We start from the raw sequence: 112,500 nt of genomic DNA on the forward strand, positions 1-112,500 counted from the left end.
GTTGTTGTCGTCGCTTCAGACAGACGCTGCTCCGAGTGGCTCACGCTAATTGGCTGCAAACCATCGAGACAGAATGCCAGGAGACGAGGAAATACTACTAACATACAGCACTCAAGACTACAATATCACTGTTTTTAATGATTGTTATTGTTTATGGATGCCACACCAGCCTTGAATAGTATTCACAGGCTCCATTCGGTGATATTTTTGATTCCTACACACAACCAATCTTTTGAACATGTCAGCTTTTTGTCATCATGAATTATTTCAACATCGTTAAGATTCACAGGCCCTCATGCTCAACAGCATCTTCTTCACCAGTAAACAGGATCAACATGACCCACGAGTATCAGCCATTGTCACACTCCAAGCCCTCACAGGAGGTGTTGTTGTTGAATGCAAACAAAGCATTTTCTTTGTTAAAATGCCAATTGCTCAAATTTCAGCGTCCCGTAGAACGGAATAGAAGATGGACAGAATACCTCAAGAGTAGACGCTGAGGTGGTTTCATTAGAGTCTCTTCCTCCTGCACATCACGATGTCTTTCTGTGACAAACTTAAGCAAACTTACAAAAACAGCCAGCGGAGAGGAGGCTGTTCAACGCCGGTGTTTCGGTTCAACGAGTGACCGTGTTATCTGGTGACTTTCAGCCGAGCGCATCCGTGTGTAACTCAGGCTTGGTGAATGGTTGCCGCAGGTAAAACGAAACAAAAAGGTGAGCGTTTTATTTAAACCGATGAAGTTAAATCCGAGGCTTTCTACTTGTGGTGCGACCAGCTGCCGTCGATCTGTGAAGTCAAGCTAACTGCTCGCTCAGAACGACACACCGACATGATGTGCGCATGTGCAGTCCATTTCAGAAGCGAAAGAAGACATTGCTGGATCTGAGTGTCGAGCGGGTGGACCTTGGCCCACCTAGGCCCCCCCCCCCCACAGGGTCGTGACTGTTGCCCTGAAGGTAACTTACATTCTCTAGGAAGCCACAAACACAACTCCAATGGGAAGTTCAAGTTGCTCCTTGGCGGGACGTCTCGGTAACTTGCTAGCACGTTAGCAACAACGCCTTGAAAGGATAATGCTGTACAGAGATGTGAGAAGACGAGGTGTAATCACGAGCATTAAGCTAGCCATCCCATTAACATGTCCCAGTATGCCATGCTAGCAGGCCAGCATGCACACTACCAGGACCTTAGAAGGGTCATAACTCATGTTATGAGTTCCACCTGTGCTTTTACTGCTACGACGCGTCAACGCGAGTCGTGAACGGGTTTTCATCTTTTTACACTGAACTTCAACAGTAGCAGGCACGGTAGCAACGGTTGATCTGTTACTTCAATACTATTTATAACAAACACCGTCTTCTGAGCACCGACCCAACCCACCTCATGACGCCGCCCAGCCACATTCCATCTAGCACACACACACGCACACACACACACACACACACATGAGTGTGGCTAATATCGTAGCATCCTAACACCAGATCTGAGTCAAGCTGCAATGTCATTTTGCTGACAATGGAAACTAGATTATTATTATTTTATTACAGAGAAGCCATATTTTTCTTCCTTCCTCACTTCCTTCACAAATCAGAACAGTCAGATTTGGGCAGAGAATCAGTGAAGTGGATCTTTATAGACATCATATCTACTATCAGAGCGTTTTAACCTCTCTTAGCCAAATATCAGTGTGACCTGGCTGCACCCTAAATGTATATAACATATATATAACATATGTATATAGCATTTTATAACATGTGCTGCTTGCGAGAAGCGCTAAGTCAATCTACTATGTCTTTATGCTCTCGGGTTAGTCCACTTTAAAAGGATCTACAATTCTTAACATCTTTATGAAAATATTCATATCTTAGCTTACACTGCCCCCTAGAGGCAAACCATGAAACAGTCAAGTTCATTTCCTTCCAGTCAAACTTTATTCATTATCTCAACAAAAAAAACAAAAAAAACAGATTCTGACCAAATGACAGTTACACCCCACCTCTTCACCCCCCCCCACCACAACAAACTAATCAACTATCCCTAAATGTAGATTCACTGGAATATTGTTCAGCTCAGTGAATAGTCAGTGGCCTTCTCATCTTTCAGTTAAAGCCACATCTGAGAGCAGATTCATTAAACACAGAGTAATAATTGGGGTCCATAGTGTTCACAGTGCGTTACACAGCTCAGTGAACCACACGGTGGACAAAGAAAGGAGAGTAAACAGTAGTAGAACTTCTACATCGTTATAAAAAAGGACCAAAGTAGATAGTAGGGATGCTAAAAGACAAGCAGTCCTACCGAGAGTGTTGCGAGATGTTCGGGGGATGTGTGGACGTTTCCACTGAGGTCAAACTGATTGATCTGCCTGAAGGCGATGATATTGACCCCTTCAATGTCACTGCTGTCGACCTGAAGGGGAACACGGAGCTTAATGGACCGATGCAACCTTCTCGCTCTAAACGTGACCCGTGGACGAGTCTTTGTACAAGTCGCTCGGTGCGACGATGACAGAGAATCAAGTGGAATTAAAGGCGTCTCCAGCCTCGCCCGACAGATTAGGAAGCCTGCGCTTTTCAGGCGAGCTAACATGATGAACCGAGAGGTTTAAAAAGTGCAACGGGATTACCGCTGCTTTTGTTCTGCGTATAGAACGGACCCATGTGATGAGGCTGCTGATACGTTCTGATCACAGGGTTCACACCGTTACTTTAACAATTATTAAAGTGTTCCACACGCTCCTATCTAGAGTTCAGTTCCACGTATAAAAGCAGAAACACGATGACATTGAAAACGTGTCACTGTTTGGACTGGAGGGTTAAGAGTCAAGTGGTCACCTGATGGGGAAGACCATCTTTAAATCAATCAGTCATGGAAATGGTGGGTTCAATGAGGCTGACGAGCGAGTTTAACGTCTCTACTGTTCTACACCAGAGAGGATATACAAAAGAAGGATAAATAGGGACACAAAAGTCGCTGTAAATATGGTACAAACGATTTCAAAGCATCATCACACAGTCTGAAAGAGGAACTAACACTGATGACTTGAGCCAGGATCTCATGGTGTCTACAGATAATTGCAGACCCTTTTAACAAAGCCAATATAAAGGTGACCTCTGACAGCACGCAGCAAAGCAGAGAAGTGATTCAACTGTCATCAGTTCTTTCATTTAATTGTGTTTTGTGAAAACAGAACAGGTACTAAAAGTCATTCCACATTCACTTTAAACCACATAATCATTGAAAGTAGTAAAAGAGCTTTAACTCTAAGATATTCCAGATGAAAGCGTCAGCTAAAAGTAGTGCAGATGTGAATGTGTGCTGAATACTGGGATGAAATATGGATGGGAGTCAGTGTTGGTCACATCGTACCTTGAAGGTGACGCCGGCCAGAGCGAACGCCTTGAAGTCTCCCTGGGTTCCCTCCACAGGACTGAGGACAAAACCTTCTTTACCGGCACTGATGTCGTACCGTCGGTCGCTGTGGAGCGGACCCACACTGAGGGAACAGAGGAGAGAACGGAGGGTAGGAACGCATGTCTTATACTGTGTGTCATGTGATTACAATACTCTCGCCGGTCGCTGTGGAGCGGACAAACACTGAGCAGTGCAGGCCCGGAAGTGAAGGGACAGAGGTTGTCTGGAAGGTCTGGAGAGGTTGTTGAGGAAAGGGTGCAGAGGAGAAGATCAGTAGCAGTGTCAGGAGATAGGAGAGAGGAGAGGAGTGGTTAAGGTCAAAGGAGGAGAGGAAGGAAAGAAGAGGTTCTAACTTATCAGTCTGGATGACAACTATTCACCTACAGAACACCAACCCTGTTTCTACACATGCAGATGTTGGAGATGGCTTTGCCCACAGATGAGAAGAACCTGCAGATGCGGCGACATGTTTTTGGTGATTTCGACGGCTTTAACTCCGCGTCGACAATAAAAACGTAATACGTTGGAGCCGACGATGGGCGTGCCGAGGCTGGCACCTTTCACGACGAACACAGGGACGGTGACTTCCGTTGCTGGAGCGCCATCAGCGGCTGGAGCGCAGTCAGCGGCTAACTTGAACGTGACTTTGACCCAGCCGATGAATGGCACGCTTTGTTCATTTGCTCCAGCGAGTTGAAGAACGTCTCGCTGCAGGTTTGTTGCCATCTTGGAAGAACTCATCAAATATCGTTCACCTTCTTGTCACAAGAAGTTGGCGAAATCATCAGAGGAGAAGGGAGGAGAAAGGAGGAAGTAGGAGGAGGAGGAGGTGGGGGTGGGGGTGGGGGTGGGGGTGGGGGTTGGAGGAGTGAAGAGAAAGTTTCTCCGAGTTTTTTTAGGATTGGAAGCAGAGGTTAGGATTCTAGAGCGGAAGAAAGCAGCTTTAGCAGTAGATAGAGAGGAGGAGAAAGTAGAAGAGATCAGAAGTTAAGAAGGTCCTCCGGGAGTTTGCCTTTTCTCCGTTTACGCTCAGCCTATCACAGGCTCCGTCTATCAGTACACACTGAGTCGACAGCCACGGGGCGGGTGGAGATGGCCGTGCAGGCCCGGAGGTGAAGGGACAGAGGTTGTCCAAAGAGAAGGAAAGGGTGCAGATGGATGACAACTATTCACCTACAGAACACCAACCCTGTTTCTACACATGCAGACGTTGGAGATGGCTTTGCCCACAGATGAGAAGAACCTGCCGATGCGGCTCCTTATTTTTGGTGATTTCTTTAACTCCGCGTCGACAATAAAACGTAATACGTTAGAGCCGATGATGGGCACGCCGAGGATGGCACCTTTCATGACGAGCACAGGGACGGTGACCTCCGTTCCTGGAGCGCCGTGAGCGGCTAATGTGAACGTGACTTCGACCCAGCCGATGAATGGGACGATGTTTCCATTTGCTCCGACGAGTTCAAGAACCTCGGCGGGGAGCTCAGAGAGATCAGAGAGCTTTACGTTTGGCAAATGTTCGTACTTCCATTTCTCATCCACCACGGTCACTTGAGAACCGGTGTCCAATTGAGCTCGAGTCAATTTGCCTTGAATGTAACAATCAATTAGAAACTTCTCTCCATAAAGCCCGACCACTTTATCAGCCTTAGTTGTTTTGGACTTTTTTAACTTTGCATCAACAATGGCGCGCATTAAATTGGTGCCAATGACACATCTGACATTTTTAACGACAATTATGTCGACCACAAACTCTATGTCTGAAGCTTCACAAGCTAGCTGGAAGGTGACGGTGACCATGCCCACACAGTTCATACGTTGGCCATCAAATGCTCGTAAAACTGTGCCTTGTGGTAATTTTTTGATTTGCACATTTGGCAAATGTTCCTTCATCCATTTGTCATCCACCATTGTGAATTCACACCCGCTGTCCCACAACGCTTCAGTGAGCTCGCCTTGAATGTAACATTCAACTAGATGTGCTCTCTCAGCCATTACTGGGACCAGGTTAACTTGTCCGGTGGGCCTCTGGCCATTTTCAGATGGAGGTGCATCGCTGACAATGTGACACTCACTTATTGTGTCCTTCAGCTCAGCCACTGATGACACCTTCTCTGGGGCTTCTGGTTCCACCATTGTAACTAGTGACTCAATGTGTTTAATGGTCATAACTCCTGTCTTCAGGTCTTGCTGGGAGGTGGTCTGACTTGTTCTTTGTGGTCGAGGTGAACTCAACATTTTCATCTTGGTTGTGAATTGTTTTAACATTATTATTACTTTAAGTCTGCTGAGGGGGTCTATGGGCCAGTCAATTCCCAGATCAAAGCCGATTTAGTGTGGCTTCGATCGCGTTCTATAACATGACGTCACAGGTCATATCAGAGCGTCCTTTGTAGGCGGAGCCTATCAGTGATTGGGAGCACCTGGCCAGTAACCCAGGGGTCTTTAGCACCCGCCTGCCGCAGTCCATGAGGAACCGGTCTGTTCCTCCAGCGCCATGGCGTCGTTTGTTGATTAATAAATGTACACCTTTGCGTTTAAAACCCCGCGTGTCTCCCGTTTTTAAATACATGAACCCAATAGAGAAGCTTAAATCACCATTCAATTGGCAGCCTGCACATTGACTACTGGTCGTTTTTTTATATTTCATATCAGCATTCTTTACACACACATAGGTAAGGTACCTTTTTGGATTCCACCGGGAGCGTTTCAGAAGCGGAGCGCTCGCGAGCGCGACCCGCGAAAATCGTGAGATTCCGCGATAATCTGCGTAACAACCACGGATGTATAAAGAGAATAACAAACACATAAAAGGTTACTTTACCTGTCCGACGATGAACTGCTGTTGATTTGTTCATATTTCCTTGTTTTTTGAGACATTTTTAAGCTTGGATATTGAATCTTTTCGCGGTCAACGCAAAATAGAAGAAGAAGAAGAAGAAGAAGAAGAAGAAGAAGAGAAGTGTAGAAGAAGAGCAACGACAGAACAAGCATGAACCCGACCCGTGGGCTCTCGCTCGCCCCCCTTAGTGAGGCAGAGGTACTGTTCGCCTCTGTGCTGTTTCACTGCGGTTTAATGTCAGATCAGCAACACTAAACATGTTCTATCAGGGACGAGCGGTCAAAGTAAAAAACAAATAATGCTAAGATAAAATAAATATTAATGTTTCTACTGATCTGTGCTATTAATGTAATTTCTGTATGATTCCAATCATTTCAAGCATTTTTATAATCAAAATCGATGAATTAGTGCATGTCCTGTTCAGAGGAGACAGTGAGCTGTTCCTCACCTCAGACTGTGAATCCCTCACTAACTGTTGAGCGCCTGTCTTTTGCTGTCTCATTGTTTGTCACCACTAATATCTGTAGACACTTTTATTATATGTCCTTTCTTTACATAGAATAGGTACAGTATTTCACTTCATTTTTCAAAGTTTTTTTTATTCATGGCCAATCACAAAATAAAATGTCTCCATAAAATGGATCGAACCGATCCAGATGTACATTGTCTATATATTATGATGTAGGAGGTAAAGGAGAATATACCAAGTTCCTCCTCAGTACTTCACCCAGTAGTGACAACCACTGCACCACTGGCCCTCCTGTAGGTCATTACAACCCTATCCAACACATGTTGAATGATCTGATGGACAGCAAAGAGACGCAGTGTGTTAGCTTACACTGCCCCCTAGAGGCAAACCATGAAACAGTCAAGTTCATTTCCTTCCAGTCAAACTTTATTCATTATCTCAACAAAAAAAACAAATGACAGTTACACCCCACCTCTTCACACCCCCCCCCCCATAACAAACTAATCAACTATCCCTAAATGTAGATTCATTGGAATATTGTTCAGCTCAGTGAATAGTCAGTGGCCTTCTCATCTTTCAGTTAAAGCCACATCTGAGAGCAGATTCATTGAACACAGAGTAATAATTGGGGTCCATAGTGTTCACAGTGCGTTACACAGCTCAGTGGTGAGACGATGACTTTATGAAATCACAATTCAGTCTCATCTGTTTAAGTTTAACTCAAGGTCATCACAGACCCTTTGTAGATATTGTAATTCATGTTTCCTTCTGTGGATGTCGGTCAAATAAACACAAATAAACACTTCTGAAGCATACAAACTAGGTTATCATTCACATCTGATTAGACATGTTAATAATAAATTAATCAACTATCTGTTATCTCCTATAGCCCCCCCCCACAGCAAAAAACTATATTTCTCCTCACATCGTATTCAAGCCCAAATTTCCAGCATCCCATCGACCACTTCACTGAAACTGACAGGAAGTCAATCTTGCGTCACACTTAACAGCTTCTGAAATACCACCAGAAGAGGAGTGCAGTACAGTAACTCGTGGGCGTTTACATTTAAGTAATACAACATGACCGACAACGATATTAAGCATTTATTAGCTTGTCAACGGCTTTGGCTGTCTCTCAAATCACAGTGGACATTCACACAATCCCACGTTTGTGATGGCGTTGAGAAGTCAGTTCAGTTCACGATCTACTGGGTCAAACAAAAGATCTGGAACTTGTGAAATGAAGTTTAAGAGAAATATATTTCTAAACATCTTTTAACTATGGAACCAGTAATACGAAAGAAATACTTCTGATCATTTCACAAGCTCAGAATCATATTGTTATTCAATTTCACAGTTCATTTAATTAAACTTTACATTTTAAATATCCAATACTGGAAGTTATTATTAGATCTTTCACGAATTCTGTATCGTCTGAATTGACCCAAATGACACGTGATCATCCACGGCGCCTCGCAGTCCTGATCTACGCTAGAACCGATATCAAAAGCATTCCAGTGCTTTAACAACACAAGCAGAAGATTGGAGTTGACCGAGATAAATTACAAAGGTATAAAAATGGCTCATATTCTATCACAAATATTAACAATTTTCTTAAACAAAGAGTTCTGGAGAAAACAACCTGTAAAATGTCAGCAATCAGTCCAGTGAACCTGAATGGCTGATGAGGCGGCGGCGGCGGCGGCGGCGGTAATGCGCGGTCGAGCGGTTCGCGTCGGGCTTCACTCTCCAAATCACATCTTAGTGCACTGAATAGTTCACACACGGTGCTCTGTGAGGCTGCCGGTGTGCCATTCGGTGTCCTGAGGAGAGGTCGGAGGTGAGCCGCGCTCGCGTCCTCATTCATGTACGTCTGGCCTTCGGTCTCTTCGCCTGACGTTTGGCTTCGTCCAGAGCGGCGCCGTCCCCGCTGACCTGGGCCATGCTCCTCACTCCCTGGATGCGGTTCACCACCTGTAACAGGAGGGGGATTACCTGCGGAACAGGTCCGCAAAAGATGATCAACAAACGCTTTTTGGATCAACGGTCTCATACTCGAAATATTAAGAAACTCTCTGAAAGGAACTACAAGAAATTGGACATTCTTCTTGGTGTTATAACAAATCGTAGGCCTGGGTCTGATGCAGCCAGACTCCAGAGAGCTTTATTCTAACTAAATACATTCAGAAATGTAACGGTTTAAGCAAGAAACGGTCTTTGAACACATTGCCTGCAGCAGGTGGAGGTGGATATGTACCTTCTCGTGGTTATACGCCGCTAACAGGAGCAGCAGAGTGAGGGGCAGAGCTATGTAGGAGCCCTGGGCCACGTCCTGGTCAGGCACTTTACGCTGTGGGAAAGCACACCAACACACGACCTGAGATCCACAACGATAGAAGAAACACGCCTGCACAGTTTCACCTCACCGCACGTTAGCAACCGGAGGTTCTCGCCGTTAAAAACGGCATCATTGAAGTATTCCGTCGGTTAAACCGTGGGCTACAAAGAAGCGTCTTACAGCGGGGTTGAAGGTGAGCGTGACGTGCTTGTGGTAGCCGTTGGAGGTGAAGGTGACCTGAGGCAGAGTGAAGTCGTACTGGGAGCGGGACAGCGTGGAGTACAGCATCAGCACATAGCTCTGCAGAAGGAAGACAAAGGAGACTTCAGACGCACGGTCTACAAGTAGTGAAAGACACAATAGTGTCAACGTTAAGGACACTTCTCACCACCCAGTAATGCAGACTAGAGAATCGGACTTTAGGTGTTAGGACTATGAGGAGAAGGTTTCAGTAGTTTGGGCTTTTGTGTTTCAATAGAGAGAGCAGATACCTCTCCGTCTCTGTCCAGAGGAGGGAAGTTGAAGAAGAGGGACTGTCCCAGAGAGACGGTGTTGATCGGGTTGTCCAGATTGTCACTTTTGTAAAGCTTCACCTGCACAAAGAAAGGAGAGTTAACAGTAATTAATGTTAATTCTGCACCTTCCTGCTACGTTAGAATTGCAGAAATGTATGTCAGGTAGGGATAACAAAAAGACAAGCAGTCCTACCGAGAGTGTTGCGAGATGTTCAGGGGACGTGTGGACGTTTCCACTGAGGTCAAACTGATTGATCTGCCTGAAGGCGATGATATTGACCCCTTCAATGTCACTGCTGTCGACCTGAAGGGGAACACGGAGCTTAATGGACCGATGCAACCTTCTCGCTCTAAACGTGACCCGTGGACGAGTCTTTGTACAAGTCGCTCGGTGCGACGATGACAGAGAATCAAGTGGAATTAAAGGCGTCTCCAGCCTCGCCCGACAGATTAGGAAGCCTGCGCTTTTCAGACGAGCTAACATGATGAACCGAGAGGTTTAAAAAGTGCAACGGGATTACCGCTGCTTTTGTTCTGCGTATAGAACGGACCCATGTGATGAGGCTGCTGATACGTTCTGATCACAGGGTTCACACCGTTACTTTAACAATTATTAAAGTGTTCCACACGCTCCTATCTAGAGTTCAGTTCCACGTATAAAAGCAGAAACACGATGACGTTGAAAACGTGTCACTGTTTGGAGGATTAAGAGACACATTTAAGTAGAGGGTCAAAAATGTCTTAATGTCCATTTAGTAGCTGTTCATCATATCGCATGATATTCATCAGTAAAAGCAGAAACCCTGATGAACTTTGACGCTCAACGTTTCAGAGGTGAGAAGTCCTTTAAGTGCACACGAAAGATAAAAGTGAAAGTCTACTGCTCCGTGGCAATTGGGCAAAATCCATCTCCTGATGAAGACCGTGTGAAATAATCAGCTCCAGAACAGCTTCTGAATGGAACTCGTGGTGGAGTTGTTCTCCGTTTACCTCGTGACTAAAGATAAGATACTTGCTGCAGTGATGATAAGAGTTGTAAAAGTCTGAGGATTAAAACAGTCGTAATACAAACCTGCCGTGTGAAACAAGTGAAGCCTTTTAACGTCTTTGCGTCTCACCTCTATAGCGCGGTGCTGTGGTAAGGCCCTCTCTATGTGGTCGTTGCCTTCTGCTCGCAGCTGAATCAGATATTTGCAACTCGGCTGCGAGGAAACAATGCTTTCATTAAGTCATACGAGGAAACGATGCTTTCATTAAGTCATACGAGGTGCGCTGGAGATACAGTAAAAGTGCCGCTTCACGCTCTGTCCTAGCGTACTCACCAACAGACCCCTGAGTCTGAAGCGGCCCTCCTCATCGGTGACGGTGTCCTCGCTGTACAGGCTGCACTCTCCCTGCCCCAACGCCTCCACGGCTACGTCCCTCTCCGCATCCCCGCTCAGGGACTGCACCGCTCCGTAGCAGCTGAGGAACACAGCGCGAGACCACGACGGCGGTCAGATTCACGCGCTGCGGACATTTTAAATGGTACGATAGACCGGCGAAAAACAAACGGCACCAAAAGGACGTCTGCGTACCTGTAAGCGGTCTTAATGCCAGTTATGTCGATACTGAGGTTTTGACCTTCCTCCACCGTGATCATCTGGGACACCGGCTCAAAGCGAAACTCCTTCATCATGGGCTTAAAGTAATACTGACCAGGACTCTGAGGAGAGAAGAGCAGTGATTTCATCAACTGGAAAGCAGAAACATAGAAACATTAGCTAGAGCATCGCTGCACCACAGAAAGAAAGTAATAACGAATGAATCGTTGGATCCATACCAGGTTATTAAACGTCAGCAGGCCGGTGTCCTGAGTCAACAGATTGGAGCGAAACTGTCCTCCACTCAGAGACAGGAGGACACCTGATAGGGGAAGACCATCCTCCGATCTAATCTAAAGCACAGAGAGACAGTACAGGTTACAGATCTCAACGAGCGTCAGCTAAAAGTAGTGCAGATGTGAATGTGTGCTGAATACTGGGATGAAATATGGATGGGAGTCAGTGTTGGTCACATCGTACCTTGAAGGTGACGCCGGCCAGAGCGAACGCCTTGAAGTCTCCCTGGGTTCCCTCCACAGGACTGAGGACAAAACCTTCTTTACCGGCACTGATGTCGTACCGCCGGTCGCTGTGGAGCGGACCCACACTGAGGGAACAGAGGAGAGAACGGAGGGTAGGAACGCATGTCTTATACTGTGTGTCATGTGATTACAATACTCTCCCACACGCAAAACTAAAGGACAGACATGTTACAGTAACAGATAACAGTACAGCAAATATCACAGACTGCACAAACTGGTTGGTCTCTCAGGTACAGATTGTGGTTCTCAGACCTGTATGCTCCCATCTCATTGGTGGCCACAGTAATGAGTGGAGCAGCAGCTCCTCTTTCGGTGATGGAGATCTCAACTCCCTGCAGCTCTGGTGTCACCTTGCCCTCCAGGAAGAGACCTGCGCGACCGGCGATGTCCACCAGCCGACCCGGACACGACTCTGTCGAGAGAGAGAACTTACTTTTTAGGTCATAGAGGTAAGATGTTATTCATCTGTTCTTTCTCCACGTACAAGACTTAAGAAGCAGCTATGACAAGGAACACTAATAGACACAGCAGGTTTGTTAGACTACAGTGTGTGTGTGTGTGTGTGTGTGTGTGTGTGTGTGTGTGTGTGTGTGTGTGTGAGAGAGAAGGAACTTACCTCCAGTGATAGTGGCCTCTACCTCAGGAGGGTAGAAGAGCAGTTCCTTGGATGAAGGCGTCACTGTGATCTTCTCTCCAGCCCTGTACAGTCATACAGTCTAGATCACCTCACTGCGTCACCACATGGGTTCAAGACTAAGCAAGACTCCTAGACATGACGGCATTATTGCTAACAATAAGGTTGCAAAGTGATAGGAGCTCTGTTTAACTCCTTCCTGACGACGAGTGGCAGTAAACAAATGACTCCACGCTCTCCACTCGGGTCGAGATCTTGACCCTGACCCGTGCATCACCTGCAGCATTCCGCCCCTCTGTGAGGGACGAGAGACTGCATCAGGTGGAAGGCCTCCTGCTTGGAGAGGACCCTCTGGATCTGCTCAAAGAAGCTCTGGTTCCGTTGCCCACTGCAGGCAACATCGGGGATATGGTTCGGGAAGATTTGCATCCTTGAGCCATCGATGTGTGAGACCTCGCAGGGTGCAAGAGCTCCTCCCACAAGAATGGTAAAGAGAAACTGTTTCTTTCATGGTGAAGGGACAAGGGCTCAGACCCAGTCTCATGCCCTTTGCAGGATTTACTCCATTACTTGAAGCTGGCCGGGCTGTTTCAATCTTATTGGTTGTGGCCTCTACATCTGCAAACTATGGCCGTGTTGGTGTACGGTCAGTTGGTGACAGTTTTAGCACTGCTGTATTTAGAGCAATCTACCATCACTGAGCAATGCTATAAGACAGTGAGCCCTAGTGAAGACCAAAGAGTATAAACTGAAACCAAAAGGCAGTACAACTGACCTGGCCCAGTAGGAGAACTCGTAGTGGAAGGGGCCGGTCAGTTCGTCAGCCTTCTCCTGGATAGGAGGGCTATCGTCTCTGGCGCCGCCGTCCTCCTCGGCAGCGCGGCGCTCTCGCTCCTGACGGCGCAGCTGAATCTCTTGCAGCTGCTGCTCCTGCCTCTGCTCCTCCAGGCTCCGCAGGGGACCCAGAACCAGCGCCGGCTCACTCTCGATGGACGATCTGACCGAGGGGAGGGAGGGGAAACAAAAACACGTGAGCTGGACATTCGCAGAAGGATGACCGGCAGCTAATATTAGCACACAGGGTCTGCAGCGTAAAGTCATTACTTGATAGTCACTGTGACGTCGAGGAGCTTGTCGGTGGTGATGAGCCCAGTCATGTGATGCCGCACGGCGGTGAGGGTCAGGATGCTGGGGGCCGAGCTGTTGGACACAGGTTAACGATATAGACGCCTGGTGGAGCTGCATGGGAGAGCGCTCCTTTAAAGCATGAATGAATGGAAACAGCGTCTCAATACTTACGTATCGTAGGTGTAGAAGTCCTGCTCAAACTGGTGGCAAGAGCGAGGGGTGACTTTGTAAACACCTGGACAAGCAGTTGTTCGTTGATTAATGACTTTGCTCCAGTTTTAAAGGCCTTTTGGCTCAAAACACCGTACTGTAACTATGCACAAGGGAACACTTGGTCCACTGGTATAGTCATGTTCTTCATATGCTAATTCATGCTATGTTTAGCTAACGAGCGGTCGGGTGAATGAACCTCACCGGGCTTGGAGAGGCAGAAGCGGTTCACTCCTTTAGAGAGGTTGTACACGCCGACGTTCTCGGGTTTGCTGCCATCTTGGAAGAACTCCTGCGCAGTAAAAACACGTTCAGTTAGAATTCACACACACACACACACACACACACACACACACACACACACACACACACACACACACACGGTACTGATTACTCACCAAAGTAATGGCATGGGAGAGGGAGCAGCGCAGGATGTAGCCAATCTGTCTGAACTCCACCCCCAAAACATCCGAGTCCAGAACCTCCACCTCCATAGACTTGTGCTTCCAGCACCACTCCTCGTGAGGAATACTCACTGGCGGGCGCAAGAGAACACAAACAAATAATCAAAAGTCACATGACAGATGTGAACGTCTGTAGAAAAGTGATCACGTCGGGTCGAGGCTCATCTTATCATCATCATAACATCAAAGTAAAGTTCTTTCACTGCTTGGGCCTGGCAACAACACAAGCTGAGCAAACATCCCTTAAAAGATGCTGTGTGTGCAGACAGCCAGCAGGCCCACCAAACAGATGACTGTGTGTGTATTGAATTGTGTGTATTGGGGAGATGGATGCGGCAGCAGAAGGTACAGAACCACTGGTTGAATAATGGAGCTTCCTGAAAGCTGGTGCTAAACATCAATTATGACCGGAGGCTGTTAATTACTAATTTATTTCCCCACAATCCTTAGAGAGCAATTGGATTTCTGAACAGAAATATGAACAGGACAGAGGAGAACGGTTTATAAACAGTGATCGGGGTGATTTCTCTGGCGTGCTGACTTTGCATTCGTGCTCTCCTTAAATGTTGATTTACAGAACTACTCACAACCACCAGCTTCTAACTTCTTATTAACCCTGAATGAAAACAGGTCGTTGCAAGGAATAAAAGACCAGAGATCACAATTATCTTTACTGCTGTTATTGAAGATGTTAAGCGTTATTAGCGAGTCCTGACCTTTGTATTTCCCCGGTAGAACGTCGTCAAAGGAGAAGCCGATGACGTCACTGCTGCCGGACAGAGCCACCGTCCTCCTCTCTCCCTGCCGACTCACCGGCTGCAGGGTCACCGACAGGTCGTCGCAGGACGCTGGAGGTCAATCGGAGCACAGGAGCTCAGTGAGAAGGTGTCGCACTTTTAACTAAGGGGTTGAAGCCACGTTTCTGACAAAGACTGTGTTCTAAATGTGAATGAACAGGTCCTCACCTAAACAGTGGACATTCCCAGAGACAGAGGCCATGAATTGGGTGAAAAGCAGGTCTGTGAGGGGCTGGTCCACGAGGGAGACCTCCAGGGCCTGAGGCTGCAGAGCGAGGCCCGCCTTCACCTCCAGCTCGGGGAGCGACACCTGAACACGGTGATGTATAACCAAAGTTACCATGTAGAGATCAAAGACTTTAATCCACCATGTAAGCACTGAAATCAGTTTATCTCTAGTATAGTAGTAATATATTAATATTGACTTATTCTGGATCGTTTCTGAATATCTGCGCAGGATTTGGACTGCTGCGCCTCCCTTAGTTTTTGATTAAGATTATTATCTTATATAAGTTTTATATATCTGAAAATCAAGCGTTGAAGGTATGCTTCTCGTTCATTATTAACTGAAACTGTGGGCCAATCAAATGTCGGTTTGGAGATGTTCTAGTCAAACTAAACCTCAAAGCGTTGCTCCTCAGCTCACGGCTCAATAAACTAGACGCTGCCGGTCTTACGTGGACACTGTAGTCTCCAGGTTTGGCCTGAAAGCAGAAGGCCCCCTGCGGGTCGGAGTCGATGGTCCTGCTGGAGGCCTTGTCTTGGCCTTGGTGCGTCAGAGTGACTTTGTAGCGGCCCTGCTGCTTCATGCCCTCGGGCAAGCGGCTGATGGAGATCTGGCCACACACACTGAACCTGGTGTGGGATCAAGTGGTTATATGAAAAAACCAAGCTGAGAATGTAAGAATTTGATTTCTTTGTGAAAGTGTATTGAGGACAGACGTACCCAGCTGTGATGACGTCAGGGAGTTGGGGAGTGTTGGGGGCGATCTTCACTGTGATGGGCTCAAAGAGCATGAGCTTCTTGCTGACGCGGATGGTGTACGTACCGGCCGTCATGTTCTCCAACCGATAAGAACCGTCCTCCTTGCTGACGACTGTTGAGGACAGAGCAGCAGAGTACGCTATGGTGTTAAAACCAGAGCACAAATGAGCAGTTCCACAAAATATTTACATGTTTTTGTTTGCTTTTAAAAGTAAAAGCATGGAGTCTTCCAGCACGGCTACCTCTGATCTGATTGTTGAGGGACACCGTGGCATCGGGGACGCCTTCCCCACCGACGCTGTTGAGAACTCGGCCGGTCACGGAGAAGCCCATGACACGGAAGATGGGCTGCGAGGAAAGAAACGGCGTTACATGACGACGAGCGATGCCGTGCACGAAATGTAGTCGCATTCACGAGATAATGACAAACACTAAACACGAGCATTGAGGCGTCGTTTTGTTCTTTACCTCCAGTTTCAAGCTGTTGTGTTCCACCTTGAAATTCATCCTAGAAGGAGCGACATCAAACGTGATCCTTTCTCCACGGTAGAAGGGCACCTTAAGAGAAGAGACGTCAAAACATCATGAGATCCAATTATGCCTGCCATGTTCCTGCAATACCCACAGTGATCATCTTACTATGTGGTAGTTTTTATGGGTAGTGGCGGAGTCTGCCGTGGCCGTGCAGGATTCAAGTGTAATTGTGGTTACAGCGTGATGTAATGCAGTCCTTCAACATGCTTATGTGGTACATTCAAATAATCTGTTATTCATCTGGTGATATATACAAATAAAGAATAAACAACTAAAACAAACAAACAGTCTAACCATGCACGAGGGATACACAGGGATGGAGGCATGCAGGTGATAAAGTGTAATACGTATACGTGCTGCTCTACTGCTCCTTCAAAATAAAAGGGAGACTCTGGGTGGCTTTTATTGCCACAGTAAAAGCTCTGTATTTGTCATTGAGGTTAGCATCTAAACGACTATATCTTTAAGTGAAATTAGAAAACGGCGACGGCCTTCTTCTGCTCTCTACAGAGAGCTTACCACGGTGTACTCGCCGCTGGCCAGCGAGGGGAAGGTGAAGGTCCCGTCTTCCCTGGACAGAGCGCTGCACAGGTAGACCAGGGAGCTGTCCCCGGAATCCGCCCCCTCCACCGGAGATGTGTTGCAGCCACCAACGTCCTGAACACGCACAGAAACAAATGTGGAGCAGCAACTTAGCGTTGTGGTTATAATTCATACAAAAAAATCATCTATTTTGACTCCTCGCGGTTTCTAAAAATATGAAATAATGACCTCTTTCTTGACCGTGGCCGAGTACAGCAGGAAGGTGACCTCTTTCATGGGCTCTCCGTCACTGCGGACCTCTCCCGACGCATCGTAGCCTCCGACCAGCAGATGGTCGACAGCCGGGGCGTTGGCGTTGGAAACGAGCACCGAGGTGGTGCTCTGTGGGAAGACGAGAGAAAGGTCACCGTGGAAGTCACAGCGAGGATGGGATGAAATCAAAAAGGCCGCTGACACCGTGCATCCTTCACAGTATCAGTGGCACTGCACGGATGAAGAAGTGCCACACTGTGGTACCCAGCAGCGTGTCCATTTCTTTATTTATTATTTGACAGTGCGTAGGCATCGGCGACATCGCATACGAGACATTCATGTTTCTATATTATGGTCTGCACGTGTACCGACCTGCTCCAGAGTCCAGGAGGGATGAGCGGCTGTGATGTCATAGTTTCCAGGCAGTACTTTTAGAAAGGTATACCTGTTTTAAGAAGACCAGGAGGAAAAGGAAAGCGATTGAAATAGCAAACATTTTAAGAGAGGCGTGTTTACTGCAGAAGAAGCCGTGTGAAGCCTCAAACAGAGAGACACTCACTTTCCTCCAGGCTGTGTGACGACACTCTGAAGTCTCTCCTCGGTTCCCGCTCGGGTCAGTTTGACTTCCACGCCAGCCGGACCCAGGAGATGGCCTTTACTCAGCACCTGAAGGTGTGCAGATAAGCTTTTTAGGGCGTTCAGGACAAAACCGTTTCCATCAATTGAGGCACGAAATCCCGCAGACGTCTCACCGTTCCTGAGACCGAGAAGCCGGTGAAAACAAAGTTGATGTCTTCCTCTTTTGTACAGATGTCACTCACTCCATCCACATGGAGGTCGACGCTGGTCGGCTCTGGTGAGAGTTAGGACCCAGATGAAGCAAGAACACACATGATGCAAAGGACCGCGATGCATTTCGTGAACAACAGCCGGCTTAAATGATATAATCTTACCAAAGCTCCAGCCAAGAGGCGGCTCAATCTTCAAGACAAAGTCTCCCTGTGTGAGAGAGACAAGTCTGTAGATTACAATCATAAGCAGCGGAAAACAACAAAGTTCTCAACGGAGTGAATCTCCTACCTTGTCATAGAGAGGGATCATGAAGTAGCCATTGATCGGAGCACAATCCGTTTGATACTTCAAGGAACCTTGTTTGGTGTACAGTTTGATCTGACCACGAAAGCAGACAGAAAATGATCATTTAATCATTTTAATTAATAAACATGAGCTGCTCTGGCAGGGGTACGGTCTCATCGCTTTACTACTACGCTGATTGGCTAATTGGTTGAGTAATTAGTATCGGCTGTCATTCACAGACGGACCAGTCTATCTGGGATTTACTTAATGTCGCTAATTAGCCAAATGGCTAATCCTATGGCGCCTGTGAATGAGCGAGGATTAGGACCGTTAGCTAGCACTTATCGTATTCCTCAACAGACGGGTGCAAGGGTGAACAGCGTTTAACACAAATAACGTACAACAGTAACGTAATATATGACAACATAATAAGGTTTACAGTCAACCGTGACCGCGTAGAGAAAACACCCGCAGCAGCAAACTAGCAGATAGCTACACTGACGTAAAAACGTCACATACGTTGTCTCAATGTTGTGTTTGCTAGCAAGAGGAAGCAGACGTTCAGGTAAAGCAAACTGCCGTTGGTGGTCATTTCATTCAAACTGCCGGTCGACCTGGCTAACCTTTAGCTCACTACGATGAAGCGGCTAACTGTTAGCTAGCAGCTAGCAGCTAGCGAGCCGGGAGGGTCCGCACTCTCACCTCGATCAGGGAGTAATTGATCTCAACGTCGGACTTCACGAACCCTCCGCACGCGACCACTATGTCATCGGAGGACACGGTGGAGAACTGGGAATACGTGATGCAGAATAACAGCCAAAGGGCTCCCACGTCTGCCCGGATCGTAATTCTCAACATTTTCTTTTTTTTTTTTTTTAGCTGACTGATCTCTCGATGAGCCGAGCAACAGCACGCTGCCTCCGGTTCCGTAGCAGCTGAGTCGCTGTCATTGTCAGAGCACAGCGCCGGGCAGCAGCGCCCCCTGCTGGCTGGGAGGTAGTACAGCAACGAGGCCGTGAAAAAAAAAAAAAGTGAAAATTGTTTTTGACAAATTTTTGAGCATTTATTGTCCAGCCACCACAGTTATACAAAATGCGTCATAATAAAGTAAAACAGCACTTATTCCAACAAATCTGACCCAAATAGTGTTTTTTACAAACCCACATCCACCGTGTAAAAGAGAGCAACAGAAATGGTCAGTTTGAGTTCCACTATTAAATGAACCGCTTACAGAGAAGCAGACAAGATTCAAAAGTTCAAACTTAAATAATTCAGTGATCGACAGTTTTCAAGGACTGTTGCAAAAGTCAGAACATTTGATTTGATACAGAACCGTGTGTGTGTGTGTGTGTGTGTGTGTGTGTGTGTGTGTGTGTGTGTGTGTGTGTGTGTGTGTGTGTGTTTTGTCGTTAAGACTCTTGTAAATGATGTAGACTTTATATTCAGTCATAGTGATGGTTAAACGGAGACATGATTACAGATTAGTATTTTGAAATACATTTGTTCTTTGCATTGTTATACACCCACAGTGTTTTTGACAGTGGTAAAAACACAAAAGACGCACCATGAACAGACTGCAATGTCAACACAAACGGTTATAAAAGTAAGAAAACATTAGTGTTAATACATTTAAAGTGCATACAATTCAGAAAGATTTTTTCAAACTCCAGTGGTTATAGTAATGCAGGTCCTTCTCAGAAGGAAAAGACGCACACCGCAACACAAAAACACCACAAAACATCTGAGTAGCAATGATCAATGTGGTTCAAAAATACTTTAACGTTGTGGCCTCCTAATAGTTTCATGATAATCAGATTGTCAACAAAAGAACACAGAAAAAAAACCACACAAACGTAAGCCGGTCTATATGACAGCTCACCTCATTTGAGATATTAATTTGGTTTTAAAATCCGGTCCGTCTGTCCAGTCTCTGCTTCTCGGTGTGTGCCGTCAGTGCCGCTGCCTCACACGTGTGTGGAGGAGTCGTGATGCGAGTGTGCCAGAAACACACCTTCATTGAAGTTGTTGGAGAAGCTGGTGTGATAGCTGGGGCTGCTCCTGCTGCTGCTCCTGCGCGGCTGGGATTTGGGCACCGGCGATGTGATCGCCGAGAGCCTCTGGGCCTGGCACAGCTTCTGGATCAAGAAGCGCTTGTCACGGCCGTCCTGGGAAAACAAAAAAAAAAAACAAACACAGAAAGTAGATCCCAATTGGTCAATGTATGATTAAGAAAAGAGAAATAATAGAAGGTGAAATAGACCTACCATAGCTAGCTGCTCCCTCAGCTGGTTAATGACTCTCTTGTGAGCTCCAGCTAGTGCGATCACATAAAACATGGCCAAGCTGCACGGGGAAATGAAAAGGGGTGAAGAATTACAACCGAGGAGAGAAAACACCGGCCGTCATCAACAGTTCAAATGCTGGAATGCCGGACGGACACGCGTACCACGAGACGACAAAGAAGGACACGGCGAAGGCCTCCGACGAGAGAGCGAAGAGGAGCGTTTTGATTCCGTGAGGAAGCTCGGACACCGTCGTCGGCAGCGCCTCCCACGACGTGTTGTAGTTGACGAACGGTCCACAGGCCCGGGAAGAGTTGATTCTGTGCGACAACAAACGGCAGAATGAGACACATGTGGGCGGTGGCAATGAGCGACGCTTCGCTTGTTCTGTCGGTGGATCGTGGTTATTAAGAGTGCATCACTCACTGCGCCACACTAAAAGTGACGGGCAGACAGGCCAGAGCCAGGCCGATCAGCAGCACGGCCAGGAAGAAGAAGTTGGAGCTGGAAGCTCGGAACGGACGCGTGGCCGGACGGCAGTTTGTCATCAATGAGACCTAAAGCGCAGAGCGGAGACAACATCACAAACTCTGATGCTGATCCGTGTAAAAATACGAAAATGTTTGATATAGAGCTACCTTTTTGATGTAGAAGATAAAGAAGTATTTAATAGTGCAGATGGCCGGCAGGATGGGGCTGTAGAAGGTGCCGATCCAGCAGATGGTCTGACCGTAGACGATCTCCAGCACATTCTGAGGAATGGCAAACTCCTGCTGGCCCCACCACTTAGCCAGGCCGCAGTCACAGTAATTCACTATCAGCCTGAGGAGCAACACAAGGACCCGGTTACAAAAGAGACCTCCACCTCAACGCATCACCAGAGGACAGGAAGAGACAACGACGTCTACAGTTCCTTCTTTAAGATGAGAACTCACTTTCTGGGAAACTCCACAAAGATGGTGACTGCGACGATGATGATGAAGTCAAAGATGGTGAGTTTGTACATCTCCTGGCCCACACGGGTCTCCCAACACTGTGGACAACAAGGAGACGGGTCAACAAAGAGTTTACTTTGAACACAGCACCAGAACGTTGTGGGGAGCTATTCCAGAGACCCTGTACTTACAGAGTAAAGCTCGTGGTTATAGCCACAAACGCAGGGCTCGTTTTTACATCTAGTGATCTGAGACCAGAGAGAGAAGAGCAAAACCCCGATACTGGTCAACCGCATGAAGACACACCTGCGAAGGAAGAGGAAGAAACAAGACAGAACGTCATTACCGACGGTACCAACTACATGTTTTAATTCCTCTTTTAATGGCAAAATATGCCACGTGTCTCCTCATGCCATCACTCTTCCAGTACAGCTCTAGCAGTAAGACACGGGAGAAGCCCGCTGTACCTCATCAACGTGAAGCGGATCTCGAAGGCAGGCGAGTAGTCCTCGTAATTGATGATGACGGAGAAGAGGAGGGGCGTGATGAAGTTGGCCAACGTGATAACTATCGAGGGCAGGTACTCATAGATGAGATCCACTATGAAATTCTCCTGCAAGCAAGCAAAAAGTGTCGATGAAATCGTGGTAAAATGCGGTTTCGAGCGCTCTGAAGGAAGGTTCTAGCGGCGGCGAGGAGTTACTCGGAGAGAAGGATGATAATGATAAAAGACATCAGCAACATGTCCTCACCTTTATCTTATCCATCTGTACTTTCTGGGAGAAGATGGTGGCTAAATAGATGCTGTAGAAGCAACTGGCCAGGATGCCGATGACGAAAAGGTTGAGAATGAGGCGGATCAGGTAGATCCGACATTTCTCCTTACGGGTGCGATCTGCTATTTTCTGTTTGATCCTCTCCTCCTCCAAATCCGTCTGGGGAGAGAAGAAGATTGTGCAATTTTAGAACGAGGCCGACGGGCGAAGATTAAACATTTGCAACAAACAACTCAATTCTATATCATATTCAGGTTTACATTGTACTCTTGAGCATGTCCCACCAAACATCTCGTCCGATAGAAACGAGCCACTGACCCTGAGCTCGTAGAGCAAACTGCTCCTCTTCAGCCTCACTGCGTTCTCGTTGGTGATGCAGAAGTCCCAGCCGGCGAAAATCTTGTTGCAGAAGCTCTGAAAGCGATCCTCATCCTGAATCAGGTTACGTTTGAATCCCGTGGCGGACCTTGAAGAAATTCAAAGTGTGTTAACATTTCCAGAAACTTCCAGGTCATTCCTAATGAGCTTCGTCTTTTTTTGTACCTTTTAACTATCCAGATGAGGCTGAGGAACAGGTAGGCTAGAGTGGCCAGCAGGTAGGCCAGCGGCAGGTTGTAAGTGGCCTTTGAAAAGTGTATTTTGTCCACTTTGTAGTAGCCGTAGAACAGATAGGTCTGCTCCAGAAAGCCCTGCAGAAGAAGCACAACAGGTGAGCGAAGAAACCAAATGCAACACTTTGTTTTGTTTGTCCGCCCAGAAGAAGTGACTTACTCCCCCGGACAGCAGATCAGTAATGTGCTCATGAAAGATGACCAGACCTCTCCGGGCGCTGCTTGGATAAACACTGCACAAACCTCCTGCAGTGAAACACAGAAGAACAAACAACAACAAGCTTAAGACCACGCAACGCCTGGTTTACGCTCAAAGCTGAAGCAAGCCAGCGTCCGCTCTCACCGTCACTCTGGCTGTAGGTGATATTTCCTGACGCGCTCGGGGCTATGATGATGGGCAACATGACGAAGCTGAACATGAGCAAGAAGATGATCAGGTTGAGCATGACCAGGAAGCGCAGGAAGGAGAAGTAGGACAGGATGCCTGTGCCGAACATCCCTATTGAGGGTGAAGGAGAACGGAGGGAGAGATGAACTACGTCAGAGGAAAAGTGCATTTACTCATGGAATCAATGAATGCCTCTGAGGCTCAGGACAGTCTCTCTCTGTCTCTCTCACCCTCGATCACGTGGATGTCTCCCCTCCAGAGCTTCAGGGAGCTCAGCCACTCGTGGGCATCGTCCCTCAGCCTCCTCAGATACCTGCAGGTGCTTAGCCTCAACTGTCCCAAACGGCTGAGCTCGCGATTCTCCTCCAAGCGCTGTGTTCTAACAGTCAAACACATCAGGTTTGTTGAGAGGTTTGCCGACATAATACTTCTTAAACATAGCAAACACTATAAATAGTAATGGGTCTCGTACTTGTCTCTGCGTTTCTCGGCCATGGTCTTGGGTAGTTCCCTTACGGGTCTCTCAGCCATCTGACTCTTCTGTTTCTCCTCATTTCTGCGGACGGTGCTCAGGCCCCACTTCCCGCTGCCGGAGGAGCCGAGTCTCGCTCTGGAGCTGTTCCTTCGCTTGGAGCCGACGGCCGACGACTTCCTGCGGTACAGCAGGGACTGGTAGCTGGGGAGCTGGTCCAACAGCGGGTTACTGACTCTCCCGCTGTGGTCGGTGTAGAACACTGAGAACATGTAAATACAGAGGATGAGATATTATCATGTGTGAGGCTGCAAGTCTGACAACAACAACTCTCCAACAGCTAGGATGCGATTAACATTGTGAAACGTGATAATCTTTCACCGGGAAATTATAGTTATGGTGACAATGTTCCAAGAACAAGACAAGGAAAGAAACACAGCTGCCAACATCTGTGTGTGCAATTCACTCATTCACTCATCGTTCATGTGTTCAAATGACTTAAAGGGTACTTTTGAAGGAGCGTTCCCAATAAAAACAGTTGTGAATAATAATTGACATGTTGGGAGGTAGTTTTATGATTCTATATTCAATTATAACGTGTATGTTAATGTGTTGAGCGGGACTGATTACAGCTGAGTTGTCAGATATCAGTGTTATTATATATATATATATATATATATATATATATATATATATATATGGATGGATGGATGGATGCTGGTTTAGCTTAGTTTTACTGTAATAAACAGATGTTTCACAGTGTTTAAAACGACAAGAGGAGTGTTTTTAAAGTGCTCGTCATCATCAGATCCCAGAGAGCAGCTTAAACCAGTTTAAAAGAGAAGAGTGACACTAGTACTGTGTCCGTATTAACACTGTGTTCATCCAGATACAGTTACAAGCTAACCAAGAAGCACAAATGCTAACACAGCGAGTTTTAATACGACAAAAAAAAAAAAGAGACGAAACCAAATGTAACGTTACTCCTTCAGCGCGGTGACGTGTGACCCTTCCTCAAACTCGTCACCAGCAGGTCGAAAGCCTGTTGCTATCTGTAGCTCTTACTCTTTTACGTCTGACGCTAACTAGCGGCATTAGCTGGTTAGCTAAACGCTGCGGGAACTTTTGAACTAACCGAGCTAACTTATTGACAATGACGTCACAGCTGCAAAACACGAGTAACTGACTTCCAACTGTACCTGAGTCGACCTCCATCGTGTCCCTTGACCGAGTCGAGTGTAAATAGCTATTTGTTGAATTGTATTAGTTCACGGTTGACCTGGGAGACTGGGAGTGGACTCTCCGCTGTGAGGAGCCTGACGTCCCAGAAACCACTTCCTGGATGTGGATCGTGTGGATCCAGGAGCCGCTCAGACCTCAAACTCTCTAAACTCCTTTATTGTTACCCTTTTTTTCGTATTTTTCTTATTTTCTTCCGTTTCATATTGACTGGTTTAAAAATATCTAGTCTATTTTGATTCATTAATATGTTTATCACTAATTTTTTAAACCCTCATCTACTGTATAAAGTTGTGTTAGATTGTTAAAAAAAGACCTCTTAGAGTCTAAAATAGAGTCTAAAATTATTAAAGGGTATAAACCAGGTATAAACCAGGATAAAACCGGTTTGCATTTTGGTTGCTAAATGGGTCAAAAACACTGCATCCCTACATTTCCCATAATGCAACTCAACACTATTTATCTATCTATCTATTTATCTATCTATACTGTATTGATTACCATGTCTATGTAGACAACTTCAATGACTGAGCACCAGATATGATAAAACATCCTGCCCACCTTAAGTCCTGGATGCCAATTAAATTCCAGCCTCTGGGGGTTTCATGATTTTGTCACAACACAAAGTGTCCGCAAGGGATTTACATAGCCTATCCAAAGACAGTGGACTTTTACCTTTATGAGCTCAGCACACACTTCCTGGTAGAAGAGACAGCCCCACTGATGGTGTTTCTCACAGGTCACTCCTCTGGCTTGGACTGCGAAAAAGACTAGAAGCCACTTTTCGCAAACGCTACAGCATTTTATAAGGACTTTCTTCTGTTATTCTCCCACCATCACAACACTACCAGGTAAGCAGTTTGTCAATAACGTTCATCATCTGCACAGTGTAGTAAATATAGCAGACAAATTGTTGATTTGTCAGACTGTAGTTTTCTGTTCATTGTTATTCAGATTTTCCTATTTTTCCATCCGTCAGTGACTCTGTGTGTGAGAACCGTAGACTGCTGCATGTGGTGGAAACCAAACCCGTTGTATGAATTAATGATGAACAGATGAGGAGGGCAAGAAGAGATTCAATTACACGTTCTTCCCCCCGACAATGTAGCTGTCACTCTGAGCAAAGACAGGCACTTGGACGCAACATGTGATGCTGCTTGTTTGGGCAATATTAAAGTTGACTTAGCTGGCAGCTGAAGCCTCAATACATCAAGTAATGAAGGCATATATACTCTTATCGTTCTCATTATAACTTAATGTTCAAGAGCAAGTTTTTTTCTGACAGTGTATTACTGAACCTGGACTATACACACATCAACATATTGAAGAGTGACCGCAGCAGGGTCGAGCTGAAGGATCGTCTCCAAAGAAGAGGGAACGGATCAATTTGACAGATCTCATGACAAGTTACAGAAACGGAGGATTCGTCAACTCTGCCTACCATGACAGCGAGACTCTGGAAATTGATAGAAGGTTTGTGGCAATAAAACATTAAAATGTGGTTTTGTCATCGAATGTTCGTCAGTGAATCATTTATCCTGAAAAACCTTGACTTATCACAGAGCGTGTTTGAGTGAGTGCTGTGTCTTTACTGGTAATCAAAGGGCATGTCACGTACTGTGAGGGAATGAACAGGATGTCCTCAAGGAGCAGGCGGCCGTGTGCTGTTTATCTTCCCCGGCTGTAAGAGGGATTCAATTTATGTTTCAGCTTTTGGCTTAAAATGTTAGGGTATTAATAAGAAAAGTTTCCCCCAAAAAAAAAAAAAGACATGACAGTAAACTTCAGGGACACATATATTAGTCCATTATTTTCTAGTGTAGAAACTTGATCCTGCACTTCCTCGTAGGATATTATATCCTTAAAATGACCCACAGGAGAAAAACAATCACCTCCGTCTTAGCCATATATCTATGACACTTAATCACAGATAATGATCTTGAAATTCCAGTTCCTCTCTTGAACCGATGACCCCTGGGCTCTTAAGTATTCATAAACACAAAGTGTAACGACCTCAACGATTTGTCTTTCACGTGACGTCATTTGTTTTCCGTGTGGTCTCTATGTCTCCTAGTAAAAGCCACCACGCCAACCCCTACGCCAGGGGTGAGCGGGCAGACGGACATTACCCGGCCGGTCAGACCAGCGTGCCGGTGGGGGGGTGGCATGAGGAGAGCTGGAGGGGGAGGGAAAGCATCCCCATGGGCCTCATCTCAACAGAGAGTCCGTCATGGCAGCATGACCTCAGTGAGTGACCGAGCTGAACTACGGAACAATATTAAGTCTGCGTGCACATTTTGATTTCTGTATACTCTCTGTAACGTGTCTCTATACGTCCCTCTCTGTATGTTGCTAAGTGACACGTCTGTTGACACTTCTATTGTATCTCCTCACTTCTATTCAGATCACAGTACGTTCCAAATCCCACCCGACTCGCAGCATGATCAACCACCTCCTGTGCGCCTTTCTTCTGCAATGTCAGGTAATGGTTAAACTAATCTTACTCCGTAGACAAAAGGTTCTTTTCACAGTTATTGTAAGCTGAACACACACACACACACACACACACACACACACACACATTAAGTTGTTAAAGTGTCAATCCTTAACATTTCGTTTAGAATTTCTATTTTCCGATTTGTTTCGCAGTCTTTTTATTGATTCATGAGCTTCAAGTGTTTCTTTTATTGTATGCATATCTCTATCAGTTTGTGTGTATACAATGGAGGAAAACTGTAATACGGTATTTTTTCACCCAGTGTTTTATACTGCAAGGTATTGCCATACTTCCATAAGTGGGGCTCAATCACCATTCCTCCTTCGGGGATAGATCGTGATCCACTTTATGTGCATTACAAAACACTGAATGAGAGTATTAGGGACGTTCATTTTGACCTGTTGACTTTGATGATCAATTACCTTTACAAAGTCCTTCAGGATAATCATTAATGGAGGCTACACACATCAAGACAGACAAGGAAGTTGGCAAAGAAAATAAAACGGAGGGGAAGGGGGCTGTGGGGAAAAGGTTGTCTTAATCTGAAGGACATAATCTAAAGGGTGTGGAAAACTTAGAATTTATGTTTTCAGCATGAAGAGACATCTTTTTCCAGCCATAAAAGCAGCATGGCTCCGTTAGTCCGTACTGAAGTATCACAACAACACGCTGCTCAGGAGGAACTGTGATAACTCTGTGTGTTATCAGATCTTCATTTTAATGTCTCCAGTACGTTGGTTTATGACCAAATAAAACGAATCACATTCCCATCAGCCACAATTTTACTATATGTTTAGTTAGCTAATGGTATGGCACCGACACGCTAACATAAAGTGGTGAACGTGGTAAACAGCATTGTTAAAAACGTTAGCACTGTGAGCAGGTTAGCATGCTGAGCTCAAAGCATCACTGTCCTCCTCACAGAGCCGCTGACACGGATGTCTTAAATTATAATGCCACTTTATTACACTGTAATCAGCACGCCATATTGTGAAGCATTACCACGCTCCCTGAGAATGACAGTAGTCACTCTAGTGAAGCAGTTGGCACAGTCGTCTGTCTCCGGCTGTGGCGTCAGCAGCTACAGTATTGTAGCTTTTGTTATCAGGAGTGAAGATAATGTGAATTCGGTGGCATAGTAGCACCCACAGCTGGTGCTGAAGTGCACTGCTATCAGCTGTACCGTCAATCAACGCATTTACAGTAGGCAACACGTGCCTCGTGAGTTCACCGCTATACATCAGCGAAGCACATTGTTCTCTTCGCGTCCGTACGTCCAGGTAACATGACAGTGAGATGGAGGGGAATGACAATGAGAAGGATGAGCATGTTTCCTAGCGGGGATCCTGCCCATGCAGCCTTCGCAGAGGACGCCGTCAGGAGCGAGATGGAGAACGGTAAGCGGTGTGAGGAGAGACGCCTGATGTGTACGTTCTGGGGTGGGAGCCTGTGTAAAGATCACAGGGGGGTCTCATCTCGTCTTGTCTGGTGTGTGACAGAGGAACAGAACCTGGTCAAGGAGCTCGTTGCCCTGTCGACGCGGGACCGAATTCGGGCCATTCGGGATCTTCCAATGAGCTTTGAGGAGAAGCAACACATCAGGTGGGTCTTGACTCAGGAGCAGTTAAAGGTTACACGCTTCCTTGTCAGCATCATCCCAGGTTAACCATTGCTGCTGAGAGCCATAAAATAAGAGTTCTGTACGCAAAGACATGGTGGTACTGTGTTGCAATAGAGATCACTGGAGGAATATATACACATGTACACACTGCTCTCTTGTTTCGAGGTATATTTCACAAGAAACTATTAAAATGACAGAAAGTCCAAAGATGTTTCTGCTGCGTTGTGTCACAATGTACCTAATTCATCGGGAGATCTAGACCTTTAAGGTGCTTTATGTCATTATCACACCAAACATTGCTCTAAATTACCTCCACAGGAGCCGAGTGCTGGCGTTTAAGTCCTCCAAGCAATCTCGCAACTTCACCTGTTTTGCAGACTTCTCTGAGAACGTGTCCCTGGTAAGTAAACAACATGCTGCAGCGCCATACTTAAACAACTCATTGTGCGTACAGCCATTTTGATATGTAACCTATGTGCTACGTGCTTATACATGTTCACAAGGTGCTCTCTCTCTCTCTCTCTCTCTCTCTCTCTCTCTCTCTCTCTCTCTCTCTCTCTCTCTCTCTCTCTCTCTCTCTCTCTCTCTCTCAGTCTTTCCGCAGGTGCGGCTACAGCATCAGCTCAGCCAGGCAGACCCTGGAGCTGTGGCAAGGCATCATGAAAGAGATCGGTGGCAAGTTTGGCACCAGTGTCCTCAGCTACTTCGTGTTCCTCAAGTGGCTGCTCATGTTCAACATTTTCTCGTTCCTGGTCAACTTTGGCTTTATTACCATCCCGCTGCTCGTTTACGACCCGTCTCCCAACATACCTCCCAACGTGAGCTTCACAGGCCTGGAGCTACTATCTGGAGCAGTGAGTTGAGACTCGTGAATCCGCAACTATCCAAATGATCCCTAATACATTCCATTTAGTTGCTCCGATCAATATTTGTTGATATCGACAGTGGATGAAATTACTACGTGTGACAATTAAAAGTCTTGTATTAATGACCACACAAAAGAGTCATCGCCCCGAGCAGTTCCCTTAGCTTTACAGATCCTTTTCAGCTCATTTTTTTGGTTTTCTGCAACTTTCATTTTGTTTCTCCCAATGCATAGTAAATGTGTTTCGGTTCCTCCAGGGTTACTTCCACCACACCGTCATGTACTACGGTGGCTACAGCAATGAAACCCTGCATGGCCTGGTGGAGTACAACATGCAGTTGGCCTACTTCTTCACCATTGCAGTCTACATGGTTCTGTGTGGAATTGCACTTATCTTCAGGTTAGTTCATTTTCTGTACAACTAGAATGCAGATCACAATATATATATATATATATATATATATATATATATATATATATATATATATATATATATATATATATATATATATTGTTTTTGCCCTTTGAATGCAAAGACATACATCTTACCTATTTGTCTCTCGCAGCATGGACAGCGCATTCAAGAAGAACTATGCACTAGCAGACCCAACTTCAAACAGCGCATGGCAGCTTCTCTGCAGCTGGGACTTCAGTATTACCAATGAGAGGGCAGTGAGACAGCGCAAGAACAACCTACGCGTCCAACTCAAGGTGACTATTACTGTGCTGGAAACTCCAGACACCAGGTGGGGAAAGAGAGAGAGAGAGAGAGAGAGAGAGAGAGAGAGAGAGAGAGAGAGAGAGAGAGAGAGTCGTTTCATTCATGAAATATATCTGAAACGAGCAACTCTGAGTGAGATAAGCCTTCAGACGCTCTGCTCTGTCAGAGGTTAATTCCTGCTTAAAGACAAACCACGAAGCCTCATTATGTTTCACAGCCACGATTGTCCTCTTGCCATATCTTCAGGAGTCCTTGTCAGAGAAGGCCCAGAGGGAGCTGCTCACCCTCTCTGAAGAGCTGAAGCACTTTGGGGTCTATCTGGGTTCCTGGCTGCTCTCCACCGGCTTGGCTGTCGGCTGTGGAGCTAGCATCTATTATCTCTGCCAATACGAACAGCAGGTACACGAGTAAAGATTGAGCAATTATACAATTAAATTGGACTAATTGCTTTTGTTCGATATAGACTACAGAGAACAGGAAAAAAGGTTTCTTCTCTGTCTGGAAAATAATTGTAAAACCAGTATTAACAGAACTCTATTGATCCCTTTGTTTGTGGATAAACTGCTTAGTAACACTTTATGGCATGGTAAAGTATTTGGTCTTTAAGATCTGTATCAGCGTGTGTCATAAGCTTGTAACTTACAGTAATGTGTCAAGTCATTTACCGGCAGTGCAGGGTTTGAGTCACTTCTCAGTGTTTGCTGTCTGGCGCTGCCGTGAGCTGACCTCCGTCTGTCGTCTTTATAGCGGGCGACAGATGCCGCCAGCTGGTCTCTGCTCCAGGAGGCAGAGACTCTCCTGGTTCCCTTTGTGGTGTCTCTGATGAACCTGGTCGTCCCGCTCTTCTACTCCCTCTTCAACAAGTTTGAGCTCTACTCCAGCCAGCGCAGACAGATCTACGCTCTGGTGGTCAGGTTAGACTGCAGGGACACATTATACTATGCAAAATGCACTTATTTGCTTTATTGCCGAGAATCAAATGACAAGATTGATAGATCTGTCCATTCATTATGAAGCTGGAGCCACAAGTTGATTAATTTAGCTTAGCTTAGCATAAAGACTGGAAACGGGGGGAAATAGCTAGCATGGCTCTTCTGAAGCTCAATAACTAATTTGGATTATTCCCCTCTAAAACCACAATTAGCATTAATACACATATATAATGAATTTGTCACCTTCTTCTTAAGAGCCAGGTTAGATTAGTTTCCACCTGTTTTTAGTCAGGTTATGCTCAGCTAAGCTAACCGGCTGCAGGCTCCAGCTTTGTATTTACTGTACCTTCACACAGTGGTGGCATCAATCTTCTCAACTAATTGATGCTTAACTAATTCTGTTGAGCATTAATAATCCTTTTTTTTCTCTTTTCCCAAAGAAACGTGTTGCTCAAGATGTCCATTCTGGCCGTCTTGTGTTATTACTGGATGACCGTTGTGGCTACGTTTTCAGTACGTTTGACCATTTTTAAATACACCGGTGTTAGTCATGTCAGTATACAGACGGTCGTTTATGGAGCGGTTGTGTTCTCCACAGTGTTGGGAGTCCATCGTGGGCCAGGCTTTGTACCGTCTCGTCATTGTTGATTTCCTTTTTCTGATGTTGGGATCCTTCTTTGGAGAGTTTCTTAGCAAGTGAGTTACACACTTTCACTTTGTTCTTCGCGATCACAGCAATGGGGCAGGTTAACCTAAATCAAAATCATGATTTCTTTGTAACAGTGTGATTGGGACGAGATTACTACCTCGCCTCGGGGTTCCAGAGTTCGACGTAGCCAGAAATGTCCTGGAACTCATCTACGCACAGACTCTGTCCTGGTAAGATCAATGCCTCCAACAATCACTACAAAATCTACAGCGAGAGCGCGATGAGATCAGGATCAGGATATGTGTTCTCTCTTCTGCTCTCAGGGCTTATTTATTATTAAAAGTGAGTTTATTTTCTATTATCTCCCCACAGGATTGGAATCTACTTCTCTCCTCTGCTGCCTGCCATCCAGATCCTCAAATTTTTCCTTCTGTTTTACGTAAAGAAGGTAAGTGCAGGTTCATTTAGTTTAGAGGCCACCATGACACACGGCCACAGGAAGATACGAAGCCCTCGCTGGCCGAGCCACTCTGTGTGATGTTTTAGGCTCACGTTACGCTATTTGTGCACCTGGTTCAATCATCTAATTAACTCCTTTCGTCACGCTGACAGCGTGCTTTATTTCGTGTCCTAGTAAAGGCAGGTAGGGCGTGTGGTTGTGCTATATAAAGTCAATCAATCCCAGAGTCAAATAATGGAACATGATTGGTAATTTGACCCGTTGACCCGGTGTTGTTGAATGTTTAATGAACGTGCTGAATGAGCTTTGAAGCAATGCTTTTCAAAGCTCTGACGAGCTCCTCGTGTTCTTTATCAGGGAGTGAAACAGATTTGATGTTTTGGCAGAAATGAGCTCATGGTGTTGTGAACTTCAATAATACCATGAGGTATTGCAATAATAATGAGTGAAAAATGGTGTTTGTGTGTGTGTGTGTGTGTGTGTGTGTGTTTGGTTACCCAGGTCAGCCTGATCCAGAACTGCCAGCCTCCGCGACGGTCGGGCAGAGCAGCTCAGATGCAAACCATCTTCATCGCCCTCCTCTTCTTCCCTTTCTTCGTGGGAGCCCTGTCCATGGTTGCATACACCGCCTGGAGGTACAAGGACCCATTTTGAATATCACACTAACAACCTGACCAGTCTTTGATACGTGCTGCACTCTTTACCCGTACAAACCTAAGTCTTGCTCGTGTCCACCTTGTCCTGCGCTGCAGTCTGACTCCCTCGGAGCAGTGCGGTCCTTTTCGGGGACTCAACAACACCTTCAGTGTGGTTGGAGTGTGGATAGACGATCTGGAGAAGATCCCTGGTTCTCAGTGGGCCGTCTGGATCTACGAACATGTCATCAGAAGTGAAATCTTCTACTTCCTTATCTCGCTCATCATCATGTAAGTGCGTGACAAAAAAAAATCCGGTTGGGAATCAGTTTTTGCAAAACTGTGTTGACTGGGGAAAAAAAAATTAAATTCTGAAGATTATTAATGTATCGTTTATTCGAGAAATGACAAAAAAAGGACTTAATCAGCTGAGGCAAAGTGTCGACAAAATGGACAACTAGGTGTGTAGTGTATGTGCCGTTGTCATAGCAACGTCATGTGCAGCGCAGTTTCCTTTCAGACCATTGAGTTTAAGTTTAACATTAAACAATCCGTTTGTCATTGAACAGTCACAATGTTCCCCTGTCTTTACCGACATTCATTTGACTATTGAATCATAGACTCAACAAGGTGTGTGTGTGTGTGTGTGTGTGTTCCTGTACAAGTGAGTGTGTTAGTGTCATTATGCAAATAATTTGTCATTCATATTATCATGTTTTCCTCCTCAGTGTCATTATATACATCTTCTGGCAAGTCACTCAGGGCCGCAAGCAGCTTATTGGTCTGCTGAGACAACGGATTGTTAACGTGAGTGTGTTTTAAAAACCATCATTAAAATGCTGTTCTGTATATTTCTGCTTGGTAGCCCTTTGGTATGCCTGCTTTTCAAATAGTTCTCTTTCTTTCTCTCTCTCTCTCTCTCTCTCTCTCTCTCTCTCTCTCTCTCTCTCTCTTGTCCTCCCACCAGGAAGGGAAAGACAAGTCCTTCTTGTTGGAAAAGCTCCAGAACCTCCAGCTTGATAAAAAATCCAAACAGAAGAATCCAAAAAAGGTTTGATGTGAAGATGATTTCACGGTAACTCTTCACCTTTCAGCCTGACATTTGTCATCAACCTCGCCGCATACTTTCTCCCGTCCTCAGCACTCCAAGCGGCGTCCAGACGACCACTCCTCCACCGGTCAGTCCAACTCAAACGCCATGGTCCAGGCGTTGCTCGCTCGCCAGCAGCTTGAACAGGAGGAAGAGAGACGCCGCACCGGTGGAGTGCCCGTTCCCTCCGACATCTCCACCTCCAGCGCTCTGATTCAGGCCATGCTGGCCAGTCAGAGGGCCGACGCCCAGGATGAAGATAACCGCTCGCTGTTCTCCAGCGCCTTCGCACAGGCCGGGCAAGCCAGGCCGAGGGTCGAGGGTCAAGAGGGGGACGAGTACTACGGCACGGGTTTTTCTGAGAGCCCTTTCAACACATCCAGCGCCGTCACACAGGTGATGCAGGCCAGGCAGAGGGCGGAGGAGGACGGGGCGGATGACGCACACGACCCGCCGTCCTCCGTGTCAGCTGTCATGATGCAAGTCATGCGAGCCAGAGAGCGGGCCGAGCAAGAGGACAGGCCTCAGTGGGTCCCAGCTGCCCCACAGAACTCAGCTCCGGCGGGCTCCAGCGCTCTCATACGGGCCATGTTGACCCGGCAACAGGCCCAGAACGAGTACGATGACGGTTACTGACCAAAGCCGAAGATACGCGACTGAAAACGACAACAGACGACGGAAATCACACTTTGTCGGTTTAGGGTTTGAGTTGTCGACCAAAGATCAGCATCAGTCAATAAATAAGGTGATTGTTCAATCCTGCTGTAAATCCAAAAGAACAAAGCGATACGATCTCTACTGTAGCAGGGCGAGAAGAGAGTGCAGGTCCACCTCTTTATGCAATATTTTTTACCAATATATTTTAATATGTCTCTAAAACGGTATACAAGCCTTGTATTATAACAAGTACACACGAGGCCTGATCTTGTGCCTAGTGTCATTTCTGTATCATTAACACAAGTTGTTAATCCTGTTATATTCTCTGTGAAATGTAGATTAATACCAGATACTTAATAAAAGAAAGATGAAGACGACTGTATTTGTCACCGTCCTTTTTGTTGTGCCGCCATCCAATAGGAAGAGAGGGTTTGACAAAACAAAACGAAACCTCTGAATTTCAGGATCATAATGAGGCAAAGCTGTAAACACTCTACTTGATTGAGCCGCTGATCCCAGGCAGAACAACAACAGAACATCCGATGAACCCTTCAAAACAAACTCTACCATAAAACACTATGTTGTAAGAAATGCCTGAACCGTCCAGTGTCAGCTCAGAGAATACGGTCACCGGTAGAAACTGAGTGACGCGTAACACAACACTGCCCTCTAGAGGCGTTATGTATGTAATGCCATTGAGTTTGAGGTATTATCACGCATCTGTCTTCTCAGTGATTCCAACGTCACATTAAAGATCCCCTCCAGACCTATAAAGAAGACTCTGCTTTGAATAAAAACGTGTCGTTTCGCCTCGTTAAAAGAATTCCCTCTCGGCTCTGGAAGCAGCAATAACTGAAACACGTGTTTTGAGGGGACACAATGAAAAGAGTCATTTCCATAGCAGTGAGTATATATATTTTACTTCAGTCAAAGCAGAAACATCAAATCACATTACATACGGCACTGAAACATATGTGATATTATATTGACTGATGGTCATCTTGAGATCAAACGTGTCTCTGGAGTTTCTCCTGATACCGTGTGATGTTTGGGCTAAATATGCAAATCACAATAAAAGTAACTGGTTGTGAAGATGAAACTTTCCACAGTCATTCTGTGCACAAAGATACTTTCTATATGCAGGCACATCATTTGCAGTAATTGTTTGTGGCTTTGTGTCACAATGAATGGAAAGCAGTGACCAGTGTCTTTGCATTGATTTATTGATTGACTGAAACATGTTTAAAGCTGCTACAGGGAACTTCCATTCTGTGTTGGTGGGCCCTGTTGAGAAGAGTGGTAGTGTTTCTGAGCACCAGAGTCCATTTACAAAACCTCTCATTTGACTGCAGCAGGGGTCTTAGACAGTCTGTCCCGCTCAGTCCCGGTTCTGGTTCTCCCGATGCTCCCTTCCCTCCGCCCTCTGGGTCTCCAGCGGCGTGGCGTCGGTGTGGAGCGGCGAGGCGAGGCGAGGCGAGGCGAGGCCGTGCTGCTGGCAGGAGGAGGAGACGCTGCTGAGCCGAGCCGTCTTCCTCCCAAACCGGAGCTAACCGACATAATTGAATCTGATTTTGCGCAAAATCCGACACGGTGGCACCGATTTAAGATGGAGAATAACTAGATAGAATTGCTGATGGTCTTGTTTAGCCACAGAAAGTCATATAGAGGCAACGATATTAAATTGAGACCGTTTCATAACCAGTTAAAAGTTCCTCACAGTAACTTTAATAAGGCTATTAGCATCTGAGAGGCCCTCGCTCTATTTCTACGGGTGTACAGTACTTTTATTTCTACATGGTGGTAGGTTACACAAACAGTGGCAACACCTTCATCCATGAGATTAGCTCATGTCCAGCTGTTTCCGGTCGAAGCCGGTTGGACCCACGATTAAGGCAGTGAATCAGGAGGAGCTAATGACGCGTCCCTGAAATCCTGTCAGCTGTTCGTCCCAAACCACATATTGGACCTCAGCGCTTCCCCATCCATCAGCGATGCCAACCACCTAAACTGTCCCGTCGTGTTCAGCACTGCTCTTCCCCTAAAGACGTTGCAACGTCGCTCAGGTCCAGAGAGTCGGCGGGCGTGGGAGTTTTCCTGCCACCTTTCAGGGTCTGGCTGGAATAAACCTCCACGGATTTGGAGATGGAGTGCAGGGAGCATTCCCGTAAATATCCGAAAGCCTCGCGCGCGTGCTCCTCGCGTATGCTCTGCTCGAAGGTCTTGCGCTTGTGCCTGAACTCGATGACGGTCTTCGTGTAGGAGTTGAGCGTGGTGACTGACGCGCCCATGCAGCAGGTGAAGGACGCCCAGGCCATGCTGATAGAGAACAGAACAGAGAGAAATGCACTTTGTAATTCAGCGGTTGATGAACAGCACCGTGTAGGGACACAATTCTAATTGCATTTGGACATTTTTTTTTTGTTTGTGGAGATTTGCGTGAATCACTTCAAAGTCCCTCTGCTCCCCTCAAGCATGCCGGCCCACATGGGGGATCAGACAATCATCGTCTCATGTACTTTTCATGCGGGTTGGCTAATGCCCACGAAAGGTCAAGAATTGTTTAGCCTCTAAAGCAAATTTCCAGCATCCTGTGCATATTGTAAAGGAGTGAAATATCATCCCCTTATGCAATTCCAATCACGCCTGTATTGGGGCTTTGGACACCAAAGCCTAATCCTGCCACAACATGAGAGCTTTGGGCTGTTTTCATTAGAGACAGCGATGCCGGGGCGACAGCAGAGCTACAACCCGCTATTTTTGGGGGCCGCTACAGGCGGAAGGGACTCCCTTGTCAGCGGGAGTCCAGCTGCTGCGTGACTGTGGAGTCATACCAGAAGGACCAGCCGTAGTCCCAGTTGTAGGGCCTCCAATCAGGTGGACCGAGGCTGACGGTGACCTGGAAGACCTGTGTGTACATCACATGAGCCACCATGCCCAGAAGACCTGAAGCAAGGCACACGATGCGTAGATGGTTAGATGGCTGCATGCTTCAAATGCAAAATGTACACAAAGAACTCTTCAGCAATAAGATGATTGGTTTCCACAGACTTAAGAGTAAAGCCTGCTCATGTACGCACACATATGCATGCATGTCAACACAGTAAGGACGTGACTACCTGAGAGCACGGTGAAGACAGCGGCGAAGGCGTTGAGCTTGAGTCCATCGATGACGTTGCTGGAGTGGACCAGGTCCAGACACATGAGGCTGAAGCCCACCACCAGCAGAACGATGTACAGCATCTCAGAAACCAGCGACAGCCACAGCATGCCTGCAAAATGAGCCCACGACATCAAATGTTCACATTACATGTGATGTCATTTACAGTATGTTTACAGTAAGTTACAATACATTCATAGCACAGATGGCAGATGACAAGTCCTTTTAAATGTACTGCTGTTTAACTACACTGAACTGTGAATTATTCTTTTGCTATTTTAATATCTGACACTGATATGTTTTGGAGGATTTCAGTGATTCCTCTGGCAGCACATAGGGGCTGATGTTCCACGTCTTGATCGAGTGCTACAATGCTGAATTTCAGCTGATGTCTGAGTTCTCAAATCTACTCCAAATCTTATTCAGCTTGAATAAATCAAGCCAAGCCTAATCGCATCTCCATTGCGGCCTCCGTCTCGTCTTTGATCCCATCGAATCGTCTCGCAGCGAGACAGGAAATGAGTATTTTTTATTTAAATACGACAGTGTCAACGCAGCTGAAAATCCTAAAAGTTCGAGAGAGAGTGAAGTCGCTCTCTCCCTCTGTGTGTATGTGTGTGTGTGTTGCAATCAGTGCTTCTCCTCGCTTTTGTTGACCTTGCCAGGCCCGGCGGCGTGACCTCCTAGTGCACGTTCGTGCACGTGGAGAACTTCTGATGGTGATGAGCGGCGGACACTCACCTTTCTCCGACGGCGGCGCCAAGTCGATGAAGCTTCTGCACATCTCACCTGCAGCAGAAAGACATCGTCATGACTTCAGAAACAAGTGAGTGATGTGTTTGTGCAGGAGTTGGGAGGACATGTGAGTTGTTGAAAAGGTCAGAGAAGAACAAAAGTGAATAAATAAATGCTCTTAGTACTGAACTGATACCGGCCTAAGTCCACGTCCTAATACGGGTTTAATTCCCGATGTGTGTCCAGGTGTGTTTTGCTGGATCGGCTTAGATAGAGTATGACCTCCGGCCCGATGACCACGCAGCAACAGCAGATTCACAGATCGTAAAGTTCCAAAATGAATAAACAGAATGTTGAATAAGAGGCACATGTCAGAAATGCAGCTTTTTGGGCTTCTGATTCGGTGTCACCAGCTGGTGTGTTTTCAACGCCGCTTGACATCTGGTTCCTGTTCTATTGAGCTACAGGTACTTTGCATAGAACTACAATGACAGAACAGAATAAGAGGCACTTTAATAACACCTGTGCCTCAAAACCTTCAACCCACTCGGAGACGCAGTAAGAGCCCGTGTCAATTTAGCAAACGGGACGGACAAAAAGACAGGACCCTGAACACGACCCGGTCCTGCAGACGTGATGCGTTCCTTCTGTCGCCTGTCGAGCATGTCGCTGGATTTGTTGTAAATGGAACACTTTAATCAGGTAGAAGGAGGGGTGGCAACAGCTGTTTTGAGGAAAAACTCATCAAGGCCCCTGTTACATAATCCTTATTAACTCAAGCTGTCTCAGCCCCCCCCCCCCCCCCTCCTCCACGCACAGACACTTGATGAGATGGACATGTGCTGGAGATGGAATTCCTTCCGGAGTAATCTCAACGTTCATTTCTAGTCTTAAGCGCCATAAACGTGTTCATTATCATCACATTGTCACAGTTATGAGCTCCGTGGTGTTTCCCTGGGGTTGACCGTGGATGCTGGGGGACAAGTCCTAATCAAGTTGCAGAGAACTGACCAGAGAGGACTAATCTGCCCTGATCCCACCTTTGACTTGAACGTTCACCCTTTATGACGCTCGTTACCTAACGGCGACTCATTTCCCCCTCTTGAGCCCTTTGTTATTAAATTACCAAATGACTTTTCCTGTGAAGAAGTGAAGCTCTGCTCACAGTTTCCGCTTCCCTTTTGATCACGACTGTGTCCCTATCACCCACTTCAGGCCCCGGAGTAGAACACTGAATGTGTGTGTGTGTGTGTGTGTGTGTGTGTGTGTGTGTGTGTGTGTGTGTGTGTGTGTGTGTGTGTGTGTGTGTGTGTGTGTGAGTCCTCTCTTTTGAAACTTTAAACCGAAGCTCCGCATTCCACGCCAGATATAAAAAAAACAGACCTCACTAGATCCCTGCAATTTGATGAGCGCACTGATATAAATGGAAGGCGATTATCCCGAAATTGTCATGAGAGGGAATAAATTAAAGAGAGCGACTAATCCCCATTTTGAACCGAGAGCTCCATTGTGATGAACGAAGGAGCTGAAATGACTGAAATGATCGTGTGTTTAAAGTGAGGAGACAATAGCCTCATGTCTGGTGAAGTGAGCTGTGACGTGATGACAATGATGATCAATGCTGCTACAATTAAAACAAAAGAGAGTGAAAAGTGAAACTAAATTGTTACGATAAACCCAAATAGTTTTTTTAATCATTTTTTTATCAATAAAAATATAGTCGTATTAAAATAATTTGAAAAAGTGCTACAAATAAAGAATAAATCAGTTTCTACATCAAAGCTTTCTTCATAATTTCCTCATCAGAAATGATGTAATGAAGTACACTAACTTTAGTCCAGTGGCCACACACACACACACACACACACACACACACACACACACACACACACACACACACACACACACACACACACCTTCTCCTCTTACTTTCATCGTGGATGTTCTCCTCACATGAGAACCAGATGCCGGTGTGGAACTGTCGGAACAGGAACCGGTCGTCCCCGGTCTCCCAGCTGTACACCACTTTGTTCGGGTCCGTCTCGTTCACTCCGTAGTCGATGCACTGGTGCGTCCGCAGCTTGCTGCACTTCGGCTTGGGGACTCTCTGGGTCCCCACGCACCAGTAGGTCGTTATGAACGCGGTCGTTGAGAAGAAGATGGCGAAGAAGTTCAAGGTAACCGACAGAAGGCTCCTGCATTTGCGAGTCGTCTTCATTGTCCGTGGGAAGGATGCAGCGGCGCGCGGCGGACCGAAAAGTTCATGGGTGCGAGCCAAGTGGAGAAGACGCGCGAGCCCCGGTTAATTTCCAAACGCACCTGGTGGAGGTAACGGTCCAATGTGGCGCTCCACGACTACCGGACATCTCCACTGATGCTGAGGACACCGACAGCATCCCCACACTGAGCTCAGCCGCGTGTCACAGTGTCACATTCTAACACTCTATTTCTCTCCTCCACGCGCGATGCCCCACGAGTGTTCAGCCTATAGGGTGTCACGTTGTCAAAGGATTTGACGCTTGCTTGCATCAAGTGTGGGATTTTCTGATGATGCAGATGCTCTCTCTCTCTCTCCCTCTGTCTCTCTCTCTCTCTGTCTGTCTGTCTCTCTCTCTCTATGGCTGTCTCTCTCTCTCCCTCTCTCTGTCTGTCTGTCTGTCTGTCTCTCTCTCTCTCTCTCTGTCTCCCTTTCTGTCTGTCTCTCTCCCTCCCTCTCTCTCTGTGTCTCTCTCCCTTTCTCTGTCTCTCTCTCTCCCTTTCTCTGTCTCTCTCTCTCTGTCTCTCCCTTTCTCTGTCTCTCTCCCTCTTTCTCTCTCTCTCTCTCTCTGACCACACCGATGGTGGTCTGTTGACCTTCTGCACACTTTGAGAAGTAGAGATGATCTCCAAGGCCTGAGAGTCTGCGGTGGACGTCTTCTCATCTGAACCGTGCCCGGAGTGCAGAGACAACACCAATGTTGTCATTCAGAAGACGTTTCCCATGAGCACAGAGACTCTTCAGTCGCTTGACCCTCGGTGCAAACAGTCCGACAAGCCCGGAGTAAACGAGGCCAGAGAGGCCCGATGTCTGACATCACCTTGTCTCCGCCACTAAGACACCAAAACAGTATTTTATTTAAAGTGTAAAGTGAGAATGTCTAACACAAGTTGCTCAATCTTCCACTCACATATGAACTCTCACTCTTGCTTCATTCAGTAACACTCAGGGGTTTGTTGCTCCAGCCTTTGTGTCGGTAGCACATGGTGGCTAATATTAGCTAATGTTAGCTAGATAGACTGTAGATCGACATTGGTGTGAAACTGACATTAGTGAGTCTCTAATTATGCTAATGTTACAATATTAATACACATTCAGACTCAAGTTTGAGCTTGTTTAAATCTAAACAGCAAAGGAGCAGAACTATATTGTTTACGGTATGGCGTCATGTGACTACAGCATTGTGTATCATAGTTATATAAAGGCCATATTCCATATAGAATTCTTACATAAGTTATCTGGGACAGAAACCGGAATGGATTTCTCTGGCTGCCGGACTAGAACTGATCCGTTAGGATTTGATAGGAGATAATAAGACAACACATTTCCTTACAGCTTTGCCTAAGCCTGGGAATCACATGGACATGAGCATCATGAACGATCACTGCCGGAGTGAGAGAAATATTAATGTTCGCTTGTTCCTCTGAACGTCATCGAACGGCCGCATTCCTTTCCACGGCTCAAGACGGACACGAGTCCAGATTAAAACGAAGACATGATTGCTTTCCCTTTATGAGATCATTTCATATCCACCCATCTCACGCAGCTGCACCGACCTCAGCTGAAAAAATGCACAGGCCTAAAAGCAGCTTTTGGCCGTTTGTGCAGTGGTATCTCTGTCAGGAGATTAAGAGCCGCTGCGCTGCGTCTCTTTTGACTTGGCCTTGAATACCTTTGGAGCATATGTGGCTTCAGAGTTCAACATTATAAGGCCTAAGCTCTTGATAGACACAGACTTCATTTGTATTTCAGTGGCAACTTCCGCTTAAAGCCCCTAAGAGCAGAATTTGCCTCTAAACAGATAGCCCCCGAGGATTAGTCTTCATAATCTGCCGTTCACTGATCCTCGAAATCATACCGTCTGGGTGCTCTGAATCAGCTTAGTGACAGTGGATGGTGTGTGTGTGTGTGTGTGAGTGGTTTTATGATTGGAATGGCGTGCCGCGCAGGCATTATGTACAGTAGCAACAAATGAAAAAGACAATTGTTGAGGGAGAGTGTCACTTCCAATCTGCACAGGGCGCCGCGCCGCCGACCACGGCGCTGCGTGCAAATCTGCAGGAGGCCTTTCCTTCTGCTGCACGACAGCGAACAGATGCACCGCTGCACCAACCGAGCAGCTCCGGCTGCCTCACCTTCTACGGGCTCTAACCCGGGGAAGACGCCTACGAGGACAGAGAGCGAGGACGGACGACACAGACGGGATCCGTTTCCTGCAGACGGGGCTTTATGAGGAGGGCATTAGGACTCCAGACAGGCTCTGGATCAAACGACCGTCCCTTTTATACAGACTTACAGTACATTGACGTTTGATTACTGAGACACTCGGGCAAAATACCAGATGGTGACGAGAGGACTGGACTACTGAGTGCCTCGTGAAGTTACAAATATCTCTCGACGTTCGTCATTGAAAACAGTTCCTCAACAATTCCTCAGAACATTAATCCTTATTATTATTATTATTATTATTATTCAGAGGGAATTTTCTTGGAAAACACAGGTATAATCCATGTAGGATTTTAAATCTATACGTCAAATGAACTGCGATTAAGGAGCCGTCGGTGTGAAGACCGAGGAGCCCGGTGGACATTTCTTCAGCATCAGAATATTTATTCATGAGAAAACAATTTCTTTAGCTATAGACAACACACACACACACACACACACACACACACACACACACACACACACACACACACACACACACACACACACACACACACACACACACACACACACACACACACACACACACACACACACACACACACACACACACACACGAACACAAATAAAACTCTTACCATTAGTCTAATTATTCTGTAATATCAAATATAAAAGAGAGAGTATTTGATATTGCTTACATGAGGACAGTCTTGAGTACTGGAGCAGTTTCTTATAAATAACAAGGTAATGAAAATGAGTAGGAATGTCACTTCTGTTTCATATTAGGAATGTGCCGTTTCCCCCCCTTCTTCTGTTTCTCTTCATTTTGCAGCATGGATATGTCACACATGGCCCCAGAACAGGACACAATCAAGCAAGCACATACAGTGGGCTCTCTGGGTTTGGGCTCGTTTAAAAAAGCAGGGGGAGGAGGGGGGAGGGAGGTAAATGTTAATGGATCCCGGTGTCATAACGCGAATGTCCGATCTCTCTGTGGTGTGAAGAGAGACGTCTACGCGGAGCTGGAAACCGCCAGCTTCTTCAAGTGGTCCATGAAGACCTGCAGGCTGACGTCGTCGGTGAGGATCGGGGCGCCGGTCTCCTGCAGAAGCAAACAAGAGGCTGAGTGATTTGAGCACTTTGCGGACAGATCTTTTCATCACACAACTCTGATCCCATGATCACTTTAGCAGAGCACAACTGGTTTATCACTAAAGATTGGCTTATGCAGGGCCTCGCTCTGGGCCGTCAGTGTGTATAAACGGCAGGGTAGCGTTCTTATCCCGGGAAATAAAGAGATTGATGCTATTTTAGGCTTTCAATCTCCCACACTTAAATTCAGAGGTTAGCAAATCCAAGACCTGAGTTTTCTGACAGTTTGTTTTTCACCCCCCCAAGGGGGTTCAGACAATCCCAGGGTTTTAAAGTCTTCATTTGGAGGCAAGAAGTGAAAATCCACTGACGTCTTTAAATGTTGCTGCCCTCTAAAAAGCAATCTCTTTTGCGAAGCATCGAGTTGTAGCTTGTAATGCCGTACCTGTCCCCAGGCGTAGAGGTTGTTGTGGGTCTGCGACGGGTTGACCTTAGAGAGCAGGAAGCGAGCCTGGGAGCCTCCGTGCTCCGTGTCGACGTAGCGCGGCATGGGGAAGCGCGTCTGCAGGATCTCCTGGGCATCGTCCAGCGGAGCCAGCAGCAGCTGTTTGAAGTTCTCGTACTCGGCCATTTCCTGGTAGCCGGCCTTACGCCACTGGGCGATGGTCTGGAAATTAAAAAAGGAAAAAGGAAATTGACAGCATTAAGAAAACGCCTTCTGTATCAGCAGAAAAAAATTCAAGAAATGACCTGACAGGTGCAGATTTTAGGAACTAAAAAGGGGATAAATCAAGCGTCTCACCTCTCCGTGGTAAATAACCAGCTGGAAGAAAGTGTCCATCAGCAGGATTCGATCCGGCAGGATGCTGCTGCTGTCCAGGAGGACGGGCTGTGAAGAAAAACACGTCCAGTTCAGAACAACTCGAGCACCACATCACCGACACACACACTTCTTATGAAAAGTCCTGATGCTCCTCCAACGCTGATCATAACAACAACAATAATAACAATAACAACGGTGTGGAGGGTGTGAGGCTGACCTCTGGTGGTCCGTGGAAGGAGTACGAGTAGAGGATGGGCTGGATCATGATCAGGGACTGGGTCAGGTCCTGCCTGACGAAGTGGTGCCTGTAATAGGACGACTCATCGGGGCTGTTGTTGAACACCTGCAGGAAGGGCGACCGCCGCAGGTGGAACATGAACTGCAGGTGGAGGAGAGGAAAAAGATAGTTTGAATGTCAATTAAATGTACATTACAGTGTTACAATGAATCGATAAATCAGCTCTGTAATGATTGGGAGAGATTGTATTTAGTACTTATTATTATTATTATTATTATTATTATTATTATTATTATTATTATTATTATTATAGGTTCACCTGTGGGTAGAGGGACAGAGACTCGGACAGTTTGAAGGACGTCGGATCATCTTTGTTGAACTGGCCAAACTTCTGACACTGAAACCAAGGGAGACAGAACGTTGTTCAAACACTGAACACAATACCTTACATAACCTGGAACATCACACGTAAGCAAATACGAGGCGGCTCTATATCAAACAAATCCAAACAACGCCAACTATGCATTGTTCTGGACACAAAGCGCCGGAGGAGCGTCACTCACCAGGCGGATGAGCTGCCGGTCGAGCCAGCGCAGGACGTCTGGTCCCTCCTCCGACTCGGCTCTGAAGACTCCCAGGCGAGCCATGAGCACCGCGGCCGCCTCCTGGTCGAACGACGACTCGACGTGCTGAATCTGGGACTGTGCGTCCGCCCAGCTGAGGTGAGGTGAGGTGAGGAGGGAGGGAGGGAGGGAGGGAGGGAGAGAGAGAGAGAGAGAGAGGAGCAGGTGAGCACGGGCGTGGTTTGAATGACGCACATACAAACAGGTTTCTGACGGCTTCATTATATCACCAACGCCTGTCAATTTTCATATTTTCCATTTTAAAATTAGATCGCTGTGATTTACCGATGTTCCAAATGCCTCGTGTGTGGAACGTACTTGGCAACAAAGTGATTCTAGGTAAGTGAAGTGAAGTGAACTAGCTTATTAATAACAATGTTCTGGGTTGACCCGGAGTGAAGCAGAGGTTCAGGGTGTCTTACTTCCTTGCGATGGTAGTGACCCGTATCCTCCTTTGTGTGTTGGAGTGCTGGTACTGGGTGACGAACTGGACCGCCCCTCGGCCACCTTGGGGGACTGGTGCATTGTGCTACACACACACACACACACACACACACACACACACACACACACACACACACACACACACACACACACACAGTAGAGACAGTCAGACTACTATCGTCGATCACTTCCCTCTTTGAAAGAGCCGAACACACAAAAGGAAGTCATTGTTCCACTAAACAAAGCCTTCATCCCGTCACAATTATTCACTTGTTTGATATGATTACTTTAATCTCCTACAGTAATCCCATCACAGCTCACAAGATAAGGTTCAAGATAGTTTTGTTTTTTTTACCTGATTCACCACTTCAAAATAAACGCCCAGAGTGGTGGAGGGGTTGAGGCCGCACACTTTCCATTGGCTCGTGCCGCCGATACCCATCTCCTACACAAGACAGAGAACGTATTGTTATGCACCGCAAACAACGGCTCTCAGACTACGACTCCACCGAGTGACGGAAGAAGCAGCAACGACTCACATTCTCTGAAACACAAGCGCCCTTTGAGTTGAGTGAAACACACGGTCCGATGGTCCCGCACACCTTCACCTCCCTTGACGTCTAGAGAGACAGAAGGACCGCATAAGTATGCAAAGTACAGAACCACTCAGTGCTCTGAAAAGCAAAAACACAGCAAACCACGATATTCACTGGGACTCCGGTGACTTAAATCACTTCTTCACCTTGACTTCCAGGACGCCCCCGAAGGCCATGCGGAAATCTCCGTTGTAGTCTTTGCTGAAGACTCTCTGGAAGGTCTGCTTGAACAGGGAGGTGTTGAAGGAGTCTCCCATCACAATGTGGCCCCTGAGAAGAAAACAGAACACTTTTAGAATCACATTTTTGTTGTGAAAGAATCCCTAACAGACTAATATAATCCCACACCCTCAACCAGTTCAACAGTGAGTGCCGACGTACCCGGTGAGATTGGACAAGCACTTCATCTCCAGCAGCCCCGTCTGGTCCAGGGCACAGGCGTAGATATCGATACAGTGACCATTTACTGCTGAGCGGTTGGCCATGGCTTCATAGTACTGTGACACACAAAACAAGCAGACAAAAGACATGAAATGACGACTCAACGTCAGCGAACAACAGTCAGTTCTAACAACAAACCGTAGATGGAAAAGTTCAATCGAATACACGTGGTGTTGCAGAGGGTTCGTTCACTCGCTCACCTTGGTGGCCTTCTTCAAATGGCGAGCGTTGTCCTTCTGGATGTCATGCCAGGAGCGGATGGGGGTCTTCAGCTCGTCTCCCACCACCATGCCCGGGCCTTGGGTGGGGGGTCCTCCGATGAACAGCATCACACGAGCCCCCGTGTTGGGGAACGTACCCTGAGGGTGAAGAGATAAAAATAAGAAAAGAGTCTTAAAGGAGCCGCTAGCTAGACGGATGTGAGTGTTAACAACAGCTGTGTTTGTTGTTTACGCTCAGAGTCGAGTTGGGGGAGTGGCTTAGGAGGGACCGTCAGTGCTGCCAACGTTTTAAAGACTTTTGGAGCAAGTGCTGCTTTCTCAAGATTACAAACCCTAGCTTTAACTGAATCTATCTATAGAGAGTACCGCAAGTCTGCCGAGTGCTTTTAGGGAACCAGTTTCAACACTTCCAACTAAGTCCACAGTCCAGGAGTCTGGCAAAGTCAGAGAAGCAGACCTTTGGAAGTGCGCCACATCGTCACAGAACCTCTGAAATCAGCTTTTAGGTTCCCAGTAAACAGTGATTCATTTACACAGGGACAAAGTGTCCTCGCAATCAAACAAATAAGCCCACAAATGCTGGCTGCTAGCCACTTTATGCAAAAAAAAAAAAAGACTCATTCATCAAGTCAAACGCCTCTCGACAAATCAGTGAATCTGGAGTCACTGAAAGAACCAAAATGTATTCTAATCAGGCCTCGTCTCCTATCTGCTGAAGGGGAGTACGGCGGGGGGGGGGGGGGGGGGGGTCTGTTGCATCAGTTACATAAGCACTCAGTAACGGTGGAGGGAAGAGACACAAGGCAAACAAGGAAGGAGCCTTAGCCTTTGAACTGACGAAGCTCACGCACTGTTCCTGCAGCAGGAGATAGCCATCAACAGGTACATGTGGAACAGTCACACCGAGGAGGCCAAAGTTCAGGTGACGGTGAAGCGCCTCATTTAAAAAGGACTGATAAATTAATTTGTATCCAGAGAATAAGGTTCAGAGATGGATTTAAATTGTGTTGAACCACCACATGCAAGACACTCATAGTACGGTTTTATTTGCATCCACACCGTGTGTACACTATCATCTGTGCTTCTGCATGTGTGTAGACTTTACCTCCAGCAGGCCGACGGCGACAGTCAGCGCAACGCCGGTTGAGCGGAGCGGCCGTTTGCCTTGAGGGACGGGCCACGGGTCTCTCTGAAGCTCACCGAGCAAGTCAGTCAGATTCATATCCACTCTGTGCACGGGCTGAAGGAACCTGTATTTGAACACAAGCACACCTTAGACAAAGAACAGCTGGGAGGTGTATTTCATAACTTTGGGAAACGACTAACTGGCTGAGACCAGAGGTGAGTGTTGACGCTCCTCCTTACCTGCAGGAAGCATCCTGAGGTGCCAGAGGGCGACCTTGTTGTCCCGACGCTGCTGGCTTTGTTAAACCCAGCATCTCCTGAAAGAAAAAGAATTATTACAGTTGGGCTTCTCACACATAAATCTCCTAAATTTGCCTCACATCTCAGTTTCCTCATTCCTTCGGCGACCACCGACCTGGATCTGTTTGGAGGAGAGGTCTTTGGTGCCCCTGAACACGTAGCTCTTGGCGATCCCCTCACAGCTGAGCTCGTGAACCTGAACCATGCGTCCGAATGTGATGAGGCCCACCAGGGCGTTGGGCGGCAGCAGGCTGAGGGACATCTGAAGGGACTCCTTGAGGGCCTGGAGGTCCTCCTCCTCCAAACACGTGTCCACCACATAGAGGAAGATCAGCGGGGCCGTGGGTGCACGCTGTGAAGAGGTGAGAGAGGAGAAGGTTACACATCTTGCTTCTGCTTAAGTACACTAGCAGAGACACATATGCATCATTCATGAAACCACACTTGTTAGCTAATAGCAAACAATAGTAGTCAGGCCGCCCTCGGCGAAGTACAGGGCCTTTCTCCCCCCTGATGACACTGAACACATCGATTATCTGATCCATAACTAGGACACAACAGAGTACATCTAGAGTACACACAATCTCCTTGCATAGGGCTGAGGTCAGAGTGCAGACATGCATGTGGTATTTACCTGTACTATGTACTCAATGGTAGAAAACTGTGGCATGAGCTCCGCTGGCTGGTTCACTTCGGATATGCCTGCATAAGAGGGAGGGAACTGCGGAGACACAGAACCAGATCAGCAACCTCAATACAGGAATGCAGCGAGTCCATATATCGCCAGCCTTGCATAACGGCAAACTGAGGTATGCAGTGAACGTCGGTACTTACGGGGTTCCTCTGGAAGCAGAAGTTGCACGCCCATATTTTGGCTCTGAAGTCGACTTGACTGCGAAGGAGTGAGCAAAACAATTGGGTTAGGGATCCACCCATTTGGCAGGAGTGATACCGTGACTGACACATATGTCCATTTGCAACTCTTATGTACCACACCTAATATTTGCTGATGCAGGAAAAGCTATTTATACAAAAGCACCAAATGCCCTGCAACCCATTGTCTTTTACTTAACGAATACTAAAATGAAGGAATGTCAAGAACACAGGCGGCACTAGAAAGTTGCACAGATGGTTGAACGTAATTGCCATGTAAAAAAAGAAAGGTAAGGTATGGCTCTGAGTTATGCTCTGCTTCATGCTCTTAGATGCTTGTTTGGAAAAGGAGATGTACTTATGACTTCTGGTGACTAGTAGTTCTTTTGATTACCACTGTTGAATGCACTTATTGTAAGTCGCTTTGGATAACAGCGTCTGCTAAATGACTGTAATGTAATGTAAAAAATATGTCAAAATAAAAAGGTTGAATACTCAAATCCTTGATTTTCTTTTTGACAACTTGCAGTTTAAACAAACATTAGAAAAGTTCACATCTGTGTGCATGGGCATTGCTTCCCATTCAACTCACCATAGTGGGTTGAGCACTGCCTTACAGTTGGCCCGGCTGCACAGAACCGGTTCGTACTGGACCGGCGGGAGGTCAGGCCTCTCCTTGAGCGGTGTGAAGAGACACGAGACCGGGACCACCAGCCTGGTGGCTTCCAGGCGGCTGGAGGGCCAGAGGTTCCAGCTGAACCTCACCCCGTCCCTGTCCTCGTTCTGTTGGATGAACTCCTGGTAGGACGCCATCGCCGAGCTTCAGCAGAGACACAGCACAACAGAGACACAGCGATGATTTTAAGTCCAATAGAAGCAGTGGGTACAGTCGCTCCGACGGCCTAAACAAGTTCACTGCTCTCCACCGGCTGCAGCTCTCTTTATACAGGCGCTCCTTTCCCCTCCCATGCTAAAATAAGACGCAGATATTCAAAAGCGTGACGCACACACCTGTCCTGAGCACGCCTGAACGCCATGTTTTGGAACAGTAGAGGAATCACAGTAGTATTTTTAGGTTACACCTTTGTTTGCCTGTGTCAGTGAGACGTCATACCTTTTGGCAAAGTGTCACATCAGATCCTGTTGTAGACACTCCGCCTGTTTCTCACCGCGATCAGAGGAACTTCAGAGCAATGCAGCAGTATTTCAGCAGGTTTACAAAGTGCATGTGAAGAGATGACGGAAAAAAAAAACCAAACAAAAGTAACAATCTAGTGTCGTCAGCTGGGCATTAGATTACAGAGCGTACAACATGACCTTTGAACTGTGTACTAGGTAGGCCTCCAAATATATCTATCACATCTACCTAATTACATTCCTCACTTAATTTAATATTGATGAATCATCAATGACAAGCATTCCTTTATTCCAGTTGATCCACTGTGACAGTTTAGCTGTTTTACTCTGACTTATGCACATCTGTCTGGAATCTATCTATCTATCTATCTATCTATCTATCTATCTAGATAGATAGATAGATAGATAGATAGACAATTAACTTGTTGAGATAATGAAATGTCAATGGCCCATATGTGATAAAGGGGACGTGGGGTTGATTCTGTGGTGTTTACTCTGAGGGGAAAGTACAAAGCAACCTAGAAATTGTATTAAATCATAGAAATAATCACTATTTTTTTTTTTTACAACGGTTAGCTTTAACTAGATAGCACGGGCCACGTATCACTGCTGATGAACCCACCAGTGAAGGTTAAGATCACGTTAACTGTCGTGAACACCGCTGAGGTCTAACGGTAGAGTCGTAGAAACAAACCGCATCAGTGTCACGGTAAACGTTAGTGTTGACCGCCGTTGCCAAAAACATCTGTCACTCAAAACGCCTAAAAAAGCTAACGCTTCGTTGTGTGTCTGGCTGAGGTTAGCTAACGGAATGTAGCATTAGCCCACTTCCTGTTCCCCCCCACCCCCCCCCTTTTCTTGAATGGAAGCGGCCTACTCTCGAGCAAAGTTGGGGTCGCGTGCTTACCTTTAGATAGATCAGGTTGGTCTCAAGTCTAGGGACACGAGCAGAGGAGTCTGTTGTGTTCAACGAGAAGCTACAGCATTTGGAGGTAGAAGCAGACGGACGTACGGGACTACGACGGGGAGGGGATCGCTCCCTACCAGCCGGCTCTTTGCACTTCGCTAGAATGACGTGTTACTCCAAGTCCAAGGCGTCTCCCATTGGCTCGTCTGTCGGTGACGTCGACGGGGCGTGTTGCGCGTGCGCAAGGGAAGAGGGCAAGCGTGGGACATGTAGTTCACAGCGTTGGCCTACTACTGCAACGCCGGTGTCTCCCCTAACGGCCCAGTGAGGGAGTTGAAGAGGTTATCTGACGTTACCTAGTGTACAGCGTGACTGATGACGTGTGATTAGACCTGTGTTTGTTTTCACTCGTTGCTGCGCAGAGAGGTGATTACCCTAAACCCATTCATACTGTTAGTAGAACATGAAGCTACTGAACTAAACGGCTTTACATTCTTGAGGCAGGCTACTGTAGTTTCTATTCCACTGTTATTTAAAGGGCATTATTCTACCCTTACTTTTAAATCTACCCTACTACATATATTTGAAAGGTATTGTTGGTAGTCAATACATTAGACATGTATTGCAATTGAGAGTTAGAATTAATAATAATAATAGAATAATAGTGTTACTATTAATAAGATGAGTTTTTTTCTTAGATGATTCCTGTGGCACCTACTGTGGTTCATGACTCCTGCATGTCTGAATGAAGTCATGTTAAGAGCAAATATATAGTTATTTTGTTTACATACAAAAAATGTAAATGTATCCAATGCACTCCATAGGATATGAGGATAGTTGAAATAAAGGAGACTTAATAAAATGCCTTAATAATTAAAATGATCTAATTGATAGCCTGGTGCTCGCTTTTATTTAGCCTAAATATTGAAGTGTTTATTGAACTGTGTGTAGCCTAATCTTACTGTCTATACTTTTCTGCAAAGCCTGCTGTCAACACATTTCAACAATACATCAGGTCAGAGATATATCTATATCTATATCTATAGATATATATCTATATCTATAGATATATATCTATATCTATAGATATATAGAACCTGCAGGAAACCTGTTTTTTTCCCACTTGCAATTCAAGTAAATCCGAAAGGAAGTGAACTCAGCGTTTCATGCAGCTTGTTTAGAGCGTCTCTGAACATTAAGTGGCGCTGTAACCAAGCAGCATTTTTGGTGAAGCTTAAACCCCTGGAGGGAGAGAGAGAGAGAGAGAGAGAGAGAGAGAGAGAGAGAGAGAGAGAGAGAGAGAGAGAGAGAGAGAGAGAGAGAGAGAGAGAGAGAGGGAGGAGAGCTGTTCCCTCTCCTCTCTGTGTTTCTGCCGTGCACAGCGGACTCTCTCCTCTCTTTTCGCAGTGTGCTGAACCTGCAGGCGGCAGGTGTGTGTGTGTGTGTGTGTGTGTGTGCGCGCGCGTGTGTGTGTGCGTGCACCGGAGCTTTTCTCACTTTGACCACGTTTGGGACCAAATTTGGATGTAGCAAAAAAACCGAGGCGACAACTCACACCGCAAGCAGGCTGGCCACGGTTCACCCCGGCTGTGAGGATGTTGCAGTGATCAGACAGCAGAGCAGCTTCTCCGCCGTCTCGCGCTCAGCCGGCATCGTCAGCTGTTGCTCTACAGCAGAGAGTGGAAGAGTCGCGAGCAACAGAAAGAAAGAAAGAAAGAAAGAAAGAAAGAAAGAAAGAAAGAAAAAAAAAGGCCGAACTATGCGACGGACTTTCTGCCGGTAACCCGTTTTCCACCTCGAGTCGACCGGGGGAGCGGATGCGAGCGGAGGTTGTCAACGAGCCTCTGACTATTTTCTGCCCTTTTGTGTCGGTGCCGGAGGAGCTGTGCCAATGGAGAAGGCGACTCCGCCGCCCCAGCCCCAGCCCCAGCTCCAGCTGTCGATAGCGAAGACTGAAAGTCCGGCGGAGGACATCTCCGGTCTGACCGACGAGGAGCTTCTCAAGTGGACCAAGGAGGATCTGGTGCGGCGGCTGAGGCGGTCCGAGGCCGACAAGATGAGCGTGATTCTGGACCACGGGAATCTCATCCGAGAGGTCAATCGCAGCCTCCAGCTGCACTTGAACGAGATCAGGGGGCTGAAGGTGAGGAGAGGAGGAGGAGGAGGGGGGCGCGCATCGGTGAAGGATGAGATCATAGTTTTGGAGCGCACCTGAGAACGCGCATAGCATGAGGGACGTGCTGCTGCTCAGCGAGCGCGTCTGCAAGCATGCTGTGAGAATAGATGGTACCGTTGAAGTTCACTGTGCCATTGTGAGGGCCTGTATGAGACTGTGGTATGGATGCATGTAGATCCCTCTGTATGGGCAGCTTCACCTAAGTTAGGCAAATACTTCCTGTCAACAGGAGTTTAATTAACACGGGAAGGGAAACCAGTGAGAAATGGTATCCTTACAGCTTGGCTGTGGAGTAAAGAGTCATGGTCCGATCACTGAAGGGAGGGCATGTCCAATGCTCAAATCTGGCGTCCAGATCTCTGTGTCTGAGCTACACACACACACACACACACACACACACACACACACACACACACACACACACACACCTCACATTCCTAGACAGCTCCTGCACATAAATCTAGTATGTGCAGTACTGTCTTGCCTTGACGTGGCATTTGCTTTTGAAAGTACACGCAAACATTCGCCTTTTTCAGTAACCTTTACGCCGCCTTTATTTTTTTTACTGCACCGCTAATAAGATGAATTTGGCACAACGTCCACGATATTTACAGATAAGGCTGAGACCCAGCCTGAGGTAGCCTCAGAGGAAACACATGGGGATCATTTGCCTTTCTTGGAGACCTCGTCACCTCTCCACACATCCGAGCTGCCTAATTACACGGGAAAGAGCCGGAGGGTGAGAAAGGGAGAGAGCGTGAGAGGGAGGGGAGAGAGGAAGGAGCTCTCGGGGAGGTGAAGGAGGGATGTTTAAGTAAACGTCGCTGGGTGTGAAATGTTAGGGGCGTGTGATTTCACTGCTCTCACCCAGTTTTATTATCCGTGTGTGGCCTCTCCATCTCCTGCAGAGCGCTCTCATCTATATTATGTACTTCACGTTGAATGGCACACAGTGAGTCAGTGCTTTTGTGGGGAAGACAGACAGGATTAGAACTTGATTTCATAATGATTGCAGCGTTAGACTGATATCTAAAAGAGTGGTGAATTGGATTGAAATTGGACAATGGTTGTAGTGATTTAGTTGGAGTTTAGTTACAATCAATAGAAGACAGATTATCTTATTTTGCACCAAATTAAAAGCACGTTTGTGTTGTCTTTTTAATGATTAGGGCCTCAGATTGAATCTCTCTTTTCCCCCTCGCACTTTCCTTCTCTTCCTCTCAGGATATTAATCAGAAGCTGCAGGAGGACAACCGAGAGCTGCGGGACTTGTGCTGCTTCCTGGATGACGACCGCCAGAAAGGCAAGCGTGTATCCAGGGAGTGGCAGCGCCTGGGACGTTACAGTGCCAGCATCATGCGCAAAGAGGTGACCCTCTACCTCCAGAAACTCAAGGAGCTGGAGCTCCGACAGGAGGAGGTAATCCGGGAGAACCTGGAGCTGAAGGAGCTCTGCCTGCTGCTGGACGAGGAGAAAGGGGTGGTAGGTGGAGGAGGTGGGGGTGGAGGGAGTGGAGGGGGAGGGAGTGTAGGGTTGGGAGGGTGCCGCAACTCCATAGACAGCCAGAGTAGTTTGCTGCTGGTGCCCGGGCAGGGCCTCCTGATGAGAGACGTGGGGGACGGGAGCAGCACCTCCAGCGCAGGGAGCGCTGACAGCTCCGATCACCCTCAACACAAGCAGGCTCACCTGGCTCCAGGGGTGGGTGGGGTTGGTAGCGGTGGGGAAAAAGGGAGCCCCGAGCTCGTGCACAAACCCAGGTGCAGCAGCATCAGTGGAATAGGAGGCATAAGCGGAGTAGACAGGGAGGTGCCCAGCCCTGAGCACCCCGCTGGGCGCCACCGGAGTACAAGCCTGGAGTACCCATACACCCTGCCCCAGCTCTGCCGGCCCCGCTGCGGCTCCATATCCGTGCCCGACCACAGTCGAGTCATGCGGGGCCTCAGCCCGGAAAAATACGGGAGGAACGTGGGCCGACGCAGTCCGGAGCAGCACCCCAAGCACCACAGCTCCGACCTCCTCCTGGGCCAGAGGCAGCACTTCCTGGGTCAGGGAGGCAGCGGGGAGCTCTATCAGAGGCACCACAGGAGCAGCATTAGCAGTCTTGGCTGCGGGAGCCCCGAGCCCAGGCAGGCACATTTAGGGGCCTCAGAGCACCATGAAAAAGGCTGCGTGGTCCAGGGGGGCAGCCCCGAAACTCACAGGCACCAGTACAGCATGAGCCCCGACCACGTGAAGTTCGGCAGCCCTGTGAGAGACGGGCAGAGGAGGCCGGCAGGAGACGAGCTGTCGCCACACCATCGGGGCATCTACAATGGCATGAATGGTAGGTAGGTGTGTGTGTGTGTGTGTGTGTGTGTGTGTGTGTGTGTGCATTGTAATGTGACTGCATGTGATCATCCCGTGTTTTCATCTTCTAGTTATTACTTCTAAAAACTTTGCAGAGGAGGATGTTTTTTACACTCAAAGTTTCACATAGACTCAAGCCACACACACACATGCACACGCACACACACACACACACACACACACACACACACACACACACACACACTAGTGCACCAACAGTTAACACACCATCTTCTCACGGTCTTTGTAATGTGTTGTCGTCTCTCTGCACAAGAAGGTTTTGGCATTGGAGATAATCTATTTGTCTCCGTGAAAATGTAAAAATGAAAATGTAGAATTGCTGCGTGATATGCGATGCACTCATTTGATTGAGAGAACAGAGATACTCTTCCTCATTCTGACTGGTGGAAATTTTTTTACAGCATTATTGATTTAGTTTTTTGGCATCTCGAGAGGAATGTGGGTTGGCTCAGTGGATGAGAGAGAAAACACGGGGTTCAGATTATTTCATGATTTTACACGTTGTGTGTCTAAATTGAACAGATTGGCCTCAAATGAACCACGCTCAGGCGCCTCTCGGACGGCGAACAACCGCCCCGACTTTGCTGCAGTCGCGCCGATCTCGGTGAGAGTTGAGGATGTCGGAGAGAAGGAGGAATATCAAAGCACCAACTTGGCGGCTGTTTAAATACCCCACAGTGGCTGATAATGATTTCTGGAGTCCGGGGGAAGAAAAAAAAAAAAAAAAGTGCTGAGTGGCACAGAGCTGGCAGAAGCTAAAGGACGAATTCCTCAAGGTGAAATATCTGCCTGACTTTGCAATAAGGCTGATATTACAGGAGAAACAGAGAACAGTGAACACAGAGCGGAGAGAATCCTGCAGCACAGGGAGGAGCTCCATTACCTCTCGTGAGCTCATGTCAGGAGTCATGTGCTTTTAGATGCTTATTTTATTTTACCTTTATTTAACCAGATCAGTCAATCGAAAAAACCAATTCTGATTCACAATGACGACCTGGACAAAAAGGCAGCGGCGGGAAGCAAGGCGTTACAAACGAATAAAACGGAAACATCTCAATCAATCTCATCCATAAAACAACATCGTAATAACAATAACTGTCGCTGAACGGCAAGCCATTTATAGCTATTGATTATTCGGGTTGATGTGTGTTTTTCGTTATAAAAAAACAATCTTTCTACCTCACTGTGACCTTTAGGGGCCGGTTCTACCCGTGAGGATGGGTGTAGTGGTCACAGGGAGCGCTGCCTGGCCTGTGACACAGCCCTGTACTGTAATCTGTGGCTCTGCAGGAGCTTTGTCATGGCTGATGATGTAACCGTGACGTCATCAGGGTCATCTCGCCGGTTTTGGGAACTGAGCATTTGTTACAAACATGGAGCCGTGGAGCTTCAAAAACAACCGACGGGGACGGCCCAACAAAAGAGACGATGCCGAGCGGCATTGTGGGAGATGTAGTGTTTTTTTGGAACCTAAGCCACACTGGGAGACCAACAGTCAGGATGTCAGACTCTTTGTAAACGTCCTCCCAGCTTTGTTAAATTAAAACACTAAATTGCTGAAGTACAATAATTACAATGCAGCCGCCGTAGCCTCGCAAATAACAGTCTCGTAAACACGCTCTCTACAGCCGTTTTGCAAGCTCCACTGATTGCAGCGGATTATTGTGAAGACACACACACACACACACACACACACACACACACACACACACACACACACACACACACACACACACAGAGAACTTTGAGTTGGATCATAATTCTGTTGCTATTTTAGCTCTGTGTGCACTCTGTAGCTCCGTATGAGATTTCAATCTTCTTGTAACCTGAAACCCATACGATGTCTGCAAAAGGCCACGCCACATTAATGCCTCGCAAATCCTTAATTGGAAAATGTTGTGAGAGCACAGGGCACTCACCGGCCCTCAGGTCTGGTGGTTTGCCAACTGTGGCATAACTGTTGTGAACTTATGCATGCACCAAACAGCCTTTAACCAGGTTCATAAAGACTTCATTAAGCCTGATGTGTGAGAGAAACGTGTGTGTTGTTGCTGTAGAGTCCTAATGGTATATCGTCTGTCAGAAGGGCTGCTTATCTCTATCACGAATGTCCCCACAGGGACGCCATGCCGCCACTGACCTGACAAGGACACTAACTTCAAGTGTCACAACACAGTATTTACAGTTAGACCGAGACACGCGAACACCGCTGAGCCGGAGGTGGAGGATTCTGCTCCCGTTGATGCTAAATGAATGAGAAGATGAACGACAGGCTGGCGTTTTGGCGTGGAATTTTGCTGACGGATTGAAATATATTCAAACACTGCAGAAGTGAAAGTGTATGTCTGTAGTGAGGTAGCAGTAAAGAGAGCAGCTTCGTGTGTGTGTGTGTGTGTGTGTGTGTGTGTGTCATCCACTGGCCCGTCCGTACCGCCATGTCCTGTTTTGGACGAAGAGGGAATTTGATTCCTGTGACGATGTAGAACACTCCACTCACTTGGATTATCCTCTAAGCCCTTTGCACAGTATTATTTCATTTTTTTGATGTACTTGTGTGTGTGTGTGTGTGATTTGGGTGGATGTGTCCCATCCAGTGTCACTGCAGCAGTGTTTTATTCAGACAAATGAAAGTCTCGTGTACTCGTGCCACTCGACAGCACTGAAGCCTTTTAAACTCCTGACAAAATCCAAGATGAAGGCAAAACATCGCTCTGACCTCTGCAGCCTTTTAATACAAACTGCTTCTGCATGCTTTGGTGAGCTTATCACACTATGCTACGTTCACCGCCGGGTGAGGGGGGATGATCTCCAAAAACGACCGGAAGCATTCTTAGTTTTGCTTTGTGAAATTATAGAACATTTTCAGTTTTCTACCGGAAGAAAAGAAGCCCTCAACATCTCAACAGTATGATCCAGAAAATAACTAAAAAATCATTTAGAGAATTCAGGGAGCACCAAGTGCATACATTAAAAATACAATACAACTGCATGTCACTGGAATAACAGTACATATTGCCTTGCTCATATAAAATAACGGGCCTGTAAAGCCTCAACTCCCACAAATAAACAGTGAACCCTTCAGCTCAGCTGAGACCCAGATCAAATATGTCTTCCCATGTGATGGACTCGCTCTAGTGAAAGATAATCAGCCGTGAACACTGTAGTCTCCTGACCCAGACTGTTCACTAAGCCTATAGGATCTCTGCACTGCAGAGGGTCTCTTTCTAAAGGAGGGGAGACTTAATCATGTTTTCTGCTTTAGCAATCGCAAGTTCTGCACATTAGCTTAAGCTGCTCAGATGATCGGGAGGAGAAAAAAAACAAAACAGACACTGCAGTGTGTGTGAGAACCTCTGCCCTCGTGATGCCAATGCATGGCACACACACGCACACGCACGCACACACACACACACACACACACACGCACAGTGTAAAACTCTGCAATTCTGCAACGTCTGTAAATCACCGGCTAATTTTGTTGTTGTTGAGATAAATCAACATAGCTAAATATTGAAATGTTTAGGTGCTTAAAGTGAGACCGAGCCGTCGGGTTAAAAGAAGTGCTCTATGGGCCCCATGGTTGCGGAAGATCCGGTTCATTTTATACCTGGAAGTCTGACTTTCTTGGCTTGACTTCCACAGTAATAAACGGGGCGCCGTCTCCAGCGCCGCGTCCGGTTCTCTTTACACATCGCGACGGCAACAGCGACCGTGTCACATCCTGAGCTTCTTGCAGCGCTTTGTCTCTGTGCTGCACACGTCTCGTCTTGTTGGGGAACGTGTTTTCTAAATGCTCAGCGTGGTTTTTGCACATGGGTGAAGATGGTTCTTAATTTGCATTGCGTTGAGCTCTTTTAAGGCCACTGTACTTTTGACTTAATGAGAGCTGACAGACACTGGCAGCATAATCCTCCATTCTTGTGCATCTTATTCTATTTTATCTGTTTGAATTAGCACGGATCGTCGCACTGCCTCATTCATTCTCATTCTATTAATCTATAATTGCAGCATCATTCCAGACTCTCCAGCTCTTCCGGCTGTTGTTTAAAAGTGCTGCTGCCTGTCTGAAACAGGAAATCATCACCGAAGCTTTGGCCTCAGATCATGTTCTCCTTCTCCACTGTCACTGTGAAAGCCAGGCTATCTCCCCCCCCCCCCCCTCTCGCCTTTCTCTCTCCTTCCATCCTAATTGGGTGCCAGTGTGAACAACCAGCTGTCGGACAGAGAGAAAACTCTGACTACAAAGACCTCTTTCTGCAGGAGGCTGCAGGATGTTCTGTTTGCCAGGCTGGGCTGAGGAAAGAGGGCTGAGGAAGCGTTTGAGTGTATTACTGGTTGTTGTTTTTTCTTCCCCTCCTTCTCCGTCTCGTCCTGTCTTCCTCTCTGCATCTTCTCCTCTTCCTCCGACTCCACTCTGTCCTCTTCTTTGCATCGTCTGCCAGGGCGAAGGATGGAAAGCACCCCCATGACAAATTGTAAAGTCTCACAGCCGAAGAAGAGGCATGAAGAAACTCAAATGTTTGTCACAGCTGCTTGGCATGAAAGGATTTGGGGGAGCATTAGGCTGCAGTGATTCAAGTAGAGTAGTATTATAACCAGATAACACGTCAGTACTGCCTGCCGTCTCATCTTATCCCTCATAGTTCAATGATGCGTAGATTGACTTGTTCAGACACATGATCTTGTGATTTTTCTTTTTTTTAAAACTGTGCAGGTATTCTCTGCTTGCTGTGTGTTTCATGGTGGATGACAGTGAAGGGATGAGAGCAGGTTAGAAGCTCCAGGGATGGTTATTAAGGCCGAGGATCATCGGAGACGTTCCTTTCCCAGGGTGGATGTCTTTATCAAAACCCCGTAAAAAGGGAAAACGTTACTTTTAAACGCTATCATGGCATTTGAATTTGTAATCACACCTGAGACCAATTATCCCAAACAGCCCCTGTAGGCCATCAGTGCAGCCATTAACCAAGGAGTGCATGATTAGGCTTCTTCTTTTTTTTTTTATCTACCTCCGATGCATATCGTTGTCATTTTTAATCAAGCCGCCCTCAGCTTCAGCTCTTTAAAGCTCGCTTCCGAGCAAACAACGTACGCTACTTTTCTGGTCCTTTACCCGTAATTTCAGCACAGAACTCACGACAACAGTAACGTCAAAAGGGAAATGGAGTGTGAAATGTCTCCAACAAGAGAACGAGCATTATTTTTGGCGAGCCTAAATTATAAATCAGGGGGGGAGGCAGGGAGAATGAGAATGTACCGCAGATACAATCAAGATGAAGACGTGTGTGCATGTGCGGCATTCTGATCACTCTGATGTATGTAAATGTTCCGATTCATCATTTAAATTAATTAATTATTTGATCGGTATTCATGCAGACGAGGAGCAGTTGGCCTCTGCAGGATGCGCCCAAACACCCCCCCCCCCCCCAGCAGCAGCTCCGCAGCTAAGTAGCTGTGTGAGTTATGGAGGAGGCTGTTCGGCGTGCACGGCCGTCGCTGCAGCAGCCCAAACCCCAGAGGCATCTGACAAATGTTCCACAGTAGCCCCAGTCATCCGGTAGACACGCAAAGCCAGCGGAATGCAGAGCAGCCTTTGTCCTCTCACGCCGCGCCGATGGGGGAGCGGCCCACTGAGCTAAGAGGAAATTAGCTTGCTAGGCCAGGTAATTAACTGGAAGTCGAGTGGCTGCCATGTTCGAGGGCAGCGCTGGGCCTGAGGGAACCTCACGTCAGTCCCAAAGTCACCGGCAGTAGCCACATCTAGCCGTGTTGCACGATGACGACGTTGCTCAGCTGTGGCTGTGTGTCACGCTGAGAGCCGGCAGTCTGAGGGCGGTCAGGTGATCAGGTGATCAGGTGGGAGTGATGGAGCTGAGTGCATCAGGTAAAAAGTGTGCAGGTGAATGTTTGGCAGCTTTTGAGGCGACTTAATTTGTGACAAGGAAGATCGGATGTTGTTGTTTTTTTTACTGCACACTGACTTGCATGGATTCAATGAGTTATTTATATATCGTTCATTCAGCCTGAGCGAGTTTGTTCAGGAGCATTAACAGAGTAATGTGAGGAATGAATGAATGAACTTTCCTTTTTTGTTGATTTATGCGGCCCATGGGGGACAAAGCGATGAGTGTTTCAGTGAACCAGAGTCCCTTTGGAAAGAGTCTGAGAGTCCTGGTTCTGGTTCTCCTGTGCCTCCCTTCCCTCCAAGTGGGCCTCCAGCAGCGTGGTGTCGATGTTGACTCCTAGCGTGGACCGGCGGAGCGGCTGGAGGAGTCTGAGCTGAAGACGTTTCTGGTGAACCTGCAGGACTTCGGACCAGCATTAAGAATAACGCTTCGATTTACGAGGGAATTCAGCTCATTGTTCTCCAAAGAGTTGCTCGGTGTTGCTTTAACGCTCGGCCATCTCGCCCATGGTGCCTGTCTGTGGTGATGAGCTGCTTTGCTGCTGCCATCACGGTGATGCTTTTTACAGCCTCACCATCTGTTAAAACCAGGGATAGAAAGTGAGATAACATATTGGGAACGTAACAAGTCAAAACCGCTGCAGCTGACAACCTTTTTATACCTCCTCTTTCCCAACACGCAGGATGTAGTTATCCATTTCCTGGGGCATAAATCTCCGGCCCATATTGTGCATTATGTGCATTTGATGTAATGTTCTTCCTGATGAGGATGACAGCGAGGCACGTGTGCAGCTCCCATTACTGCGGATGAATGGCTTTATCCTACCGACGTAAAAAGGATTGGCCATAGCCACATCATCATCTCTTACTAGTTCTCTTCCAGAGAAGTCTTCTAGCTCTGTGAGATTTCCTCTCGGAGATATTGAAATCAATTTCATGACCCCCCGCTGCGCCGGACCGGCTCATTTCCTTCACTCTTGCAGCATCTTTCACGGGGCTTCCTGGGAGCATTAGCTGCAGCTGAAACGTGGAATTGAAGTCATTCTTGGGTTTCTTTGAACTCTACTAGACGGTTATGTTCTGCGCTAATGTGTTGGCTGAAGAATTTACAGTTTATTTTGCAGTTGAGCGTTATATTTATGTTCTGTTTTCAATCATGGGATGCAGTATTTTTCATCCTATATGACCGAGGGCTAAAGCTGTTATTTCAACTTCTTTAACACGAGCAGAGCAGTGTGAACCATGTTTTATTCTAAGAGCAGAAGGACGTGAATGTCCACACCTAATTGTAACCCCTCAGGCCTCGTACACCAGCCTCATTGTCAGCTCATCCCTCAGGCTTTTCCTGACAACATCGTACCTAAATTCTATTCTTCCCTGCATCGTTGTGAAGTCAAGTTCTGATGCAACGCATTGCGTTGTTCCTATCTTAACACAAAGGACCTTTCCACATGCACGACTGCAGAAGGATTAGTTGTTTTTCATCAGGGAGGGGAGAGACAAAGCGGTCTGAGAGAGTGTAAACAAGTTTCAGCCTCAGGACGTGGGTCACCGAGGTCCGAAGGCTTGAGGGAGTTGAGGAGACAGAAGCCATTAAATGCTGATCCTTGGCGCTGAAAGGAAGCAGCACAGAATCGCGGCTTGCTGGAAATCTAACATCATTTGCAGCTGGTGCAATAACCAATATTGTGTCTCATCCGGACCCATCTGAGCCACACACACACACACACACACACACACACACACACACACACACACACACACACACACACAATGATCTACACGCTACCGTATGCCCGGCCTGTTATATTATTCAGCAGCACTGAGAAGTGATGGGTGGTGACATGTTAAAAAAGGACAACAGCAGTTTATCTAGCAAATGTCTGCTTAAATGTTTAATTTATTTACCGTTGAGAGTCGTAGCGGAACAACGTGACTGAAGACAAAGACCCGGTAGAACACGGAGGACAGCGGATGTAAAGGAGAATTAAGGGCTGAGGCTGCGCCGCCGCTCGCCTCTATAAATCTTTCTGATGGTGTTCTTCTCCCTGGTCTCTTTGGTTTAAATATGAAATACAGAAATGGGTGATTTGAGAAGAAAGATTTAAAATTCTAGCACACTTTATTCAAACACAACAGTTCAAAATGTGACGTCTACAGTTACTTCATGCATGCCTTTGCACGCGACTGCATGACTGTTCTCTCCCTTTCAATATATAGATGTGTGTACGTCTGTCTGTGTCACACACACACACACACACACACACACACACACACACACACACACACACACACACACACACACACACACACACACACACACACACACACACAAACACACAGCCCTTTTAGCCTACTAGGCTCCAATTATCCAGCTGTACTCCGGTGAGTTTGGTTCTCTCATCTCTTCAGCCTCACACTCATTATAGTTCTTACACAGCAGACAGACGACACTCACCATTAATTATAACACGAGAGAGCTTTCCTCCTCTTATTCCTGTGTTTTCAGACTCTGCAGAGTCTAGTGTGACGACAGCATAAAGACTCCACATGACTCCACACAGTGTTGTTTGTGCTCAGATTAAACTGTAGTCCGATTTTGAGCCAGGCTAGCTTGTTTATCCCTGCTTTCATTCTTTATGCTAAGCTAAAGCTAATGACCTCCTGGCTCCAGCTCCACATTCAACACGCTGTGAGAAAGCGAGCGAGTATGTATCCCAACATGTGGAACCGACTCCTCGACTCACCAACTTCATCAGTGTTCTTTTGTGTTCAAGGATTTCTGGGGATTCAAAAGTGACCTTTTACTGCCATTTGTGCAACATTGTAACATTTCCTATCCCTGTTTTAGCATTAGCGTAATGAAGCTTGGCTTATTATATTACATATAATGTCTGGAGAAAATGTAAAAGAAAAGAGCTGTGGAACAGAGTCCTGCACCGGGTCGGGTTGAACTACACGGGTAAAAATGAACTATGCGGTGGAGCAGCAGGCGAGAACAACATGTGGACGCTTTCTGTCTGGAGGAATCAGATATGAAAATGATTATGCAGTATTTTTTAAATCAAGCCGAATCAGCCGGCAGGTTTTTTTTGTTTTGTTATGGTGAAAGCCTGGCTCTAATTGCGTGCTCGTTATTCTAACCCAGCCGGGGAAAGAGACCTTTTCCTTGACTTGTGGAAGGAGAACCAGCTCACACCGGGGACTGTGGACAATATTATGTTCCTGCACAGCAACCTCACACTCAAGGAGCAATTACATGTCAGCATAGTGAGTAGTTCAGCTTCTGCCGAAGTGGGTACAGTTGATTATGATTTGTGATTCGGCATGTTCCAGTGGTGCAAGTAAAAATAAGGCTCTGCGTAGCCTGTGTGTCTAATCACGGGTCGAGTTAAAGGGGGCGGGTCTGGATTTGACTTGAAGATAATTGCAGGGAACCGGTGGGTTCTGGACCCGCTGCAGCACTGGGCTTAGGAAAATCCTCAAGCAGCCATTTTGCTTGAGTTTGAGACGGCCAGCCTCAGTAAATGACACCTTGGTGTTATTATTTTCTTTACACAGAGGAGTTTACTCTCAGCGTCACTTTTATTGATTTGAATAAGAAAGACGAGCCACCGGAGTCTCTCCTACACTGACTGACAATTCACCCGGGATTGACAACCCAAGCAGTCACTAAGCATATCGCCGCTACAATCTAGTGCAGCAGAAGCAACCAAAGCGATGAAGCGGTCCAGACCTGAAGTGGTATCGACTTTAGTTTAGCCTTACAGGACCGGGGCCTTTCTGTGAGACTGACCCAACACCGACTTGAATCCATAAGTGTCCTTTCTCGTTCCGGCCGCTCATAATCTCTGTATTATGCATTCGGAGCATATCCAGAGCTCCAGAGTTGGTCGTAACGCCGCTGACTGTAGCTGCCCGAGGGACGTCTCCGGCCGTCCTCGCTGACGGACCGACTGTCTCCCTGATGGACCGACTGTCTCCCTGACGGTCTGATTGACTGCTGCAGCTAAACGGAAGGTCACCGATCTACTGTGCATCTCCACAGGCTTTCCTGCCCAGCCGGCCTGAATAATTTATGTGGCCGATTTTTAGGAGATCTGAGGGAATGGCCATGAGAAATTACCTTGCATTGATCAGTTGAGAGAGGGTGAGGGATGGGGGGGGGTTGACGGATCAAAGAGGACTGAGAGAGCAGCCGTGAGGAGAGCAGGTTCTTGATTCAGACATCAATAACAACGCGATTACTGGTTTTGACAAACTGTACAGATCCTCATTAAGATTTTATTTCTCAGAGCTGCTTCGGATCCCAGCCTCCTTTAACGTATCCCCCCCCCCCCACAATTTTCATGAAACAAAAGACATCTGATCTCGTCATAAACAGCCTTGGATCTCTTCTGTGGACTAAGATTATGAGTTATATAGAGTTAATAACTGGCAGCAGGGGAAAGGGTTCCGCATCCGGAGCGGTGATTTATTCAGTGTGGGAGCAGCTCCTCCCCAGCCAATCTCTCACATCTCTTTGTGGGGAAATTTAGAGCCTTTCACTGGAGCTCTGGTGTACAGAGGTGTAATTTAAAGGAGCTTAGGCCCCACATTATTCTGGAGTAATCACATTATCTATGTCCTCTTGCTCTGACCCACACGGAGCCCTTTTTCCTCTACACGTCTCTCACATCCCGTTTAAATCCAATTTTGGTTTTAACGCCCCGCTTATAACTAAATCAACAAAACGCCGTCCAAGCGCTCCGTATAACTCTCCTCTTAGAGATCACATGAGAGCACGTTTCACTGGTAGCATTGATCACGCTCACTTTAAAGGGATGCTCTCTGGATTTTGGCACATGCCTTGCTGTGTGTTAACAGGACTGCTGCATCACGAGACAGCAGCTTGTAATCTTGTGACCTGTGTGTGTGGCTGCAGACCTTGAGACAGAAAATCCATTTAAGCTAATTGTCCTCGCGCTTGAGCGCTCGAGTCCAAAGACCCAGAACTGAGTTCGTTGGACAAGAAACTGTATTGTTTCCGCTGGCTGTTTCAAATATCTTTCATTCGATGACTTATTTTTTTAAAACTGTGCATTTCTCGTCGTCGCTGAACTCTGCTTCCTGACCGCAGGCGTTGCAGGTGCATCGACTACAGAGCGACCAGCCCGACACGGAAAAACATTACGCAACGAGACAAAAAATATGACACATGTGTGAATGTGATCGGGACGTCCCAGACAAGATAATGAGCTCAAGAACAGGGAGGCGCCAACTGTCATATGGCAGCGCGATGACAAGACCTCACAGACACGTGTTTATCATGAAGAATCATCTGGAACACATCTGGAACTAATCCCGCTGTAACGTGGGCCTAATGTTCATTGTCGCACCAATATAACCAACATAAATGAATGTTTCAGCTCGCTGGCATCAATCCAGAAACGCTCTATGTTTTGCATCGATCTGTCATGAGCACGTTCAGACAAATGTACCGTCCAAACAGCCGTCGGCTACACTTCCTGTAGACTTCCTGGGTCTTTGTCTGTGGTCGTGTGTCGGGAGGAAGGGACATGTGATGGAGTACAGAACTCACCACTCTCTATCTGGTGTCTGTGAGCTCTGCTTTAGCCGTGAAATCAATTCCACTCCGTACATTCTGATCTCCAAAAAACGAAAAACACCCCGCTGCCCACAAGCTGCATATCCCCCCCCCACTCTTTTAAGGACTTTTCATATCTCTTTGTGCCGTCTTGCCTCCTCCACAGAAATAAACAAGGCGAGGGAAGGGGCAACTCAGTGTAGGTGGCTCTACCGGAATCTTCCGCAGAACTCGGCGGTCACAAGAGCGTCGTGAATCTTTAATGAGAGATGTTTGCACGCCGAGGAGAGGAAATGTGCTGAAAACATGATTATAGGCTCATGGGGAGGAAACTGTTTGTGGAGAGCGAAAGAGAGATATCAAGCAGGGGGGGCAAGGATGAAAGAACCGTTCTGAAGGGCAACGTTGGTACAGAGGGATAATATATATATATATATATATATATACAGCTTTAAGGCAAAGGCATTCTTCCACCGCTTAACCAAGTTCTGACCAGAAGCGCTCACAGAGCCGAGAGGACGAGGGAAGACGCTGCGTGTCTTCTACACTTTTACATTAACGCTATTTTAGTTTGACAGCAACATTTTTCTTGGCGAGCACAAACAGGATTTTTTGGGGTTAGGGATGTCAAGATGGTCGATGTGTTTAAGGACAATCGTGTTTATTGCAATATAGTTTGACGTCTTCCACCGCGTCAGCGTGAACGAGCGTGTTTCTGTTGAGACCGTCGCTCCTTCAGCACAAAGAATCCTTCATCCTTCAGTCTCCAGCTATTGCTCCAGGTAATCTTCTAGTCCTAAATGTGATGCACTTTGATAAAGACGGCCTCCAGGTGTGTGTGTGTGTGTGTGTGTGTGTGTGTGTGTGTGTGTGTGTGTGTGTGTGTGTGTGTGTGTGTACGTTATGGTTCACGCTTTCCGTGAAGGCTGTTGCCACTCGGCTCGCTGTCACTTGCGCCGTTGCAGCAGAGATTGAAACAGACGAGGCGGGAATGTGGAAAAAGTTGTTAATGCCGCTCTATACAACGCGTCGTTAAGTGGTGGCCATGGGCCGAGTGAATGCACCGCGTCCGTCTGAGAACTCTAAAAGCTCATCCACCGGCACATCTAGAGTGATCCTCTTGAGTTTACAGGAGACACAGATGAAAGCCTACAAGACGTAACGCACTGTACGAATAGAAGGAAACGAGAACACTGGTACCGATGTGTTGTCTGAATTAAATACGGAGCTAGAGCCTGGGTGCAATTAGCCTAGCTTAGCATGAAGCAAGGGAAAACGACCTGCTGTGTCCAAAGGGAATACCTCTACTGCTACTTATGAACACATTATATCTCTTTTGTTTTTATCTGTTCACAAACAATATAGTTAATTCAGTAATCTGTGGTTTTGTTTGGTTCCAGTTTTTTGTTTTTGCTAAGCTAAGCTAATCAATCGTCTCCTCAAACTCTCTGCAAAAAAGCAAATACTGTCAAAATGTTCCTTTATACATGGCAATAATGAACATTACCAATTCCATCTTTTACACATCTTTCCGTTAATCCATCATCTTCTTTCATTAATGAGTCATTTTAAACGTTTTATGGTATGAAAAGACGTCAGCTCCAGATCATGAGATGAACGAGGCGCTCTCCTCTCTCTCTCTCTCTCTCGTCAAAACAACACATTTAAAACTCGTCTCTCTCTCTCTTCTTCTTCTTCTCTCTTTGTCACAGCTTTGATATCAGCCGGCTGCTGCACCAACAACTGTAGAAATGTCAAGCTATGGGACAGGTAAGAACCCCTCTCCACCGTGCTTCTTCTTCTTCTTCTTAAACCGCCGCGTGTTAATCACAGTCTTTGTAAAAAGAAGAACAGCCGATGGCTCGTTCCACCAGGGCCCACCATCCTGTAATCAGCTCCCATCATTCTGTTTTACCATGCAGAGGGCCTCCTTCAGCGTCTTGAGACCTATTTACATTTAACAGTTGGGTTGGAGGACAATCAGAAATCGCTCTGTCAGGACTTTTCCGGGATATTTGAATATTTCGTTCTCTTGATAATCACCAGGTGACACAACACCTCAGATGTATATTCCGTTGTGATCCCACGTCATTGCAGGGTCGGTCCTCGAGTTAGCCCAGCGTCCCGGCTCCAGGTGACCCGGGTGTAATCCCAGTGGGTTTACAGTGGGACTACAGAGTTAGGGGTGACCCTGTCCCGTCCCCGTGTGCCATCCTACATCTTCAATCAGGTCCCAGTGGGAGGGCGAGATGGCTGTGTTAATATTTAATGACTGCAAGACAAGACATACCTCCTCCCCGGAGGATAGTCCCCCCCCCCAGCCCGAACACACGCGCATACAAACATGCATAATCCACACACATTCTCGTCGACATCCTCTCATATACACGGTGACCTTTTCAACCAGGGAACGCATCCTCCTCCTCCTCCTCCTCCTTTTCTTCCACATCAGGCTTTTCACCTTGTCGTCCCCTCTGTGCTTTTTCAGCCCACTCTGTCTTATCTCTCACACAAAAAAAAAAATATCAATGACTCAGGCGAGGAACAGAAGAAAGCGCACTTCATGTCAGTAGATAGTTTGCGAGGTTCAGAGAAAAGTGACGGAGGACGCGCTAACAATGCAGACTGGAGTCCAGGTCCCGTGGACGTCCCTGGGCTCTCCGCCGCGGTGGAGAAGGACGCAGACGGGAACAGAAGGATCTGTCACCGATAAGCAACACAAAAGCCCGCGGTGATGAACATCTTGCTCACTTTAAACTGTTTCATTTGTTTCCATAGGATTTCTATCTATCTGACAAGTTGTTACTAATGGCTCTATTCATAGTTAATAAATCATTCGCTAATGCTTTATAGTTCGGGAACAAGCCAAGAGCATCTTTTGGGTTGCCAGATTGTAAAAGATCCATTTGGCTCTGGAGCATCTGGACCAAAATCCATGTACTAACAATGTACTAGCATACACTACTGCAGGCTTTTTGGAAGAATTGAATATTGACTTTAATTTAAACTCCATTTCTGAATGACTGATCGAGCCATTGCTAGTGTTGTTACAGTAGTAACACCTAACAGTCAAAATGTCTGCTGTGAAAAACTGATGGTTGGGTATTAATCACCATGAAATTGAATAATGCATTCTGAGTAATTTCTTGTTAGATTAGAGGCGTTTTCCTGATTTCATTAAGGGCTCAATAGGTTCATGATCAACGATAAGTTCATTTAATACCTCACATGCTCATCAAACATCTGAAATATGCGAGTCCATCCAAGCACAAGTAACAAATCCCTCAAAGGTTCTTCACAGTCTTATGAAACTCTGCTGCCCACACAGAGGCATACAGCGGCTCAGGTGCATTCATCCGTTGGTGTTTCTTGTTTATCAAATCAGTCAGTCAGTCAATAGTGCGCCCACAAACGCTTCAACGTAATAACGAGAACTCTTCTTCTGGTTCTTCTACTCCTGCGCAGCTTTGATGCCTCCTCTTGACCCCGACTTGACCAGCTAGGCTCCTCAAGCGGAGCAGAGGTCGCAGCGGTACGGCCCTCCTGCGTCTCCGACCTCGACAGACACGTGAGAGCCGGCGGACGCCGTCCTCCACCACTCCGGATGATGGCCTGCCGTCCACGGCTTCTTCCACGTCCGCAGCCCTGAAAACAGCCTGCCTCCATGTTTTCATTTCTACATATCGAGAGTTTATAAGAAGAGGGTTTTCTTTTTGGGGGGGATGCTATTAGCACGGTTGGTAAATCTCGCAAAGACTGCCGCAGCTCAATGGATTAGAGTGGATATCTCTCCCTTCCAACTGTGACACGGCTCCCTCCCGGAGAGCACCCAGAGAAAGGGAGGGATGCCGGGGATCAGCGAGAGAAGCGGTAGAGGACTCGGCACTATGTGTGCTGCTACCCTCTGTTTACAAATGGCGGAGAAGCACATAAAGGAACATTTCTATACCCTGCTGTACTAAACCTTGATTTTCCCGTGCCGTCTAAGCGCTCTCTGCCTCCTCTCCTTCATCTTCAGATGTCCATCGTCTTCAGTGTGTAGTGAGACTGCTGTAATCTAATGTTCTGTCTCTCTGAATCCAGCCGATCACATGATTGCCGCCGTCGTCGTCGTCGTCGTCGTCACTGTTCTCAGACATTTCAACTGAATTTAAAAAAGCATATTTGTCAAAGATGTTCTAGCAAAGAAAAAGAAAAACAACAACCTCTTCCTGTGTCTTAAACCGAGATGGTCATCATTACAAGCTGCTGACAGATGTTCTAGTTCTATAAGATGCAATGTTCAGGTGTAACTTTTCTTTTTTGTATTATCTTCTTTGCTCCCTTAAAGCGCCTATATTGAAGCTGGGGGAGAAGATTATACGTTTCTCCATGTTGTTTTTTACAAGGAAGTAAAGTCCAAGTAAAAAGTAGATTATTGGATTAGTTTTCTATATATCTATATATAAATATAATATCATTATTATTTTTGACTTACTGGTATTAGAACTATTATATGAAGATGCATATGATATATAACAAATAATAAACAGACTTCTTTATGTAAAAGTGCATCGCTTGTTCACGTTTTATTTCGGTGTGAAAATGAAATCTGTTAGTCACATTCAGACACGAAACGGATCAGAGTGAGAGTTAACCGACATGCTTAAGTGTGATAATAGAGATTATTATGAATTTAAGCACATCCTAACCCTCACTGTCCCATCCTGTCAGTTTGGAAACAATAGGGTCCAAACTGGGAGGAATTTCCTGTTGAGTCACTGGAAGTGGAACATCCAGCTCCCCTTCCTCTGCACACATCACCTTCCCTCACATCCTGACCAACAGGCTCAATGCATCCGACACACGCTGCACTGCTAAGGATTTCCGACACCATTGTGTGTGTGTGTGTGTGTGTGTGTATGATTTGATCAAAGGGTAAAGCTGAACATGTAAGAACATAACCAACAATGGTATAGTCCATCTCTGTGAATCGTCTTGAACCCCGTCTATTGCTCCAACGCTAAATGTGTACATCTGGAAAAACAGGTCACAAATATATAGTTCCATTATTTTAAAGACGTTACTCAAACAAAGGTAAATATAGAGCGTTTGTCTGTAGCGTTTTTCACACACACACACACACACACACACACACACACACACACACACACACACACACACACATTTGGTACTCTTTTGAGGATTTGCAGCTACAGGACAGCATCAGGCGTGACTCAAATAAACTGCATGTTTATCATAATAGAGGGATGCGACAGTGTGGCTCACAGGTGTGTTTTTAATAGTTCTAAGACAACACCGGAGCTCTCAGCCACAGAAGAACGAGACATATCCGGCTCTACACAGACAATACTTGTTAGCAGGATTGAGTCATTGTTGGTTTCGGTCTTTCCACAGGACTTGTTGACCACAAAATCATTTAATATTTGCATTGAAGTCAGGCATCTGGTTATGGTTGTGGTTCGGTATGGCTACGCCCCCAGGAAATGAGTGAAAGTCAGTACAAAGTCATAACAAACACCGATGTGTATTGGGTCGTCCGCTGGGTTTAAGTATTACCAGGGAACTCAGTGGAGCAGACTGAGGCGGATCAGGTTTGATGTGATTGCTCAGAGTGATTAGGGTTTGCTTATTTGCCCCAGAAAACCTCATTAATGAGGGTCGGTGCTGCGCCGGTATTTAAACCAGACGTCTTGGCTCTGCTGCTACGTATTGTCCTCCTATGGGACGTTCTGCTGGAACTGAGTGATCGCCTCATCGCTAACGCAGTGACTGTTGTTGAAGAAACAACAACCGTACAAGATTTATAGGCTACATGTGAGATAAGAAGGATGTTGCTTACATGCAGAGGAAAAGGACAGTTATTTTTGGTGCTGTTGTAATCACTGCATTATTTTTAAGTGTGTGTAACTGTGTTTATATAGTGCTATAAATCAAGTGCAATACAATACTTTTATGTGATCGCTCATTTGTTACTTCCACATCCAAGTACTTCATGTGTGTGTGTGTGTGTGTGTGTGTCTGTGTGTGCATCTATGAAGAGGTGTGGAAGTGAATGTGTGTGTGCCTGTTTACGTGCTGCTCAATATGCAGAGTCATGTGGGTGGTGTGTGCATTTCAGCCAGCCAGACAGCGGCAGGTTGATTAAGACACGCCCTCAACTGCTTATCCAGGAAAAGAAAGAGTGTGTGTGTGTGTGTGTGTGTGTGTGTGTGTGTGTGTGTTTCTATTGATTTGTGTGCAACTGTGCTGTTTAATGGTATTTATGTAAAGTAGGTGTGTGAAGAGTGTGAAGAGTGTTTGTGAGCTGCAGTTTATGGGTTTGAGAGAGTGTGTGTGTGTGTGTGTGTGTGTGTGTGTGTGAGAGCATGCAGCGCCACTGATCTGCTCTGCTGCATTGCAGCATGTCCTGCCCATCCCGAGGTCGCCGTCGTCCTCCGCCAGGGCACTCTTCCAAGGTCGCAGCAGGTCAATCCTCCCCATCTGCATACCCAGCCGACGCTCGGGGTAAATCCACCGACTCCGCACCAGATATGTCGGTCGTTTGCACACGGGACACCAGAAGAAACCAGAGCCCACGATGACCACACTGCAAGTTCACACTAATCTATCCACGCGGAGATGAGACGCGTAATCCACCCGGATGACAACACAACGAACCATCGCGGTGCACGCATTCTACATGCAAATGCAACTGAAGTCAAATATGACACTTTGACTTCTGGTGGAATTTACTGTCAATCTGTGGAAGAGGAGAACTTTCATGGGAGCCATCAGCAAGCAGGTGGAGCCAAGGTTGTATGACCTGAAATGTCCAAACACGTAATTCCTCACGAAACAAGACTATTGTTGCTTCGCCGACTGAGATAACATGTGGAAAAACGGAAATAGATATTATTTAGTGCGTTGAGGAGTGAATCTAAAAGAACAGACATACAACAAGAATGTGTGAATGTATGTGAGTATAGTAAACACAAATCAGGTGATCTGTACTCATCTGACAAGAGGAAGAGGGAATCAGGGGTTCGGCCTTATCAGTGTCTCTAATGAGTGTTACATGAACGTGAGCAATGCTTCCACTTCGTCCTCAGAGTTCATATCTCTCGACTGCATGTCAGCGCGTTCATACTTTCAGAAGTCCATTTAATACCTCTGTCGCACATTGAACTCATGAAACACGTCTGCTAATCCCAGCAGCAGCTCCCACAAACACATGCAGTGGAGTGGCTTGTTGTACAAATCCTCAGCCTCAGCTCATCTGCCAGGATGTTTGGGGTTTTATTACATTACGGGAGGATTTCAATGGGGCTATCAATGATTTATCATCTACAGTAGATACAACGGAAACAAACAAATAGATCCTCCCTAAGATTTACTGTAACACAGCAAAGTCTCAAATATCCCGTCTATGAAAGAACCTGAATATTTAAGTAAATGGGTGGCATCCCAGTGAGCTCTCTGGTGCAAAACATAAACCACATCAGACAGCAGGAATATCACTTATGGTATCCTCCCTGCTGTCTGACAGTTGGTTCTCTGGAGACAGGAAGCATCAAGGAGCGTCCTTAAACGACGCTGATTTGAATAAACGCGCACATAAAATGTGATGTGGACAAGCTTTTTTGTTTTATTGTTTTCCATATCTGTGACTCACAAAAGCAGCGTGTTCTCTCTGCACACACACTTTTGTAAAGTGATGAATGTCTTTGCAGCGCTGCGTCTGCATACGAAGTGAGGAAACAATACGCTTCAACTGTGTTCGTAGAAACACGGGCTGCTTTGTGATCACGCGTCGCTGTAAACACGGCATCAACACAGACCGGCAGTCTCACGGCAAAAGCCCGTTTAACTCCTCACCCCATGTAGGTCACCACCAAATCGCGTCGACGCCACACGCTAATGACCCGTCTCCAGCACAATAGGACTTAATTACATCCTCTAATAACCTCACACACTCAGGCTAGAGATAACGGATCTGTCATTACTCGTCCCATATCGTAGCTGGGATGGAGGACACTTTTGGATATGGGTACCGTTAGAAAGGGACTCTGTTTAAATCCGTCGTGTAGTGCTGGCGCCATTAAAACACATGTAACACCCGTCCCATGTAGCTATATAGTATAATAGGTGTAGTAGTACTATGGGCGGGGCCCTGGGAACAGTTTTAGATGCGATTACCTGTTCTTATACATTAAGCCACTGAGTCGTGGCTTTGGAGCGTTGAGGCCTAAAACGGTGATGGCCGCTTCACTTGTAACACGAGCAATAAACAAAAAAGGCACGTGCAAGTTTATTAGTACTCACGAATCCAAGGACTGTTCAGAGGGATAGGTGAGGGGAAGCTGGGTAATGGACGGCAGGCAGAGCGCAGAGGAAACAGCAGCGACGGTCTACAGCAGCACAGGCGGGAAACAGTTCTCCATGGTGGTCGCGAGGAGTTTTCCCCCATCCTCCTTCCGGTCACAAACATCCGTCTGCTGAATCAAATACATCAGCTAAGCAACACGTCCATACACTACGATTTAGCAATAGCTTGTTTTAACAACTGGTTTAAAATTTCACAGCTAACAGTATGAAAGCAAACGATTATTATGCTAATGCTAATGGCTATTCCCGATTAGCATCTCAACTTGTTTAACGCTACAACATTTAGTCACAGTATAGAAAATGATACACAAACTCGTATTTACCTCTTGTAGATCACAACAGTTCAAAGAACAGGATAACTGGTCGTCAGCCATTCATTTATGAACATTATTGTTCTCTTACAATAGTCACTGTTCAGTCGGTGACGGTGATAATTCGCTTCTGCCTATCATACGACTAAGCCCCACCCCTCTACCTGAGAATGGGCTTGGATTGGCTGTTAGCTTCAGGACAAAGCAATTCAACGAAGACAAAACAAAGGTTGACATAATACTGCTACACAGGTTAGGTTGTTAGGGAGAACGCACGCGCTGAATCATGTACATATCAAACAAACTATGCTCATTTGCATAAACTGCAACCTTTGAACTGTAAAGAGTATGAGTGTCTTATTGAAATACGTTGTATCCACCCATATCTATTTTTACACATGCTTATACACGTTTAACTTGTTTTAGAAAACTATTTACATCCTGCTGTCTAAATTAATTTTTAGCCAGGGCTACACACACATTTCACTCGGGAGCTAATTGTGTTTTATGATAATGTGACCAGCGCTGCAATGGGGTTACATGGTAAGACGGCCGAGCAGCTGTACAGTGGAACATCTTTAATCCATATCCGAGGTAATAATCTGCGAATGTAAAATACATACAGTATGCTCACTATAAAGCATTTGCTGTAACATTAATATAAATATTAGATCTTGATTATGCATCAACACTCTCATACAGAAACATTTACGCTGCATTGACTGATGGCGGCAACGTTTTCTTCTGAAGTGTCAAGTAAGTAGAACCTGTGTCACGACCACTTACGGCCATTTATGTTTATCATGTTGCTGTAGCTCCATCTACACTATCACTATAATGCAGACATCATTTTTGCATGATCGCTGCACCTAGATGTGTTCACCTGTCATCTCAATTCCACAATGCATTTATGTCAGTAAGCGCCACATATACCACAAAACAAATGAATACATTTTGTTTATGAAATTCCAATTGTATCATTGTCATGATTGTGTCATCCTGCAGTTTGTGCTCTATGGTTTATCCGTCTTTCAGTGTAGGTAAAGGACCCGTTTCTACAGCTGTAAGGAAGCTCTGCCCCCAGTGGTTGGCACATTCAGACTGCCTGAAATAAAAATGGACCTTCCATACATCTTACGTTAGGTCTAAAGTCTACTGTCTTCTATAGGCAGAGCTGCAGGAAGTACAACTACCGTCTAACGTTCAATAAAACTATCCGACCAATAAAGCATACCGAGGCAATGAGGCGGTACACTAACTCATGTCATGGGCTTCGGTGACTTGATCATGCTGACTGACGGACGGACGGATTGATTGATGGATGTGCAGAGACTCAGCGTCAGAGAGCATTCGTTCTATTTGCAGTCGCAATCTGGGTGTAATTAGCATCTGATTTACTAAAGGCAGCGGCTAATTATGCAATCAGCTACTGTTACTGCCTGCTCTCTGTGAGTGCGCCCTGCCGGTGAAGAAGGGCTTAATGGGTGCAGTTCAGTGCTGGATTCTATGTGAAAACTGCTTCTTTTCTTCCAATTTTCCCCCGAGACTTTTTCGCGATGTCTGCTGTCAGGGAGATTTTGGTGTCGAATAAAAGTTAATTACATTTTGTCCTCCACACCAATATGCCTGCACAATATGTGCCATGCTTTTTTGGAAGTGGAGAATTTCCCACACAGCGTGACCCCCGCAAATTGGGTGAACCTTCATAGATTTTCTCTTAGCATACAAGATGTAAATAATGCATTCTCTTACAATAGGGCCAACTTTTTGTTATTTTGTTGTAATCTTAGCTTCTCTGTGTTCATCCGGTCACTGTTGATATTTTCTGGCTTTGTTTCTCCCTCCATTCTTCATTTCTTTGTTTCTTTTTATCTCTTTGTTTCTCCCTTCATTCTTCATTTCTTCGTTTCTTTTTATCTCTTTGTTTCTCCCTTCATTCTTCATTTCTTTTTATCTCTTTGTTTCTGTCTCCTGAGTGGGTGAGCAGAGTCAGGGATGGTGAAGTGAGATTTTAGCAGTAACACAATGCTGATATGCAGTGACAGCAGTGGAGGCAGGCAGAGGTGGGAGCTGGAGAGAGAGAGAGAGAGAGAGGGAGAGAGAGAGAGAGAGAGAGAGAGAGAGAGAGAGAGGAGAGAGAGAGACCCAGGACTGACTCATCAAAACAGGGGTGAGAACAGGAGACCGGACCCTGACGCCAGCCTCCCACATGAAACTGCCTCGACTTCCGTGACCTCTTGACCTCATCCTCTCTCCTGCTGCTATAGGAAGTGATCTGTCTGTGTGTCTGCCACTAATCATTCCTTTCTTTAACAGAGTAAGTGGATACTACCCACTCAAATGTGATTACTCTGTCGATATGACAGCTCTGTTGTAGCTAATGTAGCTATGCTAATGGTCAATACAGGCTGTGCAGACACATGAAATGCATTCTGCTCCTATTTCTAGTGTTTGATGGTAATGAATACAACATGGACCAGCTTAAAGAACACAGTCATGTTCAGTAATGCAGGATAAAGGAACATATGGGAAGCCGTTTCCACAGCAAACCTTCTATTTGCTGCCTTCGCGCTCTTAACACTAAGAGTAATTTGATCTCACATATAGCAGGTGGGCCCAAGAACGACTCGAATAGAATGCTAATATTAATAGTTGCTCTGTATGATATGTCAATGTGTGGATTATAGCCTGTTTCTCCCCAAATATAACCAAATATTGAATTAATTTTGAAAGATCAAAACTGCCCCATGATCTTTTCTGCCTCTGTGTTTTCATAAAATGCAATCCACACCTTTAATTTCAAATTCCAAATTTAAAATTTGAACAATTTACTGATGTGTGTTTTTCAGGATTCAGAAAAATAAAGATGCCATCTGGAGCCAAAAGTGATGCCATAGAAGAACCATTTCTGGCTCCACAAAGAACCTTTCAGACCAGGGTTCTTTGGAGAACCATTTCTTTAAACGGTCCTTTAAAGAACCCACAAATAAATAAACATATATATCCGCTGGCAGCTAACTGCCCCACACCCAGATCATTGTTTTCTAATGTATCCCATCCCCCACCATCCAATAACTCAAACGTGAATTAAGAACCCTTTAATAGAATCAAGTGACGGACATGTAGAACCATCCAATAGATACAATGGTTCTTTAGTAGGTCATGGTTCTTCGTGGAACCACACTGCCTTTTAAAGACCCATTTAAGAACCTTTATTTTTCTGTGAGAACAAGAGAGCAAAAATATGAAAACTTATTTTTTGGTATGAAAATCTAATTGTGCATTTTGCTGAGTTGCTTATGTTTAGTATGGCCGTGGTATTATAACTCAAATATAGTGGAATATCAACAACAGATCAGTAACATATACGTGATTATTTTGAGTACAATGTACACCACTATACTGTATAATAGTTATCTAGTGTTGCAATGCGTCTCAACACTAGACAGATATTCACATTCATACCTCCGAACAGAAGCTCCTCTCCAGCTGATGTACATCAGAAACTGAGGCGCCAGAGAAAACCGACACGCAAACTACATCCTACCTGTTGGTGAGGAATACTTCTCAAGACGCTAACTAGGACAGAGCCTCAGCTGGACTCAGAGCTACTGAAGGAAGTGGATTTGAATGCAGTGTGGTGCTGGGAGGCATGCCATGTATTGGATGCACAAACAGCACCTGGTACAATGACAAGATTGTATTCACCGGCGATGGAAGAGCGCCCTTTGGTTGATGATTTGCTGCTTAATCGCCTGCTGATCTTTCAGATATTGTAGCAAAAAAAAAAAAAAAAAAAAAAAATCATCAGCAGATGTGAATTTCTAACGACGGACGTTATGACTTTCAATCTATCTCTGTCAAAGATCAAATTAATGGAAGACCGTCCCTACCAGAGCAATGACGCCAGCAATAAGCCGTCCAACCCGGCCGCACATATGTGCAATTTCATTATCATTTGACCCAATTTAACAAGAACATTGGACAACCAAGCTGCAGCTAGATTTCACTTCAAAGAGACGACAGATGCTTCAGTTGGCTTGTGGTGTTGGAACCTGTCTGTCTGATTGATGATCATCTTAAATTAAATGATCTCTCAGGATTTCAATCTAAGGAATTCCGATGGTTAAGTTACACACAATGACGCCAGAGCATAGCTTGCTAACGTTTCCATGGCGGTGCCATTTTGTGAGGTCAGTAAAGTTTAATCCTCAGCAGAAAGGGAATCTATGGACAAAATGCTAAAAACCAGTGGGGTACCATTTCAGCACCGCTCCTCACAATGATCAGGCACAAGGGTGCACACGCACACACAAACGCACACGCCCACAAGATGAGGGCGAGAAATAAAGGGCCGTCTTAGGTCGTTTCACTGTATTAGTTTAGCTACGAGGCTTGAAATAAAGGCTGAGACGGCTCCTCGGGGATGTTTTTGATGACTTTGTCGCCTCCTGTTCTTCACCGCACTCACCTTCCCCCCAGGTCCCCCCCCCTTTTCTGTGGATTTATCATCACTTTAAAAATAGCCAAACCCCAACAACCATCTGCAAAAGACTGCGGTCGTGATGTCTGACAAAGGAGATGAATATATATAGTGAGTGAGAAGGGATTTATACATCAATGCGTTTGACAGAAATATCATTTTTAGATTAAAATTAATACATAAATGAAATACCAAATGGTTAAAGTACTGTATATTACTGTATTTTTTCCTGCTCCACAAGGAATCAAGGGGACTTAACAAAGCGATTGTGATTCAGCTCATGCAGGGTGCAGCTCATGCTAATGTAGACCAGTTTAAGGTAGGAGGGCAAAAGGACGAGTTCCTTCTGAGTGATCAGAAATGATAGAAGATGCTCTGAAGTTGGATTAGAAAATGCACTGATATGAGTGTGCGCTACCCACCCAGCAGACACACAAACACAATAATCTGTTAATCTGCACACGCGTCAATATGCCATTAGTGTCGTTTGAAACGAGAGGGAATAGGTATCATTCTTACGAGACCATCAGCCCGGCAAAGGCTTTAGATGGTGTGAAACAGTGGATGACGTGTGAGGAGCTTTGGGACAAGAATCAGAGAGCCGGAGACACACTGGAACAGCCGTCCTGCTGCCCAGCAGGCCTTGGCCTCATTAGAATCAGCAGCAGTTTGGTTCTGGACGTGTGTGTGTGTGTGTGTGTGTGTGTGTGTGTGTGTGTGTGTGTGTGTGTGTGTGTGTGTGTGTTTGCTTGCACTAGCTGGGAGGCCCACTGGGCAGGAGCAGATGCTCCATCCTCACACTCAAACTCCCCCAATAGAGTGTGCTATCTCTGTCTGAGTTGGGCTTTTTGCTTGCCTCGTGTCTTTCCGTGTCTCCCTCACACTCGCCCTTTCAACCTCTGACTCTGGGATCGTATTATTCTTTTTCTTCCTGCAGCACTGAGATCACACTGTCCTTCCTGTCTGAACAATGGCGTTCGTGGTGGAAACAAACATGAAGAAATTGTGACCATACGTCGTCTCTAATGCATCGAGAAATTGTGAAGTAACTTGTTTGTTTCTTTACACTTTCTTGCTTTTTATTATTAGGAAAAACCGTGGCGTGCGACATCGCATGCTGTGCTCCTCTGTATTTCCCCTGGATCCTCACAGCAGAGGGTCACGCGCTGACCCGTGATAACGCGGCCGTGCTCCCAAGCAGAGCCAAAACCGCGATGATCTCTGCCCTTATTACAAGCTGCCCTGACATCGCAGCGACCCGATTGGCTCAATGTGTGTGGTCATGCAGTCGACAAGAGGCAAGGTGCTATTTTTAAAAGTTCAGCATTCAGTCATTGTGAAGCCGCAGTGTTGGTCTCTAGGTTCACTTTGGTACAGACTGATATATCTCAACAATGCCATGGCATTTTGTACAGGCATTCATGGTTCCCAGAGGATGAATCCTATTGACTTTGATGATGCCCTGACGTTACCTCTAGCACCACCATCAGAGTTTACCATAACAGTTTTTACCTAAGGGGAACCGGAGGGAAGGCGCTACGCTTCTGTTGACCAGCGGGGGCGCCCTCACATGCTCTGATATGCACTAAAAGCTCAACCAAGCAACGAGAAGGTCGGATTACCACGAACAGAAGGAGAGCAACTTCATCCTCTGCTCCAGTTGACGTTTCTCCACTTTTATCTTTACATAACAAATAGCTGTTTGCAGCCACAAGGTATGTGTGTCATAACTAAACACACACAAACCTCCTCAAACCTCGGTGACACCAATCCCCATGCCATTCCTAATGATGAGCCTCATCTGTGTTTATATACGAATGGACACTTTGAGTATTCATTCAGTCGAGCTTTACTAGTACAAGGTGACCTACATGCGTACATGTACACAGGACATACATAAAGTACGTACCCCGCCCCAGATTCCCCAATCCTTTTCTCTGCTATCCTCCACTTATCTCCAACAGGAAGCTTTATCATTTTGTCTGAGAAGCAGCGTCAACAACCCAGGCTAAATGGCCTTTTCCAGGACCCATTTGGCTCCACATCGATTAAAGACCCTGCCACCCTGATGGGTAATAGCAGCGGGAGGACAAGGGGGTGGAGGGGGGGGGGGGGGGGGGGGGGGATGTGTCAGAGAGGAGACCCAGTGATGGAGTGACTCGGCCCGGGCAGAAATCTAAACTCGTGTGGGGTAGATGGAGACAGTAGCGAGAGGAGGACCACTGAACCTCGACACCAGTAAATATTGGATGGAGGCTGTTTGCGGACCTGTCAGAGAGCGGTATTGATTCTCCCCTTGTGTCCAGTCTGAAGAGGTAAACAAGAGAATAGCATGAACATACAGTTCCATGCCGACGAGTCCTTGTGAATCAATGCATCCCGGGCAAAGTACGTTGTTCTTTCACCTGGAAATAAATGTCTGACCTCCACCAGGATTTGAACCTTGACTATAAATGCGATTCATGGATCGCATCTCTTCCCCCAAACCACGAAAAACAATAAACAGTATTTACTTCTGGTGAATCCACATATTCAGAAGATCGAAACCACTCTTGTGTCTTTGCATTAAGTATGGAGCCAGAGTAAGGAGGCAATTATCTTAGCTTAGCTTAGCATAAAGACTGGAAGCAGGGGGAAACAGCTAGCCTGGCTCTCCGAAGTTAAAAAGTCCACCTACCAGCGTCGATCAGAGGTTTACTTTGGACAGAGCCAGGCTAGTCGTCAGTATTTCATCCTGTGGCCTCTCTGAGCTTCTACTCTTAGTTTATTTTATGTATATAATCCTGTTGCTATAGAGGGAACTGGACCCAAAAACTCCATCATGCACACCCTGCTATCGTTCTGAACGCTAACCATCCTGTAAAGCAAAGCCTGAACAGCAGTTTGCTATATTTATGTAGAAAATACAGCGAAGGAACGTGATAACTGGCAACGCCTCGGATACGAATGTGATGTTTGAATATATACAGTACAGTTTAAGCCTAAGAATATAAAGAGCGTATCTCAGGATGGTGCCTGCCTATTTCTCCCTGGGAGAGCCAAGTCTGGAGGGTCTGCAGAAACAGGCCAAGCTGCTCTTAAAAAGGCCACTGGGGTCTGAGATTTATCACAGCACCTGCACACCAGTAAAAAGAGATCATTTGCTCCTCTTCCTCCACACATAAACTGCTGTCTCATTAGGGGGGGGGGGCCATAACATTTATCGTGGCACACTTTTTGCCTCTCCGTCTTACCTCTTATACCCAGACAAGGTGTAACAAGGAAATGTATTGCTCAGTTTCATGCATCAGTACGGCTCAGTCGCAGCGATGGATTATTGTTCATAAATGCACTCGGGTCAGGTTCGTGCTGATCTGGGGTCAAAGAGGTGAGGTGGATTTGAAAACATGCTTAGGTTTGGAGGCTCCAAGACAACAAACGGATCAAGCGACTGCTTTATCTCCCGAACAAACAGCAGCAGACAGGCTGTATTAAAAGAACACAGAGCATATCACGATACCGATCCCTCAGGTCTGGAGACCAGCTGTCTGTTCAGGTTTGTCCACACGTACCCTTTAGTGTCTGTGACACGGGGGTGGACTTTTGTAAATGAGGCCCTCGCCGCAATGTTTTGCAGTAATGCTGATATTCGGCAAAGCTCGGGTTGAAGCGTGTCAGCCTCAGTTTAACTCACATGGTGTCCTGGAGGATGAAACGGTCGCTGTGCGGCTGAAGACAAGAGAGTTCTCCAGCTGCAGCCGCACTAGCTGCTGATAGACCTTTAAATAGAAGTACTTGTGGGGTTGTTTTAGACAAAAGTGGGCCTTGACATGGTGTTGAGTGTGAGGACACACACACACACACACACACACACACACACACACACACACTTCCTCTCCATTTTCAAACACACCCTCAAATCAATAGCCTGATTGAATTTGGTTCTCTACTTCTTGCTCCCCAGGGGTCCTGTTGATTGGACTTGGCAAACGCAATCTTGTGAGTGTGTCTGTAACAAAGAGAGAGCATAAATGTGTGCGTTTCCCTCATCGGACACAAAGCGAAGTATAGCGCCTCTGATCGGCATTTTGAGAGGACTCTCCAGTCCCCCCCCCCGAGCAAAAATCAAGACACAACATTTGTCCATCCATTGTCCAAAACACGGCTGCTCGACCCCCGTCCGGAAGTCGGTGACGGTCAGAGGAAATAATAAGCCTCCAGCTGATGTAGGGTTTGGAAATCATTGTGAAGTAAAGAGGAAACAACAATCTAAGAGAAAAAAAAACATGGTTTTAAAAATCATAATGTAACGATTTGTACAGATTCTTTCATTATAAGCCATATTGACATCCTTTAAAAACAAATATCAAAGAAATCATGTCAAGATGGGCCGGTTGCTACATCCACAGTAATGAGTACTTTTAATAACTCATAATTATCTTTTACCAGTCCCTGTAATGTAGCAGCTTTAACACCAACTGAGAGAGAGATAAAAATGAACAAATGAGAGAAAAGGAGAGGAAATGTGTGGCGCTCCCTCTCCCCCTCTCTATGACTTTGCACTTTTCTCCTTATTAGTGGAGGCGGAGCTGCCGGTGTCCTGCCGGGGACAGCAGCAGCAGCAGCAGCAGCAGCAGCAGCAGACACTGTGGCCAGAATCTCTAATGAGAGGTCTAGATAGATAATTGATGACAATTTTGAATTTGCGAGCCATTATACAGGCCTTGAACACTTTGGTTTAATGAGAATTAAAGATTCAGAAGCAATGCATTTTATATCAATCAGGCAAACAACCCATGGGACAAAAAGAGGGGATGGACGATTGGGCTGGAAAAAAAAGGGAAATAAACACAGAGGAGGGAAAGTGTTATGTGTCTGAAATCTGCAGGCTGGAAGGCAAGGAAGCCACAGATGATGATTTTTAGGTTAATATTGTAAACGTTCTTCTGTTTCAGATTGTTTTGTGACATCAGATCATCTCTCATTTCAGTTTAATCTGATGCTATCTTTAAATGATCTAACTGTGACAATAACACACACAATCTGAATGTTGTTTATTTCCACTTGTAATGTTCTACTTGTTGACTGAACCCCACTGTGGGCTCAATCAAGTGCAGCGCAGTGGGTGGTCTCCCTTTTCATCAGTCCTCCTGAATGAAAGAGGAACACAATGTCCCGCTGACAGCCCTCTGGAGGACCGGGAATGTCAACTCAAGCTGTCACCACAGGGACTCCAAGATGGAGCAAAGGATGGTGTGGAGGAAGCACAGAGGTGGAGGAGGAGGATGCCCCCCCGACAATCGACCCCATGCAGACGGACGCATGCGGCCCCGCTCCGTAGGGGGGCTGGTGATGACATCAGTGGAGCAGCAGGAACAGCCGAGCTCTGTCTCTCACGGACAGGGTGTGCGTCCACAGGTGAGGACGGAGTTGGTCTCCTGTGCTGTGAGACAGACGCACATGTTAGCGTACTCAAAATCAGCTCACGTCCAGAGAGAGGCTCAGCATCACCTGAATACTCTTTCAATGTTTTTGATGCCCTCCAGGACGCACAGTGCCTGAGGTGGGTTCCCCCGGTTCATCCATGACAGCGCTGCCTCCCAACCTGTGTCCCGCTTTTCATGGCTCCGGGGTGAGGACAGGCAGGTTTTGGGCAACATCTTCCTGAACTCTGAAGGCATTCTCATCATCAATATCCTACCATGAGTGTGAAAAACCAGAAAGACAAGACATCATATCGCCAGTTTACTAGTGAGCCATGATTCGTTTGCAGGATCTGAATCTGGAATTACTGAGCGTTAATATCTTTAAATGCTGTACTTGTAGATGAATTGATCTGTTCCCACAGAGACAAAGGTCTGTGAATCTAAACGATATAGTTGGTATTTCCACCTTTGAACATCTGGCTTCTGCGATGTTCTATGCAGCCTCTGTGTGTCAGAGAAGCCGGGCTTATTTGAACCCATGAAAAGCGTTTCCAGCAAAGTTCCCGTTCTAAAAGAAGCCTAAATTACTCTTGTGACCCGCCTGAGCCTGCTTTGATAGATAATTCCCTTTATGTAATCATCTTAACGTGATTACTAGACTGTGAGAGCCGTCTAAGAGGTGACTTTTGTTAACCTTTTATGGGTATTTCCCTGTGGAGGAGCTATAAGAGGCTCGGCTATTGTCTGTTTCACCATCAGGGCCGACACAGTCTGCCAACGTTGATATACTTCTATGACGTGTCGCCTCTCTCACAGGGAGGGGGAAATGAAGTCCATAAACTCAAACATATTTCCCAGTAAGCACATGAAGAGAGCGTAGATATATTTTATTGTCCTTGAGAGGAAGGTTCAGGCAAAGCACATACACAAAAACGTGCATTCCAAAGACAAATGACATCTACTATAGGGGCATTTCACAAAATAAGAACATTGTTAATGAAGAGAGAAACACACACAAAACACAAGAGAGACATATTGTCATGCACATGAAATACAGCACACATCAATACAAGCACAGGCAGGTGCACAAGAAGGCACCAACACTGCATACACACACTGCATACACACTCACAGAGCGGGCCGTGACAGCAGCAGATATCCAGTGACAGCAGCAGTGCAGGCTGGGTAGTAGCTACTGCAGAGGCCATTCGACACCCCCTCTATGGAGATTCAGACGCAGTGCTCTGGCAGCGTACTGAAGCACGAGCTCAGGCTGCCGGGACTACGAGCGTTTCAACATTATACCATCTGCACTTGACCTTAAATCTACCCTGACTTATCTATTTTCATGTCTTTCTTTTCATCGAGATTCACCCCGGTGCCAAATGTTCTTATTTCTAGGGAACTTGGAGGACGCTGACAGCTTGTCATTTGAATCATTCCGTTCACGTCCATTGCATTGGGCAGAAGAATATTTAAACACTTGATAAATAACACTGTAATGCTGTAGATGAAACAAGCCTTCTTTACAGCATCGTGTCAAACACAGACGTACGGTACGTTGATTCCTGTTGCTCCACAGCAGCAGGAAGGTCCGCAGACAAGGCTAAACATTGTGTTGACATACTGCATTGACCTCACACGAGATCGCTGCTCTGACAGCACACATCCATACAACAGCAAAGTGGAGGATATGGATGAACAAAGCCAATTACCTGCTTGTGTGTGTGTGTGTGTGTGTGTGTGTGTGTGTGTGTGTGTGTGTGTGTGTGTGATGTGTGTGCGGAATATCAGAAGCCGTTCACAAAACAAACAAACATGGAATGGACACGGATCTGTTGTTGTCATGAGCTCACTGGTGGTGCGTGATCGCCAATGCACATGAGGATAATTTGGGACTATAAGCTTTCACTCTGTCATGGCTGATAATTACATCCAGCACACGGGAGGAGATACCGAAACAGTGCTGCCCTCCACATTTCCACGCCCACAAGCGCCACAGAGAGCAACAGCATGATGCATCCCGGCTAATCCGAACGGTCATCCTCTGGGGTCAGGGCTGACACGCGTCTCCAGCACTCTGACAGTGATTTCCCTCAAGTGTTGTTATGCAGTGCGCCCCCATTCCATCTTCACACACACACACACACACACACACACACACACACACACACACACACACACACACACACACACAAGCATCAGACAGTTAGGCTGACAAGTCAGTGGACAGACGGTCTGACATCTTGCAGCCTACTTCTACACCTGCCTCTACAGTGTTTTTCCTGTCCCTGTCTGCTTAGCTTCCTCGCGTGTTTGGATAGCTGCCTCGCACGCTATTCAACCCCCTAATTGTCTGGCTGGCTGGCTTACCTCTCTGGCTTGCTAAGAGAAGTTATAGCAACAACGCGTTGGCTAAACTTTGCTCTTGCAGGCTTAGCGGCCGTTAGCTTGCTGATCGTCTGACCCTCTACCAGCTCCCTGCCTACGGCTCAAAGGATAAGCGTCTGGCTCTGCACCTGCTACGCCTGCCGCAACTCTGCACTGGGACCCGGGGAATGCACAACGTTAAACCCTTTAATGAGAATATTCAGACTGGCACCTGCAGGGGCGGCTACTGAGAGCCACCGCTGGGCCTTTGGGAGCAGGGGATTACCAGTGGTGATGGGATACACAAAGCATCTGACACAGAGTTTCTGTCCCTCTCTGTCTCTGCAGGTGTCTCCCGTGAACACAGAGGTTCACCGTTCTAGTAGTATGCAAATCAAGGAAAATACTTTATTCATGATAACATGTCATAGCTATTAGATTTTAAAGGGAATTGTGGTAATTGCAGGAATTGCACAAGAGACATTTGTTTCCCCAAACTTGTGTCTGTGGACCCACTTCTCCCAATTCACAACAGGCCTTATCTATATATCGTGAGAAGAGCTTTTCGTAAATTAACGTGCGTGACAATTTCTACTGACATCTCCGCATCACCTTGTGTTATCTTGAATAGTTAAACTAGCCATTTCAAAGAGATATACAGTAAGTTCAGTCAGGAACACTCTCGTCATAGATTGCTTAACCATTTATTGCAACAAATGGAAATACCGTTAAACTAATCAGGACAGCTTCCGTGTCCTGCATGAACCAACGCGATGCTTCATTTGTTTCATGCAGATTATTGAAAACAGAAACACATGGTAGATTGGAGTTTCCTCTCATCAGTAAAGTAAACAGAATGTACGCTAGCCACTCATATTGGATTCAATGTCATACATATCAGGCTACAATTATACGAACATTAAAACGTGAACAGCAGATATAAATGTCAAATAAAAGATGTTGGAAGAAATTCAAAATGTATTTGGCTACCCTGATAAAATCCCATGTGACCCACCTGTAGCTCCAGTCTGTGGGAATGACTGGTCTAGGGGATGTATCCACCTGACTTAAGGGACTTCTCATCTAGCGCCAACGTGAGCTTGACATTTTAGTTTTTCGGGTGAAATGGGAATTATGGAATGAATCGCAGGGGATGAACCCTAATAACACGGGTGACTTTTCATCTGGCGCCAACAGCAGGTCAGAATTTTGGGGAGTTGACAGTGAAATACCTTGACGACTGTTGGCTGGATTACCATAACATTTGGTGCAGGCATTTAAAGAATGTCGAATTTCAAAGTGTCCACAATTTGTTCTTCTTTACAATGAGCGCTGCAGTGTCACAGTGTGGCTGTATCTGTGTTCCAATATGTTTGCCGACTCATCTAACGTAGCTCGAGTAGTTACCAATGAATGAACGAAGAACCGATCACTAACAGAACATTAGAACAGCTTACAATAAGCTCAATCAGAGACTATTATTGGATGGATGTCTGGACTGTGACTAAGGATTTTCTACCTTGTTGTGGAGAGTAACCACACGTTCTTCTCCCCTGTTCCATAAACCAGCTTGCCTCCACATGCCAACAGAAAGAGGAAAACATTTTGAGGTCAGTTCCTGCTGAACGCAGGAAACAAACGTCCCGCTAAACGCCGTAAATTGTGAAGTGCTAAACAGCAGCAACGGTTAATGCAAACTTTACATCCTCGCTCAGCAATAACGTCGGCCCTCAGGTAGTTAGTCACCGTCCGGGGTGAGAAATCGATGGCAGACTGCAGTCTGGATTCATTTGGCTGAGAGGAGAACATTTAGGTCGGCTTCGATCAACGCTATTGTGCTCTGACACAGCTCACAGCTTGTTAATGTGCTGCTGCTTAAAATAGGAGGCTGTTTGTCTCAGGTTTTGGACTTTCGCCAACGTTTGCTTTTAGAACTTAACTTTTTTACACGGACGAGCTTGGCTCTGACGGAACATATCCAGATTTTTTTATGTTTTTGTTTGCCGTTTAACTTTATGTGATGCCTCCACCTGCTTTTCTCCTCCACTCATCACTGTGTATTTACACCAACAGGAGACAATATGGAGGTCCGGTGGGAAATGACCCTAAACACACACACACACACACACACACACACACACACACACACACACACAAACACTCCAAAGGTGAACGGATACATTCCGCACCTCGGGGAATTCTGTTTCGTTTTATGAAAGTGAAATGAAACCAAACACACACACACACACACACGGCAATGAGCCAATATGGTCATGACTGGGGGGAGTTGTGTTTAATAACTTACTGAGGGAACGTGTCTCCACAGGTGGGCGGAAGCAACTTTCTCCAGAGTAAACCGTGGGTGGAGAGAGATCGGTGTCCTTAAGCTGGAGATGGAGGAGAGAGGGAGGGAGGTGGAGAGACCGCGGATGATGTGGCAATAGATGAAGAGAAATATAAGCAAGAATGATCTGGGTGAAGGGGTGCTGATCAAACACCACAAAGAAAAGCCTCGAAATCTGTTTAAAAAGTAAACCTGTATATACTGTCCCCTGCTCATAACTAGTCGTCCAATGACTTGCAGTAAAGACACAGAGCAGTAAGTAAGCGTGTGAATCCGGTCATCGTCTTGCGGATCATTCAGACAGTGTCACGACATGTGACCCGCAGTGTCCCACCGGATCAAAGCGAGGAGGCGAGATATGACAAGTGACACCGAGGATGCCTCAATAGTCCCACTCACCGTGACTCATCGCCTGGCTACCCCTGAGGTTCGCATGGCTGTCAATCAAACTGTTTTCCAATCAATACAACTTCAGCAGACATAGTTGATTATCGCTTTAATGAGAGAGCCACGATTGATTTCCATTAGTTTATCACAGGCCTGGATCCCCCTGGGACCCGGTTTAGTTTTCTTGGTATCCGTCTCCCCCTGAAGCTGGGTCATAACGTGCTATTTATTGGTGAATCATTGTCAAGAGTTGACGAATTAGGCTGACTTGATTACCTCTGGTGATGTTTGTTTTGCTCGGGCTATAATATCACATCTCCATAATACATTAGAAAGCAAATGCAAAAGGAAGACTTCTCCCCCGTCCTCGTTTTCAGCACAGTCTCTATTACTCCGTCTCTACTCAGCGTGAACCCTCACACACAAGCACGCGCCTTCTCCTATCAAATGTAATATTCCACTGATCATAACCACAACCTCAAAACACCCAGTGGGGCAATAAAGGCATCATTTGAAGCCATGATTGGCGAGGCGTGCAGTAAGCCGGGTTACTTTTGCTGTGGAATAATTAGTAAAGTAACGGAATGAGAAATTGATTACATTTTCAACCGTCTTCCTCGGCACTGTTCCCAGGTAATATAATACCACCCGCCACCATTACGTTTGTCTCTCCACCCCCCCCCCCCCCCCACCCCCCCACCGCCGCACCGGCGTCCTGAGCTGATGGTAGCCGTGAGGAACGTTCCACAGATCATCTTCTCTTGTTCCAGCTGAGCCCCAGCTTCATAAACTGTCCGTGTTAAGACGTGTGAGCGTTAGCTGTGTGCTTAACAAAGCAGTTATGTTCAATATACATGCCCTGTCTGCACAAATGCACTTAAGCGCATGTGTGTATGTGTGTGTGTGTGTGTGTGTGTGTGTGTGTGTGTGTGTTCTGTCTCTTCCTGCAGCATCACCACACCTACAGTGCAGACAGCCGGTGAGTTAAAGGGCTCGCAGACAGACTTCTGAGTGCTCTCTGCCTCCTCCTCTGTATCCATCAGAGTCGTGATAGAGAGCTATGAATTTGTCTCCTTCACTCAGATTTATTGAAATGATATACGCCCGCTGTCTGCACTTGGCACACATTTTTAAACTGCATTTTAAAATGGGAGCACTTTGCAACTAGAGAGCTGCAGAGACATTATTGGGAAAATGTTGCAGACGCCGACGTTTAAACACCGTACGAAGTGTGACGTGAACATACAAATTATCTTATGATGCTGTCTTTGTAAAATGATGGTACAGCTTGATAATTACACTACAGAGCCAATATATAACATGTCTCCTCCATATTAAAAACCCAGGAGACTGACTTCTCTCTCATGAGAATGATGCTTGACCTTTTAACGCAGTCATTTACATATAAGCTCACGCTTTAATACTGACTTTATCATACATGGTTCTGCTGGTAGAGCTGACTTTGTGGTGGGGGATATCTACTGAACCAAGGACGGGGATATCATATTATATTATTATATTTATCCTTTTCTCTAACCATGCAAGTTAATTGGTAACAAATTGCTAAACAGGTCTTTTTAGGTGGAGAGGATCATATTTTTACTGACGTAGATAAACAATCTAAGTTTAAGTATAGTATGTATACACATGGGGGCAATCTAATGTGAAATGCATTCGTACTAAAATGAAATCTGAGGACAATTTCAAAATCTAATAAGGAATGATAAATGGATTACAATCAAAATGTTTACTACTATTTCAGGGAAGGACTATTAATAACCTGAGGAAGGGACATTTGTAATTGCCTCTCTCCATTCTCTCATTATGTTTATTTTGTCTGAAAGGTGGAATGAAAATACAACCCCAACCTCCTTTTCTCCTCTTTTTCTGTTCATTCCACAACACTGTGTTTGTCTCCACTATTTTCAATATACAAGGTCCTTCTAGCTCAGCTCGTCCAGAACCACAACATGCTGCATCATTGTTAAACCATGACGCCACCGTGTAATGCGCCGTTTAAAGATTGTGGTCATTTCACGTATTTCTGTGAGATCAAGTTGTACGCTGATGACACTATCTGTATGTTCGTCACTGTAAAGCACTTTGGAATTGTGTAAATACAGTTTATTAGTTTTGGTTATTATCATAATTACTTCCACCCCATTCTCTCTCTCCATGGATGTTAGTGGTAATCTTGTTCTCTGACATCTCACTCCTGTTCCTCTCTGTTCCTCTCTGTTCCTCTCTGTTCCTCTCTGGTCCTCTCTGTCTTCTCTGTGTTCCTCTCTGTTCCTCTCTGTTCCTCTCTGTTCCTCTCTGTCTTCTCTGTGTTCCTCTCTGTTCCTCTCTGTTCCTCTCTGTTCCTCTCTGCTCCTCTCTGTTCCTCTCTGTTCCTCTCTGTTCCTCTCTGTCTTCTCTGTGTTCCTCTCTGTTCCTCTCTGTTCCTCTCTGTTCCTCTCTGTTCCTCTCTGTCTTCTCTGTGTTCCTCTCTGTTCCTCTCTGGTCCTCTCTGTGTTCCTCTCTGTTCCTCTCTGTTCCTCTCTGGTCCTCTCTGTCTTCTCTGTGTTCCTCTCTGTTCCTCTCTGTTCCTCTCTGTTCCTCTCTGGTCCTCTCTGTCTTCTCTGTGTTCCTCTCTGTTCCTCTCTGTTCCTCTCTGTTCCTCTCTGGTCTTCTCTGTGTTCCTCTCTGTTCCTCTCTGTTCCTCTCTGCTCCTCTCTGTTCCTCTCTGTTCCTCTCTGCTCCTCTCTGCTCCTCTCTGTTCCTCTCTGTCTTCTCGTGGGATGTTACTGAGGAGGACGTTGTCCTCTCGGTGACAACAGGAGGATGTAGGGTGACCCCATCCGCACCAGCCAACCAGTCAGTCCCAACCAATCACAGCTCAGGTTGGGTTGAGGATGCACATAGATAGCCTGTCTGCTATAATAAGGGTCCTGACACTGCACTCAGGCAACCTTGACCCCCCCCCCATCCTCCACCTCCTGCTGAAGCGAATCCCATCACATCCTATTTACCTGTTGTAGCCTAAAGAGCATTTGAAGAAAGGGGGGGAAGAGGTTGTTTTTGGTAAACCGACAAAATAAAAAGAAGAAGTCTTTGAATCTTTGAATTTAGAATGTGAAGGAATCATATTCCCAGGGTCGAGTGAGCAGCTTCTGTGTTTCATGTGTAAACTGAGACACATGTTGGTTCTCTTCTATCGCTTATTTGCGGAGAGTATCACGTTCTGTGGTATTTTTCATTGTCTGTGAAGAATAAAAACAAACTGCACAAGATTGTCAAAATGTCCAGTAAAATAGCTGGACAGGTGCAGGTGATCATCAGAGCGGCGTCACGTCCCATATTTAGCGCAGATGAGTAGTTACCATCAGGCAGACGGTACCGGTGCCGTCCTGTGAAACAAAAACGACTGAACCTCTGTGTGTGAGGAACATAATAACTGTATTTATGTAGCACCATGAAAACAGTTTACAAAGTGCTTTTACAGAAAAAAACAGCAATCTTGCTGAATGATATATGTGGAGCGCTTTAATGACGTGGTGAACAGGTCTAAAGGAAATGTTCTGCTGTTGATGTTTGTTGTTGGAGGCATTATTGTTATTTATTTATCTGGTATGAACATATCTATCTAAGCAAGAATTTGGACCTATGTTGTTTGTTGTACAATATACTGTATGTCTGAACGTTGCCACAGTTTTCAAAGTGAATGTCTCGTCCTATTACAGTAAATAACGGGTGTCTGTGGCCACATGCACAGATGCAAACTTGGAGCTCGTGTATCAACAAAAGACTTCAGACTCACTCAAACATCATCATTTAAAGATGTTCCTACCATTCCCATCATCTCATGACTTTTGGAGCAACATTTGAACAAAATCCTGACTTGATTGTGATTAAATATTACGAAAAGGTCATGTTTAAGTTCAGTTGAATTATCTAAATTTAATTTCCTGTGTGCCTTTAACTCGTCTTCTGGACTGAATGAGTCCTCTTCCCTTTGTGTGTCCTGATCTCCTCTCCTCCTCCTCCTCCTCCTCCTCACCCGACAGGAAGGTCCCACTTAACGAGGGTGTTGTTTCAGTTAGCATGTTACCGCTATACGCTGTCGCGTGATCATAAATCTTCTGATGTGAATAAGTTGTAAAAAATAATTCTTAGATATGTATTGAACTCTTATTGATGAATTAGAAAATATACAATGTTCGGAGCATTTTCTGGGACATCTTTACTGACGAGAGAAAGAAGAAATGTTATGAGAGTGAGTCCCAGAGGTTCCTTCTCGTCGGTTGGGTTTTGGTTTCAGTCTTTAGAAAGGTCGAAGCCACTGAAACGTGTAGAAAAGGTTAATAACGAGGAACGTTTGTGACTGCAGAACTTCTTTCTTTTCTCCAACATCATCTGCGGTCGGTGAAAAAGAAACATTTTCTGTCCACCCACTGAGCTCGGCTCGGGCTGTATTGATTTTTGCTCCTGTGGGCGAGAGTGAACTCCCACAAAATGAACGACCAATAGAAGAGAATACGGTGTTTTTGAGGGAGAAGGCTGATTAAGGCCGAGAGAGATTGGCCTCAACGCTGAGGTGGTGCAGCTCAACGAAAGCAGAGCGTCCCGTTCAATAAGAAATTAATCCACAACACTGCCCAAAAAAATGCATTCCCACCCTGTTATACAGGCGTAAAAAATGCTGCGTCAGCACTGAGCCCTCGCAATTTCACACTATTGCGCTTGATTCTTTTACATTTGAGCATTTCTATAGCAGCACAAGTAGAAATGGTTTACAGGTATTTGAGCTTGGACATGAATCCTTTAATAGCGACGACCGTGAGCAGGAACAAGGACGCATCAGAGAGGGACATCTCCTGTTGGAGCATGCTGCTTTTACACATGCATGGATAACCGTGTTCCTCAAAGCACAACATGAGGCCATGACATCATATATTCCAAGCATATATGATGCATTTTTATGCTATTCCATATGGATAAAGCACGTTATGACGAATAAGATCCAATGTTAGCGTTTCTCCGGTACTTTTTTCCTTCTCAGATTCTCTTTCCTACCTCTCCGTTCCTATTTATCTCTATCCTCTATCTTCCTCCAGCACAGCCATCCAGTCCTGGCTTTGCATTGGTCATTCTTCAGAGCTGCAACACACAGATGGGTTCGGACACGCACACAAACACAGTCCCACTCTGACAGCGGCGAGAAGTCGCTGTGTACCGTCCACTCGACCAGCTGGTGAACTCCACTCAGATGCAAATTCAAACGTCAGCTCCCTTTCTCCTCAAAGGCGACGTCCGCTCGGTGAATGAGAGGGATCTTCAGATCCGGTGATGGTTTCTGGCACATCGTTGTATTTGCGTACTGTATTGAGTCAGCCTAAGCCACTGGAAGGCGCACACCAAGGAGGGACAAACGCACATAGACACATTAATGGATCTCTTAAGAGATATGGTACAGTATGTACCAAGAGCATGTTAGGTCTATGAAGAGGTATGTCTTTAAGCAAGACAGAGAGACATTCTGCCGATCACATTGAGTGAGTAAGATGTTACTGGAGGTTCTGTCTGTTGTTGGAACATCCAGGTAGTTTATATGAATATTTAGTGGCCTTATATTTCCTCTAATGTTTAAGATTTGAGCTGAGACTTGTTTTTGTAATATCTACATCTATCTAAGACACTCTTATTTATTAGTATATGTTCCCCCTTTTGTGACAAGGTATATTTATTATATAGGTGTATTTTATTTGTTATCTTAGTACACTTCTGCACTATGTCTGTGCAATGATATCAAAGTATTTCTTCATAACAATGTTGAAGATGTGGAATGACTGAAAACAAATCAGTCAGTCCTGAAAGTCAATCACGCTGGTTGTTTTTGTCCTCCCCGGTTTATCACGCTGATTAGTTTTAGATTAAAACATCATTAGGTTCAGCCCCTGAGTATAGCTGCTGCTCAGTTATGACTTGATTTATTTTTTTTTACGTTTGCTAAGTATCATTTGTCTTTGCTTATCTGAAATACCATGTGAAAGAATGTCAGTATTCATGAAATAACACAATATCCCTTGAATTATATTAAAGAAAGATGAATTAATGTTGTTTTTGTTGAAATAATTGCTCCCCTCCTTCTCTCTATCTCACACACACTCACACACACACACACACACACACACACACACACACACACACACACACACACACACACACACACACACACTTTGTGAGGACCGTCATTAACATAATGCATTCACTAGTCCCTGATCCTAACCATATCCATCCCAACTAGATGCCCAACCGCAACCCTAATCTTAGCTTAAAACTAATTCTAACCAAAATGTTAAAACTATGAAATAGGCCGTTGAAGAAGTGGGGAGCGACCAAAATGTCCTCCCTCTGTTGGTTTAAATTGTGTTGCGGTCCTCACTATGTAACAAGTACAATGTCTCAAACACACAAATACAAACACGCACATACAACCATGTCCATGTACTACCTTTGTGAGGACACTCGTTAAGATCATTTAGCCCTGTACCCAAACATGAACCACCACAACGAAATGTCTGACTCTAAACAGGCCTTTGAAGGTCAACCCTAAAGGACTGGCCAAAATGTCCTCACGTTCCAAAAATGTCCTCATAAAACTCAAATTAGTCCTCACAAAGACAGTTGTACAAGTACACACACACACACACACACACACACACACACACACACACACACACACACACACACACACACACACACACATAATCTCTGTAGCACCATCAGAAGGCCAGCAAGGTTACGCACAATTTGCTTCCATCTCCCTAATAAACTGGATGAATACAGTTTTCTCACACACTACCAATGCTCCCTGTGTCACATCAAACCATATATCACCTCGTCCATTTATCTCCGTTGGCACTGCGGCAGACAGGTGATGAAGTTTTGGGCTCACTCATAATCCTATTATTGCTGCACCTCCCTGCTCTGGACCAAGGCCAAAACACATATTACACAAATAAAACAAGAGACAGACAGACAGACCGGGGAGAGCGAGGTTCCTGCTCCAACCTCTGGCGCCCTCCTCTCTCAACGCTCCGTCGTTGAATGCCACTGACCGGGATGAAAGATAGTCCTTGACATTTATGTCCAAATCCGGTGGGAGACAAATGAACATCATGCGCTCAACATTTTTTTGAAAGGGCTGACAAGATACAGATACTATATATTTTTTTTTTGCCATTTCCTTATTTGTTTTTGTGTTCATGTATCTGATCTGACGTGAAAGAAGCTGTGCAGTAGTCGTGGTTGATTCAATGCATTTTGCACATAATGAAGTGAAATACAATGAAATGTAGAAGTAGTTATTCCTGCAGTATTCCTTACATGCATCCCTTTACGTTAATCTGACGAACAATTCAACCTGTTTAAAAGTAGGTCGTGATCTTAACCGTGACATCACCGCTAGACGCCGCTCCGACGGCTAAAGACGTTTTTAAAATTGATGAGCGACGCAGCCTCAAAGACGACAAAAAACAGCAATGTAACGTATTCCGTCTCGGAGAAGGCTTTGACACCCACTTGTGCAGCTGCATCAATCTCGTCCACGCTCGTTGCCATTTTTTCTGTTGCTAACTTTAATTGTAGTAACTTTAATTGAATTTAAAAGCAACGCTACATGATGTATGACGCCGGCGACATTAAGCTACTAACTTGTCTTTAACATTCGGTTGCTCGTAAGTGTGAACGTTGCCTTTCTCTCCACTTTGCAACAGAGAGAGCGCACTACTTCCTGCGTTGACAGTTGCACATCTGCACTGGATGTAAATTGTGAGGTGCAGAATGTATATGTCCAATATGAACGTATCTCAGAGGGATAGTACTCATAACACTGGCTTCGGCTTTCCTTGTTAAATCCACGAGATGGATGAGTGACTAGACTGTTGTGTTGTGTAATACTCTGCTATGGGCTTATCTAACTTGCACAGAGGATGAGCATGAATAGAGGTTTGGCGGTCGCTGTGCAAGCTGATAATTATAGCAGTGCTGTATGAGTGACGTGGACGCAGCAGAAGGAACCTGACCTCGGGTATCCCGTACAGTCGGGGAAGGAAAGAGGAAGAAAAGATGGCGCCCGACAGAGGACGGAAGAGAGCGGAAGCAGTCCAGGGCCACTCCCTGCGCCGGGCTAAGGGTGTGATTTTGTCAGTATGCACTTACATGGAGACAGACACACTAATCAGGTGAAAACAGCAATGGTGGAGCAGGTGTAGACGGTCAAACACGGAGAGAAAGCTAAGCGCATGACAGGGCGTCGCTGAGGAAGGTGTGGGGCAGGGCGGCACTTATAGCACGGGTGTGAATTTATGGTTGTGTTTAGATGTCATCTGCTAAGGTTAGTGTTGCATTGCTGGCAGCAGCAGTCTGCTGGAGTGATCACAGCTCAATCAGCCCAGTGCTCCAGCCGAGTGTCACTGCCAGGGACCAGCCATTCGTTACAGCCCTCCGAATGGATATGTCGGCGGTGCGTGGCGACCATAAATTACCATTTACTCCTCCGTTTGCTCTCCTCTTGTTCTCTATCTCCTTCCTCTGGTCTGTTCGTCTTCTGTGCTCTCTGTGTCGTTTTTCATTTGCTCTCCCTGTCTCTGATTCTCTCTCTCTCTAGCTCTTCTCAGATAAAGCAGAGCAACGGATAATCAAAAAGAAAAAGAAGTCAAAGCATTCAGATGGAAAGTCACTGTCGCCGTGCGTCTCCCAGGAGGTTTTTTTGGCCATGCAGTCAATATGTTACAACTGTACTGCAGGTCCTGCAGAGCACGGCTTTTAGAGGCTTCTGGAAGCAGGTCTATGTACAGGTAAATCACATGAGCTCATCACTCCTGGGAGAACTATACTGTGTGCTCATCAGAACAGAATAAAGCCACATCCTCGCTCTACTGGCTCAGGAGTTGTGTGTGTGTGCGTGACGGCTTTGCAGTAGGATTGCTTTTACCTCAAAGAGCAACGGAAGGAATATCTCATCAACTGACATTAACATAACAAATGTGACACATGCGAATATTTCATGACGCAAACATGTAGAAATGCAACACGCTAACGCACACACACACACACACACACACACACACGGGCGATCTGTGCACTGCGGGCGCCTCCAGCCCCGAGGGAAGTTCTGCTCCGCTGCATGTGGATCCTTAACCCAGCAGAGTGTGAATCATAGTCCAGCAGTCAGGTCAGTTAACCCTCTGTGAGCCCCCCCCCCCACAACATCCATTCAGATGGACAGCGTGCTTCAACTCTGCTCTATATATAACATCTTTATGTCCGGGGGGGGAATCCAGAGCAAATGAGAAGTGGCGATGCTTTCCTTAGCTCGAGTAATGTACATTAATGCACGAATTTACTGCAACAAAATCATGTTTTGTTCATATGTTTTGTAAAGTCTGACATTCAAATATTCTTGATTTCTAAACATGTTCATAAGGGCACGGCTGCATTAGAAAATGGTCCACTTTCACCTGTATTATTATAAATCCAGCCCCCAATCATTTTTGAATTCATGCAATTTTTTTCCTGAAAGGGTTGACAACAATCATCCACCCTTTTAAACCGAAAGGTTGATCCAATCAGCATTCAGCACTGACGCCACACTTAGTCACCGAGCGAGTCCATTCATTTACTGAGCAATGGGCCTGTCGAAAAATATGGAACTAAAGCTTCTTGTGTTCTCGTCTTTATGTGTGGATTTGACTGCGTCGTCCCACGCGGCTGTCCAGAGGTCTTGCTGAATCAGAATGTCAGTCAGGGCGACAGAAGCGGTCACGTTTACGTGCGGCGAGGCCCGGCATCCGAACGCGCCGCTGAGTCACGATCACGAGCCCCCGAAGAGAGTTTGTTCATTCTGTCCGGTTGGAAAACATCTCTCCGGGGACGCAACCTTCGCTGCTGACAAAGACTCTGACCTTTGCGTCGCATTGTCTGTTAACACATCACATACTGCTGCGTTGTACAACATTACAGCATTAATAAAGACCTAAAGCAGCTTTTTTTTTTTCTGTTGAAGTGATACTGAACTGGAAACATAACAAACATGAGAAAGATGCAATAAACCACGTCACATTACCTTTACGAGGGCTTGGTGTTCAGAATTAAAATGAGCTGCTGTTACCTTTCTTCTCTCTCTCTCTCTCTCTCTCTCTGCCTCCCTTCATATCACCTTTGTGCCATGTGAGCTGTTACCCCGCCTACACAGCTGTTTCCTATCAGCTCGTTAGCACACACACACACACACACACACACACACACACACACACACACACACACACACTTACACACAGAGACACTGTAAGGATTTAAGTCAACATTTTAGCCCACAGTTTCTGGCCCCTGACTCACTTTTAGAAACGTCTGCCACACTGTTATTTCGTTGTTGTTGTTTTTTTTAGTGACACTCAAACAATCTGGTCGGATATCTGCCGTGTCAGAATTTTTTTTTTTCTCGGCTGTCTTGCAGTCTGAGCAGTTCCGTGGTCCGATTTCCCACATGGCTGCTGTCAAAACAGGTCTGCTGTGAACTGAAGGGAGCTCCCTCTAATAACACTGGAGGAGTGTTTCAGAGGCCGCTATGACTTCAAAATGATCTTCCAGCCATCTGTGGCTCCATTTCATGCTATGTTTCTTCTTTTTATTCATAGCACGACGCTGCCCGTCTCTCTTTTGATCAACTGTGTTGATTAAACTTTATTGAAATTGTCAAGTGTCACATGTGTCTCCTTGAAGACATGCAGATGTGGGTGCGCTATTAGCACATCAAACAGAATGGGAAAGAGACGAGACTCTCCATGAAGTCATCAGTTGAACACATGTGGAGGTTTGGATGCTGTAGATACCGGTAGATATAGATATATCTGGTTTCCCACCAATCAAATGCTCTTTAACTGATCTTCAATCAACTCACTTTTTCCCTGATATGTATGCGATGAAATACAGTTTGGTTTCTCATAGTCACATGGTTTTTGGAAAGTACATCATCCCGCTGCCAAAGCAATCAAACACCTGCTATGTCCTGGAACCCGTCTCATGAACCCGTCTCATGAACCCGTCTCATGAACCTGGATCACTGGATTAGCTGAACAACTGTACAGATTAAAGCACAGAACGGGTCATTTGAAGTCATCGTATTCCAGATAATGGAATTCAATAGTTTCATCCAGCTCATTTAGTATTCCTGCTTCCAAAGATAAGCCGTTGGTGTCTGCATTTGGACACAATAACTACTGCAGCGACGGAAAGGAACAAGTCCAATCCTGAAACGCTGCACAGCAGCAGCAGCAGCAGCAGCATTCACAAACAGCTATTTCCAAAACGCCTTGCTCTTCTAGGTGAATCGTGTTTAGTAGGTACTCCACAAATGTAAACTAGGGAATCGCACTAAATCACACAATAACAGCTGGACTGCAGTCAACGTCAACAGACCATTTAGGACGGCGCAAGTGTGTTCAGGAGTAGTAGTTGTTGTAAGACTACATGGCACAGTAGCTGGCACTCTCCTGCTAATGTTGGCCCATATATGAGCGGTTGGGGGGGGGTGTGTGTGTTCCCATGTGGCCTGTGATTGATTTCCAGCTTGGAGTGCTCACCTGCGCAGCCTCCACAGATCCCGGTAGATACGCATATTCAGGGCCTGCCTGTCTTGACCTTTGCACGGTAATTGAGTGAGAGAGCTGAGGAGAGCTGAGTGCTGATGTGCTGCACCATGTTGCACTGGACCATCAGCGAGATGTCCTCCTCACACAGCCAGGAACCACACTGCTTTAATCTCACTGTGTGTTTGTCAGCAGGGTTGTGTAGCTTAACACATGTTGGGCATTAACATTTAACATGTGCTGTTCCTTTTTGTTAGAATTAAGATCATTCCTGTGAATTGGAGCATATATAGAACCAGAGTTAGACACACAAAGGAAAGAAGAAACGATACTAACTTTCCTGTTTATTAAAAAAGAGAAACGTTGGTGCTAAAATCCACTTGAAGCTCCAGTCCCAACACATTCTTAATCTCCTTTATCCCATTTTAACCTTAACTGTTCTGTTTCCTGACTTTTCTCTAACCTGGCCCCAACTAATTACTTGCCTGACCATAAAGTGACCTGAAGTAATTACTGAAATATGAAGTTAGAGATGCTTGTCTCTCATTATGGCTTCCACAGGTTTCCTCTGAGAGGCTGAACAAGCGAGCCGCTGAGTTTCATTGCTCCAAAAAGTAGAAGCGACGGGTTGAAGCAAAGCAGGATGTTAAAGCGGAACGTACTTCTAATTGTAACTTAGAACAAAGAATATACTTTATTCATGAAAGCCTAACAAACATTTTATGTGAGATTACAGTCAGCACTGCTGTAATATAAACTCAAACAGTCCGGACTGGAAAGCTCCAACACTGACGTAGGAGTTCATATTTGACCACTACGCCTATATTACATCACGACACAACAAACAGAACATGGATGCATGCCGCTGGGTTATTGTGATCCAAACGTCTGAGGCGCTGTGGGTGTTGTTGTGGCCATTCTGTCTTTCCACGCCTGTTGTTCGTCTACGGTTGTGCGACTGGGTGGAAAGCCGTGCGACGTGACAGGGAGGGGGGGCGTTGACCTTGGAGGACAACCTTCTGGCAACAGATCCGCTTCCTGCATTGATTTTTGTTTCCACGGCCGGGTTATTTGGGTTTCTGCCCTCGAGTCGCAGGCTCGGCTGCCACCAAGGTCGACTCGGGAGACGAGGACTCTTCTTCTGTCTCCGTCGGTTTTCACGCTGTAACCAAATGTGGATGTGTTTCCTGAATCTTCTCATCCGTCTCCTCCGTCTGCTGTTCACTCCGCTGGAGCTCTGCCTCGCTCGCATTTTTACGAATAACAAAACAAGATGTAAATTGTAAATTACTAAACTTTACAGGTGATGGTACAATATTCTGTTACCTGCCAGTTGTTTCCCCTCTTGTCTTTATGCTAAGCTAAGCTAACTATAACTGGTAGCTGAAGGTATAGTGTGGTGTAGCTAAACCCAGCAAGATGCTTTATAATGTAAATCATCAAACTTTATGATTCCTACATTTGTTATCAGGAGAAATGCAGCATTTAATAAACATTTCAACATTTTGACCAGGAAGTGTCGCACAGGTGAAACACAATAGCTTGGTCTTTAACAGTCCCTTTGTTGGTGTCGACAAGCCACTATATATACACATATATATACAATATATATATATATATATATATATATATATATATATATATATATATATACACAATACAATGTGATCAAAACATAATCGCATATAAAGTGAATGAATGAGACAGAGCCTTGTGACTTTTTGTTTCTCCCAAAGTCTGAGTTTGTTGTCGGAGCAGCTGATAACAGAGAAGCGGTCTACTGTAGATCATAACCTTTATTTGAGTGTGATCTGATCAACGCATTTCCAATATGTAACCGGTTCTACAGGATCTGCTGTACAGACTCATACAGCCCTCTTTGTGTGTAACGGGTCTCACTCATCGCAATAAGTAGCACCTAGAAAATGAAGCAGCTTTCATGATTACAGTAATAAGTTCAGTCGTAAACCTTCCTCCAGCGCTCAGCAATGAGAGGCACAGGAATGAGAAAGTGCTCCTTCTGTCTTAACGCCCCTTTAACACACACACACACACACACACACACACACACACACACACACACACACACACAGTCCAAATGTCGGGATACATTATGTGAACGTCTTTTTGAATTACAGCTTCCGTCAACATGAGAATTAGCTTCAGCTGGTGGAGACTCAGAGTCTACCTTTAGAAAAGTGATGGATGGAGGACACCGCTGGTCAACATGTGATCTGATCCAAAAGCAGCCGTACGACTGAGCCGCCTGTCTGACGATGAACGTATACATCTCGGGCATCCAATCAAATCCCAAGGATGATGAACTGACCTCCTCCCCACCGTATCTCACAAACAGGGGATCATAACTCTTGATAATGCCAACTGGATGGAATGTCTTACAGTGAAGGGAGAAGCTGACCTACCTTTGACCCACTTCCACCAAGAATCCTCAACAGGCACGATGTCCCCATCCCCCCCATCCCCCCCCCATCCTGCTCCTCCCCACCGGGCTCTGTCCACTTAGATCCAACCTCCGTTTTCCACCTGAGTAAAAGCTGCCTCAGGCTAAGAAAAGATCAAAGAACATGCTGCGCTGCCACGATTCATCAAGTCAGAGGAAAGGAGACACGTCAGGGTTACGTGGCACACCTACAGGTAACATTTAGTCCATGCCAACTGAGTACATTTGCAATGTTCCTGCAAAAAAAATATGATAACGACAGTTAAAGGGTACTCATTTTACACATTCACACAGAGTATTTTCCTAAATGATCACCTTTACAAACACTGAAGAGGTAGAGTGAGCTGTAGGAGAAACGTATTGGGCCACACGTCATGTCCAATTTCCATTTCACTCTCTCCATGAAATCTATCTGCTTGTTCTGTCTTTATGTAACAGAATCAGTCAAAACACAGTCGCCAAAGGACACAGTCGATAGTTTTTACACAACATCTGTCGTAAAGTTTCTCATCGGCTTACAATTGACCTTAAACAATAGTATCGTTTATCACGTTCTGACCCGTTTAGTTCATCGCCGCGTACGGAACAAGACGCACACTGGACCAAACAATGCAATCTATTGTGTTGGTATGTTTGTGTTTATGTGGGAAGTAAAGTGACACATTTGCTGACTGAAGCACGTCAGCAAATGTTGCTTCAATAATTAACAAGGTCCTAAACCGTCCGTCCGTCCCCGAAGACCTCCGCTGTACTTTGTCTCTCTTCCTGCTGTCCTCCCCAACTGTCACACCGTCACGGCTGCCACTTCTCCCTCTATTGTTCAACCCTTTATTCTCAGTAAGACGCACACGATGCCACATTTGAATGCACTCATGCATCCATCATGGGTGCATATATGCATGTATGTGTGCATACACTGCACCCACTGCACTTCTCACATTCCATGTATGCCCTTCTACACAGCATAAGCCTGCACACACACACACACACACACACACACACACACACACACACACACACACACACACACTGCTGCTGTCTGAAAGGCAAGACTTGTGTTTGTTTGTTACTAAAATACTGTCAGTCAAGCATGTAGGGGCTGGGGGGTGGGGGGGGGGGGGGGGGGGGGGGGGGGGGGGGGGTGTCACTCTGTCTGAGGTTTGGCTGGAGGTGAACTGGACGACCACTCATGAGAACATGTGAGTGGATCAGCTCTCTGAGGCTGGTCAGAGGGGCTCAGTCTTCCCCCACAGGGCGTCGCTCACACAGCGGAGCTAAATAAACATGCTGCCATCTAGTGGACACAGAGCAGCAAGCACACCATGGGAATCACGCATATAGAGAGGGCTGCCGCTCTGCATTAAGGCATACCTTATATATGTTCAATACCTTTTTTGATGGTTGAAACATCATCCATTGATCCATTCGTCTTGTTACCTTTATATTTTTGGGAGCTCTGAGCGAAGATGATAATCACTGCTGGAACAAACATGTGTGATTCCCCGTTGTTAATGTGGTGAACTGAACATAAAAGAATATTAAACGAGCTCCAAACATTTCTGCTTCATTGATGTTTTCTTATGTTAGCCCGTCTTGAGGATTTGCCATCATTTGATCTTTATTTTGGCCACTGGGCCGTCGGTGATCTAAAGATCAGTAATGAGTTTTACATCAGTTTGATTTTAAAGAATGGAACAGTACAGAGTTGTGCCAGAATAGACTCAACAATAATGTAGCAGAACGTGTAATGAAGTCATTTAATAATATGTCAGTTAATTCATATTTAAAAATTGTGTCTAATTGGAGCTTTATTCAGTTGATCTATCTTTTCCTTTTCTTTTGTGTCTGTAAATGACTTTGCCGTGCCGAGACGTGGATATAATATTGTGGTTATTTTGAAGAAGCCCTATTGCTGGTGAATTTACACAGATTCTCACCTTATTGCAAACTTTATGGAATATTGGAGGCAGTGACATCCTATTGAAAACACACACACATCATCTCTTCTTCTCACATTATTTTTTAATGCTGTATTGAGGATTTAATGATTATTACACACAAAACATGAAAAATGGAGAATATGTAAAAAGTATATTATCTACCATTAAAAAAAGCAACGTTTGGCCTGAAGGTGTCACCAGAGCTCCTCACAGAACGCTCTGAACAGTCTACTGCAGTCTCAGTTTGCCAACATTTCAAATATAATATTTAATATGTGTGTATAACATTTTAATAGAAATAGAAGAGAATGCTTTAGTGTAAAATACCTTCAACTGTCTTAAAATCCCTCCGGGGCAAATTTGTGATTTTAGGCTAAACAAAAATAAGTTGAATTGAAATTAAAATCACACACGAGCTTAAAGACAAGGAGCCGGAGGAGTTTGTACCACACACACACACACACACACACACACACACACACACACACACACACACACACACACACACACACACACACACACACACACACACACACACACAATGTGTTTAATCATCCTGCAGTATTCATGTCTGCTCAACCTCAATCTGAAAACATCAGTACACATTCCCTCAGGTGTGCTGATGCATTTACATACAGCAGCATCATCATTTGCTGGCAAGAAGGAATTAAACTCATTATATTGTGATTATCTGTATATTTCCACAGGTTGCTTTAGAAACAGGTAAATATGCATAAAACCTGGAGTGTTAGATAAATGCATATTAATCATCTCTCTGCATTGAAACGAGTGCCTCTGCATTGACTAATGCCGTTATTAATTGACTTTAGTAAAGTAAAACAAACACAGATGACTATATAAATCAGAACACTACAAGAGCAAATGGACCAACATAACTGAAGAATGTGAAACAGTCGCCTCTCTGTTCAGCAGAGATGTTCTCCGTTCTCGTAGAAGGCCTCAGGAATCACAGGCCAGGTGTGAGTCATCACACTGATGATGGACCTGCTTCATTAAGGCCCTGGTACTGGTCACGTTGGCGCACTGCAAAGGCTTTGACACACAAATATGCTTATATGCTGAAATGTCTATGGTCTTAGTCAACATTCTAGCTGCGGCGTTCTGATCCATTCAAACTACTACTGATGCCTTCAAGAGCTTAGAATTACCAGTAATGTATGAAAGATGTGGAGCATTACGAGGGTTTGAATGAAGCTGTTTTCTGCTGACAGAATAAATAAAGTAGAGAAAAGTCCTGAGTGTGTGTGTGTGTGTGTGTGTGTGTGTGTGTGTGTGTGTGTGTGTGGCAAACTGCACTAATTAGCTAATCTCAGTCACCTGTGTCTGTGGAGCAGCACTCGACGTTTGCCGTGGAGACGTTCGCTGCTGTGTGACTCCTATAGTCAGACGTGACTTTTCATAGAATTTAAAGTGAGGCTCATCTCTCACAGCCCCCGCTTCCCAGACTAACACCGAACTTCTATCGCCACACGATTCTTCTTCTGGTGAAGATTTAGGGCCCTCTAATGAAAGCATTGTGTGAAATGTGTGTGTGTGTGTGTAGTGTCAAAAATGTGAGCGTGAGAGCGGGTTTGAAGAGCGGCTCGCTGTTCCTCTGAATTGTTCGGTCGGAGTCAACAAGTTGCTTGGAGTTCCTGTCCCTTTGAGGCTGTTATTAGTATTATTATTATTATTATTATTATTATTATTATTATTATTATTATTATTATGTCCCATTGATTTCACAGTTTTGGGTCCAGCATAAGATTTTTTTCTTGTGACCCGTTTCAAGTTTACATGGAGTCTGTATGATGAAAGTACGCAGAAGGAGTAGCATGGAGTGGAGTTCTTAATGTTTAAGAAGATGTCTCACATCAACTATCATTGTATTATAATACATTCATATTTTAAAACACAAGAGGTAAAAACAAGAACAATATACAGCACTAATGTACTCAAAGAGCTGAATCGGCATTCACACAATAACACACTGCAGGTTTTGTCTTTGGACTCTTCTGCACTCTCAGCACTCGTGCAGCAGATGGCGCTACAGCCCCACTGAGAGGCCGAGACCCAGCGCAGCTACTACCTTAAATACAGACCGGTGACATGTTGAATTAAAAGCGTCACCGTATGACCTTTGTACAAGAAATAGTACATTACAGTCATTTAGCAGAGGCGACGTACAAGAAGTGCATTCAACACCGGTATTCAAGAGAAGTACTAGTCACCAGAAGACATGAGTGCGTCTCCTTTATTAAACAATCTAAGAGCATGAAGCAGAGAGAAGTACAGAAACAAACAGTACGACTCCAGTGAGTGCTGAGTGGAAGACTCAGGGCAGCACTTCCTGAAGAGGTGAGTCAGGACTCTGCTGTCCTGACGTCAGTGGGGAGTTCAGTCCACCACTGTGGAGCCCGTGACCGGGTCGATCGGCCGCAGGGACCTCTGAGCAAACGGGCCGACCGATCGCCCCGAGGCGGCGGAGCGGAGTGGGGGGGTGGGGGGGGTGCTGGGGGTGGGGCTCAACCGTGGCCTGGAGACAGGACTCAGTACGATTGAGCATGTTTTTCTTCTTTGCTTGAAAAAAGTGCAGTAACCAATTCACCTGAATAGTGTCGGTGCTGCTGTCCACACACTTAAGTCATTGCAGGGACATTGATTTTGGCTTTTTATCTTGGAACAGCATACAGCACAGGAGCTGCATGAGAATGTGAGTATTCATTGTGTAACTGTACACCAAATGAGGATACCGCACATTACAACATAAAGCTGAAAATAAGTGAAAAAACGACTTTTCAACCCGAATTCATCCACTTGAAGAGTCAGCTCCACCCGTGGGAATCAAAGTGGTGCCTGCTGTAAGTACGTTGTAACTGTCAGAACCCATCACATCAAGTTTCCACATTGTAACCTATCATCAAGCATATATTATATTACACAGGGACAAACGCCTCTGTAGTTCAGGCAACGTCCACACACACACACACACACACACACACGCACGCACACACATACACACACACACACACACACACACACACACAGAAGCACACACAAATAGAAATGTAAATGTGCACGGAACAGTGTCAGGCATGCTGACACTGGCACACGCCAACAGAAAAATCTTGGCCTGGCTAATGGAGTAAGGGAACCAGCGCTCCCAGTGATGTCAGCAGGCCAACACACACATTCTCCTCCAAACCCTCCCACCTCCTCTCTCTCTCTCTCTCTCTCTCTCTCTCTCTCTCTCTCTCTCTCTCTCTCTCTCTCTCTCTCTCTATCAGAAGGGAATGACTTTCTTTCATTTCATTTGTTTTCCTTCTGACACCTTTCTGACACTGAACACACCAAAAGCTGCTTAACAAATGCGATCGAGCACCGAACGCATGTGTGGAATACACATGACCATTAAAACAGAAACAGGAAGTTACATCATCACTGGGTATGCTTGTTGATGATGCTCAGGTGGAGAAGGGATGGAGAAGCAGAGGGAGAGTGGGTGTGTAGGTGTGTGTGTGTGTGTGTGTGTGTGTGTGTGTGTGGAGGGTTTCGGAGGGCAGCGCGGTCACAGGTGACTGTCATGTTTAATAATGATTATCACCACGCACCTGCGCCCCCACGCTAATTAACTGGACGCATATGCAAATGAGTCGGGGGATTTAAAAAAAAAAAAAAAAAAAAAAACAGCTCGTGGAGTGGCAGTGAGCGGTTGTTCAGCTGCTGGATTTGATTAGGGTAATGAACGGTCAGCGACGGAGGCACCGGTGGTGGTAAAAGGAGGAGAGATAAAGGGAAAAGAGGATATTAGGGTGAGAGGGGAGGAAGGAAAGAGTATTAGAAAGAGAGGGAGTGGGAGGAGGAGGAGAGAGAGAGATATCACCGAGGTAACATAATGGGAACAGGTGGACGAGTGGCCTGTTGACTGAGGGAACAGGAGGAGGGGCGGAGGAGGGGGGGGGGGGGGGGGGGGGGGGGGACGGTGTTTATGTGTTTCAGTGAAACCAAAGTCTCACAGCATGTAGGAAAGCTCAAGCATCTCACAGCGTAAACACCGGTCCATCCTCGATTGCCGTTATGTATAATTACGCATTCAGATTATGCGGAAGGGACAAAATGGTGTCAGTGAGAGCAGTTGTCATTCGTATTTGCACAAATACCGACAAACAGGCTTTGTCCTCTGCTGTGTTGTCGCGCAACTGCGCTACTGCTTCACTTCGCTGAGGAGAGTGAAGAAAGAGGGACATATAAAGAAGAGTGAGTGCCATTGAAACCCATTCATTTCTTCCAAATGCATTCCAAACACGCTTTCTATATCTCCATACGGTGATCCGGGCCGTGCATGCATATACACCTACCTCTAACAAAGCAAATTGCGGTTCATCCAACTCGATGGCCCCAATCTCAGTCGGGGGAGGCAGGCTCGTCACTCACACAGATAAGGGTGAATTAGGGTCTCGCTCTGGGTTTTA

General features: G+C 46.0%; 5 protein-coding genes across 6 annotated transcripts; 2 read left to right on the plus strand and 3 right to left on the minus strand.

Moving 5' to 3' along the window:
* Positions 1-7,817: 7,817 nt before the first annotated feature.
* nomo (nodal modulator) lies at positions 7,818-25,116 on the minus strand. The gene is given in 48 exon segments (XM_068728872.1): positions 7,818-8,723; positions 8,986-9,078; positions 9,247-9,366; positions 9,558-9,659; positions 9,775-9,885; positions 10,700-10,783; positions 10,904-11,045; positions 11,159-11,286; positions 11,404-11,517; positions 11,645-11,771; positions 11,959-12,118; positions 12,323-12,405; positions 13,116-13,337; positions 13,445-13,540; positions 13,640-13,703; positions 13,883-13,970; positions 14,077-14,213; positions 14,859-14,990; positions 15,108-15,249; positions 15,617-15,794; positions 15,886-16,036; positions 16,167-16,272; positions 16,393-16,482; positions 16,978-17,115; positions 17,230-17,382; positions 17,626-17,698; positions 17,813-17,919; positions 18,006-18,106; positions 18,207-18,252; positions 18,334-18,423; positions 19,033-19,191; positions 19,193-19,273; positions 20,301-20,495; positions 20,595-20,673; positions 20,777-20,932; positions 21,039-21,169; positions 21,251-21,434; positions 21,548-21,645; positions 21,739-21,853; positions 22,015-22,160; positions 22,300-22,482; positions 22,642-22,789; positions 22,867-23,012; positions 23,095-23,180; positions 23,278-23,433; positions 23,553-23,701; positions 23,795-24,056; positions 24,994-25,116. Coding segments are annotated over 48 exon segments (6,000 nt in total). The 5' UTR covers positions 25,010-25,116; the 3' UTR covers positions 7,818-8,591.
* Positions 25,117-25,751: 635 nt separating this feature from the next.
* Positions 25,752-35,537, plus strand: tmc5 (transmembrane channel like 5). Its single transcript, XM_068729080.1, has 21 exons — positions 25,752-25,884; positions 26,319-26,506; positions 27,108-27,280; positions 27,438-27,515; positions 28,811-28,927; positions 29,030-29,132; positions 29,470-29,551; positions 29,745-30,005; positions 30,274-30,416; positions 30,583-30,727; positions 30,984-31,136; positions 31,485-31,651; positions 32,110-32,182; positions 32,268-32,365; positions 32,453-32,548; positions 32,691-32,766; positions 33,280-33,413; positions 33,531-33,704; positions 34,142-34,220; positions 34,381-34,464; positions 34,555-35,537. Exons 2-21 carry the CDS (start codon positions 26,433-26,435, stop codon positions 35,137-35,139), a joined length of 2,895 nt encoding a protein of 964 aa, XP_068585181.1. The 5' UTR covers positions 25,752-25,884; positions 26,319-26,432; the 3' UTR covers positions 35,140-35,537.
* A 1,553-nt stretch (positions 35,538-37,090) lies between these two features.
* Positions 37,091-41,270, minus strand: LOC137886492 (germ cell-specific gene 1-like protein). Its single transcript, XM_068728969.1, has 5 exons — positions 40,982-41,270; positions 39,059-39,106; positions 38,277-38,429; positions 37,992-38,103; positions 37,091-37,476 (listed from the first exon to the last, which is right to left on the minus strand). The coding sequence occupies exons 1-5, from the start codon at positions 41,268-41,270 to the stop codon at positions 37,182-37,184; spliced, it is 897 nt and encodes a 298-aa protein (XP_068585070.1). The 3' UTR covers positions 37,091-37,181.
* Positions 41,271-43,894: 2,624 nt separating this feature from the next.
* On the minus strand, positions 43,895-52,470 carry sec23b (SEC23 homolog B, coat complex II component). Its single transcript, XM_068728929.1, has 19 exons — positions 52,296-52,470; positions 50,844-51,071; positions 50,213-50,270; positions 50,013-50,099; positions 49,494-49,730; positions 49,319-49,395; positions 49,059-49,203; positions 47,933-48,091; positions 47,673-47,788; positions 47,438-47,561; positions 47,235-47,315; positions 47,051-47,140; positions 46,674-46,780; positions 46,192-46,345; positions 45,948-46,025; positions 45,608-45,769; positions 45,370-45,456; positions 45,013-45,234; positions 43,895-44,577 (listed from the first exon to the last, which is right to left on the minus strand). Exons 2-19 carry the CDS (start codon positions 51,062-51,064, stop codon positions 44,488-44,490), a joined length of 2,295 nt encoding a protein of 764 aa, XP_068585030.1. The 5' UTR covers positions 51,065-51,071; positions 52,296-52,470; the 3' UTR covers positions 43,895-44,487.
* Positions 52,471-53,637: 1,167 nt separating this feature from the next.
* Positions 53,638-72,851, plus strand: ccdc85al (coiled-coil domain containing 85A, like). Of its 2 annotated transcripts, none has more exons than XM_068729054.1 (4): positions 53,638-54,438; positions 55,696-56,798; positions 70,043-70,100; positions 71,796-72,851. In XM_068729054.1, the coding sequence occupies exons 1-3, from the start codon at positions 54,187-54,189 to the stop codon at positions 70,077-70,079; spliced, it is 1,392 nt and encodes a 463-aa protein (XP_068585155.1). In that variant the 5' UTR covers positions 53,638-54,186; the 3' UTR covers positions 70,080-70,100; positions 71,796-72,851. The 2 variants fall into 2 exon arrangements, with proteins under 2 accessions (XP_068585155.1, XP_068585154.1); XM_068729053.1 differs by having other exon boundaries at positions 55,696-56,794.
* Positions 72,852-112,500: the final 39,649 nt, after the last annotated feature.

This window comes from Cebidichthys violaceus, unplaced genomic scaffold, assembly GCF_023349555.1.
Source record: "Cebidichthys violaceus isolate CVI_PGR_0920_01 unplaced genomic scaffold, fCebVio1.0.p SCAF_44, whole genome shotgun sequence".
NCBI lineage: Eukaryota > Metazoa > Chordata > Actinopteri > Perciformes > Stichaeidae > Cebidichthys > Cebidichthys violaceus.

What these genes read in the sequence shown, in the direction of transcription:
- tmc5 (XM_068729080.1), top strand. Translation starts at nt 26,433, where the DNA reads ATGACAAGTTACAGAAACGGAGGATTCGTCAACTCTGCCTACCATGAC. An exon ending in TGGAGCTACTATCTGGAGCA is followed by an intron (nt 30,006 to 30,273) that starts GTGAGTTGAGAC and finishes CGGTTCCTCCAG; the next exon opens with GGTTACTTCCACCACACCGT. An exon ending in GGAATTGCACTTATCTTCAG is followed by an intron (nt 30,417 to 30,582) that starts GTTAGTTCATTT and finishes TGTCTCTCGCAG; the next exon opens with CATGGACAGCGCATTCAAGA.
- LOC137886492 (XM_068728969.1), bottom strand. Translation starts at nt 41,270, where the DNA reads ATGAAGACGACTCGCAAATGCAGGAGCCTTCTGTCGGTTACCTTGAAC. An exon ending in GGAGAACATCCACGATGAAA is followed by an intron (nt 39,107 to 40,981) that starts GTAAGAGGAGAA and finishes TTTCTGCTGCAG; the next exon opens with GTGAGATGTGCAGAAGCTTC. An exon ending in GACTACGGCTGGTCCTTCTG is followed by an intron (nt 37,477 to 37,991) that starts GTATGACTCCAC and finishes GTTCTCTATCAG; the next exon opens with CATGGCCTGGGCGTCCTTCA.
- sec23b (XM_068728929.1), bottom strand. Translation starts at nt 51,064, where the DNA reads ATGGCGTCCTACCAGGAGTTCATCCAACAGAACGAGGACAGGGACGGG. An exon ending in TCTGCTTCCAGAGGAACCCC is followed by an intron (nt 50,100 to 50,212) that starts GTAAGTACCGAC and finishes GTGTCTCCGCAG; the next exon opens with TTCCCTCCCTCTTATGCAGG. An exon ending in ATTTTGAAGTGGTGAATCAG is followed by an intron (nt 46,781 to 47,050) that starts GTAAAAAAAACA and finishes GTGTGTGTGTAG; the next exon opens with CACAATGCACCAGTCCCCCA.
- ccdc85al (XM_068729053.1), top strand. Translation starts at nt 54,187, where the DNA reads ATGGAGAAGGCGACTCCGCCGCCCCAGCCCCAGCCCCAGCTCCAGCTG. An exon ending in ACGAGATCAGGGGGCTGAAG is followed by an intron (nt 54,439 to 55,695) that starts GTGAGGAGAGGA and finishes TCTTCCTCTCAG; the next exon opens with GATATTAATCAGAAGCTGCA. An exon ending in CATCTACAATGGCATGAATG is followed by an intron (nt 56,795 to 70,042) that starts GTAGGTAGGTGT and finishes TCTTTGTCACAG; the next exon opens with CTTTGATATCAGCCGGCTGC.